General features: G+C 37.3%; 7 protein-coding genes across 18 annotated transcripts in view; 5 read left to right on the top strand and 2 right to left on the bottom strand.

The window, feature by feature from the left end:
• Window positions 1-44261: 44261 nt before the first annotated feature.
• Window positions 44262-69917, bottom strand: bcl11ab (BAF chromatin remodeling complex subunit BCL11A b). Its single transcript, XM_043243039.1, has 3 exons — window positions 68329-69917; window positions 65489-65824; window positions 44262-48670 (listed from the first exon to the last, which is right to left on the bottom strand). Exons 1-3 carry the CDS (start codon window positions 68381-68383, stop codon window positions 46716-46718), a joined length of 2346 nt encoding a protein of 781 aa, XP_043098974.1. The 5' UTR covers window positions 68384-69917; the 3' UTR covers window positions 44262-46715.
• Window positions 69918-70156: 239 nt separating this feature from the next.
• Window positions 70157-85555, top strand: cep170ab (centrosomal protein 170Ab). Of its 4 annotated transcripts, XR_006251230.1 has the most exons (21): window positions 70198-70276; window positions 70960-71109; window positions 72097-72253; window positions 72554-72643; window positions 72741-72819; window positions 73022-73080; window positions 73618-73771; window positions 73841-73978; window positions 74189-74662; window positions 75294-75679; window positions 75811-75939; window positions 76094-76229; window positions 76311-77681; window positions 77775-78015; window positions 79520-79625; window positions 80038-80175; window positions 80396-80484; window positions 80816-80909; window positions 81856-81907; window positions 83209-83529; window positions 84964-85555. XR_006251230.1 is itself a non-coding variant. In XM_043242872.1 (20 exons), exons 3-20 carry the CDS (start codon window positions 72149-72151, stop codon window positions 83445-83447), a joined length of 4080 nt encoding a protein of 1359 aa, XP_043098807.1. In that variant the 5' UTR covers window positions 70199-70276; window positions 70960-71109; window positions 72097-72148; the 3' UTR covers window positions 83448-85555. The 4 variants fall into 4 exon arrangements, 2 of the variants coding, with proteins under 2 accessions (XP_043098808.1, XP_043098807.1); XR_006251231.1 differs by lacking the exon at window positions 84964-85555 and having other exon boundaries at window positions 81553-81907; window positions 83209-83305; XM_043242872.1 differs by having other exon boundaries at window positions 70199-70276; window positions 83209-85555.
• Window positions 85556-87604: 2049 nt separating this feature from the next.
• Window positions 87605-108393, top strand: pld5 (phospholipase D family, member 5). 5 transcript variants are annotated; one of them, XM_043241092.1, is made up of 10 exons: window positions 87605-87880; window positions 100915-101051; window positions 101972-102155; window positions 103498-103606; window positions 103931-104058; window positions 104347-104544; window positions 105484-105635; window positions 106495-106660; window positions 106770-106860; window positions 107080-108393. In XM_043241092.1, the coding sequence occupies exons 1-10, from the start codon at window positions 87713-87715 to the stop codon at window positions 107328-107330; spliced, it is 1584 nt and encodes a 527-aa protein (XP_043097027.1). In that variant the 5' UTR covers window positions 87605-87712; the 3' UTR covers window positions 107331-108393. The 5 variants fall into 5 exon arrangements, with proteins under 5 accessions (XP_043097027.1, XP_043097031.1, XP_043097028.1 ...); XM_043241093.1 differs by lacking the exon at window positions 87605-87880 and adding an exon at window positions 96191-98011; XM_043241094.1 differs by lacking the exon at window positions 87605-87880 and adding an exon at window positions 96192-98011 and having other exon boundaries at window positions 99514-101051.
• A 1499-nt stretch (window positions 108394-109892) lies between these two features.
• ccdc88aa (coiled-coil domain containing 88Aa) lies at window positions 109893-129181 on the top strand. 4 transcript variants are annotated; one of them, XM_043242945.1, is made up of 27 exons: window positions 109893-110647; window positions 111195-111295; window positions 112874-112979; window positions 114645-114714; window positions 115352-115410; window positions 115535-115618; window positions 115960-116100; window positions 116281-116447; window positions 117809-117890; window positions 118100-118258; window positions 118680-118826; window positions 118934-119075; window positions 119269-119942; window positions 120029-120156; window positions 120275-120416; window positions 120614-120766; window positions 120898-121059; window positions 121667-121944; window positions 122154-122297; window positions 123485-123671; window positions 123863-124008; window positions 124814-124906; window positions 124997-125220; window positions 126197-126280; window positions 126528-126704; window positions 127354-127419; window positions 127844-129181. In XM_043242945.1, exons 1-27 carry the CDS (start codon window positions 110588-110590, stop codon window positions 128515-128517), a joined length of 4650 nt encoding a protein of 1549 aa, XP_043098880.1. In that variant the 5' UTR covers window positions 109893-110587; the 3' UTR covers window positions 128518-129181. The 4 variants fall into 4 exon arrangements, with proteins under 4 accessions (XP_043098880.1, XP_043098881.1, XP_043098882.1 ...); XM_043242946.1 differs by lacking the exon at window positions 126197-126280; XM_043242947.1 differs by lacking the exon at window positions 126528-126704.
• Window positions 129182-129808: 627 nt separating this feature from the next.
• Window positions 129809-136623, top strand: mtif2 (mitochondrial translational initiation factor 2). Of its 2 annotated transcripts, XM_043242558.1 has the most exons (14): window positions 129809-129970; window positions 130517-130667; window positions 130829-130949; window positions 131426-131597; window positions 131674-131834; window positions 132240-132416; window positions 132620-132759; window positions 133108-133232; window positions 133314-133518; window positions 134329-134581; window positions 134786-134926; window positions 135550-135714; window positions 135958-136098; window positions 136180-136623. In XM_043242558.1, the coding sequence occupies exons 2-14, from the start codon at window positions 130527-130529 to the stop codon at window positions 136350-136352; spliced, it is 2115 nt and encodes a 704-aa protein (XP_043098493.1). In that variant the 5' UTR covers window positions 129809-129970; window positions 130517-130526; the 3' UTR covers window positions 136353-136623. The 2 variants fall into 2 exon arrangements, with proteins under 2 accessions (XP_043098493.1, XP_043098494.1); XM_043242559.1 differs by lacking the exons at window positions 129809-129970; window positions 130517-130667; window positions 130829-130949; window positions 131426-131597 and having other exon boundaries at window positions 131699-131834; window positions 132245-132416.
• Window positions 136624-137086: 463 nt separating this feature from the next.
• Window positions 137087-138648, bottom strand: rps27a (ribosomal protein S27a). The gene is made up of 6 exons (XM_043242560.1): window positions 138561-138648; window positions 138393-138457; window positions 137834-137888; window positions 137630-137715; window positions 137416-137547; window positions 137087-137325 (listed from the first exon to the last, which is right to left on the bottom strand). The coding sequence occupies exons 2-6, from the start codon at window positions 138438-138440 to the stop codon at window positions 137176-137178; spliced, it is 471 nt and encodes a 156-aa protein (XP_043098495.1). The 5' UTR covers window positions 138441-138457; window positions 138561-138648; the 3' UTR covers window positions 137087-137175.
• A 4653-nt stretch (window positions 138649-143301) lies between these two features.
• rtn4a (reticulon 4a) overlaps window positions 143302-144179 on the top strand; it is an 11409-nt gene continuing 10531 nt past the window's right edge. The window contains exon 1 of the mRNA XM_043241691.1: window positions 143302-143888. Coding sequence (XP_043097626.1) covers window positions 143477-143888 — 412 coding nt within the window. The 5' untranslated portion in view covers window positions 143302-143476. The remainder of the gene's footprint in view (window positions 143889-144179) is intronic.

Below are 144179 nucleotides of genomic sequence, written 5' to 3'. Positions count from 1 at the left end.
TTTTGTATTTTGGTAGGCCAATAAGTTCTGTAACCATGAAAAGTGATTTAATCTTACACGTTTTGTTCATAATCTTCACAAAGGACAGTCGTGATCCACCAGCAAATTCTAGTGGCATGTTAGCAACCGCTTTTAAACAATGAAAAGAGTCTATAACCAATTAAATTTTAATGTCTTAGAATAAAACATGAAAATATCTTGAGTTTTTAGGCATTTAACCCAACAGACGTATTAGGCATTTAACCCAAAACTCATGCAAAAAGCACTTCAGGGTGAAGGAACGTCTGGCCACAGCCACGCAACTGCAGATGACAGGTAGACAGCTAACGCAGTTGACTCTTAAGTGCACTTAAAGTATACTGAACTGGTGATTTCAGAGCACTCAAAGCTTCCAAGCAGTGGAAGCATGTTTCTTTCTGACGTACCACATGACACACACATGTGGTTTCTGTGTTGTGTGTTTATTCTACGCTTATCGAGTGAGACTCGGGTGAATGGACGCTATCTTTTGCGAATGTTTGACAAACACCCAATCACATGAACATTGCCCACAGCCATGAGAGATATCAGCACATCAGCCACCACACTAAGGTGACTATTCATTCCTCTCTCTCTCACCCCATCTTCATCTCTCACTCTCTCCATCTTGTCCTCTTTCACCCTGTCTTCTTGTGCCTCAGGCTTTCATTCCATGAATGTCACACAGTGTCTCAGCCTGTGTAAAATTGGTCTTTTGGGATCCATAACTGATGTCAGCCTTCCAGATTTCAGAGCGCTCAAAGCTCCAGATATGATCTGACAAACCTCTGGTCCAGCAGAGTGCTACCAGCAAGGCATGACCACAATAAACTGTTTTTGATGTGCTGAGGCATCGGCCACAGAAGTTATGTCCTTTAGACTCTTCAAAACGTGAAACATATCGGACACGTTTATTTGTTGTGCTCATGAGCAAGTTTTTATTCCATAAAGAGTAATTCTGGAAGTCATATTTATGGTAGATTAGCCACTTTCCATGAATACTTTGGTGTCCCATGACTATTTAGATGCACAGATTTTGTGTTTTTGAATTATTCACCAATATTTTATCCACTGTTTAATATATATATATATATATATATATATATATATATATATATATATATATATATATATATATATATATATATATATATATATATAAAATAGTTTTAAATCCATTATGAGGATTTCTTATTAACTGTATCCAAAACTTTAAATCTGACTATTTTATACCTGATTTAACTGACACATATTTTGGGTGCAACCCCATACTGTTTTTACAAAAATGTAGCATATGGCTAATATCAGTTTAGGCTAACTGTATTATTATTATTATTATTATTATTACAAAACATTTTATTTGTTTAAAATATTTGTCATTTAATTTGTTTAACTTGTAATGTGCAATTTAAATAGTATTTAAAAATAGGTTTAATTAAGAATTTAAAAAATTATAGAACTGTTTTTATAAGAAATCTTATGCAAAAAAAAAAATAAATAAATAAATATATATATATTGAATTTGCCCAAATTTTCTCCCTCTAGCGATGTCACTCTTTGGTATCAGTGACCTCCTCAGCAGCTTTGGGGCTAATTAGCACATGCTAGCAATTATCAAACATGAGTTAGACATATGTGTTAATATAGACCGTTGCCACTGGAAAGGAACCATGGGAAAATCCCCTTCTCATCTTCTATAATAAATGACCATAGTCAAAATGCCAAGTGTTACTACACTGGTTTCATGGCTAAGAGTGCAGGGCCTGTCAGATTAATGCTAATTTACGATGATTATCTTATTTGTAAGGATGAAGCTGGTTGTTAAGTGGGGCTTCATGCAAAAGGTTGTATTGATTTCTATTAATTAGATTTTTTATCTCATATTAGATTATTGTTTTATTTATTTTAATGCTACGGTTTCGCAATGGTAACAAAGTCTGTTACTGTATATTAGTAACCACATTAGTGTTTGGTTGGAGTCCTTAGAGGTATAGTTCTCCTTAAAATGAACATTTTGTTAAAATGTTATTTCGAACCTGTATGAGTTTCTTTACTCTCTGGAACACAAAATAAGATTTTCCGAATAAAATTGCAGTTGCTGGTATCCATTGGATTCCATAGTATAAAGAAAAAAAATTACTATGAAAGTCAATGGCTAGCAGCTTTGGTTGGGAGATACTTATTAATGCCTCATTTGTGTGTTAATTATTTATTTATCTTTCATGTTACACATGACGTGTGTTTGAGTCCAAAATATACGAGTTCGTATCAAGCTCAAGTCCACCTGAGTGTGTCCAAATGGACTGCGGTCCAAATCCTAGTCTAAATCGCATCTCAAGTTTTCCTAGCACCATCTAATCAGATTTTTGCCATTATATATGGTTGAAGCTTCTCTCATGTCCGGTTTACTGTAGTCAACAGTGTTTACAACAGTCTGAAACAATCAGCATCTAAACTTTACCTGGAGCAGATATCCATGTAAGGCCTGAGAGGCCATCAGTGGCAGACTGTGTATCTGGATTATTCATCTCCCTGTCCTCTACTCCTTCCCTTACAAAGCATGATGGGAGCCTGCAGTTTGTTTTGGCTCTAGTCTATTCCTGTGAGACCGTCTGGCCCCCTGTGAGGGTCATCCCTCTTGATGCCATGCGTGTCATCGCCCCTCAGTGAAACAGGAGAAAATGATGGACCTGATACATATGAAACAGTGCTTCATACATATGCATGCCACTGAGGCCGGGCGGGGGTTGGGCCATAAGGAGTGGAACGGGAAATTGCTTGCTGGCCAGACACGGGGTTGGAGCTATTTAAATATGCATGAGGGCCCAGTGTCGTGGCATTAGGCCACTCCTCAAAATGCATATTTATTTGCATGGTATCTGTAATAATGAAACGGCTTGTGTCATTTTTCATGTATGATAGAGTGTAGTTTGGGGCTCGGTGCTGGGGAAGACATGAAGAAGCTTCAAAACAAACTGACGCAGCGTAAGATGATCTTTCGGTGTTTCGTGGCTCGCATCTTTTTTGAAACTGTATATTCTAGCCATGCATTATTGTTACTGGCAAAACCGCACCTCGTAAGAAAACAATTTTATGAACTGGCTATGCAATATAAACTTATTTCGTGTGATTTGCCTGGAAACATAGTCATCAATGGTGCGTTAACATATCAAATGTGAAATTGAGAATGAACGCCTCGAGACAAATCGTGTGGGCTCAATTTAAAATATAATTTAATATATATATATATATATAGAAACTGTTACTAAAAAATGTCATGCAACATTGAATTAATCATGAAATTTCAAAGTAAATAAATAGTTGTTTTGTAAACAACTTTTTTTTTTGTTTTTTACACGCTTACATTTTTTTCCATATCTTGCAAGATCAGCTGATCCAAGAGAATATTTCTGCATTAATTTAAAGCACAACACTTTTGCTGTGTTTTTCCTCATTTAAGTAGAAATTCTACAAAAAAAAACATAACCATGACCTATGACAGATTAGCATCAGAGCAATAATATTGCCTTCTGAGTTGCCACATTTTTAAAAATAATCAATGGCTCCATGAAGATCCTTTAAAGGAACACGCCACTTTTTTGGAAACAGGCTCATTTTCCAACTCCCTTTAATTTTACATTTTTTTTTTAAATCACTATATAAAAACTAGCTTTTGATCAATGAAAAGTTAAAGGAACATGATACTGTTTAAAAAAAATAACTGCCCTAAAGTTAAACAGTTGAGTATTACCGTTTTCAAATCCATTCATCAGCTGAATGAATTTGAAAACGGTAAAACTCAACTTTAACTTGGAAATGAGCCTTTTACTTTCCATTGATCAAACGCTAGTTTATATTTAGTGATTTTTAAAATGTTCCTCACAACAAAAAAGTAATAAAAAAAAAAAAAGAAATAAAAAAAATGGTTCTTTTGTAGCGTTGCCTTTAAAATATCTTTTTGAAACTGTATTTTTAAGAGACTGCAATGTTCTGACACATATATGACTGATTTGAAATTGACTGAAATACACAAAGCCTGTCTGTCAAGTGTATATTAGCCGCCATGTTTTCAGAAGGTGCATCTTCATTTACGCTCATAAATAAATCATTCAGCAGCTTACATGAACTTCAAGATGTTATTTTGATCTTCCAAGGACATGCTATACACCGCACAAACAGCTCACCGACGCAAACCGGTTCTTTGCAATTGGAGTGAGGTGGGGGTAGAGATGGAGAAGCAGAACATCATGATGGTGTGGCTGTTGTCTGTATTAGCTTTGCTGCAGTCCCAGGGGGAGCTCTCCCAGCTTCAATCAGTGTTAGGGCTTCTGGGTTCAAGTTCAAGTCGAGAGCTAGAGAAACATGGCTCACCACCCACGAGTAGTACACAGCTCTGCACTGGAGGGCCGTGAACTCTGTTCAAAGCAATCAGGCCAGTATTCCATTCTCAGGTTTTACATTTAAAGGGTTGGGGCTGCTGCGTTTTGAATACCTCTGCATGGACGTCCAGGCTGTAATTATGATAATGATGTGTGTGATTTCAGCTCTCAGCTCTTTTGAATACACCTATCTGATTTCCTCTACCCTGATAATAGTTTCGGATCCCATTCAGACAGGACAGTTCAAGCAAGCAATGGTTTATTCGGAGAAAATCAGCGGGGGAAAAAAAGAAGCCGGATGAAGACCTGGCCAGTCTGGAAGGGGTTGGGGCACCCCTCGATGAATATTAAACCCATTGTAATGGGAGAGAAAGACATAATGTGCGATGCCCTCAAGTCAGCCTGTAATGAAAGAGAAAATAACACCATTTTCTACAAAGCTTGCATGCATATATGTTTGTGAAGAGAGTGTTAATGTAAAAGAAAAGAGAGCTGTATGTTACTGTGGAGATAAAGCCATTACTTTTAAAATGCACAGACGAATTGCCTTATTCATCCTTTAGTCATTTAGAATCTGTGTTATGTTTTTCTGTAAACTACAAAAGGAGATCTTTTAAATGAAAGCATATTGTTATTTATTACGGCAGGCTACGTAAGTGATCGATAAAACTTCAGACACAATTTCTGGGTTTGATACCATGGGTTCATGTCTATCATGTGACAGATTGTGGCACATTTCTTGCTCAACAAGGCTACATTCATCTGTTTGAAAAATATTGTGAAATATTATTACTATAAAAAAGTTTTCTATTTTAAATCATTCCCGTGAATGCAAAGATGCATTTTCAGCATGATCACTCAAGTATTCAGTGTGACATGGTCCTTCAGAAATCATTCTAATATGCTGATTTTTTTTATTTGAAATATTAATGATCAGTGTTGCAAACAACTGCACTGTTTAATATTTTTGTGTAATGCTTTATTTTATTTGTTTAAAGCTTAAAACAAACGGCATTTATTTGAAATAGTAATATTTCGCAGCACTGAATGCTTAACGCGTTGCTTAATTCAATGCATCAATGCTCAGTAAAACGATCAACTCATCTAGTAATAAATCATCTATTAATAAGCGATCTACATTCCCGTATTATACATATGCAAAAAGATCAGCTTGCACAGTCTGTTTAACTTTCTTTTGTGGTTCTGTAAAATGTGTTTAACCTGTAAATGTTGGACAGCATAGACCTGCCGTATGTTGTTTGCTTTTTGTTCCTCCTAAACACAAAAACCTGTTTTGCTTGGCGTTCTTCTTCCTTACTGTACCCTCCTCGGGGAGCCATTTTCCCTTCATTTGATGGAAAACCAAAACACATATGTCAGGCCGCAAACATCTCAATGACATTCTGCAGAGCTGCACCTTTTACCACAGAGAGCCTCCCGTCTGAGGGGATGTGACAGGGATCTGTGCACTGGGGAAATATTGCACAGCTTTCCATTAGCTGCTGCCTTTGCTGATATACGATTGTAGATCCTTTGTAGATCTCAGGCACCAGGTCTAGCTTGTGACCTGACATGCATATATGCTTTAAAGCCGCGTGTCACGGGGATGTTGAGAAGAGACAGAATGAGTTTGAAGGCATTACTGTGATGGAGATACTGAGAGAAACGGACTGGACAGATGTAAAGAGCAGACAGGAATAAACTAGTTTGAAATTGACCACAAATGGCCTCTTATGCCTTTTTGATAACGTATTGATGCATTCCTTTTGAGAGCTGCTATTCTTTTCTCTTTGTTCAGTCAGAATCATAGAGCCTGAAGGAAGTCTGCGATGACGAGCTGGTACCTGGTCGAATTTTCCTGGTGGGCGTCATATTGAGCAAAGAGCGCTGCCTGTCTGCTGAAACAGATACTAGTACTAACACACGATGAGCCGCATGCAAGACATTACTTAAAAAAGCATATTGTTTCAGTTTCAGTCATTCCTAAAATGAAGTACACTCTTTTATTTTCATCAGTAAAACAATTATTTCGAACTTGTGTCATTTTCTTTTTTGCAGTGAAACACGAAATGACACGCTTGGATATTCAGCCTGCTCTTTTCTATACAACGATGATTCAGGTGGTGATTCATAGGATTTCTGAACTTCTGGTTCCATCTTCCAGTCAATAGGTTTTTAAATTGAATTTTTATCTTAAATGGCTAAAACAAGGTCTGTGGTTAACACACGTTCAAGACATTTTCACATTTAATCTACAACATAAACCACATCAGAAATTGTTTTGTTTAAAGCCTTTACAATATGTGTTTCAGGAATATGGCATTGCTTACAATTGGCTAAATAGGACTGCAGAGGCTGTCAGTGACATCAAACGCCATCATGAGAAACAGGTAAACTATTATTAAAAAATTAAAAAAAATTCCACCTTTTTATGGAAACTGACAATGTCTTAAACACCACCACCAGTCCTAAGCTCAGTCAACATGACAAATATGCAGCCATGGTTATTTTAATTACAGAAGTTCTTATATTAATCTTATAATGCTAAAATATTTAAAAAAATTAATGCTCTAAAAATCACTATGACGATTTTATTGCCGAAATGTCCATAGAGAGTTGATAATATTTACAATAATAAATTTCATAGGTGTCTCTCAAATTGTCCCAAGGAAAGATAAAAATAGTGTAGGTTAGTGTAGAATGTTTTTTAATAATAATAATTTATTCTATTTAGTATTTCATTAATTTAACATATTTAATATTGGGGAGATCCAATTTATTTAACATATTTATTTAAAATTTAAAATAATAATAATACAATGGAATAGTTACTTTCCCTGGTAGTTGCTTTTATAATAAAGTAACTATAGCTACTCTTTGTGAGAAGTAACTAGTAGCTATAATTAATTACTGTTTTAAAGTAACATGCCCAACATTTTTGATTAATCGTTTCACAATACATTAAAGTGTAACTGTAAATGAGCTAAGTATATTAGTAAATCACTATAGTAACTTCAGGAAATTCAGTCTTTTTGGTTCGTGTATTCATCATTTAATACTTCCAAATATTTCCTTTTGTGTTTTCTGAAACGAATAATATGGGGTTGGAAGGCCTTAGGAGGAGTCAATGAACCAAATATTTTGGCATGAACTATTCCTTCAAAGCATCAGTTTTTATTTTATTTTATACATTTATATTCATTCCTTTGACAATGCAGTCTGATGATGAAAGGTCCAGGCAGGATATTTTGATTGCTTTTCTTGCTGAACTAACATTTGTGTGTTATGGCAGGATAATATGGCTGATGTCATTAATCCCACCTAGTCACCAGTGTGAAATGTAGGCATTCTGGGTAGAAATGCTTTCATCCCCTTACGTCCCCTAACCAAAAAACTGCCTACATACGTACACCACGAGAAGATGTGCAGCGGCAGGTTTTGGTGTCAGATGTGCCAACAGTTCTGTCTTCTGTGTTCTACTGAAGAAATGAAAACCGTCAAGGTTTGGAAATGAAACGAGGGTGAGTAAATGATTACAGCGTTTTCAATCTTCGGTCAGCCACTCCACTTAATACTTTATAGCTGAACAGAAGGACAGAATAGAGCCTTAAGTGAAGGATTTAGATATCTGTGATTTCTCAGAACCTTCTAGGCTTATCCATGGCCTTATGGGTAATTACATTGTTTGTGTCAGCCTCATTGTCAAAGCGATCATGCCGACACTCTGTTTAAAATGGAAGATAAAAAAAGGTGAAGTTCACCTTCCAGCACCCCTTGGGTCCTCAGAACTGATCATAGTTATTGTAGCCTTGAATGTTTTACTCTTTAATGCATTCATCCACAATCTGCGATGATATCTTTTAAAGTATGCCATCTTTTTACTTGACCTCACCTTGTCATGTTCATCTGCCACCTCTCCATCTCATTCTCACCTTCTCTCACGCTTCAGATCACAGCGTTGACCTCTGCAGATTTCATCCCCATCAATTGATTTGTGAATACTCTGGAGCTGGGATCGATGCTTTATCAGAGGGAGTGATAGGGTTGCACTCTCTCTCTCAAGCCTAACCTGTTAAAGCAGTGCTGGCAGCCATCGCTGTTTTAAAACTCTTGGGGTGGTAAGACAGTGCAATGAGAGTGTTGAAGAAGAGAAGGAGGAGGTGGCGGGAGGGCATCTGGCTCTTTGGAGTGATGATTTGCTGCTCCGATGATTTTAGTCCCATCTGCATTCGATTACAGCCAGACTAAAGGTTCTGTCCTTCACCCGTTGACACCTCCATTCCCGCTGTAATGTAACCAACCTCACAAATACATCACTCACCTCTGGCTTTGCATAGAGGGAAATAAGAAATAGACCCATAAGCGTGGCTCTCAGAGCAGTCAACTAAATTTACAACCTGGCTAATACTCACACTAAAACCATATTTGATTTCCAGCCCTATTGAGAAAGTCCATTTGCACTGAAAAAAAAAAATCTCAATCAGTATTTTTGTCCGGTTAAACATTTAAAACATCAACATGAAATACACCTCCATTAAAGGACCAAAGCAGCAATGTGCAACAATGCCACCTCAAAATAAAGAGGTTTTGCTTAGTTGTGAGTTTCAGTTAAATTTTAGTCTTTTATACTCTGCTGTTATCGATAACAAACCTACAGCATAATGGCCTGTCTCGTATATTATGATTCAAATTTAAATAGTAAAAATGGACTCACCCTCAGGCCATCCAAGATGTAGATAAATGTGTTTCTTTATCTAAAGAGGTTTGGAGAAATTAGAATAAGAGTCATGAAAAGCTGTTAAAACCTCACAATAATCCACAAGTAGTCCACGCCACTGTCCATTTCAATCTTGTGAAGTGAAAAGCTGAATGTTTGTAATAAATGTTTCGATTTATTTATTTTTTCCCTGCTGTCATCTTACATTATCATCTAGCAACAAATTTCCAACTAACTATCATTATTAACTATTAAGAGTAGCAAGACTTAAATGAATTAGTTCAAAACACAGTAGTTCGCAGCTATTTGTTCACATATGTGTAGTTTTAAGATACATAACTGCAAAAGATCTTTGTTGTAATAAATAAATAAACAATATATTGTCAAAAAACAGTCTTTCTTAGTATTTTTTAAACGATTAAGAAGAATCATTCAGTTCTTTAACAATAGCTATCCCTATTCCTCAATGCCTGTCAGTTATTAAATTCTCATTTATCCTATTGGCTATGCATTTTTATTTGATCCTATTCAAAACTGAGTATTGTTTATCGGGACAATCTTAATTCTTTTCAAAAGAACACTGAATTAATAAAGTCTTTTAGTCTTTCTTCACCACAGTGGGATTTTTCTTAAGACACCAGAAAGGAACAATGGGTCAACTGAAGCGTCATAATGATCCATTGTGTCACTTAGGTGGACTTATTTTCATCTCTGTCCATGCTTATGTCAGAGCCTCATGCATACTTGGAAGGGCACAGCATGTGTAAGACATCAGTCCAGGAGATTCAGTGAGCTGGGACTCCTCTAGCATGACCTTGGTCAGGAGTGACATCTATTTTCTGGCTGATTGCACACATATTTGCAAACTGTGTGCAGACGAAGCTAATTTGTTTTTATGCAAGTTTTTTCAATGTGACCATAAAAAAAAAAAAAAAAAAAGTGGGTGTACGGCTAGACTCTGGGCTGGACACCCTCCCCCTGTTTGACAGCTACAGAAATAGCTGATGAAGGATGTGTCTCTGCTTGAGTTCACATATGGAAGGAACCTCTGGGTTTAGACCAGTGTATGGAACATGGCAGGAGCCCAGGTCGAAAATAACCCCACGGTTATTACATGATGAGTCAATTTTGTAATTATTTGAACATATTTCTTGACAAAAAAACTAAATCATCTCCTGGTAAATCATAATTTCTCAAAACTGACATGTTATGAGCTAATGATGTTTAAAGAATTGCTACCTGATCCAGTATGTAACAAAACACACACACACACACACACACATACAAAACATAAACACACACACAAACACAAACACACACACACATATATATGTAAAAATAAAGCAATTTTCTCCAAATAGAATGAAAATGTTCATGATAAACACAAAAGAAGATTTAATAAGATTAAAATAAAACATTGTTAATATTAATAGCACAACTACAATAATACATTTCATTAATTACTATAAAATTTACACTTAAAGTTGCTTGTTCTTTTAAAAGACATAATTTTTTCCACAATTATTTTATAGCCACAAACCAAACCAACCAGGCTTATCAATCACAACACTAAAAAATTAAAAAGAAATAGAGAGCGAGAAAGTGAGAGATATATGTATATAGATAGATAGAAACAGCACCCCATTTTAAAAAATATATATATTTAGTTTGCTATTTGCTAACAACCACAATGGAAATGGATAGGAATTTCACTTATAGAGCCCATATACATTTAAACTATTTTAATCTGTTTGCTGACGTAAAACATATCAAAATATAAAAACATATTTGGATTGTGGAATGAACTAAACAAAACCAGCAGAGACTACTGAAACATGGTTGGATACACACACAAAACATACACGCACATATTCTCAGATAACACAGGCCTGTCACTCACCAGTGATGCAGATATGGAGATATCATCAGTCAGAGCTGGAGATGAGAAAGGCCAGAGGCGTGACCAGCAGCCAGATTGTTTGATGAAATGATGAAAGCGATTCAAAGAGAGCTAGATTTCTTAGTAACCCTCTTCATTTTGACCCATATCCCATTATAGTTGCCAGGCAGGAACCATCAAAATGTTTAAAGTATGTTCAAGTACAAGCTGCTGGTAAAAAAAAAAAAAGAACTGAGCATTACTGGACAATAAGATAATTGGACTTAATCTTCTTAATGCAAATGCTTCAAGATGTCCCAAAATGTAACTTCTAATATTATTTAACTCTAAGATATAATTGTAAAATATATTAATTGCATAATATATAAATGTTTTGGAATGTATGTGTGAGAAGGAAAAACGTTTACGTTTACCCACCATAAAATTTGCAATGGGGGGGGCAAATACATAAAGTTAAAACATGCAGTGACAATTGTGTCCCCTCCCACAGGGACCATTTTCACGCATGTGATCATCTTCAGGCCCTCTTGCTCTACCCGTCCCATCATGCATCTGGAGCAGCTGAGAGTCCAGACGGAACGCGACTGAGAGCCATGCGTGTGTGTCTCATTCTAGTGGACTGAGACTGGACGTCTAGACGACATTTGTGTCCTGCATTGCCAGGGGTGATGGCTTTATGCAAATGCAGCAGTGTCAGGAAAACACGCCGATCTAGAGCTCTGGTCATGTGACTCGGAGAGCTGTCCCAGTTGGACAATGAATGATTTCCTTCTGTTTTTCAGGCTTGTTTTTTAGTAGAATGTTTGATTTATTAGAAGTAGGTAATTACTTATTTAAAACAATGTACTTAAAAAAAGTATATATATATATATATATATATATATATATATATATATATATATATATATATATATATATATATATATATATATATATATATATATATTTTTTTTTTTTTTTTTTTTTTTTTGGCTGTCAAACGATTATACTCACTTGCATTCAGAATAAAAGTTTACATATATATATGTACTGTGTATATTTATTGTGTTTGTGTTTATTTATAAATAATATGTCAAGTGTGCTTTATTAATAAATAAAATAATAAATGTAATAAAATGTATAAATATTACTAAACTGCTATATTTTGGATGTGATTATTCAAGATTAATCATTTGACAGCACTAAATACATATAACTAATTATTGTAATATGAGTATATAAGTGGCAATTTGACAAAACAACCTCAATGATTAAACACACATACTCCCATTTCTGACTTCACAAGGCTGAATTACAGTATGTTCAAAATCACAACGCTGAGCACTTCTGCACTCATCTCTCGTCTCCATTTATTCAGACTTTCCCAGTTTGTCTAGTTTTCTGTCTCTTTTGTTCTTTAGAGGCAAGACGAATGACCGCTTGTCGCCTAAGGTGCCCCAGAATGGTATTAAAGAGGTCATTATGAGGTAAGAATGAATTAGTAGGAGAGAAAGAAAACCATGGCTGAACAAATGGAGTTCAAAGTAGCTGACCTAGTGGCTAGTCTTATGATTATGGGGGTTTCATTTTAAAAAATGCTTCTTTGCACTCACTGCCCTAGGTCTGTTACACGTGAGACACATGATAGGCTTGTCATGTGGCAAAATGTCCGTAAGTCCACATATGACTTTTGACCTCTGGCATCTGAGACAGCTACCCTAACCTAGAGAGTAACCTATGCTGACTCTGCACAAAGGCTGTTTCTATAACATGGATCATGCGTAAAAAGACAGTATAAGTCATTATAATCAGTAATTATGTCCCTACTGGATGGCTTTATTGTTTTAAATGGCTTTTATTGTTTTTGTATCAAACGGCATCATGTTATGGCAAGGGCTGTAACATTTCTGTCACATGCTTGAGGTTATCACAACGCATTGGATAGCTGTCCTATCAGAGCACGCCTCACTTTTTTAAAACGAAGAGCTTTGTAAAAATCAACCCGTTTCAGAAGGGGCTTAGAAGAGCTACAATATGTGGAAAATAATGTATTTTTTGAACCTTAAACCGTATAAACACATTGCTTTACACCAAAGGAACATCACATGACCCCTTTAATATAGCCTAATGCATACAATTTTAAAGAGATAGATTCTGTCATTAACAAAACAAACATTCTGTTATTTATTAATCACCCTCATGTCATTTCTAAATCATAAAACAACACAAATGAAGAAGGCACAGTAAAATAATCCACATGACATCAGTAGTGCAACCATAGTTTTTACAAAACTAAGAGAAAATTTTTGTGTGCAAAGAAAACAAAAACAATGGCTTTCAACAGTCTTCTCTGCTTCACCCTATAGCGCCATTTAGGAAAGTATGCAAACAATGTATTTTTTCTGTGTCAGCTGTGTTAAATAGATATGTTGTCTATGTTGCTTGTTCAGAATTTTTCATTCAGAAAAATTTATTTGGTAAAATACCTGTTATCTGTTCATCTGTTGATTTTTACAGATTCGGTGCTGTATTGTATCCTTAGTGTGAGTGTGTGTGTGTATTTGTCCTTTTAGCTCTGACCTGTTTGAGGGCTGAGGAAACTCATGTCTATGGCTCTGAAATGGCCTCCTGGATGACATGGAGGAATAACAGAAGCGGCTGGCCTGTATCTGACCTCTCTGTGACCACTGTGTGTGTTTATGTGCGTGTATGTGTTGTGTATGTATGAGTGTGTGGTGACAGACCACGGGAGAAAAGGAACAGTATTCTGCTGTCAGAGAGCAGGCCAGAGGCGCTGTCATGTTTTGGACATGTGCATGCAGAGTAGAAAAATAAGGGTAAGTCGGTGGTTTTTTATGTGTTTTACAGCTTAAACCTCTATCTAACAAATAGATTTTAGGTTTAAGTGTTACATGTTTGTGTTCGGATGTGTAGTTTTTTTTGCGTGTGCGTTTAGGTCGGCATGAAAAGTCCAAGTGAAACAGCTTTGTGAACAAGGATAAAAAAATTCAGAGTGGGACGTTGTCATTTTCTAATTGTAGAGGAAGACAAAGAGTGCAAGGGGGAAGGGGACTTAGTGATTTTGATTAAAGTCAAATTTATTTATAGTGTGAATATGGCAAATGTTCTTTATAACGAATAAGCTCTGCATCATTCATGCTGTTACTGAACTTACTTTGCAACATTCACACTATTAGCATACTCTGGTTAATTATAAATCAGCTCTACAGAACATAGTAGTTACATTCAGTTCAGGTATGTTCAGTGACTTCAATATGAATGGTTTTGTTCAATAATACAACTTCCATATCAGTCAGTGAATTTTGATTAAGTTAGGAGAATATTTTTTTTGAAATTCTTTGAATTTTTTGAAAGAAAAAAAGGGGAAGTTACTTTTGAAACTACTTACAATTTATTGTAAGTAAGCTATTTAAAATTAAATTTTATGTCACCTGAGAAGGCGACACCGGATCAGCAAATGGTATGAGTTTAGGGGTGGGGCCACTTGTCCAACAGTCCAATGGCGAACACTGCAATCGAAATCTGTTCAAAAACACTTATTTTGCATCTCAGTTCTTTGTGAATCTACTGACATTGTAAAGATTACTTAACAGGTCTCACATGTATGATGAGAATAAAATTGAAACTGAAAGTTCTTGCCTTGAAAGCTCATTACAATGTACATACAAGTCATATACTACTTTTATATAATGGGAAAGAGCAAAAAACCTCTATGATAGAATATTTATTTCAGTGGGAGAGCAGGCCTGTAAATGCCCATGATGAATATGCAGAAGTGCTGATTTTCACACCCCATGTGTAAAACAGCTTTCTCCGTAACCCTCAGATGACTCCCTGTGTCCAGCGCAGATCCTTGTCACCCGCTACTTCCTGCTTCTTTTGTGCCGACGGCATCCCTTTCAGATTTGCAAGGTCAAAGATTGCGAATCAGAACTCAAATTTTCACCATCAAGCCTTGAATATGAAACATCTGCGCCCGACACCTTTCGACTCTGTCAAGTGGCGCATTCTCTAAATGTGTTTATCCCCAGAGCCTTAAACAAAGGCAAAAGCTTGCCCAAAACACGCTCCCCCTCTTCCAAGGATGAGACCTTCCGGCCCACCAGTTCTCCGCCTGCATTCGAGTCTCCGCTCGTATTCAGAGTCATTATAAACACGGCGGAGCCACCGGGGGGGGGGTGAGTGGCATTAGAATTGTTAGCCCTTTTCTATAGCCCCTGTTTATATACAACATGTTTTATAGACGGCAACAGAATTGGTCGTGACCCCCCAGGTGTCCTATCTTGAAATGCGTTTCTCCCAGATCCTTCTGCCCCACTTCAGGCTCTCTGGCGGTGACCGTTCGTGACCCCTCGCCCGTCTGCTGTATGGGTGGAGGTGGTCGTGGCAATAAAGACCTCGGGCACTAATAGACTAACCTCTGCTTTCTTTGTGGCACACCTACAAAACAGACCACGGCCCGGCATACAAACCCCCACCTATTCAAATCTAATAGAGGCTTTTCAGAGCATTCTTCTCTCCCCTCTTTCTCTTCGCTCTTCCCTCCTGCACTCTCCTTCGCCTTGTAACCTAAAGAGCTGCTCTAATACTGTCCAGCTGCTATAATGTGTCTGAATTCAGATATCTTGGCAGGATTATTGGCAGGATCCATTTGCCTTGTTGTGAGTGCCACTCGAAAGCCGCGAGCGCTCACGCACCCGGGACCCACACATCCATTTCGCCATTGTCCTTCCGTATGAATGCTCTTCGGTGGCCGATAATTATTCCCGTGCCTTTGACACAGCGATCCACAGGCAGTCCTTATTCACTGGGTAATTTGCCTGTCCTCCTCATTCATAGGGAAGGTACAAATTATCCCTTTTCCACAGGCGGCAGTCCATTCTCACCCTCTGGCACACTGCCACCGGGGAGGCAGAGGAGGAGAAAGAGATGAGGAAGAGCAAAATGGATTGCGATGGCCTTTTACACTTATCTTTCTCCCTCCATTTTCTCGCCCTGTCTTTTTCGGACTGTTCCTCTGTACGGCATGCGCTCCTGTAATGCCACATACTGTAAGCGCTCTTTCGGACTGGACTAGTTTTCCTCCAGTCAAGGTTAAAGGGTTATTTCATCTGAAAATGAGAATTCTGTCATTTGTTAGTCACCCTCATGTCTTTCAAAAGCCGTACGACATACCTAGCTTCACAGTAACTGGTCTCTACTTACTTTTACAGCATTCAAGTGGATAACTCATTTTCTGAGCATATTACCTGTCTTTTTTTTTTTTTTTTTTTTTGAAAATCAAACCCATTGCAGACAAGTGTACAATATAAAATGGTATATTGGTAGTATTATTTAAACTTCACGGTATACCATAACTAAAGTTAAATGTTAAATGGCATCTGTTTGATTAAAAGAAAAGAACTGGATTTTTAAGGAGAGTATAAACGAAGACTGTTCAGTAGCAGCATATGTCACTATATGATTTTCACCTTAATTCTTTCCTTCATACATTATGTTTTAAATGTAGATTTCCATTCCAGTTTTTTTTTACAGTGATTATATGAAATGACAGCCATCATATGCAAACAAATATGTATTTCAGACATCGTTTAGAAAATATATCCCAGTACTATATGCTGACTTTTTGTTGTTCTCTCTGTATGCATATGTAATGTTTTCATGCACATATTTAAATTTAGTTATATGGCTTCCTGCGGTTCACCATGTCCATTGGAGGAGGGTCAGGGTGCTGCAGAATGTATGCATGCATATATGCAGCCTCTAATATATTGAGATATATTCTCCATGCGTGGCATTAGTAAGGTAAGGGCACTCCTCCACCTTCAGACAGGCCCATCCATCAGAGTGTCCTGCTCCGCTGCTTTGCATTTGGCACTAGGATTTATGGGATACCCTTCCTAGATTATGACTAAATTGCAGGAATGTGGGGAGACGTGATATTATTCAAAACTACTGATTATAACAGTATAGCCATTACATATGGACACCTGATCACACCATCACCTTCTGACTTCCTGTTACTGGCTCACTGCCTCACTTTTGATTTGCATTCAGAAGTGAGATTGAAGTAAACTGCAATCATATTTTATACTGTAGCTGCTTGTTGTAAACTGCCATTTTTGATGTGTAAGACCCTGGCTTTGTTTCAAAACCTTGTGAGCCGCCTAGGCATAATTCTACAATGACTACAACATTAAAGATGGTTTACAGAAACAACGCCTTTTGCCTTCTGCACTGCTTTTTCATTGTTTTTCCATGCAAACATGAACTAGATGTCTATGTTTGGGTGTTCATGTTTACAGTAGCGTGTTATGTATTTACTAACATGAACAAAAAATGAGCAATACATTTCTTAAGTTTTTATTCATCTTTGTTAACACTGGTTAATAAAAATGCAACCATTCATTGGTTGGTTCGCTGTTAGCTCACAGTGCATTAAGAAACACAACTTGCAATTTTATTAATGCTTTAGTAAATGCTAAAATTAGCATTAATAAATGCTGTGGATGTTTTGTTCAGTCTCAGTTCGTGTTAACTAATGATGTTAAGCAATTACAAGTAGCCAGCGCCAAATAGCTAAATTCTCTTTAAATCATCAAACTACCTGACCAGCATAGATACCTTCAAACAATATAAGGCAGGTTATAGTATTTTCGCACCAGAGCCACAGTGTCAAGGCTGTGAAAACCACAGAACTTTGGGTGGTCAAGACGCCTCGATATTCAGATTGATCCATACAGGCTTTTCAATGCCAGATACCTAAACTCCTCCCAATCTTAAACATTGAATCCTTGCGCTACATCGCAAAATGAGAAAGCTAAGACTTTTTCCACGCAAAATGTCAAGATCAATGGAGTCTTTGAGATCACCCAGTCCCATACGGAATTAATCTTAGGTCAGGCAAACCTCAAAGAACCACGAACAACGACGAAGTTCATTACTACTAGCCCCCAGGAACGACCTGATTTCAATCCACCCCAGCAAGTTCAATTGCCCTACATGGGCGCACCACACAATGGCGGCACTTGATTATACTACTATGCTTAGTTTATTTAATGCCCAAAACAGGAGATAATTTAAAAATCTAGGTCAACTAATCAAGCCACATCCACCCCCACCCCACCTCTCTCTGGTTATATATTCATTTCGTTTATACATATCTCTTATTTTACCAAGCTATTGCTGGAAAGTGGTGTGTTTGACACACTTAGCACCGGTGAGTCAAAGAGCCATTTGCAGCCTGTGATTAGCATAGCCGTGAGCGCCAAGTCCCTTTAGAAACAGCCATCACGAGGGAGGCCACAGCTGCACCATCTTACAAACTGAGGAAGAGCCCTGGGGCGCTTACTGTAAATGCCCCCAAATTACAGTGCTTTCACCAGTAAAGGATTGGGTCTGTATGTCAGACTGGGTTAATGAACATTGATCTGCTTCATGATCTTAAAGTCAGGATGAAATGCAAATTGTGATTGCAATCCCTAATGTGACGTGTAATCGGGTGTAACAACTTCTTGAACATGAAAAAATGATTTTGTCCAACAGGAACTGATTTGAACATTGGAGTATTGTACTTTGCTAAATGCTAATTGCTAAATTTCATTTGACTGACAGGTTGCTGGAGGAAGGAATTATTGTCCCTATGTTTGTCATCAGAGAAGAGATCAGTGTTGCCAGGTTTTCATAGCAAAACCTGCCCAACTGAAGCTGAAAACTTGCCCAAAAGTTGCCCAATCGCTTTTCAGGGAGGATTTCCGGTAAAAATCGCCTTCCGGTAAGGTAAAATATGTGTTTTTTGGTGGGGTCCCCCTGATAAAGTGGCATTCTAGGTGTTAAATATCACATTATTGGGCTTGCTTCAACCAGCGCACATGAAAAAAAGAGCGTTAAAGTAGCCCAATCCAGTAGGTTGGTGCTGTTAAAGTTAATGTTTTGAATGAAGATACGAGGATGCATGGATGATGTGCACATATAAATCAATTATAATAAATAAGGCAATTGTCCATAAAAATAAGAATGGTCAATGTCTGCTAACAATATATATATATATATATATATATATATATATATATATAAAAAAAAAAAAACAACAACAAAAAAATTTTTCAATAAAAAATCTAATATACTTGAAAATGTATTTTTTTTCTGGGGAACTGAGTACTTCTTTTAATAAAATGGTTATCAGAAGTAGATAAATGTCACATAATTGTTTACACTGGACTACAAGAAAAAACTATCATGAATAAGATATGGCTCAAATAAATCTCCCACGACCCCGTCTGCATCTCCAGTGACCCCATGTGAGGTCACAACCCCAAGGTTGAGAACCTCTGAACTAGTTGTTAATGACGTAATTAGAAATGTATGTCTGGTGCGATACAACAGCTTAACGAGCATAAACCAAACAGTGTCCCTCTGTAGACACCTGCTTACTAAACACAGATGATGCTAATGCTTGACTGGATGCTATCTTGTCAAAAAGAACACTAAATGGGTTAACGATTGGCATGCTTGTTTCTTGTCAGCCATACTGACGTGGTGATGGTTGACATGGCATGCTAACTAGACAAGAATCATGTTTGCCATTAGTTAACCCATTTGTATTTTTGAAGTTGGATTTGGTTTATTCACAGATCAATAATTTGGGAGACTTGATCTCTCATTTTACATTCCAAAACTTGGGTGTAACGTATTACAAGTAACGCAAGTTATGCAATCAGGTTACTTTTTTAAAGATTACCGAAGTAACGCATACATATCTGAGTTACTTTTTCGAATAAGGATCATAAGTTACGTAGTAACTTATGTATTGACTGAAAACTCTCATGTTGCCATGTTGAAAGAAACTGAACAGGATAGTCACTAAATGTCTAGACTAAATATAAAGATGTGTTTCTGAAAATAAATAAAAACAGACAAATGCAAACTTAAAGAGTAATAATGTTAATAATATTGAATTATTTTTATGTGCACTAATATAACAATTTTTTTTTTCCAAATAAACATTTTAATCAATAAAAAATGTTAGAAAAGGTTAAGCATTTGTTAAAGGCCTAAAAAGTGTGGGGGGCATAAAAGCTAATCGAAAAAATGCTATTAAAAATTTAAATGCATATTAAAAATATTAAAAAGGACACTTGAAAAAATATGATCAGTTTTTTAAAAACATGGTGAGTTTCCCTAGTACTGATCACTTAGTAAAAATAAAAGGTAAATTAGTAATTGCATATACAAACTTATGCATTTGACATATTCTTATAATTATTTACATTTTGCAAAATTTTATATCACAAATATATCTTATTTATTGTCCAGCCTACTTGTATGACAGATTGACATACAGAGATTGATTCTCCTTTTCTGACACATCCCCACTTGTGTGCCTTTAGTTATTTAGCATTTCTGATTGCTCTCAGTTTATGTGAGGTTGAAAAAAAGTAATAATTTTACTGAATAAAATAAAAAAAAATCTTATTCTTTTCACTCCCTATATTTGGCTTATTCTTGATGAACTCAGACAGTGTGTGTCTGGAGATGGGAACCGACCGGCTCACCTCCATTAAATGTTATTTACTGGTGAAGTTCAAATTTGCCTTGGGTCATGTAGTCAGGACCACTGCGTGTCCTCTCACGAGGCTGAACAAAACCAAAGAGAGCATTTTAAAGTTTAATGGCAGTAGTGCCGCCTTCAGCATCCCCCCTCATAGGACTTAGCCCTTTGTTCTCCCAAACATTCTCCAATCAATAACATGGAACGGACCCAGACATCTTTATTCCACGGAAGCTTAGAGCGAGCAGAGGCCCCCTTTCTTCCTCTCAGCGTGTTGCAGAGCGGAGCAATGTTTTCGCTTTCTTCTGCTAATCTCATCTCATTCACACGGAGGCTTTATGTGAAGAGTCTGTCAGGCTGCAAAACCTCTGACTCCCATAACACACCTTTCTGTTTGGACTTCAGATTAGGACACCAAAAGTGCAACATAAAATTGTCTTTATGGTTTTTAAATAACCAATGCATTGTTATATATATGTATATTTTTTAAATTGCAAAAACATTTCCATCTGTTTGGATTGCACCTTTAATAATTAATAAATGTGTTATGCATATTTGTCAATCATGAAACCAGAAAGAAACAGGTACACTGAAAGAAATTTGGTGTAGGATTTACTTTTTTGCTAGTAAATTTCACAAACAAATGAACAAATTTACTCCAGTAATCTGTTTATTCATTTTTTTGACAATGTAAAATTGCTACCCTTTAAAAAAAAAGATTTTTTTACGTTCTTGTTTATATATTTTAAAATGCAACTATTTCAATTGTTAATTGTTAATTGAACATTTATATTTTATTTAGCTAAAATAAGTTAAAATATAGTTAGCTGTGAAGCTAGCAGTATTTTTATTTTATTTTAGATACTATTAAACAATTCTTTCCAAATTTGTACCTCATTATTAGTTTATTAGTTTGATAATGTTAAAACTGTGCAATCAAAAATGTATTTGAAATTCAGCATCCGTGATATAAACAGAGAAGAATACTAGCTATTAGAATTAGATTTAGGCTATGATTTATGCCTTGCTTACCATATTCATATGCCATGACATATAAATGATACTACAGAGCTATGGTATTATATGCATGATAATATCCAAAACACCACTTCTCTTTGACAGCAAACTACTAAGGGAGGAATTCACTAAGAATATAATGGTGGATGCTGATAGCTCTGTTTATTTGCACACACTGTCCGTGCCGCTTTAGCGCATAATTCGCTAATAGAATTATGCAAATGAGTTAGCGGAGCAAACACGCCCACAAAATTAGTGCTGAACACTAATTCCGCGCTGCAATTGTAGATCTTGTGGTTCATTTATAGCGCTAAATTGTACGTTTATGAATAGGAACTGTACGATTTTGTAACCTTCTTTGGACAGTTTTAGTCCAAAGGTATTGGACAAACGCTGGTCCATCTGCATAGATGAAACGTTTTATAAAATGCTGGACCGAAATCTCCACCCTTGATTATGATACACTTTTTATTTGAAAAGCCAGAGTATCAAAGTGGAGGATTTGCTACGGAGATGCTCTCATTGTGGATTCCTCCGGACGGGCTCCCACAGACGGGTCCTCCGTGTCTTTGTGTCTGGCTTGGTGCATGAATAGGGGCTTAGACATGGCCTGAAGCCCTGCACCTTTTCTCCGCATTGATGGGGAATACATTATTCATCTGCTTTAAGACTCATCAGACGGGTGTAAGCTCTGACCATGCCGCGCTCTCCGGGCCACGGACACAATAGGCCCTCCATCTACCCCGCACTCATTCACTCACTCCTTCACTCATTCACGCACGGCCTTTCTCTGTCCGGCCCATCACCCAGCCGAGATGAAAGTGGACTTTCCCATTATTGATTATTCGACCGAGCTTTCCTGGCATGGAATTATTGGCGGGTGAGCTCGTAGTTAATGAGATTTTAGTGAAGCTTTGGCAAGGGCTAATTGTTTTGAATACAGTAGCGTTTTTTAAAGCGTTGCTTCATTAATGATTACACGACAATAATAAGTAATTAATGCTTTTGTCCAATTGCAGATGCGCAGATGTCATTGCATAAATGCATAAATCTCCAAAAGAGAACACGGAATAAAACTGACCCTTGTTTCTGTCTTAATTAATGTTCCTGGTGTTATTGTGCACGATTCATCAATCAAGTCACCTTTATTTCCATAGCGATTAAGCTTCGGAGTAATAAACGGGAAAACAATCGGATCAATAAAAGGATGATGTCTTCAAATATAAAACACATTCAGAATTTGCTGTAAAGGAGCTCTAAAGTGACAAGAGTGTCATCATTCAGCTTTCTGCTGATTCACTTCAGGTTATTTGTTTTTGCAGTTAGTCTGTTGAATTTAACAGGACTGTTATCAACTGTGTGTCAGATATATGTAGGTATATAGTGCACTAAGATGAGCGGAAAATGAAAAGTTGCAATTTTCTAGGCCAATATGATTAGGAACTATGCTCCCATTCTGGTGTAATAATCAAGAAAGTTTGCTGCTGTACCATGGTGCAGTGATAACACGAAGCTTTTCGTTTTCTGCCAGTCTTAGCACACTATATAACTACAGAAGGGTTAACGCTTAAATATGAAAAATATTGAAACTCTTTGGTCATTTATGATGCTACTGGTCTATTTGGATTCAACAAATAAGAATTGAAAAGGTAGAATTACATTAGACAGTTAGATAATTTAATTTATAGGAATATCGTATGTATTATAAGTTTGTTTAAAAATCTTGGCAAAGCTGAACCCAGTTGGAAATAGTTTTAAAATGTTTTCTGAAGTTGCAGAGAAAATGTAAGATTTTTAAGTCTTTTTTCATGAGAAAAAAACCCAAACATTTAAAATGTCTCCACTGGCTTCCCACTAAATCTCAAAATAGATCTCTTTAATATCTCATGTAGACAGCAATGCAATTCAATGGAGTGCAAACCCTGTTGGAAAAAAAGCACCTAATCAGTATATGCTGTTCTTTCAACAGGGAATGCAGACTTTTGCTTTACTTTTGCTTGCTTTCTTTTGAAGAAATAGTCTCCTCCAGCAATCTCAGTTTTGGGAGGGACCTCAAGTCTGTGATATGTCTATATTTATTTAAAAAAACTTTAGAAGACCGTCCAAGACAAGTTGATACTTAAAATGTAATTAAGATCACCAACAAGCATCCTTCAACAAGCCCTTAAGCAATATATTTTGGGTCAAAAAATCCAACACATCACATCTACGCATGATGCATTGTACGCATGATGTATGTTGTGTTTCTCTTTTTTCTGTACCTTTTTTGACTAACAGGCAAAGGCATCCAGTGATGGCTGGAAATGAAGAATCTGCTATTCATGGCTGTAAGTGGTTGGAGGCTAAATGAAGAATGAAGCGGGTCTCTTTAGCTCAGGTGAGAGCAGTCTCTGGATTACTTAATGGCATCACGATTACTTATTGTGCAGGGCTGTTAGGAAATGGAACCACTACCTTCGTAAAAGCGTTTGAGGTGTCATTATGGGGCTCCAATTGAATACAGAGGATGGATGAGTAGCTTGGAATACTGTATTTCATGTTTTCCGCTGGAGGTTGTCAACTGCAAATACCCAAAGAAATTCAAAAGACTTAACCCTGCTGAAAAACGTCCCACTCTCCGGTGGTTTGCTGGTTCAGCCGGTCACCCTGGAAGCAAATACAAATGCTACAAAAACAAAGGGTTAAATCACACTAAATATGCATATATGATATTGTGTGCATACTTCAGCATCTTGTTTCAAAGTAAGTAACCCTCTATCAAACAAACAAGTAACAGAAGCTTTGTATCCAGATGTGATTTGAATTTCTCTTGCACAATTGATTCGTGCCCTCACACTATTTTCTCCCTTTATAAGAGCTCAGGATCAAAGGCTCTCATTAGCGTTAGCCCCTCGCAGCATTGTTAGCCTCCCAGGATAGCAACAAAGGTCTTTTTTCAGGCCCAGGTTGTGCAGAAGAAAGAGGCAGTTATTCCTGAGCTAAGTTCACATCAAACACTTGAGGGCTCGGGTGGAGAGAGATGAAAGAAATTGGTGCAACCTGGAAGATCAGCACAATGTGCCAAGCTGCCAGTTACTCCACACCCAAGGCAGTTAGAACTATCTCTGCAGAAGAATGAACAACTCTGTACAGTACCGGCTAAAATTAGAGTCTCTCATTTACGTATAATACAAACTTTGCAGTTCCGTGGTTTCAGCAGGTGGTGCTTATAAAACAACATGTGATTTTGAGCACTACACTAAAATGCATTATATCTTGGTAAGATGACAAGCAAAAGCTATCTATTTTTCCAAAGACAGTCAGTTCTGATATATAACCCCACCCCATATCAGTGTTTAGAACTGCTGCTTAATTTGAACAGTTATTAACATGTCTACATTGCTTAGCCGCTTGAACCAGCATACTGCTTTTCACCGCATTCGCAATTCAAACCGGTTTAGTGTTTGAACCGAGTGCTGTATAAAGTGTGAGATATGTTCGTGATTTACCACTATAAGCAGATGAAATGTGGTCTCGCCCTGGATTTTAGTACATCTGCAAAAGGAGATATAAACACGCCAGCGATTAAACACTTACCTTTCGTCGGCAATTCAGCCACTTTGTTCTCCTTATGAATTATTGAGAGACAGGAGCTTTTGATGAGCTCCAATAGATTTTCATACCGCCGACATCAGTGTTAATAACGTTTTTGTCAGTGGTGCCTGGAAGCGTGCTTAGATTAATGCCACCTCAACCTGCTATTGAATCCATTTGGAGGTGGAGCGGCTAATTTGATTAGATATCGTTTTAATAAAGTTTTTCAGTGATTTGAGAGATTGTTTCAGGCTATCTATGTAATTTTACAGTTATTACAGCCACTTATAGGGAAGCTTTGATAGCGGCGGTTGGCCCTGCAGTGTTCTGAATACATTACCCAACTGAGAGAATGAGAGGCAATCACAGCGAAAGACACTCGGCAGATGCTACATTTTGCAAATTATGCATGCTAATGGACGGGCTTGTTTTTGTTTAGCTCTTCCGTTAAGTGATGTATTTCAGAGAGAAAAAGTATGCTGCAAACTAGGCTCGTTAGAAATACGTTGTAATACTAATAATAAATATGCATATAATTCACTGCAGCTTCCAGCTGAGGTAGGCTTTGATGTATGAAAGACTTCGAAAAGAAAAAAACATTTATGAAAGCTTTTTATTAAATTTTGTATATAGAATGAACTTTTCATCACTTTTTATACAAATTATGGGGGCAAATTATTGACTAAAAAAACCTTGAAATAACTTGTTACCCCGCTGCCGAAAAGTTTTTAGTTTAGTCAACTAAAATATTCAAGTTGTTTAAGTAACTTAAAATTTGAAGATGACTCAACTAAAGGCTGGTTAAAAAGTTATTTTATGGTGAATAAACTTTTTTTTTCTTGTTATAGTATATGATGTTATTTAAGGGATAATATACTTCCAGTTTGTTGTTATTGCAAAACTGTTATTGGCATTGCTAACGATGATGATTTTTATTAGGGCATAGCCCACCTTATAATGTTGCGACCAACCAATCAGAATCAAGGATTTCTTTGAATAACGCTTTTACCACTAATATTAATTAATGATAAAATCAGCTCTATAAGTATGGCTTTTCAAGCCATAGTTAACTTGCTAGATAGCTCACCATGGATATGATTCCCATAAAATAAGAGACATGATAACAGAGACATGATAACATTTTTCACAGCTGTATCGAACTTGCATTAAAAAAACATCGTCCGTTTCAATAGTGCTGACTTTAGTTGGTTTTTACGCAAAATGTGAACCAACATGTCCAGCTTAATTTTTATATTAAAAATGTGTGACTGTATTATTTAGCGAGTTGGTAATTAGGCACAGCAGTAATTAGCAAGGCATTAACATTCGTGAACCTGTGAAGTCGAGCTGAGCTCTTGCTGTCTGTGTTTTTTTTTTTTTTACAGTAGTGTGAGAGTGGACACCGCAGGGTCACTGAGTTGAATAAACCCCAAATCCCCGCAGGCACATTAATAGCGATAGCTTCTACTCAATAATAAAGTTAACACAATAATTTAACCATGTCTTTTACACTGCTGCATGTTAAAGCATAGCAGGGTAATGCTTTTTATGTTTTAAAATGCATTGTAAAGGAATTCATAATTAAACAGTAAATTAATACAGACTCAAAATAGCAAAAAAAAAGAAACCCCAAAAATCATTGCATATTATTAATAAATAAGTATTAAACAATAAAGGTGAAATAATACAGTTTTTTTTCATATACTACTACACAAATTAACATATACAAGCAGCTTAAATGTTTATATCAAACATTAATGTTTATGTTTGCTTGCAGCCTTTTAGTCATATTTAGTTATAGGAATCTTTTCAAGCATTTTTACACAGCATTTTCACAGCATTAAAAATTGAATAAAGTAATATTCATATTTTATAATAATCTAAAATGTAAAATAATAATTATTAACACAGTAGAAGTACCATATTCCAGGTTTTCTTATGCAATATGGGAACGCACCCACAACTGATCTTCATCAAACTCTGAAGTCTCAGTCAGAATCTTTATTAATAACATGATGCATCATTTGACATTGGTGAAGAAAAAAATAGGTTCTTTTCTTAACCAAACATAATGGGCAGTTCAAATATGCAGGACGCGATTTAAAAACCGCAGGGCACGATTTTCTGTGAATAAAATCCTACATTTTAGTGCTTTTTAGTGCTTTGGTGCTATTGTTTTTTTTTAACTACTGTTTTTTCAGTGACAGCCTTAAGTAAATAATAACAGAATGCAGATTTTTGGTTGAGCCATCTCTTAAAAAGAAATAAAATCCACCAACTGTCTGAAAAACAACCGTTCTGACAATTCAGTGTCTAAAAGTCCTATTTACAATTGATTATAGTTACAGTTTCATCCATATTCAGTATAAGTTCAAAAGATACATTTCCACGTATTAGTCTTGTTTACATTTCTGAGCGATTGTGTGCATAAAATGAGGCTATTTTATAACCCATGTACACACTCTTTGTTTTCTTATTGCAAGTTTGAGGTCAGGAGTCACAATGTAGAACAATTATTGAGGTCACAGTTCATCAGTTTACAAGAGCTGAGTGAAAACAGAGGCCTTTCAACTCATACGTTGCAGGGAATAATTATTCAAGCTGCTGTTCTAGTAAAAGCTGACGGTCGACAAATAAAGCCAATGTTCTCTCAATTTAACATTTCGAAGAAGGACTCAAATGAGGGAGCGCATATATTTCACAGCAGCGCTATCGATTAATTATGGAAATAGGTATGCATCGCTCATTTCTCCTAGATGTTAAGCAGAACCCTGGTGTGTGAAAGAGTCAAAGGTTTGCTAGGAGCATCGCTCGAGTCAAGCAGGTCCACCGAGATGTCCCTCCAAGTTCAGTTATCCTGAAGGCATGAATCAATGACCAGATGAGCTTTCACTGTGATTATTAGGCGTTCCACGGGAGCAGTTAAATATGCTGGAATTATTTAAATGAAGCGATTGTAGAGTTGGAGACGTTTTGCATCACGTTTTGCCAGTCGAATGGCCTTGAAGGGCTTTGGGTGACCTGGAACGCAGTTAGCACCGTATATACAAGTATTATGTCACACAGTATCTCCACCAAACATAAGTAGTTCAGTCCCTTTACATACGTCCCCAGTGTGTAAAATGATAATTTGTGACTACATGCTAATGCTACTTAAATTAATTGCAATAGATAAAGCAATTTAGGAAGCCCTAAGGAATGGCAAAATGAGCCATATTACTCTGCTCATTCCATGTATCTCTGTCTTTAAAGATTTCCCTCATAGTTTTTAAAGTCTTCAGAGCAGAGCATGAAAAGCCTTACATAAATATGCCATTTGTTGGGGTTTTTTTTTACATCATAATCTGTAAAAATACAACATAATGCTTCTTCAGTATCTGCACTCTAACAATAGCAAATTAATAGTAAACCTTTTTTAAAACAAAGTGTGTTACCATGATTTTGTAAAATAAGCAACTGGATTTTATTATTTATTTTATTTTATGTATTTATTTTTTTGTAGAAAGAAGCACACTGTAATGTTATAACCTGTCGAATAAGACATATAATGTCAAAAATAAATGGTCAATTCTGTTATCCTTGCATGATTCAAACATTTAATATCACACGAGATGCACAATGGATTTTTTTGAACGCTTAGATATATGATTCATCTGACAGAGCGTTTACAAAAACAAACCGAAAGCTGGTTATTAATACTTGCAAGTAATGGTTGACAAACAGGTTTGAGGAATATATAAAATATGTCTTATACATTTGTTATCCAACATGGATTACGATTCAGTGGAGATCTCTGGCTGCAGTCCAGAGCCTTTTCTTGAGCAGCTACTGGATACAAACTATGCCGAGAGGGAGCACAAGGTTGATGGGGTATTAGGGTCATGTCAGCCCTGGATTATAGGGGGATTTTGCCTTTATAAACATTCTCTAGCTCTAATTTAACTGCACCTTCTGGGATCTTACAGACACAGAGAAATGTAAGAAACAGATGTGTTTGTGAGAGAATGAAAATGAAGGATTACGCCACCTGAATCTCATCAGGTGAAGAGGACATAAAGCTGTCAGAGCCAATTTTATTATTTCAATTCATGTCAGGTTCGGTTGTTTAATATTTCAAAATGATACGGCTGTTTCAACTTAGACGGAGGGAATGAACACATTCATAAATATTTCTTTATCTTTTAAGCAAACACGATCTTAAAATTGACCTGTTCGCTTTCCTAATGCATGCCTGGATTTATTGGGCAAAACGTATTGGCACCCTGTTATTGCTAATTAAAAAAGTTTTTCTTTGTAACCTACCGTCTAAATGTAACAACTTTCCTCTGACAATTCCAGAACCGCTCTAATAATCTGGCTCTATTCTTTGTGACACACGCATTCACAATCTAATCTATTTATAATGAATCAGTTTAAGTCTGGCCTTGAAATGTTTCTCATTTCAATAAGAAATACACAAGTCTGTGGGAGTAAAGTTTTTTTTTTTTAAATATACATTTATTCACATTTAAATACACACAACAACACAAAAATATATATAATTCAATTCAAATTCAATCCTGATATAATTATCACAAAATATTTTGTCAGTAATAAATTAATTTATTTTAATTTAATTTATTTTAGTTTGAGTAAATAATGTCCACATATCTTTAATTTATATATATATATAAAATCCTGGCCACAAAAAAATTACCATATAAAAATACACTGAAAAATATTTACTTTGAAAATATTTTCACTGTAATAAGCAACGCAGGACTAAATGTGACATTTTAAAAACGCTGAAATAGCATTTTCTCCAACAACTTTGCTTTTATACAAATTCCAAAAATATTTTGAATTTACTACATAAATCTATTTTTTTTTCAAGTAAGACTTTGGTGTGAGAAATAAAGAAAAGTACAGGCGATCATTCACTGCAGTCCACTTGTTCCTTTAGCTTCAGTCCCTGTTAATTGTAGCAGCACGGAAAAGTGTGACATTAGTCACATTACTCCTGTGTTCTGCAAGAAAGTCAGTCGTACAAGTTTGGAAAGACACAGGAGCGAGTAAAAGATGACAGAATTTCCATTTCTGGATGAACTAATTCCGAACTAGTTTCAATCAGTTTTGAGTGGTGTGCTGGTTAGTGTTTGGCAACGAGGCGAGACTTCAGTCTGTCTAAAATGAGAGTGATGCTGGCCTAGAGGCTTTTCGTCCAATAAAAGACCAGGAGAACACAGAGCATAGCAATTGACAGCTTTGGAAAGGAACTTAGGGGTAACTCCTTTGAGCTCTCAGCCAGAACTGGGTCAGAGTTCAAAAGGATCTGCTCTCTGCTGGATCATTAGCACCAACATCGAGAAAACGGCCAAGGTTTCTTCTAGTCCTTTCGCTCACCCTGCGCTGTGGAGCATGAGTGAAATTGAGGGAAAGGAGCAGGAATTAATAAGGTCTGATGCAGTAAGAGTCAGACAGTGTCAGCTTTTGCCTGACTGTACTTGCTATGTTTATTTGAACTCCCTACCAAGACGGTCCATGTTTCTTTCATTCCACGCAAAGCTATTTGAGATGATTGCTTTGATATCGCAGATTTAATATCGTAGAATGCCTCGGAAATGTTCAGAGAGCAACATGTTCCAGTAAAATCGGCAAAAGAATAAAGAGAGCTTTTCAGCGGGTTGCTGGGAATCCATCACCGACTGCGTGAAGAAGAGAGGTTAAGGCATCACAAAGAATTAGTAAATCATCAGAAGCTCTCCTAATGGAAAAGAACAAAGGTTTCACCTAGTCCTGCATGTTCCAGGATCGTTGCATGTGAGGAGAGTGCTAAATGATGTAAAATGATGCTAAATGGTGAGGTTTAGACACGTGTGGCAGCTCTGTGCTCTTGAGGAATATATTTTCCTTGATCTTTTGAGATAAAAGAGTTGATTGTGCTTTAAAACGTACTGTAACTTTTAGAACTAGACTAAACTTCCTTCCCAATGAAAAAAGTTTTTCAGTGATGTAAGAAACAAGTATCCGAAGTTTATTTATAACAAGGTCTCTGATATTTCAGTCAGCTTTTTTTGCACAGATGCTGTTAATGAAGGATGGAGTCGACGTCAAACCCATAAACTAGAGAAGATTTACATCAAAGCCTTCCAATTATATATATATATATATATATATAATTTTGAAAAAATTGCAAAACATTAAATCCTACCAAAACAAATTTGTAAAACAGGAGCGTGGGGACAAATTTGGTCATTGCAAAAATTGACGCCAATGATATGGTTATGGTTCACTTTCACAGCGTTCTTTCTGTTTGGAATGGAGAAAGTGAATGAGTTTTCAAATTTTTTCTCATCTGCATCTGGAAGAAATTGTGGGTTCTTTGAAACACCAGGACAAAGACAAACCAGATCAGTATTTGGACTGGACAAAACTGCCTCAGGACCAAAAATGCAGTTGAGATCAGATCTGGTCATGCCAATATCTATTTGTGCCACCGATATTGAGACGTCGCCAAACATGACGCTGGTATTGCTATATGTCATTATGGGATAAATAATGTCTTTCATATGTCTGAGAACTCAAAGCTGTCATTAGAACGGAGCCTCGGTTTGGTTGAATTTGATTGAAGATGCTATTTTCCCGGCCAGAAAGCATGTGTTTCCTCTCCAGGTCTCAGTTCAAATGTAGCCCTCTGTGAAATCTGGCTATTATTAAACATCCCCTAGAATTTTTCCACTTTTTTTTTTTTTTTACATTTACAGAATACAATAAATAAGTCTCTGTGATAAATGAGAATTCAAAAGTGATTTGTAATGATTATCTAAATCACATTCATATTGATAAGTTGGAACAAAGGAAGCATAGATCATTTTTTCCAAATGCAGTCATAAGAAACAAAAAGGATTTACAGAAAACTGTTTAATAGGGTCATATCATTTTTCCTCCCTTGAGGGTGAAGATTGTTTTCACCTAAATTAAGTTTTACATGAACATTTTTTGCTCTCTCTCCAAGTTTTTTTGGTACAATTGGACTAAAATAAAATGTGTGAACAGCACATTCACATGTAAAAAGAGTAAAATACTTAGATGCTTTCAGATCCAATAAAAGTTTTGTCCATCCATAACAACCTCTTCAGGGAAGCCTGCAATACACTTAAATACACATCTTTTTTTTAAATACTTGGACACTTGTGTGTGTGTGTGTGTGTGTGTGTGTGTGTGTGTGTGTGCAAAATGGCTTGTAAATGATATACTTTTGTGTTGCCATGAAATGTTTTTGGTGGAAAATAGTTTTGTTGTCGCATAAAATAAATAAAACTTAAATAAAAAGCGATTTTGCTCATATGCACTCTTTTCGTAAAAATTAAATTGCAACAAAAGAACACTTAATAATTTATGTTAAATAATAGTGTTAATAAATTGACTGGCAGGAGTTGTCAGCTCTGAAATATGTTCAAATGTTGAAGTGTTCTGCTTCCAAATATCATTGAAGAGGTCTTGTTTCTTCTCCTTTATAAACAGCAGACAACAGCATACAACTATTGTCTACACGTTCAATCCTTACTGTAAATCCCATCTTAAAGCAAGCTGACTGTCTGTAGTGTGAATGTGAATGTCCTGTCTCCCTGATGTGTTTGTTTAGCCTGATGGGCTCATCCTCTAGAGAGAGTTGGATCACTTCACAGTCTACACCACCGTCAATGATCCATTTAATCTCGTCTCACAGCTAAACCAACAGCGTTCAGCTTTTCACTTCAGCAACCAACTCTGAACGGAGGAGCTTCAAATCATCTAATCTTGTAAAGCCAGACTTTTCATATAAAACAGCCATTCAGTCAAGGACAGCTGTCAACTATTAAATGTTTACAGAATCGGGGTCAAGGAATATCTGAAGAAATCTAGGTCCTGCTGAAGAATAGCCTTTCATAGTTTAACCTCAAAATGAACTCAGAAATGGCAGGTGGCTAGTCTTCATATTTTTAACATCGTGTGGCATTTTCTCACAAATCCTACAACACAGGAGTAGAAACTGTTCGAATATGCTTTCTTCATACTAATGTTAAGTGAAAAGGTGTTGCATATTCAATTCAGGGGTTTAAGCTAATAATTCAAACTGTATTGCTTTGCAATGACATTTGTGCGTCTGACGCTTAAAAAAAGTTGCAGCATTTGAAAACTTTGGAAAGTGCCATATCACCTCTTGTAAATATGATACACATGCACGGGGATAGAGATAAAACGAGAGAGAAAATAACACATAATTACAAGAACATACAAAGCCACACACACACATAAAATAAGAAGCCACATTATTTACCTAAGCAGATCCAGACCACTTCAGAAGTTTAGCCGCTCACTATGCCAGCCAAGAAGTGGTTTTTGAGTTTGAATGCTTTCCAGAAGTGCTTGTCTGGTCCTGTTGGCTGGGATCCAGCATGCTTTGCTCTGGGGGGCAGTCTGGATTACAGAGGACCATCGTGGCATGATCCAAAAGACATCATAGCTGTCTTTCTGTGTCCATCTGAGAATGCACGTTTGATCTGTGTATGTGTATATCAGCGTTTATAAACAATAATTACAACGTGTTAAAGGAACTGTTTGCCCAGAAATGTATATTTGCTTGAAGTTTCTTACATCAGGCCATCTTAAGATGTAGATGCCTCTTTTTTTCATAGGAGCAGATTTGGAGAAATATAGCAGTACATTATTTGCTCGCCAGTCGATCTTTTGCAGTGAATGGGTGCCGTCAAAACAGCTGATAAAGACATCACAATAACCCACAAATAATCAACACCATTCCAATCTGCAGTGGTTTAAAACTTCTTAATAATGGATTTGTATCTTACACACACACATCTTTTCATTGCAGAATTTTCATTAATTGATGGAATGGAGTTGTGTGGAAATTATTATGATGCTTTTATCAGCTGTTTGGACTCTTAATCTGATGGCAATAAGTCTATTTTTATGAGTGAACTGTTCTTTTAAAGCAAAAGATTTACAGAAGTGGTGTGTATATTAATACACCATCAACACATACTGCTCCTCTTAAACAATTGGTAAAGTCCCAGTTCTTCTCTAGGTTTGATGAATGAATTATGTGTAATATGTATTGATGCATCAATAACATTTTGTGTCTCTTTTATTTCTGTTGTTGCTATTAGACTTTTTAAATCAATACTTCACAAATCCTCTATAAACTCCACAGGTGGTTAATTTAGTTAATTTAGTTTACAGACTATTTTACGGTCATATTAAGTTTATTTGGACATTGTTTCGATTTGCATTTGACCAAAAGAGTCCTGCAACTAGTCCATTCTGCTGGACCAGTCTGAACCAATCAGCCTCAAACTAGAAGAAACTAAACAGGGTTCATGACATATGCACTGTGTAATGCGAAATGCATGTTTTAGGCATAACCTGTGTTGATGCGACAAAGCCATGGGCTAATAAAGACAGGTGTGTGTGAGTGTGTGTGTGTGCGCGCTTTAAGGACAGATCTGCAAAGATGCATTTTTTTCTCTTGTTAGAAATATGGACACATCTAAACCCAGCGTCCCCCAGAGCAACTTTACATGCAGACAAATGCTGTGCTGAATTCCCTGAGGACTGTGTGTGTGTGTGTGTGTGTGTGCATGTGTGTGTGCGTGTGTGTGTGTGTGTGTGTTGGCCAAAGGACAGTTTCTTCAGAAAGACCTATCATCTTCTCAACATATTCTGTAAAAAACATCTAATATTTCTCATTTCCCAGAAGAGTCTTATGTTGTAACATAGTCATAAAAGGTAGATTGAATGCTTCACTGCACACACACACACACACACACACACACACACACACACACTTGCACGTACACACACAGTTGCTGATTGCGGCTGTCAGTGGACAAAGGTGTCAACAGCACTATCAATCATTTGCAGGAGTTCTCAGTTGGTTTCTCTGTCTGTGCGGCCTTTCTGCTTTCTGGTTATCTTTTTATTACTTGCCAATTATATTTTATCAGTGGTGGTAAACCCTGTCTCTCTTCCTCTTATCTTTTGCTCTGAACTGACCACGATGTCTTCTGAGGACAAGAGCAGGAAGAAGGGAGAATCAACCTTAACAACAAGTGGATAACGATAATAACAGACTTTAATATGTTTCGTACATATATTTTTACAACCCTATTATTGTTCGAAAAGTCATTTTTTAAGCAACTATTCACTTTGATTTATGGGAATTACAATTATAACAAGAATTCTAAGCTTTTTCATAATGAAAGCAACTACCATAAAAACCCATATAACCCATATATGTATTATTATTTTCATATTTTGTGTTTTCCTTTTACTCTTATTTAAACTTTTATTCATTTTGTTGTGTGTGATCATTTTATTTTTTATCTTCCATTTTTTTATTCATTTATTTAGCTATTTCAGTTCAACCTATGTTAACTGCTTTGGCAATTAACCGAAATATAATACATTTTATTTACCCTGACTGAATGCTGACGGCAACCAATTAGCATACTGCAGAAGCTAAATATATTAATTCATTATAATTATATGTTCCGAAAATGCTAAATAAAACGGCAGGCATCGTATATTAATATTTGTAACAATCGTTATAAGAAATTATAATAAACCGGTTCACTTACTGCTGTTGACATCAGACCTGCTGCAAGAACCAGGTGCATGCAAATAAAAATGTGTTTAAATAATTCATACAGGTAAATATAATAAAAATGCATGTGGCATGTGCTTCTAATTGACTCATAGCAATGAAAGGACTGTTGATGCGAACAAACTTAACACACAACTACACACACAAAATCAATGACAACCACGATTATTGAATTTGGCCACAAACCCCCCTTCCTTTAGAGACGGCCCTTGTGGGTCAGAGAAGCTGGGATAGAGAAAGCGACGGCGAAATGGAGCGAGGGGGTGGGGACAAAGACCTTGGCCTTGTGGCGTGACCCGGCATGGGGCCCCCCGTCTGGGTCCTTGGCTCTGTCTGACACCTCCCCCCCTGGATTGTCTGTGAAAGCTGGATCCCTCATTATAATCCGGGTGTCTATGGAAGCTGGGGGTGAGGGGCACGGAAGAACTACCAAGACATGGCCTGGGTACGACAGCTATTGATCAATGGCCCGACACACATGCAGAAATCTTAAATGGCTAGGTAAATGCGTGTGTTGGGGGATGGGGGTCCTTGATGCGCTCAGACGGTCCGAGTGAAAAGGAATTCCAGATCGATTGGGGCTTGTTTCTTTCCTGCTGGGCACTGCACCTCTCAATATTGTGCTGTTTTCCAAAAAGCTTGGGTGGGGGGCGATGCGTCGCTTTATCAGAGCGTCAATAGGGAATTGCTTTTTTTTTTCATGGTAAGGTTATTATCAGTGATCTGAAATCAACAAAAATGTTTAATAAATAAACTAGCTATCAATAAATAAATTAGCTATACTTTGGGAACAAAATTGTACCCACGGGTGAGCAAAATGTGACAAAACTTCAAAGTTTCAATAAAGTTTAATAAAGTAAATATGAAATATATATGAATTATATATCCCTTCAGGATTATAATTATTAATAATTGCTACAGTACAGTTACAAAACTTGGGTTCGGGTCAATATATATACTTACGCTTATGCTTACCAAGGCATTTTTGTATCAAAGATGCCATGAAAAAATAATATTTTGTAATATTTATTACAGTTTCCAATAACTATTGTCCCTTTGATTATATCATAATGCAATTTGTTCCTAAGATGGTAAAGCTGAATTTTTTCAGCATCATTACTCCAGCCTTCAGCGTCACATGATCCTTCAAAAATGCTGCTCATGGAAAAATGCATTATTATTGTCAGAGTTAAAAACAGTTGTGGTGCTTAATATTTTTGTGGGAACTGTGATACACATAGATATAATATTTATCTAAATTATTGTTATAGAAATTAAACGATTGTTTATTTAAAACAATAGATGTCTATGCTATGTCCTTATTTAGACAGCAAGGTAAACATGAGTGTGTGTGTGTGTGTTTGTGGGAGGGAGTGGGCAAAACCCGGCCACAGCAGGGGAACGGGAAAAGGGCTGGTTCATAGTTCACGATCCCCGCGCTCTCACAAACACACACGCACACACACTCACGTACTCTCACCCTTCCCCTCTGGCCTCGTCTGGTCGGAAAGGTCAGTGCATGTCTGGGAAAAGAGGAATTTTAATAAATTCTTTTTTAAAGGTCACTCTTATGCTCTTCCCAAACATACAAGTTCATCAGATGACCACAACTCCCAGTGCAAACACGACAAAATAAAATCCATTCATTATACGTCGGATATAAATAATTTGGTTAGAAAATGCGAAACAATATAAGCATGTAAACTTTCACCTGTGTGACAACAGGTAGGAAGTATTTACATAACTTCATGCTAATGTATGTCCCGTTGTGTTTGTTCATAACTGTTTTCTTATGATGTGAGATCGCTGCTAGACACAGGGCAGCTCTATGTGCTTTAAACCTATTGACCCGCTGATTTTACCATAGACAGAAGGGAAGGGGGGTGTCTTGGTGGGGGGGGGGCCACAGGGTCGCCCAGCTGGCTGTCTTGAAGAGTAACCACCATCACATACAACTAAACTCCTGGAAAATTGTCCTTCTGTTAGTATTTACTATTCCTTTAGATAAAATGAAAGCTACCATAAAATGCTTTCAATGTAATGCTTGTAAAAGAAAAGCACAGAACATTCAGTCTAGATGATTCCACAATATATTTTTAATATGATGAGAGCTGCTACTTTGTACAAAACGGGTGTTTTGGGTGTAGCTTATACGTCCAAGTCTGTTTTCATTTTTTTGAAAAGAAATTAATCATTTTATTTCATGTGGGTGTGTTAAATTTAATAGAAGAAGGGATGTTTCAAGTAAAGAAGTTTCAGATAAATGCTGTCATTTAGAAATTTTATTAATCAAAGAACCCTGGAAAGGTATCACAGTTTATACAAAAATATTAAGCTGCATAGGCCTATCTGTTTGTAATAATAATCAATCAATCAATCAATCAATCAATCAATCAATCACTTTTATTTATATAGCACTTTTAACCATACAGATTGTGTAGCACTGAACAGTATCAAATAAGAGAATAAAGTGATAGTAATGTATAATGACATGATTAAATATTAATTTTAATAAGAGATGTTTCTTGAGCAGCATATTGGCATATCAGAAATATTTCTGAAGGGTTGTTATTTTAAATTGTAATATTATTTCACAATATTACTGTTACTGTGTCTTTAATCAAATGCAGCCTTGGTAAAAATTAGAGACCTTTTAAAGACCTTGAACATTTGAACTGTAGTGTTGAGGAAAGTTACTTTAAAAAGTAATGCATTACATTATTGCAAAAGGAAAAGTAAACTCACCTCTATGTAGTGGAATACAGGTCCAATACTCTTCGGCAATTAAAAAACAATGACGCACAATTGTTAGCTTGTCTAAAGTAATTTTTGCTTATTAGTATGGTTGGACTGGATAATCAAAGGTCAACAGCAAAGACATTGGTTAATAAAATGGAATTAGATACATTTGTGTTACCTTATTTAATTATTGCAGGCTTGCATGATTTAATTAATTTAGATGAATACTAAATCTTTTTTTTTTTTGAGAGTGAGATTAATTAACACTCATTCATATTTAGTTTAAAACTACACTGTATTCACACACAGCGCCTCTGACCTTCTGGTCTCTCTCAACATGGAGACAGGAGACTCGTCAGTCAATAAATGGAAAAAACTAAGTAACTGATATTTTCTTGAAAATTAAATAGTAATGTGTTACTTTATTAGTTACTTGAAAAAAGTAATCCGATTACGTAAACTGTAATGCATTACCCCCAACACTGTTGAACAGTACTGTATCTCTCTCTGTTTTAACCATCTGCCATAATTTTGATCAAAGTAATGGTGCTCTTTTTCTGATGAAGTCATAGTACTTCAAACCAACCAAAATTTAAGTAGGCATTCGGGATATATTCACATCTCTAAACAAGCAATAATAATAGCGCTTCCAAAGCATGCACCCCTACTTGTTTACAGATAAAACTGGTGTCTGTCCACGTCCTTTTGCGGTGAGCGCTGTGTAGTTAGTCTTTTTTCCTTTCTCTTTGTTTTATGTCTATTGTCGCGTGTCCTCTGCACGCTAATAAAAGTGTCTCCGTCACAAACACCAGCTGCCACAAAGATGGAACTGTACAAACACCACAGACGGAGCTGAAAGCTGCAGACCAATTAATCACCTGAAGTGTCCGTGGGTCCGTGGCTTTTGTCGATGCATGTGTGTTTGGAGATATGCATGTTTGCGTAAAAGTGTGTCTTGGTCACAGTATGAGCTTTGGTGTCTTGGGCCCTATTTGCTGAATTGTGCCCGATAACCCGCCGTCTGTAGTTTTTGAAGCAGCGAACCCTTGGTTCACCCCTCTCCCCAAACGCCTCTGTTGTCTCTTTAAAGAAGCTAAGACAGTTTCATGCTCTCTGCCAGCGCTTTCCCCTCCCTGACCAGGATTGTTCCAGATTAGATTAGACACAATATGAATAACCGTAAACCAAAGACCTCTCAGACTGTGAAAGCTATCAAAGGCATATTTTCACTGTCTAATCCTCCTTCTGCCCCCCTAGCTTTCACCCCACACACCCCTTTTTGTCTATCCAATCAAACTGCTCCCATCCCTCCTGGTGCAGTCTGGGATTATTGGTGCTGTGATGAATTATGCATGAATGCCAGCATCGACTCTCACCCGTTCGCGACAAAGCTCGCGGTTTTGGGGTGAGGGGGTCACGCCGTAAGAGGGTCAACCTAAACATCACCCGGTCTGGTCTCAGGTGGAGTTCAAAAATGAAACAGATAAGAAAAAGAGGAATGAACTTTGGCTCTGTTATTGATAGGGCTGTAAAGCTGGCGCCCTACTGTCTCACCAGAACTGTACACAGACGCCCGGGCCAGAGGTCAGCGATAAATGACCCGCTTGTTTTCACACAGACAGATATCAGGACCTGCTGCTGCTGGATTTGCAGGACAGCCGTCGTTATCTGGCACGCCGTGCAATGCTTCACATCACCAGCGGCGGCTCTCTTTATTGTTCCCGTGCTGATTGGATGCTGGAGTTTAGAGCGTTTAGACATGCCAGGACCGTTTAGAAATGCAATTGGTGATTGGCGATTCTCTGGAAATGCGTGAACTGACAAAACGTTTATCTTAAATCGCTGTCAGTTGATTAAGATAAAAAATGTGTGGGAAAAAAATCATTAATGTTTGACTCACATCATTGGATGAGCCTATATCGCTATGTTGGTCTAGATGGGACGTTCAAACAGAGCAATATAGCTCAACCTAAATTATAACTCTGTCATAATTTTCCCCTCCCTTACAAAATCGTGAACATATATGGCTATTAAGCTAAAAGAGGACAAATATATGTATTTAAAGATATAACATGCTTATGCACTACCATTACAAATGTAAGATTTGGTATGATTTTTAATATAAATTGTTCAGCCAGGACACACTAATCAAAAGTGGCAGGTTTTTTTTGTATTTCAAAAAATGCAATTCTTTTGATTTTTCCATTGTTATTGTTATCTCAAAGTTGCATAAAATACATTAATTAATTAATTTAAATATTAAATATAAAAATTAAAATGTTAAATGACACACTTAAACAGCTTAACAAAAACTCAAAAGGACCTAAAAAAAAATACAAATTAATTTCATATAAAAAATATTAAAACAAAGCAAAACAAATTATTAAAGCTAAATATAAAATAATAACTAATTCAACAGAGACATGCTGAATGGTATATATAAAAAAAAAAAAAAAAACTGTGGTTCTTTGTCTTGTAACTAGTGATGTGTTATCTTTCGTAAGGGGAAGATTATTAATGAAAACCAACAAAAAGTTAAGTTTCCTCCCACAAAGTATTGAAACACATCCGAAGACTTTGAATACAGAGTTGCTTGCTTTGTAGTTATGACGGGTTGGAAGGAAAAGATGTTCAAAACTTATCTCAGCATTGACAATTGTTGCATGTGATATTCTGCAGAAAGAAGAGAAGAGAAGAGAAGAGAAGAGAAGAGAAGAGAAGAGAAGAGAAGAGAAGAGGCCAAAGGGGGAAGGGTGCTTTTGGGGCCCTTCTCAGACAGACATGAAGGCCTCCTGGACGTTTCCTTTCTGCTGGACGGCCTCAACAAAGGTGCTCAGTCATGTGAAACTTAATCTTGAGCCCCCCAAAAAATCACCTTTGACCTTTCTCTGCCTTCACCCAAGGAGAAGGGGCCAGGATCGTAGGCATTGGAGAGAGGTCATGTCCCCCAAGACTCTGCCTGAGCACACGTGTGCGGACATATGTGTGTGTGTGAGTTCCTGTTTGTGAAAAAGAGGGAGCGCCCCTTTTACTGCATTTTTTTCATCCTAGACAAAACACAGACCCCAGTCTAATCCAGTGGTCCTCAACTTCTGTCTGGGCAAACATAGAAGCTCCTCGGCCAAGTGATAGTTCTGTGTGCTCGTGTGATCTTAAGGGGACGAGACTCAAAGAATCAAAAGGGTAAACAGCTGCAACCAGTCCACAAGTCCAGCCTTACCGCTAGAGAAAAACACATACTGTATATACACACACACACATGGGATTAACCTCATAGATCCCTGAGAAGGGGGCTCCCCTGTCATCGATGCAAAGCCCTGTAGAGTATAAACACTGAGGCAAGACAGAACAGAGACTAAGACATTCAAGAGAGTAACAAACTGGCTTTGTTCCAAAACCTAGTGAACTCTACTGCCTATAAAGTCCGCTGCCTTCTAAAGTGGCAGTCTGATAACAAACTGGTTTGGAAATTTTAAATAAGCCATAATGCACACAAAGCTGCAGCCTAAGTTGTCTCACAATTGAGTTTTGTGCTTGTTTCCAAACTAACAGTACATAACTCTAATAAGAATAAACATTAAAATACAGGTGGCAACCCAAAGTGAAGTCCAAAAAAACATGGCTATTTTGATATTCCTGTAAATATGTTGATTCTTGTACATTTTATGCACTTTCAGATTTAAATGTGTAGCGAGTGGCATTTAAAATCGTTTTAAATTTTGTTCTAAACAGATGAATGTGAATGTGGCCAGCATTTTGTTATGTTGGTTTTTTATGTATCATGGCGGTTTGGAAATGTCCAGGGACTAATGCTAAAAGGTTACTGTCTTATCGACGTACATACACTAAACCCTAAATCCGACTGTTGTAAACACAAGATAAACACGTATGCAGAAGCAATCGTGTAATTTTTACTTGCTTTTACTTTTATCATGACTAGTTTCACAGGACGCATATGCGATTGCAATACTGTACCAGATGGGCCTCCAAGCAAGTTTACTATGTCAGCATACATATGGAGCTGATTATGTGATGCAAACATCAAATTGTATTACAATTTGTTTGATGCATGCAAATAAGTCATTATTAATTTATAATCTGCCCCATAATCATAATTTGTGTGTAAATGTTGGCGTTTTACTGCTACTAGTGTTCATTTCAGCTAAATACAAGTGAATGGTATGTATAGGTATTTTGTCAAATAAACCTGTGTTGGCAAAATATGTATCAATTACTTGTTCAAATAAAAAAAAAACTCCACAAAACTCTGCTGCCTAGGTTTCTTTATCAGAAAGGTGTCTCAAATCACAAAAGCAGTTCCTTTGTAAGGGAAACTGACAGATCTTCCCTGAGAGCCTGAAAATATATTCTTTAGGGAGAGAGAGAGGCAGAGAGCAGAGGTCAGGACCTGCTATGGGAAAAGTATGCAGGCTATGCACGCTCTGTTTGGGCCCAGGATCCCTGTGACCTGCCATTGTTCACCCTTTGACATTGAACTTGGAAGAGGGGAGCAGAAAGCAGGCTCGGATCTTAAGCCCCGTAAAACACATACACACAAACATGCCACAACCCATAGTGCCCATCCCCAAGTCTTAAGGGCTTTTATCTCAACTGTCAACAGTTTAAAAAGCTGGATCCTTTTCTAAGGCTGGACTTTAATCACCTCTAGGTCAGTAAACATAAAGAGCTAAAGCAAGGGCAGAAAGATAGATAAAGAGACAGAGAGAGAGAGAGAGATTACTTTGTCACGTTGGTGTCAATCCACAAAGGAAAAGCAAAGAGTGCAAAAAATGAAAGAAAAAAGAGGCTGTTAAAGTTATAAAACAGACACCCAAATGACCACACAAAGCCTGAGACAAAAGATAAAGCAGCCAACTTCCGTCTTTTCGTCTGGGTCCAAAGCAAACACACCTGGTGTTAATATTCGTGTGTACACATCCACTCGCATGTGAGCTGTGGCGTAGCATAAAGGCACCAGCTTTTTTTGCACAGTTTCAATAAAAACTTATGTACAAAAACACATGCCCTGTATGTTAGCTCGAACTACTTTGCTGCTTTTTCTTTTTTCCTCGCTGACCTCTTTGCTCACACTTTTAAAAGTAAGGCTAAATCAGTTGTTTTGTCAAGTAACTGAAATAGGTTTAAGTATTAAAATGACTATTAGAACTGAAACAGAAGTGTTTGTGTGTATATGTATATATATAATAAAATTCAATATTGTGAGTATTGATTAATTAAAATTTTACATAAATGGCTAATTATCAAACTATCAAAATAGGTTTAAGTACTATAATAGTATAAAAAAAATTCTAAAATAACATATAATGAATGATGACTACTTAAAAAACGCATGAAAGAAAATGGATCAAATTATATAGAAACTTACTATAGTGAAACCTGTACATTTTTACTGTAGTGTAATAATGAAAAGAATAACTATCAGTGATTACTCTGTTTGTGTTATAAACCCTAAAACAGATTTTCTGTTTATTTTGGGGAAAATATTGAGGAATGTAATTAAATTTGGTCAAAAGTGTACAGTACTTCCTTATATTGGTAGCTAAACACATAATCACATTAGGTTAAATATTTAATAAAGAAACATGCAAGGGGGAAGTGTAGAACATTATGAATGACAGACAATCCAATTCTGTGGGCGTAGTTTCTGGGTGAGTCTGGACATTAATGAAACAAACCGAGACAAACTGTGCAGTTGTATTTCAAAATGCATTTTAAATGTATTTATTGACTCTTGATTCATTGCATATGACATCCATTCTTTCAAAGATGACTGGAATGTTTCAGGTTGTGGGGGAGACAGGGACAGTTCAAAATAAAGAGGGAAACCCACTAACTATGAAACTTTACTGCATATCCAAAGGCCAGAGATCATAAAACCACCTGTTCCTCATCATTGTGTTATTTCAAAGAGGACTGCGTCAACAGACCATTGTATAGCCTTTTATCTGTATAACCCCCACATAGCTTTTTCTTAGAAACTCATTTTCAAGATCCATACATTAAAATGATTCTCACTATATTATCCTGCCAAGTTAAGGAGAAACGCAAAATGGTGGCAGCATGCTGAGCTCAACTACAGGTATTTTTGTACCTTTAAAGTGAACAAGGAACAGTCTGGAATTCTAGTCTCTATATAAATACTATCTTGACTACTGTTGATGAACAATTAAATCCAGATCTTCTCTACACACTGACATGGCAAACTGAAGTGTGTCACAATAGCTTTTGACAGACCATAAGTCAGCCCTATAAAATGTCAAACGTACTCCTACAATCTCATTATAATGCATCCTGAAGGACTGTGTATGCCAAAGGGGGAAAAAAAGGATCAGAAGAAAAAAAAAAATCACAGAACATTTAGTATTTACATAGTACATTGTAACCCACCAAGAAATGAAGATGAGCGGCAAAAATGGAACACTTTAAATTAATTTCCTGTTAAAAACACCATAGTATTACAAAAAGAAACATTTAATCATTAATTCATTTTAAAAAGTATGATAAAAATGGCTGTTTAAGTAGCAGGTTTGGAGTATATTCACTGAGATAAACATACTTACACTGTTCCAAAGTCTAGCTTCTAAATGAACAGTCTTTATCATTTTTTTCCTTTTTAAGCTTCTTTTAAGTCCTTATTTGCTTGACCACGATTCTAATCTAACTCTATTTCACATATGTTTACACCTCACCAAGTTGGTCATATGAGAGGAAATATCTCTTAAGTGTCTTGTAAACAGGAAAAAAATTGAACAGTGCAGGTTTTTTGTGCCATTGGAGAGCTGTTTCGTTTTTATACTCAACCACCTGCCCGTAGATTAGCAGGACAGATACAGAGTTTTAGGCTGAGTGGCAAGTGCTATTCATAAAATTCACTATGGGTTAATGTAGAGAATAAAAAGTCTGAATGTCAACTCGACGGGCACAAAATATGTGAGCGTGGCTAAGTGCTTTACTAATAAACAGGGGTATATACAGTACATAACTTTAGAAACTGAAGAGTGTAGGATAAAAGAAAACGTTGTGGAAGTACACAACTGTTTGCAAGCAAGTTAACTGTAAAGTATTCAGACTTTAATCCAATAATGTGTAAATGTCCTGAAATAAGTTTCTGCATTGCTCCATCAAAACTGGTGTTGCTAAACTATTTAAATTTTTAGCCAATCTGAGCTTATTTTGAAATGTAAAGGATTTTCAATCCAGACAATTATTTAACAGCTTATTCAGGGACTGTTTGTTAAATTTTCATGGATGACCCTGTCAAGAAATTAGTTCTATAAAAATGGACATATTTACATAATCTGCTTTTTGTTCCATGCACCAAATAGAAATTTATCAGTATAGTCCAATTCATTGGCTATCTACTGAGTAAAACACATTTTCAGGGCTACTTTCTAAAAAAAAAAAAAAAAAAAAACATAGAAAACCCAAAGAAACACTGAGACCCTAAGTTAAAAGAAAACTTACTAATGTACCTGTTCGTTTGATACCAAAAACACAAGGTAAAATCTCACCAAGGCATGAACATGCCAACAAAAAAATTATACTTAAAGAAACACAACATGTTATACTAGTAAATGATATACATAAGAACATATGCTGGATTCCTGCATTTAGCGAATTCACAATAGGTACTTGATGCAAGAACCTAATTTTGCATTGAATAATATCCCCAGGCTTATGGCAAATGGCAGAAACCACAGATGCTTTAAACACCCAAGGCACTCTTTTTCACAAGCAACAATAAAAATTTTAGTATTTTAGTAAAATGTTACCGTTTAAACGTTCGTCGATAACCCCACAGTTCGTCTATACCCCTAATGAACAGTGTAAACCCAAGTGTGAATGTAGGTAGTCAAAAGATTACGGCTTAAATGACAAAACGCAACTAGGTATGATATGTAAAAAATAATTGTTTGCAGCATGAAATGTCCTGTTTGATAAAAGACAGTAACAACAGCAACACAGCTAATGCTTATCAATCAAGCTAACACACGAAAACATGCCAACCAGTAAGAAAAGAAGTACAAAACATTTAGTTATTGCACATTAGAGAGGCTCAGAGTCTTGCGTCATTTTGACAAATTTTCAGCCAGCATAATTAACTGACGCTGTGCTTTAAATATTTTTTTTTCCTAAGATTGCGAAAGACATCTTAAAGTTTACTCCGTTTTAATTTCAATGCTTAAGGGCCGATCGTTGTGCCATTTTTTCATGTGCTTCTCCAGAGTGCTGTAGACGCTAAAAGGCATGTGGCATATCTCACATTTGTAAACGTCCTTGCCTGTCTGTCCATGCGTCTTCATGTGCCGTGTTAGCTTGCTGCTCTGAGCACAGGCATAGCTACAAAGCTCACACTTGTACGGCCTCTCACCAGTGTGGCTGCGCCGATGCACTGTCAAGTTGCTGCAGTTTTTGAAGACCTTGCCACAAAATTCACAAGTGTCACTACGTCGTCCATCCTTGGAGCTGGGTCGACCAGTGGGAAGGTGGGGTGTACTGGCCCTACTTCCCGTGCCACTGCGCCCAGAGGCTGTCCCTCCATCTAGCTCCCCAGGGGGAGTGGAGAACCTGAGACTTCCATTCTCCGAGGAGTGCTCTGAAGATGTGGCGAAAGGCGATTGTCTTGAGTCCCCAAAGTTGAGAATAGGATCTTTGAGCTGGCGCGATGCTGCGTATCCGGCCAGCCACTGTGAATAGACGTTCTCTGAGTTGGGGATTGTAGGAGTTGGAAGATCAAGGTCCTTTTCCACCTTGATACGTTTGGAGAGAGGACTGCCGGATTCTGGACTTCCGGTAAGAAGTTTCCTTGAAAGGTCCTCGTTTGGGTAGGAGGCTGTTCCATTTACTATTGGCAGGTATCCCTTGTTGACTTGATCAGACTCTTGTGGGGATTCGTCCCCACCTGTCTCACTAACTGATCTGTGGTCCCCTCGCTTGTAAAGTTTTATGGCCTCTCGATAATCCTGAATTCCCTCGACACTTTTGTTGTGTCGTTGTCTATTGTTCTCATGGTGGCGTGCACCTTCTAGGCTCAGGCTAAAGTTTATATCATTCCTCTCACCAGACTCACTCTCATTCTCTTCCTCCTCCTCCTCCTCTTCTTCTTCTTCTTCCTCCTCCTCTTCCTCTCCTTCCTCCTCCTCCTCCTCTTCGTCCTCCTCCTCATCATCTTCTTCATCTTCCTCCTGTCCATTTTCAGGGATCACACCGTTGTTCTCACTTTTAAACTTTGCCACCACAGATTTCAGAGCATTGGTGGCACTGCTTAGCAGGTCACTCGTGCCTGGCTCAGGTGAACTGGCAGTTGAAAGGCCATCATCTGATTTGGAGGTAGTAGAGGAGGATTTGTGCCGATGAGTCTTCATGTGGCGCTTTAACTTGCTGGCCTGAGTGCAGGCATGGTTGCAGAGGTGGCACTTGTAAGGTTTCTCACCTGTATGACTACGTCTGTGGACGATTAAGTTGCTCTGGAATTTAAAAGACTTTCCACAAAACTCACAAGACTTTGCCTTCACAGCTGGCACGGTTGGAGTTTGTTGAGTAGGCGTTGAACGAGATCCAGAGGGAGAATGAGATGCCCCTGGCTGGAATGGCTGCAGTAGCCGTTGCATAGGGCTAGGCCTGTTGGGTGACATGGGGGGAGAGGACCCAGCAGAGTTGCCTGCTAGTTCCCGTAGTCGTCTCGAGAAGTCCATAGATGGGGAGTCCAAGGGTACCGAATTTAGACGCATTACCCTATCAAAGGCGCTTGGGTGATGGGGGGCCATAGCCAGATCGTCTGGGCTCATGTGATGCCGTGGTGGGGGACTAAAGAGTGGAGGTGTTCTGGGATATCGCCCTTCTCTAGGAACTGAGGACCCATCTCTGTTGGCTATCCTCATCAGGCTATAGGGACTACTGTCTGCCAGGTGGGCTGCATGCAGCGGTGGCTGTGAGGCACAGTCACCACCCATGCCTGGAGCGGAGGCCACCCGAGGAGTTAATGGGCTTCCAGGTTCGCTCTCCAGGTATATTCGGAAACCATGGGTATTCTGGGCATGCTGTAGCAGAAACCAAGCAGTGCTGAAGGGCTGCTTACAAGTTGTGCAAGTGTAGCTGCTGGGCTCATCTTTTTCTGCAAGACAAAATCAGAGGGAGATGCTTAGTTGTCCATTTATGAAATGTTCCTATTTTACTACAAAGGCTCAGTAAGATCTCTCTATAGAAGTTGATCACACGCATTAACCAGCACATTTATTACAAGTACAATCCCCTTGCAAGTGTTGCAGGTGCCTAAATTACAATAATAACCTTTCACTTTCTTACCATGACCTCTATCATCCAATGTATTAGCTAATATTTATATTGCTGTTATATATACAGTTATGTTCTTACCTTAAAATCTTGACATGATAAATCACAACTGTAAAGGCTAAACTCAGTTTCTGTAAGCACATCACTTCACATGTAAACGGCTGTGCCTTTCTTTGAGATAACTGACACAAAAGCCAAAGTGAACAAAAACCTGTACCCAATCAAAACACTTTTTACTGCATAAGCGATGCAAGGGGGAGGCTGGTAAATTATGGATCATTACAATCTGCAAAAATTACAGTTAATTGCTGCCACCTGTGTAGGGTTTGACCTCCTCTGGAGATTTTCCGTCATAAAAAGGCCACTCTTTGCCTGTCTATTCTCATGCTTACTCCAATTAAATCATATACTATTATCGCATGAATCATACGAGCAGGCCAATGCTTAGATTTGAAGAGTTAAAAATACATGCTTTTATATTAGACAAGAATCATTAAAGTGTATAATGTTCCTCATCACTAATACAGCAATAAAACATAATTATCAAACTGTGTTGAGGGTTTTCAATGTAAATGACACAAAAATAAGAATAAAGGTGTAACACATTTTTGTTTACAGCACACCCCAAGCATTTCCTGTCTTTTAACACCTTACTGAACTCCAGTAAACAACAAATCCACTTCTTAAGTAGGTCTAAGTTCATGGTAACTGGTATGAAAGCAATCTGCCCTAACTTGTAGTAGTGAACGACTAATTGCAAATTGCATTCAGAGAGCAGCTCACATTCTTCGCATGTGTTTTAGTGCATTTGCTGTAGATGAAAACAAAAAGAAAAAAAGCATTCCATTCTGTGTAAATGTATTACTAAATCTGACAAGACAAATACTGTAGTGCCCCAAAATAATGAGCAAGAGAAATGCAGGGCAGAGAAAGAAAGAAAAAAAAATCATACTTAAGTTTGTACCAAGCAATCAAACAAAGTGTGAAAACAGCCTAAAATAAGGGAAGTGTTCTCCCTAGACATATAATCATCCTGCGTCGCTGACATTTAAAACACCCACCTCACCAACAGCAGCTATTACTTGGTGGCCTTGTCTGAGAGGCCGACTTATTGATTACTTTCAACCTTGTTCCTTTCAGCACATGGCCGACAATCACATTTTCTTTAGTGATATGCTAAAAGGTGAGGGGAGGTCTGGAAGAACAATTTGTGGGCATTTGTCCATCCAGATTTTGAGAACAGGAAAGAAAATAAACCATTTTGTGTCTGCTCGAAGCGTCAGCAAAATATCAATTTATAGGATAAATTAAAGACTTGAATACATATTTATGTGATTATATATAATATAATATAAGTCCATTCATACCAAACAGCAAGCCTAGAGGAAATCAGTTTTTTTTCTTTCATTCTTTCTCAGTTATTCTTTGTGTTGCATTGAGCGCATGACCACTGACAAGAACCTGTTTGACCAATATAAACACTTCAAGGACAGAGAGGTTTTTATTGCTCTGCAAAACTTATGTGGAGAGCAATCGCACTTGCATCAACTTTTCCTTTTTATGTACAGTAAATAATACATTTACTCCAATTGATTTAAATACTGTTGATCACCATTTTTTTTTTCTGTTTTTGGTTGCACATTTTTAAACATAGGTTTATCTCCTATATATCCTATATTATCCTACTATATATATATATATATATATATATATATATATATATATATATATATATATATATATATATATATATATATATATATATATATATATATATATATATATATATATATATATATATATATATATATATATATATATATATATATATATATATATATATATATATATATATATATATATATATATATATATATATATATGAATACACACATTGAATACACATTGAATGCAGATCAACCATGTGTAAGGATTTCTTTCCGGCTACAGATAAAACTACACAGAAATGGTGTAATTGCAGCCTCTGCACTTCAGGTTATATCAGGTTATGCCTGAATCGCAAAGCACCACATGCAAGTCACTGCACAGGCACTCAGACCCTTTATTATACAGTCCTTTTCTTAAATACACAAAGATAAGCATCAATGTGAAACCAAAGACTTGAACTTTCTGCTTAAAAGGCCTAGATCAGAACATTTAACACCATGAAAACATGTTCAAGATTTACTATTTGAGGACCACGATGAGGCTACAATTATGCATAATTTACCAGAAAATAATTACACTTCACTCAAGCATCTGTGCCCTCACACCTGACCCTAGTTTAATCTAGACATGATTATTCTCATATTCAAATCAATGTAATGAAATGCTCCAAGTGCCATATGGATACTCTTGGGACAAGGTGAGAAAAACCTATTTGGCCACAAGAAAGAATGCTTTTTCTGGCAGCTGGTATATTCTTGTCAGTGCCCATAAACATGTGCTGGTCCAAGGGTTTAATTTCCACTGATCTCAATACCAGCGCTGGACACACACCCTACCCCCCATCACAAATTTAAAGTGTCTAAGAGGGTAGCCATCTTGGAATGGGGCCTCTCATAGAGCGCCAAGCAATGGGTCAGCAGTCACCTTAGCAACGCACATTAAAGAGGCGGACAGACAAAAAGGAGTGGACCAGACGGAGAGGTGAAGGGAATGGCGTTTAAAGCCCACAGACGGGTGGAGGAATCGGCTGGGGGAGGTGGCAGTCTGAGAAAATGAAAGAGGTGGCTACTGGGAAAGATGAACTAGACTAGTCTGCACAGGGCAGAGGTGGAAGTTTTGTTAGCATACAGGACTGTCCCACAGACAGAACAAACACTGATGGCTGAAAACCAGCGACGAGGGGAACATATGGTTGAGACAGTTTCACTCCAGCAAATATCTATAAGTGCTGATATGCTTCTTATGAAATACTCATTAGAAAATTATTCATTCTTATTCTAAAATCTGATTGGATGAGCCAAAGTTGTTAAAACCAGTTAAAGCAACCTCAAACTGAATTGTAACATCTGTGCTTCGAAAAAGAATCAATGTCACAAAAACCTATAACAACATCTCTAAAGCATGTTATTTTGCTTATAGAAATTGAAGCCTATTTTAAAGATTCATGACCATTAAGCACATGTGAAAATATTGATATACCATCACCATGGCGAAATTTGTTATACTGCCTTTATTTTAATGCTTTTAAAATCACAACCGAGAATCATGCATTAAACATTAAATGTCTGTTGTTGTCGTTGACAATAAATCCACTTTGTAACAACACCCTTAACCATGTAATGCATGGCCTTGAGTGGCTTACTGCTTTATTTAGAACTGTTAGTCTAAAGAGTTCCTCAAAGTCCATTAACACAGCTGGCCTTCTGCACTGATGTATAGCGTACAATGAGAGGTCCAGTATAGCTCTAAACTTTACCACCATGCCAACATTTCCACACTGCTCAACAAAGATTATTTCAAGTCATCCTGTCCCTTTCTTTGCATTCTCCTGATCCATGAGAGGACTACAGGCTTAAACGGGCATGTGATAGTCAGGCCTAGTGAGAGGATTCATTCAGGAAGCCCCCCTTAGGCAGAGCTCTGGTACTGGGACCAGTACAAAAAGACCAGTGTTCCCCATTCACATTACAGCCACGGGGTCAATATTTAAGGCTTCCCATCTGGCGCATCCCGGGCACAAGTGATGTAGTAAATCAAGCTAGAATTAAATGAAATAATTTCTCCTGTCCTGGCTAAATATATCAAGATAACTATAATTAAGTCGTTCATACAAAGTTAAAAAGTTCTTCAAACTGTTTCAGTCTTTTTGCTTCAAAATTACTTTTGCTACAAATTTACAACCAAGAGTGAAAATTGTTACACCACCAAATTTCTTCAGTGTAGTCTGATATATAAAGGAAAGTATACTTACATAATTCATGGTTTGAGTCCCCAAATTGCTATTCCATTGCTATTTCAACCACTAATTGTCCAACCAGTGAATGATGGATGAATTTTTGTTCTTGCAGTTCCGTTTGGTGATACTAGTCGCACACCTCATTTATAAGATAAAGGTTAAGTTGAAACTGAAAAGGTTAAGTAAAAAGCTTCATCATGCTAGTATAACTGAATTTGACATTAGCTACAGGAGGTAGTCTTTAAAAAAGGGGGGCTATGAAAGCCAAAAGCAGCTGTTACATACAATCAGACATAGTATAGTACTACCAGTCCCCCTTTAACTCAAATATAAAAGCTCTAGCACATGCTGAAACATAACATTTACCATCAATAAGCTTCTGTAAGATGGATGCAACCATCACTTGGCTAAGACAGGCCACACTCACCCCAATTCTTCATTTGTCTGACATCAAGCTGGATTCCAGCTCTCTGCTTTGCTACTTAATTGGTTACATATGTTCTGATCTGCATCGCGGTACGGTAGCAGATGGGAGAGTTCTGCAAACTGCCACTGCTTTAGCATCAATGAGGAAACTGTTAAAAATAGCCGGTGAATCCTGAAATCAATACCTTGTCCTGGCCAGTGTTGGGTAAAGTTACTTTTAAAGTAATGAGTTACAATATTGCGTAACTCCATAAAAAGTTGCTAATTGCAACTTATAGAAAGTAATGCATTATGTTATTTTTCCATTACTTCTTGTTACCTGGGCTGGGCTAGGCTTGCTTACTTTTTTAATAATAAGTTTTTTTGTTTTTTTTTTGGCAACTGTAAAGGCCCTTTTCACACTTTTAAAATTTATAAGCCTTAGGCTGAAGGAAGTGCTTCTGCTTCTGCACCTCACTCCCAGTTTCTCTCAGCGTGGGAAAGTAGAAATGTAAGTAAATAAATGAAAAATGAGTGTTACTTATTTGAAAAAGTAAAAAAGTACATTTAAAAGTAATGCATCACTTTAATAATTACTCGATAAAGTAATCCGGTTACGTGACTTGCGTTACTTGTAATGCATTAACCCACCCAACACTGTTCCTAACCAGGTGCAATACACATTTCCCATGAAAGGCATTTGCACACTTTGCCCTGACTCTTTCAAAAGAAGAACAACAGAGCGATATGATTTTTTTTTAATGATTTGCCATGAGAGACACATTTCACATAAAAGAGACACCAAACTGAAAATCCATATTTGATATCCAAATAACAACTGAATATAAGCATACATGCTTCTTGTCTACAAAGTCTACAAATGAGTCAAAATGCCATGTAGATGGATGTTGATCATGAAAAACTGCTTATACAAAATAATGTTTCATGGGATAAATTAATCAGCTACAACATTTTGAGTATATGAAGTCATGAATAATTGAGGCAGATGGCATGAGAATGCTACCTGTCATCACTATATCGCAACGACTGAATATTAATTAACCTATAGCATCCTTTTAACAACATAAATCTCAGGAATTTTGACTTGAGTTGGAATGTTACCTGTGCGCTCTTGCCAGAAATCTGTCTGGAGCCTTGTAGCTCACAGCTCTTATACAGTACATACTTTCGAAAGACTGTAGGAGGTCAGAGGTCGCAGAGAGGGGGGCTGTTTTCGTCAGGTTTTTCAGCTCATGTAAACGGATGTCAACAACATTTTTTTAACCTCACAAAGTACAGGGTGAACCAGTTGTCTACTTTCGCCTGTTTACAAGTGGGAGTGTTTCATCTGTGTGTGTGTGTGGTCATGTAGAACTCCTTCCGTGCCCGTGAATGAGCTTTGACGATGTTAAAAAAGCATAAAAAGCTTCTTTATTCGCCACAGAGCAGGAGGCGCAAATTTCTGGTTTGAGACACTTGTGTGGTTAAGTGAAGTAAAGTAGTGTAAAAGTGGAGGGGAGTGATAGAAATAACAAGCGGAAGAAGGGGTACCGAAGGAGAGCTTTGGCCTTCTGGTGACAGCAGGATTTATACTCAGGCAGCTGTAGGACAGCACACCATCTCTAGCTATGCACTTAAATTCAGACATTCCAGGGAGGCGCTGGCAAGACCGTACATATACACGGCCCCGCTGAGGTCAAGGGTCACAACTCAGTGAGTGGTGGAGCCAAGCGGAAGAGTATTTGACAGAGCGGCACAACAGACGTTCAGCAGCTTTCTGGCTTCTCCTCACGGTCAGAGGGACTTAAAAGTATTTTAAGAGAAAATTACATACTGGCACAGAAGAGACTTTGTTGTATTCAATTCATTTGTGTTGGTTTTGAGGTCATTATTAGGCTAATGTATACCTAAACGCTGATGAATAGAACAGATTTATTCATTTAAAATGTACTCTTCTTGCATTAGAAACATAAAATTGTTCATTATTTTGTCTAATCAAAGGTACTCTAGAATGAGAACGCCTCTCCCGCTTACACCATCATGACATGACTACACGACTTGCAATAGCAAAGAACAAATAATGATTCATTATTGTAATGTAAATTATAATTGAAATTGTGATGCCACAATTTTGACTTCCAATATGGTGATTCTAGTATCAAATACCTTGTATAGACGTATGATTATCAAACTTGTAGTCAAACACTATATTTCATATACTGTAAGCGGTAATATTTCCAGCACTTCTGCAATAATATAACAAATAATATGCACTGCAAATGTTGGTTTTCAAATGTTTTGAATTAATTGAAATGAGTATTTATATTAATAAAATGTAAAAACATCAGTTATGAGTCGATTTTATTTTTTATTTTATTTTTTTCAGTTAATTTAGTTTACATCTTAATTATATATTTATTTATCTATTTTACTTTATCTATTTTTTATTTTAAGTTTCAGCATTTTAATGTATTAACAATAATTTATTTGAGGGCCCCTTGTGGACCCTGGCCCGCCCCCAGGTTGACAGTCTCTTCCTTAGATTACTAATTCAGTAACATGTCGCATGAAAATGGTTCTGATTCAGGACCAAGCTCAATATCAAAGCAATATGGTATTACCATCTGATACCATCAGTATGCAATGGTACTAATAAAAAATTTTATGAGGGAGATTGTTTCAGGACCAAGAAGTCCAAAAGACTCAACAAAAACAACATTAATTGCTAAAACAAGTCCTCAGGAAGTTCCAAAATGTTCTAAACTATAATTTTCACAAATTGATTTTCTTTGCAAATCACAATTTCAGTTTGTGTACTCTGCTTCTTAATACATGACAGGAAAATCCCGAGGAGGATCTGCACCACAACGAGGGCATCTGTCCTCTCAGTGTGATGGGCCTCTGGGTTTATATGTGTCTTTGTGTATGTGACAGTGTCTCTGTGTGTGTCTGTCTGCGATAGTTCACTCTGACAGGCTTGGAGGGCAGGGGTTCACGGAGCAGGGCAGGGGACAGAGGAGATGATCCATTCTCCTCCAGACGATAATGACATGACAAGAGCAATGGGAGACAGGGATCAGAGTTTAGATTTGGACAGATTTTGGTATCTAAAGACACCGTGATCGTTCGGTTCCCTTAACAATTCTTGCCCAGAAAAGTTTGGCTACAAGAGTCTCCATATAGGCACACAAACATCACATGCCAAATAAAGTGCACCGATCTACGCATGTCAACACATTTATACCATAGGTTTGACAGATTTTCTCCACGATGAAAGCATGTAACGCTGTCTGTCTGGGTTTCACACACATGCATTGTTTCAACCTTCTCATCAAACCCTCTTTCTTGCTGTAAACATCAGTAGACACGCTTTCACATGCAAACTCAACACGCCACTTAAACTGTCATGGGCCTTTATGTTCAGTCAGTAAGACGCTGAATGGAAGCTTTGTGACGGTTTCATGCCTGCATTCTACAAGTGCTCAATTTGTTACAGCCGTAATGTCACCACGGTGTGTTGCTCAAATGCAAGATAGGCAAACAAACTACATAAAGAGGGATGAGAAGACAGTGGAAAGAAAGAGACGATGAGACAAGGGGTCTAAGATGGGATTGTATGAGAGCTATAATGAAAGAAAAAGAGAGAAGCGCAAACAGACAAAAGAATGAGAGACTGGTCTGAGAAGAGCAGGAGAGGCTGATACGGAAAGAAATACATCGATGGAGAAGATAAGTGCTAAAGCAAATTAACCTCTTTAATTGGCCCGATGCTCTCTCTGAGCTCAAAGATTGTTTCAGGCCGCTGACAGCTGACTGGGTGAGACGCTACAGGCTCATGATGGGACATCTGCTCCCTGGCTAGACAGATAGCACTTCTGGACACTGCATATTATATTTGTCGAGGCTAACGAATTAAAAAAAATAAGAAACAAAGGCATTACAAAACATGCAAGGAGATGTTTTAATGATGCTATTTTCTATACAAGTGGCCGAACGATATATAGAATTTTTGATGACCAATACAGAAATATTAGAAAACAGAGTGGCTGATGGACGATGTTTAGCCAATATATATAATATATTTAAAGTAAGATAGCAAATAACACACGCATAACAATTATTGCAATTAAATTTAAATTTGGGAAAATAATTAGAGATAAACAATTGGTTTATGTATAGCGGTCGACGGCTAGTTATAGTCCATACAAATGATGTGGTAGATTCCAAGTTTTCTGAAGCAAAATGATAGTTTTCTATGACGGACCAAAAATTGAATCTTTGTTCACTGAAAATCTTTCCCTCTGTACCATAACTCTGTAATCTTATTTGACCTGCATGTATTCCAGTTTGCCATGTGACAAGCAAGAATCAATGACTTTTGCCCTTTGTGACACCAAACTTGCCACTGAATCTAAAAGCAAAATGTTTAAATCGAACACATTCATTCTTCTGTTTTTACAGTGCTTTCTTTTCTATCGTTCTCAGCATTTAATAAAAAATGAAAATCATTTGACTCATTCATTGTTCAGCGTCTAAATTATTTTATAGCACAACTGTTCAGAGGTCATGGTATCTAGGTTTCAAAGCTGATTGCCACAATTTGTATGTATATGTTTTGCAAAAGCAAAACTCAAGAACTCAAGGACAGGTTAGATTTTTGACTCATTGATTTCAGAAAAGTAATTCCACAGTTGCATTTTCTGTCAGGGATCAGCAGTAACAGTGAAAGGTCAAACAATTTCCCCACCATAGTGGTTGTTTCCTGAACTCTTCAGAATGGAGGAAGAAGTCAATGGACAAGGAGAGCACATCTGAGTGACCTCCATCTTGATGTGAATGGCTTTGGCTAGTTTAACCCGCACTTTCACAAAATAAATCACATCTGACATAAACAGAGATGTGAAAGAACTAAAACTATTCATGGAAGGCTGCAAAAAGAGAAGATGGTGAATGTATAGCAAACGTCTCTCCACATTCAGAGTGGATATTGATAGGCCGTCTACAGCTCAAGTATTCACTTACCAAACAAAGCTACAGAGCACCATCTGGAAGTTGTGGCCCACTTTGTGGGGTCGGACATGCGGTATGGCAGACATATATACACAGGCATACTGAAACTGAGAATGTGAAAAAGAGACATCAACAGAAAGATAGAGAAAACAGATAGATTGAAAAAACAGAGCAACGTACCCTATCGTATTTACACACACACACACACACACACACACAGACATACCCAACAGAATCGAACACAAAGACGCACAAATTCACTCTGAGAAACCGTGACACTCAGAGACCCCTGCTGCGTGTGAGAGCCCCCTCAGAAATCTGCATAAATACATATGCAAATGTGCGGGTCAACTGATAGACAAGTGAAGAGCTTGCAAAGGAACATATTTATCCATCTCTATGCGAAACAGATATTCTCACAGATGTTTGATTTTCTCTCTTCAGATGAGCTTGATCGTGTTGCTTTTGTCTTGCTTCGCACTAGTAGCTCCGAATGGTTTCATGACACCAGTCGCATTCAATTCACAATGTATATCTCTCAACTATCCTGCTCTCCATTGTCCTGTGCTCTCAAAAGAGCTTCATTCAGGTATTCTTTCTTGTGTGTACGCACGTGTTTTGTGAATTGTCTTCGACACAGGCACGCAAGTGAAGACAAGGCCAGCCAACCGGTTCCAACCAGTCCAAAAGTCAGCGCCTCTTTTTGCCTTTGGCCCCAAAAAAAAAACTAGTGGTATTTGATATACAGGCAGCAGGTATGAGGGCTGCGTGTATGTGTGTGTGCGCACATGACATCTAGTCAGATTCAAAAGACCTGGAGCTCAGCCAAGTTGATCTAGAAATGGACAGCCACCATCAGGGTGAGAGGACGGCCCTTCCCCCTCCAGCAGTTCTCAACTTGACCCTCCGTTAACCTAAAGAACACATGCTCAGCTAGCACCGCTCTCTCTCAGCCACTTTCTCTTCCCTTACCTCATTGCTTCTTACTAACTACTGCTCTTTCTGAAGAATAGTTTGTCTATAAACACATACAAAACCTGTATAACTTTATTTCTTTCACAGAACACAATAGGAGACATTTACTTTATACAATTCAAGCTGTGATGAACAATGAAGGAAGTGAACAGTAAGAACTGTTGCAGCACCACAATCTTCATTAACTAACTTCTACGTTTTTGGTCTGTTCTACGTAAGTTATCATAATGATCATTTATATTTGACATTTTATGGTCTTTTTTTCCTTTTTTGACATTTAATATATAGAACAGTGCAGCGTGAACAGTCATCAAACTTCTATATCTGGGTTTTACAGAAGAAAGTCACAAAGGTTTAAAAAGGACATGCAAAAATAACATATATTTCATATGGACTTATTAGTACTTTTTGGGTTTTTGGTCACCATTCACATTCAATGCATGGAATAGAGTGGGGTGAACATTAATCTAAACAACTATATTGTTGTTTGACAAAAAAAATTATTCAGAAGGATTTGGACGTGTGTGAGCAACATGCATATCATAATGATCATAATGATCATATACTAATTATTTTCATTTAATCAGTAATTTCTTTTGGTTATGGTGACCATTTACAAAACATATAAGAAACAGTGCAACATTGATCTAAACTTCTGTATTTGTGTTTAACAGACAGATGTCAGTCAGATGGGTTTAGAAGGACATGCAGGTAACTATCATGCAGTTATGTGTATGTTAGGACTACTTTTATGATACTTTTATAGTTTTTCATAGTTTTGGTCACCATCCACTTCCAATGCATGGAAGAGAGCTGTGTGAAGTCTGTCAGACAGCATGTGGTTGATTAAGTGAAGATTTTTTTTGGTGTACTGATTTTTCTCATTCCATCTGTGTGATTTCCTGACTTGTTTTGGCCACTTTTTTGTGGATGTTTCTCTCCGTTCCTGTCTCATTCCCTCTAAAGCTCTTCAACGAGCGAGACATAGATCATTCCGGCGTCTTCCCCCCTGCTCTATTCAGGATAAACAAAGTGCCTCAAGTTCAGGCCCCACCCCGGGACCCTTAAACAAAGCCATCTATCATGCTGTCTGGCCCGACCTGTTTGGCCACAGCCAGGGCTGCCTCAGCCTCCAAGCCCCCGCCCTGAGCACAATCCCCCCATTGTGTCCCCACCGGCCTCCCTGCCGGCCTCTTCTCACACCCCATGACATAGACACAGGGTTAAGTCAGGCTCCGGAGGAGAGCCAGCACCTGTGATGGGGCAGATAAAGGTACCGCCAGCTGCAGTGCATCTCACTTTAAAATGAAACACAGGTGCTGATTTTTTTAAATGTACTGTGAGTCTGTCTCACACTAACAGTGAAGGAATGAACTTAAAGCAAGCTAATGTTTTGCCTTTAAAACTCTTTATGCAAGTATGCGAATGCGAATGATTTGACAGTATACATTTTACATTATTGTGAGCTCCGGTACTCAAGAGGGCGATATAAATTTGACAATAAATCAAATCAGTGCTATGATTCCGGTAGCTAGCTACAAACATGTTCGTTTTAATTTTCTCAGCAGTTTACAAAAAGAAGTGTAAAGGGATATTTGAAATGAAACTAGCATGACTAAGAGCGTTTACGTACTTGCACAGAGTTTGTATGGAGTCTTACATTCAAATTCAAATAATATAGTTGCGCAAATTCATCACAAAACGAATTTATCGTGGTTGACCAAATGTACACATGAAAGATTCATCATGGCACACATTGAATTACACGTCAACAAGCTACCTCAATCTCCTTTCTGTTGCTAATGTTTTAGAAACACTAAATAATCCATTATGTGGCATCATGTAGCACTAATCCAACTACATTCTGTTTGGAGCGATCAATCATTTATGACCTTTGCTTGTGACTGCTACATGGGAATCCAGTAGATGTTTGTTTACAATTCATGCAATGTTCATTGTTATATAAAGTCACTATTTTAAACAGTGAGACTTAGAATAGAAGACTCTTAAAATCTTTTAATGGTGCACAACTCTGTTCTGCTCTGTTTATTTCTCTAGCGACTCAGTCCTTCTTCGCCTGACGCATATCAACAGAATGAACTCATAATGGGCTAATCAAATATGCAAAATAATTGGCAATTACCTAGAGGGACTAATGGTCATTAGAATTTACAACAAGGTAATGAACTAAAGTCTGCATGTACCATGCATATTCATAAAGCAATCAAGGCTTTGAAGATTAAAGAAGTGCTTCAAATTCAAATGAGCCACAGAATATTATCAGCGAGATTCAGAGAGAGAGAGAGAGAGAGAGAGAAGAGCGAGAGAGAGAATGTTTCCCAAGATAAAAGACTAAACATTTTGTTACATTCCACTTCAGTGCTTCTATTGCAGTAAAAGAGCAAAATTAAATACTCAAGTTCAAAGAATTGAACGAATTAATCGGGCTCTTTACAAAACTACTCGAATTGTGCTTTACACAGCTGATGTCTTTACATATTATTAAATGAGTATTTGTCCTCCTATTCATTGTCTATAGTCATTTCCAAGTCCAAAGCTCAGAGTCAAACCTGATTTAAGAGTCTTAAGTATCTTTACAGATGTGCATTGATGTTGACTTTCCTCCCTGCATCGAAAATGTTTTCTATTTCGCAGTGTAGCAAAATTACAGATGTCGTTCGTCTCCACTGCAACCAACTGACCCAAAAGAAATTGAGTTTGCATGCAAACGCGTGAATAAAGAGGTAAAAAAATAAAATCTAGATGGAGACAGACAACAAGAGAGAGAGAGAGAGAGAGAGACTTTCAGGGAACCATGACCCTAGACTCAGACAGTGAGGGGCCTCTTGGGTCTTTATCTCATTCTATAGAACACAGATAAGACACACCAGCTGCAGACCACACACACATATATCGGGTCCACCATATTATAACAATACCTTGTTCTGGAACTGCCCAGAATCAGATGAGCAAAACAGCAAAATCATCAAAATACACAAATATTTTCTTCTAGAGGAAACAAATATATTATTAAAAGAGCACATTTAACCATTCCTCATAACTAATTTACTTTTACACCACACATTTTTAACGGCTTTATACCCATGTTTGATGTTTTTTTCTTTTTTTAGAACAATAAAGCCAAATCAAAGCCAGTACAGTATAAAGCATGTACTGTATATTTTATATTACCTACAATATATCGACACAGTGCTGCAGGCTGTTTTGTATTCCCAAGGCAAACACTAAATAGAAATGTCTACAGTTCAGCTGGCTGGCCACACTCACACACAAACACACAGGTGAGTCAGAATATCATATGCTCCTGACAGATCTGATGATTGCATAGCTTAATGCTAAAAGAGAAACAACGTCGGTAAACCTCATGGACATGTGTGCATGTGCGCGTCTACAATAAATGTGTTTTCATGCTAACTGTACATTTAACATGCTATAAATGCGTTCATTTTAATGTTATTATTCTAAGCATTTATTCGTTTTTTTTTTCCACTTTACTTGTTTTGTGGCAAATGGAAATTTTAATTGTAACCTACTAATGTTCCATGTGGTCCCTCGGTTAATGAGGTCACAAACCTGCACGTTTAATAGTTATATAAGAACGTAAAAATGCAAAATAGAATGCATGTCACACTGCAGGACACTGCTGTTAGTTCTTGAAATGCCATGTCAGCTACAAATACATAAACTTCACAACAATAAACGTTCCCGCCTGCTCTGTGCCAATGTCCTGCCATATGCCCACTGAAAGGGAACCCCTTGGCAGTGTCTGCCAAGTCAAACGCGCTGTCATGTTGCGTCGAGACAGGCTCAGCAAACCACACACAAACACAGACACATGCACTCTTGCTCAGACTCTCGTAAATAAACCAATCAGCCACTTTTTGGGAGTTTAAGTGAAACACGGTAAAGAAAGTATCAGCATAAAACTACTCAGGAAAATATAAATAAAGCTAAAGGTTGATGAGCTTAAAGACACAAAATTTGAGATCAGTGAATCCCTTTAAGGGAAACTATGAATGCAGCGCTAAGAAATCATTGTGGATAGCAGCTCATATGATTTCTATAATCTCTAAAAACGTTTTGAGAGCAATTTAAGACATCGTTGAGAATTTTCTTCTGAAACTCGACCAGAGCCAAACAGGGGTCGTTTACTCAGTATAGAAGACTATAGAGGTACTAGTCTTTATTTGCTCCATTTATTTTCTTTGCTGTGTAGGACAAAAAAATTGAGATATTAAAAAGATTTGTCATTTCTGATTTTGCTTTTTTGAGCTAAGCCTGTAAAGCTCCTCAGTAATGGAGCACTATTGGGGATCCCCAAACTTCCTGTCTCCCGTTCCACTTGCTCTCCTCCAGCTAATGATCCATAACTCTCTCCGGTAAGAGAATAGTGGATCGGTGCCAAAGACATCAAGACAGCAAGGCCAAGAACACCAGAAGACACCGGATAACATAACAGAAGAGTCCATTTCATCGCAATTTAGTAGTTACACGCAGTTAACGTGCAATGTAAATATGATCTGCACAATAAAATATAACAGTTAACAAAATAAAACATCAAAGATCTTCTCTTGGTGTCTGCATGATGAAGAGCCGCTTCTAAAGTCTGCAGGGACCAGAAGACGGTACAACGCTTATTAAACAACAATGCGAGACGGGATCACCTATATCAGCCTCAGAGAAAATGGCTTCACATGGATGTACTTAAGAAAATAACCCCAGAGAGATAGCAGATAAGGGGGCAGGGGAGGGAGGTCTGCAGAAGGGGGTTATTGCCTGAGCTCATCGTCTGGCCGCTCGGGGGCATTCAGACTTGAATAAAATGGGGGTGTGATGGGGTGTTGTTAAGGGGGGCTATTAAAAGCTGCTGTGTCCACATGCATATCTTAAATTGTTTATCATGCAAATTTCTCCAAGCGTGAACCTTTAACGGATTCACCATTTACAGCCGATACAGAATTCCATCTGTTGTGACGGACATCTGCTTGCATGACGCGACCGCAGACTGGAGATCACGCATGTGCTTTACATGTAACGGTGAAAGCGTGTGACCTGTCTGGACTGGGACGGGCATACACTGAACGTCCTGAGAGGTACTACGAGGCGTACGTAAAAAATACCTTCGGCTTTCACTTTATTTTGCGCTGTCCTTGATACCATGTAATTAATTATACAATTAGCACTATTAATCACCAACATGTTCTTACTATGAGGTTAGATTAAGGTTTGTTTTAGGGTTAGCTGCGTGCAATTATGCACAATTTCCTGGACATGTAACAAGGACACATGCACCCTAATAATACATTTATAATCTGATTGCTTGCTCAAAGCCTTCATGTATAAATCTCAGTTGACTGACCGAGCTTAATTTGAAACTGAAAAGTTTCTTGTGCCATATGTTTTATATTCACACCATGGCAAAAATGACAATTATGTTTGCGCTAGATCTGGTGGTATTATCACAGTTGCTTTCTCCGGTCGGCTTGTGCATGTAAAGGAATACGTGAACGTTTAGGCTTCATAAAATCAGAACCTCACAAAATGGACTGGATTTATGTGGACTGATGAAAGTTTGTGCCTGCAGAAATACCTACCGTAAAATAAATAGTCTCCATACTTCTTAATCCATCAATGTAAAAAAGAAAAAACATCTGCATTTTAACCTCATAATCATCATAATGACTCAAATGACAAACAGCAACAAGCAGAAACGATAATGTAATCGTAATTCACGCAAAAATCTCTCTACCACAATCCCAGCAGATAACGGCATCCCAGCACAACCCTAACATATTAATTTGCATACTAGAAGAGGTACTGTAAATGCATAACTGCTACTATGAAATGAGCTGCTTGTTTTTCTTCTTTCAGGATACGCTGCGGTCAGTGCAAAGGGAAACGCTCTCTCATAATTGCCAAAATGACTAGAATCAGTAACAATCTGCGGCAGGCCTTGTCTTGGACAGCTGAAAATGATTTTCTTTTCTTTTTTATCAGCGTGAATGTACCACTCTGCAGCTATACATTTACTGGAGTGAGATATGACCTTGTGAAAACCACACTAAATGCAGCAACATCTGCGAAAGCCACATGAGAGAACCGAGAGAATGTCCATTCATACTGACAGCAAGAACACTCTTTTCATCTACTGTATAGTCAAGTACATTTTTTTTTCCTGAAATGAACCAAACTCACAAAGTGGAGAGCTGTAAAACCATGAGCTATCAGTAGAAACATGTTATCCGTCAAGGCCTTCCAGTTAGAAGTTTCCACTTAGCAAAGTCTCCCATAGATTTTCTCCACCCCAAACATCTGGTACTCTACCTGTTAAATTCTCCTGCTTGGGCCGTAATCCATGCGGCGTGGAGGCTAAATGCTCCTCTCCATGGGGCGAAACTTGAACTGCCACCTCCACTGGGACGCAGGCTCGCCTCGGGCCCGCGGGTGGAGGCGACGGTGGCAGGTCTAAACCTTTGTCCATGCATAGGCGGCCTTGACACTGCCTGCGTTTGTGCTCGATGAACACCAGGATATCAGCCAAAGGAAACCTGGAGCGGCACTGACCACAGGTGAGGAGGTCCTGATCCCCTTTAGGGGTGGATGGTTCCGATCCGGGATGGCTTTCCCCGTCCTCTGGGATATCTGCCGTCACAGGCTCGGCTACGGTAGGAGAAACACAGAAAGGGAGGTGTGAGAGACAGAATTTCCTGTAATATCCATACTGAAACCTGTTAATGACTTGATAAGTGCTAATTATATATGTACCGTAAGTGATAATTATATTCATTTTCATATAAATGGAAGAGGTGTTGAAATTTGCAGTAATGTTAAAGGTGTTATATGTCGTATGGATATATATCGACTGATTTTACGTAGTTTTAGTTGGGTAAAAAAACACTCTGCTACTGTTTCCTTTAAGTGATAAAAATGTTACTTTTTTAAATTATTATTATTATTTACTAGACATAACACAACATTGCATAACATTGAACATCCTCTAAAAGAAGAAGTAAAAGTAATTTATAAAAACAGATGAGCATCCAAATATCTCAGAAAACAATAAAAAACCTGCAACTTTTTTGTACTAACATTATTAAAGACCAGATAATAAATGTCCTATTAACATTACTGAAAGAATGTTTGTTCGTAACTTTTAAGTAAATAACATTATGTAAAGTTCTGAGAAAGATTTATTTAAACATTCCCATATTCATATTCATAACATTTTCCAGTGCTACAATACATGGGCACAGCATTTGTGCCAGGAGACATCGATATCTATCTATCTATCATTGAAATGCTGACACTTCTATCAGAGGAATACTGACAGTCAATGTAAAACGCAGAGAAGATGAGAAACCAAAGACAGAGAGAAAAACAGTGGTTGCCCAGTAATGGTAAAGAGGAGGGGGTTGCTCGCTTTAGTTGCATGACCCTGTTCATTATCCTGCCAATCTCACGTCTTAATGAACCCAACACCTCAGAGAATCAAAAAATAGATTCTAATTTGACTTCAAGATGATTGGAACCCATTTAGTTAAAAGTGCTGGAATCCTCTGAACTGAGGTTAGCTATTGAGGGGAGTATGTGGGGTAGTTCCCAGAAGGACAGCCAGAACATATGAAAGAGCAATCAAACCCACATCATGCGTCTGAACTGGGCTGAGGGAGATTGTTGCCATCGGTGGTAGGTTAACCCTAATTCTGTGTCAGGTCGTGTGGGACAAAAGGTGGGGGCGACAATACACGAGTTTCTTGCGAAGACTAAAAACACGCTCCAGTATTTTAATCAAAGCTTTTTTTTCCCCCAAGAAGATGCACAGTTCTGGAACAAAGCGTCAGATCAGACCGTGCGCTGGACAAGCAGGTGTAATTTCAACCTCTTGTGAAGCATCGGGAGATTTCGCAAACATAGCAGTTGGAAAATAACATAATCGAAACCGCTGCCACGGTTAAACCATTTGAGATTATTTTGAGACTTTTTTCAACATGATACCAAAAAGACATATGGGCCAGTGACATCAGTTTTTTTATATAATATATATATATAAAACTGTGCATACAAAAAAAGTATTTTAATAGCATTTTTTAATCAACATGAATGCAATATTGCACATCCAAAAACATGGCACAACTAAACAGATTTCTACATTTTATCATCTCTGACAGTTTGTCATTGACCCACGCGTCCTCTAAACCAATGTTTTCATAAAAAACACTAAACGTATACTGAACGGGTGTGTGGGTACGTTTAACAAACGAAAGAAGGCTGGGCTCAAGTTCAAGTTCACCTAGCAGCGTCTCATCTTGAGCGGACCATCAGTTGTTAGTTCTCTGCCCCCTAGCGGCTACACGTTGAAACTCGCGATGTTTTTGCAGGCGCTCTTAGAACACGTTCAAACGAGATTTAAATAAAGACACGAAACCAAACTCTGATAGATCGAGTGTAAAGTTGCCACAGAGAGCATGCAGATTTTCTCATTTACAGCGGTTTACAACGACGCGCAACACTTGAGGTGCTTTGAGAGCTTCGCCGGGGGGGCTATAACAGGTTTGACACGATAGATGCATAAAACCGGGTTTGTATGTCCAAAGCCAAGGAGAAAACTAACGCAAGACGCGTTTTGCTTAACAGCGAACCTTCTTTCACTGAGCAACAAACCTACGTTATGGGATTCTCGTTTTAATTCTTGAAAATCGTAGGACCGGAGGAGGAAGTTGGGAAGAACAACAACCAAAAAATCAGCAAATCAGGACTGATACGCGCTTGTTTAGTTTTTGAAAAGAAACGTTATATGTTAGTCTGCCCATAATAGTAAAAACCGTACACAAAACAATACATTTAAACCCCTAAAGTAAAGCCAAAGGAAGCTCTAGTTTGGGCTGTTAAAATCTCAAGGGAAAGCGAACTTAGAGCTGAATTCTCCTCGTAAAATGGTTTAAATGCTAACAAATTGCGCTCCATTTACTTCCTACACGCACGCGCTCCACGCACACAAACGCACGATCAACCTTCACTCGGTGAGAATCAACGCGAAGCGCAACTCAGCGGCGCGACGCGCCTCGTTTCATCTTAAGAGACGGAACTTTATTAAAAAAACTTACTGGTGTGAAACGCATTCTGAGCTACCGAGAAACAAAAAGAGGAACTCCCGGTTAACTTACGCGAAAACTCCCGTTTGCTTAAGTGCTGGGGTTTGCCCTGCTTGCGGCGAGACATGTTGGACACGGTCTCAGCTGGGTTCACATTGGGAAGAGCCGGAGTCTTCGGAGAGTCCAGAGTAAAAATTTTCTTCAGCGATGCATCGGGTATCCCACATGAATTATAGAGAACGGTAGAGAAGACGCGCGCGCACTGGCAAGACGCTTGCGTTGGGCTTCATGGCTTCTTGGAGAAGAACTCAAAGGACAGGAATGGAAAGTAAACGAAGCCCCCTGAGCTGCTGCAAGTTCAAGTGCGGACGTGACGTGCCAGCGAACTTGAACGTCCAGAGGTAGATGATGGACATGGATCTGCTAAACACAGGCAAGAGGAGGACGGCTGCGAGTGGGAGGGGGTGAGACTCATAAAAACCAATGATGGGCTGCATGTGAACCATGGACCCCAGCAGCCAATGGGCAGAGAGAGAGAGAGAGAGAGAGAGAGAGAGAGAGAGAGAGAGAGAGAGAGAGATACGGGTCTGTTTAGAATAGAACCAAAAAAAAATGAATGCATAAAGGGGTCAAAATGACCAATTTAGATTAACTTTTTTGTTTTATAATTGTAGTAATGTAATAAAATGTATAGCCTATATATAAGTTTGTAAACGAAGTCAAAATATATTCACCTTTCCGTTCATTCCTGTGCATTTTTAAAATATTGTTTATTTTCCTTTATTTGTCATTCTTATGAATTCATCGTTATTATTTCCTGTTTATTTATTTATGCATTTATTTTTGCGCTGCTGCTTTTGAGTGAATGAGAAAAGCGCCTCTCGTTCTTATTTATGAGTATTTTTAACATTTGGGAGTAATAATCCCTAACAAGTCTATCTTTTTTTTTTTTTTTTTTTTTTGCAAACTCTGCATCTTGGCATTGTTCTGGAAGTCTTGAAGGAGTTCCCACATGTGCTGGACACTTGTTGGCTGTTTTTCATTTACTTTTCAGTCCATAACACAGTTAGCCTATATTTTGGACGCAAAATTATACTTAAAACATTCAGAAGCGTTTTGAATCATTAGAAACGTTTATTGAATCAGGTGAAAGAGGCCTGATGAAGTGATGAAAATACTTAGAAAAAGTTTTGTTGCAAAAAAATAAAAAAATAAATAACAGAAAATACAAACCGTATTTTCAAAGAATATAAATGTATTAAAAATCGTGTTGGATAGTAAGGGTGTAGGGTTTATTCTTGACACGTTTGGGAAAATTAAACCAATCAAGTGTGATGTACAATTTCGCCATCTAGTGTTCGGTGACATAAAAAAGTATTAATTTATTGTCTAATTCATCAATAGCGAATATCTGAGGAATCTAATATATATGCCTATATAGGCTATAAACAGTAAAACCCATCAAACATAACAATAATCTTTATTTTATTATTGTTGTTATTATTATTGTATTGCTATTTTTGTTGTGTTGTTATTGTTACAAATATTTTTTTTACAAAACATAGTAAAAATGTTGTTTTATATTGAGAAGGTTTTGAATGTCCAAGCCTATTATTTTTCCGTTTTTATTTATAAATGTGTTTAATTGTGCATATTTGTTGTTGTTGTTGTTGTTGTTGTTATTCGAGTCTCTACGTCTTGTTTGCAATACACTACACAATGCGAAATTATCGAAATAATAAACGTTGCTTATAGCTTCCTTCCGTTTATAATTCTGCAGTAATTTCCTATATCTAAATGCCGACAAACGCGTTCACAAAAGTGAGCGTATCCATGTGATTAAAATCATCCACGCTGACCACAAGGAGCGCTTGTCATCTTGTTCTTTCTTGACACCGCAGCGCCACCGTGCGTCAAGACGCGCAGCTGCACCTCAGACTGGGATGGGCAGAGCAGCGCTGCTCCGCGCACAAGAGCGGACCGATGTCATTTATGGAATAAATACATTGGGATTTATTAGGTAAGTGATGCACCGTGCTTTGTACACTAACCACAATTTTAATGCTCGTACGCGATTCTAACGATAAGAGCAAATATTTAGCATGATGGAAACGAGTAATTGGCTGTCATGAGCTCTAGACGCGACCGATCCGGCCTATTACGGACTAGAGGTCTCTAACGGCGTCTGATGCGTGATAAAAACAGTATCACCCTTTTTTTTTTTCAAAAATATTCAGGCCTGTACTTGCGTGCTGCGTCGATATACGGGCTGCTTCTCTTCGCGAGCGTTATTGCGTAAATGAAAGCGCTCCGTTATGAGAAGCGTATATTAAAATGCGCGCTGGGTGTATATAGTGAGCGACTGTCTCTTAGAATAAACATCAGTCGTTACCGGTGGAGAACAAGGCCAATGCTTGAAGGCAGAGGCGGAGACTAACGCTCCGCTCACACGCAAATGATGCTGCTTCTTTAGACGACGATGATGATGATGCACATATGCATATAAGATGATTCTAACCTAAACGTTTACGCTGACAAAAACGCTGCATGAAAGAAAATCAGTTTATTTGTTTGTATTTTTAATATACATGCATTACAGCAACGAGAAGATGTAATGAAAATGTATTGATAATTAGTCTCATTTTTCTGATGCATCATTTTTTTTGACATGCTCCATTATTTGTCTCTTGTGGATTGCTACAGTCATACTGGGTCATATCAGTTTTCACTATGCAGTGTCCCGGGGTCGCTCAGCCTGCAGCAATGAAGGACTGGCTCACTTTCAAAACAAGATTTTGGAATGTAAATTGAACTGACTTCATCCAGGAAGCCGAATTAGAATTCTGTGGCAAAGTAATTAAACTGCAATTCCATCGCATGTCCCGTTCCCAATGTTTTGTCGAGCGTATAGGCCTACATCCAACATGGTATCAGATGCTGCTACATGGTAGCAAAAAAAACATATATATAATTTCTTTGCTTTTGGCGTTTTTACACTACAGCATTTTAGTAGATACAGTGTGTCTTTACATTCAGTACAGAGTCATTCGCAAGCCATAAAGATCCTCATTAATTTGTTGCAAGCAAAGAGGACATTTTTGCAAATCATTTTAATAATAGATATTGGTATATGTTCACATACCTCATCACTCGTTTGTTCTCTGGGTACTAAAAGTATCTGAAACAGAAATGAGAAAGCGCTCCAATCGATTACCTGCGTGAGTAAAGTGAATTATTTGCAAGCAAGTGATTCAGACCGATTTGGTAAACTGGCTCAGAAAATTCACTTCAGAAGAAGCGGTTCAGAAGAACTTGTTCGTGAACAGGACATCACGAATGAGGGCTTGATTCTTGAAAAAACAACAGGCATTGTGATTGGCTGAAATATTGTGTGGGAAATTGATTCTCTGTGTAACTAAGCACGCTGTTATTTACATACAAATTTTAATTTTGATTGAAATACATTTATAATTGCTCAAAATATCGAAAGCCTTAAAGAAGAGAGAGGTGCATTGTTTAAGTTGTTAGAGAAGTCAGCTGCTTGTCTGGTGCTGGGCAATAAATTAACCAATTTTTTCAGGAATGGAGGAATTCACTTCCACGGGGTGTATTTAGCTTCATGGTCTGCTCTTTAAAAGAAGCAAACTTATGAAAAGCATTGCTCATGCCAAGATGTATGGCTCCATTATTGTCCTATAGTTAGGATTAGTTGATAGTGTTGGTGTTGTAGATACATTATTTTATTTATTCTATATATACACCTAACGCAAGTTGAGTTGAGCTTGTCTAGTTCATTTACTGGTAAATGCTGGCAACGGTTATTCTATGACCTGTCAACAGAATGACCTAAAGAGAGATCAGGAGGAAAAGAGGAGGTCCCGGTTAAGTCAAGATGAGTTTGACATCCTGGTTCTTGGTGAGTGGTGGGGGAACAAAGCACCGCCTTCCCCGGGAAATGATCTTCGTGGGACGGGATGACTGTGAGCTTATGCTACAGGTAACTTGATCACTGTTACTCATACACCTGCAGGAGAATCATGTCATTGTCCCTACAAGGTCAGAGCCAGCTCATAACTGTGCATACTGTATGTTCCACAACAGTTAATAAAACAATTTGATGGAACAAAACTGATGGAAAACATGTTAAGTGATCAGTATTTGCATATGCCATGCAGGAATTTGTTCAGAATTCAAACTTTTTTTCCATTTTCACCTTCACCTAAAACCAGCATCCTCTAATCTGTTATACAGCATATTATTTATTCCCATTATGTTATCTTTTATCTTTAAATTCCAGTCTCGTAGTGTAGACAAGCAGCATGCTGTCATCAATTATGAAGTAGCTACGGATGAACATAAAGTTAAAGACCTGGGCAGCTTGAATGGGGTGAGAAATGTGTCCGTTGATGAAGGATATTCATTTTTTCTTTGCTGGTATGATGGAAAGCATGTGGTGAAAACTGACCTCCTTTTCTCTTTTGTAGACATTTGTTAATGATGTACGCATACAGGAACAGCAATATATTACTTTGAAAATGGGTGACAAGCTAAGGTTTGGCTATGATATCCTTTCATGTGCAAAAAAATCACATTTTAATTGACTGGTTTCCTTTGTTAGACTTTTGGTTTATACAAAAAATATGACATATTTACAACTTGAAGACAGATTATTACTATGTAATAATAATTGGACCGATTCTATTGATTATATTTGCATTTCTATATACTTTTATATGTATATTGTTTTCTCCTTAACCCATCTTACATACCAACCTATTTACCGTTGTGCGTGGAGAGTTACATGTTCCGGAGGAAGCACTGAAGGTAATAAAAACATAGAATCACTCCAAAAATTGGAGATTTACGCTATTAATAGCTTTATTCTGCAAGAATGCATTAAACTGATTCAAAGTGACAATAAGACATTTATAATATTTAAAAGATTTTTTATTTTAAAAGATGCTGTTTACAGTTTTTATCAAAAGTATCAAACATGTATCACAGTTTTATATATAAAGTTTTATATATAACTGTTTTCAACATGTTTCAATATATTTCTTGAGCATCATATCAGCTTTTTAGAATGATTTCTGGATTATGTGACACTGAAGACTGGAGCAATGATGCTAAGGCCTATCAAAAGAATAAGTTTCATTTTAAAATGCAAAATAGTTTTTAAATTGTAACAAGTATTTTTTACTTTGTCTTATCAAATAAATGCAGTCTTGGTGAGCATATTTCAAAAACATTTTACAGATTCAAGGCTTGGTATAATATCTGTCTATATGTGATTAATATGAGTCAAGCCTATAGGACAGAATCTTATATTCTGTCTTTATTTACTTTCACCTTCATGGACAGCACGAGAAGTTCACCAGTCAGCTTCAGCTAACCAAGAAGCCTTCACCATCAGGGGAGACCACTAAAAGCCTAGAGGTCAAAGGAGCAGAGGGAGGAAAAGATGCTGAGGCTAGACCTTCAGAACCACCACCAAAATCAGAAGAGAAAGTCCCAGGTGAGTAGAAGATGAGTTGTAAGTTTACAAATAGTTCCACATGTCTTACCAAACTCAAATTTTTGACAGGAGACATAGCTGTGCTCCACAGAGGAACCCCTCTTTATGGACAGCCATCTTGGTGGGGTGACGGGGATGCAGATGATGAAAACTCTGGGAAGCACGATGCAAAGGCCTCTGAGCAAAAACAAGCTAGATGTGAAGCAGGTAAGATGGTTTCTCAAAAAAGGAACAGTAGTATTAAGATATTAATAATGTGTACACTTGACCTTTAAAAAGTTACTCCACCCCAAAATGAAAATGCTGCCATTAATCACTTACCATTTCATTCCAAACCTGTGAAAGCTTTGTTTGTGACAGCGTTTTTTCAGTTTGCATTGTTAAATTCATTTTTGTTCATTTTATGCATTCATGCAGGCCGTAAGGACACAGCAACAAAGCCACAGGTAGCGCCAGGATCTACAACGCAGAATTTAGGGACTCAGGAACCAAGCTACTTTGAGATCCCCTGTAAGGAGACTCCTCCAGTAGGGGGAGACACCGGTGAAAGCCTCCCTACTAGTTTGGAGGCAGTTGCCTCAGCCTCCACAATCCCTGCCTCTGAGGGTGGAGCACATGGACATGCCTCCTTCACTATAGAGTTTGACACAGCAGCTTCAGGAAAGGGCAAAGAGCGGAATTCAAAAGGAACACTAGACCATCGACAGCGACCGAAAAGGGGAGCAGGGGAGGAGCTGAGTGCCTTGCAGGCTGCCATGGTAGCAGCAGAGGTAAAGGTGGCAGACTGGCTAGCACAGAATGAGCTCCCATTAGCTCGCTCTGAATCCGTTGCTGAGGATGATGGAGACAGCGTAAAGAGTGATGTGCCGGTTCAGCTGAGGAGTCTTAGAGGTAAGGTGAAATAGTGAGGAGTTACTTTCATTGGACAGATTTTAGAGTAGATTCAGAGCATGGTCACACAGAAGGCATTCCCATAGCATTTTGGACACAGTTTAAGTTCCCAAAAAGGAACTGGGCTACAATAATATGTCAGCAGCATTGTGTTTTTGAGAATGCAACGTTTATGAATTAAACAGTTTTTTGCATTTTTTCAACATTCAAAAAAATTAATGACATATTTTTTTGCATTAGCACTGTCACACTGTGTGACATTAACACAAAGCCATGTGTCCTCTGTATAGTAGTTAATATTCTAATGGCTTTTTTAAGAAATAATAAAAAACAACTTGTTGGTTTTATTAATTTTATTAAATATGTATTTTTGTTTATAAAATATTCTTTATCAATATCAGGAGTATCACTTTTTTTTACTAAATGACACCCTTTATAAAGCTAAATTAATTAGTTCGTAAGTGAGGAATAATTTGTTGTATAAAAAAATATTTTTTTAATAAAATAATGGATGCTGACAAAAACATTCTCGGATATCTTTGACCTATGAATGACGAAATGTCTGCAGTCACAAACAATCATTCACATGCTTTCGACCATCCTTCTGTATGTTTTTCTCCCTCTATTTCAGGCAGTAAACATGAGGATGGCACACAGAGTGACTCAGAGAATGCACTGGGAGAGCAGCTCAGTAGTAGGAGGGCGTTCCTGCAAGAGCGATACCGAGGAAGGCAGGGCGTGCAGAGGACAGAAGGGCCTTTCTGTGGGAGGGAAGATCTCTTCCAGCACAAACCATCATCTGCAGCTAAAAAGATGGCACCAGTAGGGGGTGAAGTTGGCAAAAGAGCTCACCGTTCTTCGCCACAGAAAGACAACGTGCCCAGAGAGCAAAGCACTGGGTCTCAAGAGACTCAAAATAGGGGACATATAGATGACCAAAGTGATAGAGGGACCTACACCATTGAACTGGAAAATGGCAATGCTGAGGAGGAAGAGGCCAGGCGTATGATTGATAAGGTAGACCTCCAGAACCTTAGAAATGATGGTTTCTTTTATGCTTGAAGATGTAAAAAGTTATAGACTTTTGGAATCCTTTGTAAAATATCAGTTGCTGATATGTAATAATGATGCTGAGTGCTATGTTTTAGGTTTTTGGTGTGGAGGATAACCAAGCCCTGACTAAACTGCGTTTTCCAAAACACCAGAGAGATAGAGGAACCATCTGTCCAAGATCTGGGGCAATGGAAACCAGACAAACTGGTTATGTTGGTGCAGAGGTATCTCAGTAAAAACTGGCAAAAATTTGTGAGGACATTATAAAACCCTTAATGATATTCTGTAAAAATCCAGACAACAAAGCTTTCCAATTTGTCTAAATCATTTGTTTCTTAGATGAAAAAACTCAAATTTATTGTCCATTCTTATTTTAAGGTGCTATCAGATGACTTGGTTGAAGTAGGAGGTCCAAGGTGGGTCTCACAGTGGGCTATTCTAGCTGCAAATCATATACGGACCGATCCTGAGGGATCCGGGGCTGAACCCACCATGCTTTCCTCAGATGAAAAAGGTTCAAGGGCTGTAAAAAATCTAAAAACACTTTAATTTGCATTACAGTTAAATTCTGACAGATTTTCTTTTGTTTTAACAGCTGATATCAGTGCATCTGAGCGTAAAAGAAGGACCCTCCCACAGCCTCCCTCTGAAAACTCTGCTATGGATCCACTGGCTCCTCAGGGCACACGGAGCCAACCTAGGCAGAAAGTCTCTTCATCAGAGAAACAGGATCTAGAGCTTCAGGAGAAAGTAGATCAGCTCAATAGAATCTCTAAAACTGGGCCACGAGTTTCAGGAATGACCTCAGCTAGCACAGACCTGGATCGGTCCAAAGGAAACAAGCCAACTCCGCCCAGAATCCAGAGTAAAGTTGACCAACAAGGAGCTCAAACAAGACAGATCGAGAAGAAACAAGATGATGTGAAACGGAAGAAAGTAGATGAAGACAGAGAGAAGACAGGGAAGCCGCTATTGAGGCAAGAGAGCTTTACAGTGGAGCGGCCGAGTGCAAACGTCCCCCTAGAACTCATACCTTGCATTGATGGGCCTAGTGCCTCAACCCAGCCCAGGGAAATGGGAGTCATTAATGAGGGAGTTGATACTGCCATGATGCTAAAAGACTCAGAGGCAGTGGCTGCTTTTCTGGAAACCACTTTATCAGACCTAGCAGATCCACCAAGCTACTCCCTGGAGGGGTCTGTATCACCTGAATCTGACATTGATACGACAAGCACGGTCAGCCAAGCTGGAGGAGAAGGAGGGCGTAAGACCCAAAGAAAACGATCAGCTGGAGGTCCAGGCCGTGAAACAACCAATAAAAATACCAATGCCACAGAAAGAAAAGGCAAAGCTCAACCCTCTAGTTCCAGGACTTGGACGTCTCTTGACCTGACAGACGATGACTTGAGCTCTTCTCTAACCCATGACACTTCGGTGAAACGACCTCAAGCTCGAGGACAAAATACCAGCTCTAAGGCAGAGCCAACGAGTGGCAAAACCAGAGGAGCAAAGACAACTGTAGCTCCTGCAACCACCAGCTCTAAACCAACCACTCTTCCACGACCCAGACCCACACGTGCTTCCCTTCTTCGCCGTGCACGACTGGGCGAAGCTTCCGACACAGACCTTGCTGATGTCGATCGTATGTCTGTTGCTTCAGAGGCCTCTACCGCCAGTTCTGCGTCAAGGCCTTCAGCTGGGCGCAGGACCCTCTCTCGGATTGAAGCTCTTGCTCAGCCACGGAGGCCACGAGTGGGCTCTCCTTCAGCTCGGAGTGACTCAGAGGCTACATCAGGCAAGGTCAGGGGCTTCGTCCCACGCCCTGCTCCTGAGAGTGCACTGAGGCTTGGTCTCCGCTCTACAGCGTCCTCTTCCTCTGTTGCAGTCCCCAGAGCAAGAGCTAACAGTGCTTCCAAATTGCCCGACAAGTGTCCTGGAACTTCATATGTTCAAAGTACACCTGCAGGTCAGATTATTGGGCACAAATGTACTAAAAAGTATAACTGGCTGAAAATGTTTCAATTAAACAATCTTGTTCTGTAATATGTCTACCTTATAGCTGGTGGAAGGTGGCGCCGGGTACCTATTGAATACGCTTCTACCTCAGAGGATGAGTATGGCTCCAACCGTCACCCCACTCACACTCGCCCACGTCCATTGGCTCCACGGGTGACACAGCTAGGAGGTTCAGCCCCTGCAACGCCCAGCCCTGGAGGCATCTCCATGTTACGGCACCAGTCTAGCAGAGAACAAGATGATTACATGAGAGACTGGACTGCCCACAGTGAGGAGATTGCCAGGTAATAGCTAACAGCAATGTTTCCTTCACAGGCTATCAGAAATGTTTTATCTCCCACTTACGAAGCTGTGATTACGAGCTTGTCGTATTCAAGCAATTTAATTTCTGAAAAATTAAATGTGGTAAATGTGCCATTCACATCCAATTTCTGATTAGGAAGTTCTTGTTTGTGATAAATCCGATAGCATGTGAAGGCAGCATAAGTAAAGATAATGTTCCATGAAGATATATTGGTAATTTTCTACTGTAAATATTTCAAAATAGTTGTATCTTGGCCAAATAGTATCATTTCTTAAATAACTATGACAAAGCTACATTGAAACAATTTCATAAATTGTTATATTAAAAATATGAAACACTAGCAAAGTATTTATTAGTCAAATATTATTAGTCTCTCTACTAATACATTATAAGAATCCAAAGTTGTGTCTGTTAATGCTAATTAATAGACCTGAGCTAACATAAACTAACAATAAACAGTTGAACGTTTTTAATTAATGTTAACAAAGATGAATAAACACTTTTAAAAAATGTATTAGCTGATGCGACAATTAACAAACTATGAAACGTATTGTAAAGTGTTACCAAAAAAAATCTACTAAACATCTTAGTAACCCCTCACTTTTAAAAAGCAGAGTATGTTGGAACAACTCCAGCTGATTCGAGCTCAAACTAATAGCTTGTATTCGATCCAACATATGGTGCAGCAGCACTGCAGGTCCTTTCCTGATCCTGTGCTGCTCTCTCCTCTCCAACTACCACTAATAGCTTCTTTATCTTTATTGATGCTGCTGCTTATAACTGCTTATGCCTGTCTTGTTAACTACCTTTTTATTACAAGCAAAATATACTTTTACTTCTAATAAAAATAACTGATCTACAAAATTATAGATTTAGATCATTAAGGGGAGACACTGCAGCCAAAAACCCATGCTCCTATCAAATTTGAGATTTGGGGCTTTTTGGTTTTTTCCTAAAAAATTTTTTCAGACGAACAGCTGTTTTCTCTAAATAGGTTTTTTTTTTCTCATACACAGAGCCATATATCTTCATTATTAATTATTAATTACACACACCAAACGTTACATTTTTATCCCCGTCTATATCCTGAAGGTTTTTGCAGAGGGATTTGTTCATGTACAGTATTTGCTTTATAATATACAACATTTTATTCCCCCACAAAACTGTCAAAATGTATTGTTTGTAAGTATTTTCTGAATTATGGAGCAACAAAAACAAAATCAAAAATAACCTTTGTAATTTTTTTTTACTCAAATCAATTTTTACTGGCTTTATCCAGTGTTTAGATTTTTGTTCTGTAAATGTATGCAAATTAGTGCATATTTCATTAAATAATGCCTTCATTTGAATATTTAAACTCAATACTTTAGAAAAGTCAATGTAATCTATCAACTAGGTAAGTAAAGTGATAACTATTTTTATTTTTTACCTCATTCACCTGCAGTGTCTCGCCTTAATCTTTTATGTTCTTTTGATTGTTACAGAATCAGTCAAGACCTGGCTAAGGATCTGGCCATGTTAGCGCGTGAGATCCACGACGTTGCCGGAGAGATTGACTCCGTTAGTCCTTCCTCTGCTCCTGCAGCTTCAGTGAGAATGCATCATTACATCATTACCAGAGCCATCTACATTTATATGGACCATTTAATTCTTTGGCGCCTGTAGAGATCTTTATCAATACATATTGACAAGGCTGTGAAGGGCTTTGGCTTTGCATACTGTGCATTGTTCACAGAATTAATTCAATAGTTAATTAAATGTGCGCTGCCACGTTGATGGTTTAAAAGATCGTGATTCAATACTGCTATATTGAAAATATAGGATGATAGGACAATAGTGCATGCATGTAGACATGCTTTGTCAGTAGTGCATGTTTAAACACTGGATTTTTAGGTTATATGCCGTTTTTTTTTTTTTGCACAAAAATTGCACAGTTTATTTATAATACAGTTATTCCCCTCACAATCAGTGATATAAGCGATCATCCTGCTGCCTCTCTCAGGTTGAGGACCGCGTGTTTGAGGATGTTATGGGCAGCGCTCCAGAGATCAGTGGCAGAGGTGTGGAACTAAGACCTCGCGGTGCTATCAGCAGTCAGGATTCTCGCGCCATCCGCCGCAGGACCTGGAGCAGAGAGGAGGTAAATCTTCAAAATCTCAATAGTCTTAGACCTTGTGTAACATCAGTTATGATTTTATCTGCTCCGATGTATTTTGTCATTTATGTTCCACAAGAGGGCGCTGGGCATATTTTTTGTCATTTACAGAAAGCGGTATCTTGACATGTGTCCCTTAATGCATCTTCTTTCTTACAGTGACAGCATAACAAAGTGCCACTCTCTGCTTATTTTGTATTCACAGGGTGTGCTGGACAGTTTGCTGTTGGCATCAGTCTCCCAGCTCTCAGCAAAAATCAAACAGGCCATGGAAAAGACAGCCAACAAAATCAGGTACACTGCTATTGCACCCCAGAAAGTGTACACAGCTTTGGTGCATGTACATGTACATTTACTATCCTTGATTATTTAAAAATTATTATGCATTATAATATGCAGTATATATATTTCAATCAATTAAAAAATGTAATTAACTGAGTGCCACTTTTTATTTGAATTCTTTGCATTTTATGTGCAAGTTAAAATTGTCTTCAGGCAATATTTATGACAATGGTCCTTGTGCATCTTTGACCTTGATATGATTTTATTATGTTTAGCATTCATAGTTTTAGTTCTGGAAAGGTATTTCGGAAGGCCATGTTTTGATTTATTACTGTTCATGCAGGATTTTATTTAAAGACAAGGACAGAAAGTGGGAGGAGATTGAAAGTAAACTGCAAGCAGAGAATGAGGTCCCTCTCCTGAAGACCTCTAATCAGGTGAGAGGGCAAAAGTCCACTGATATATAATTACTATATAATTACTTTTAAATAATCCCAAAATGAAAGAAAAATAAGTCATAGGACACGTAAGTCTATCATATAATTACCGTTCTTGTTTGTTGTCTAAGATAAAATGAAGTTATTGTAAGTCGTTTTGGGTACAATTATTAAAATGAAAGAAAAAAATGTTAAGTGTGTTACATTATAAGTACACGGTTTTAAATTCTGGCTAATAAATCTAATATAATATATATATATATATATATATATATATATATATATATATATATATATATATATATATATAGAGAGAGAGAGAGAGAGAGAGAGAGAGAGAGAGAGAGAGAGAGAGAGAGTGGAGATAGATAGATAGATAGATAGATAGATAGATAGATAGATAGATAGATAGATAGATAGATAGATAGATAGATAGATTTACACATCCATTTAAACATAGCGGTCTGAGGACTTGCACAGGTGTTGTTGTTTTTTTGGAGCAAGATTGATTTTTCATCCATCGATGTTGAAGCTGTCCTGATGTTTTGTTAGATTTCAGAGTTCATACATCACAGCCGCTTCAGCTAAAGATCTCTCAGTTTAATTAGACTGAGCTTTTGACTCATGGTTTGTCACCGTTCAGATTAGGCCTGAGGCGCACCACCTCTGCTCAGTGACAGGCCAGTAAATCTAACGCTGTAATGCAGGCTGGCCTGAGCTGAACTCTCGGAACCGAAGAAGCTGTTAAGCAGTGGAGGAGCACAAATGACCCCAGCTGCCGAACACTGACAAAAAATCTCAAGTTACACTGCTATAATTAACTACAATTACAAACTTCAGTTATTTAAAAAAAGTTCATAAAAGTTTTTAAAAAGTTAATTTGCTTATATCTAATTTCTGGCAGCCAATCATGCATGTTTTGTTTTTTTTTTTTGATCACACTCAGGAGATTTCTTCCATACTCCAGAATCTGAAGAGAGTGGAACGACAGCTGCTAGGTAAGCAGTACTGAGGTGCTCTGGTCTTGTTCATACTTTTAACGTCTGCCATGCGATATCCTCATGAGACCCAACCAAAAAGTTTTTGGTATTTAGATTAATTATAGTGTAACTTTGTGATTTAGCATGACTTGATAAAAGGTAGACCTTATTTTAAAGTGTTTACTTGAAAGTCTATAGTTTTTATAGTCTATAGCCACTATTTTTCTTAGTGAATGTTGCCCAGTTTTTCTCTGTAACCATTTACAAAGTCAGCAGGTGTATGATGCCTAGTGTTCTGAAATCTGTTCAGATTTTGAGTCATGCAGCTTATTCTTTAGAGAACTTTATTTGGCATCACTACCAAACTAGAAGTTTATTTTTAACTGTAAAACATTTATTTATAGATACAGAAAGAAAGAATTGCTATTTTTAAAATCAAACGTAAGATTAATGTTTTTGAAAGAACACTCTTATGCCCAACAAAGCTGAATTTATTTGATTAACATTTAAAGTAAAAACAACTATTTAAAATAGTAAAACTTAATTATTAGTGACCATTACTCCGGTCTTCAGTGTCACATGATTTTCACTGTTAAAAACTAGAAGTATTAATCTCAAAGTTTGTTGACTACTAATTCACTGGTAGTGACATTTTTCACTTTTTGGAGAAAAAGAATGTAAAAAAAAAAAGGTGTAGACTTGCTTCTTAAGACACCTACACACCTCAATAGCCTTATTTCCAAAATACATAACTTAATTATGACATTTCAAAATATGTCACTAGAGGAGATCAAAACAGAGTTGATAGGAGAGTTGGGAATTGATATATCCAAAGACACTTGGGAAAACGCTATTGACAGAATGAATAAAACTTCATCTTGTGCACGACTCATTCATAGGAAAGCTCTCTACCGTTCATTTCATTATAGTAAAACCAAACTGGCTAAACTATGCCCAAATATAGATAAAACATGTGATTGTTGCAGTGAATTTAAAGCAGATTTACTCCATATTGTCTGGTCATGTACGCAATTGAGACCATTTCAGTTTTCAATTTTGTTCATTTTAGACTCTGCATTTAATTTAAGGATTCAGCTTAACCCAATACTGGCTTTGTTGGGAGTCATGTGTCGTCTAAACTGTTGCTATGATTTAATGATGTATTGTTTTTTCTAAAAACTGAAAAAATCTAATAATCAAGTCATAAATCCAAAGATTATTTTTTGTGTATTTATTATTTGACTGAATGATTAATTGCCCTTGGTTGTCCTGACTGTAAAAGATACTAAATATCTTTATCTTGAACTTGCAATCCCCAGTGATTGATATAATGGTGGACCCTGATGGCACACTGGATGCTCTGAGCAGTCTGGGTCTGACCAGTCCGCTTTTGGCTGAGAACAGAGTTAGTCCTGGCTCACAAGGTCCAGCTGGCAACCAGGCTGTGGATGTACCCACCAGTACAGCAGCACTGCCCTCTGCATATTCAGAGGTCGCAGAACGAGATCTTGGCTTGCAGGGGAGGAGCAAAGAGCAGAACACTGCCGATCAAAGCTAAATTGCTCCAAACAGTTTACACTGAGATCCCGCACTGGTTTCCAAAGGCCAGGTCTACGGGACTTTTATGTGAATATTGTGAGGTATGCTGTAAAACTTCCTATATGGCACTGCATTTAAAAGTCTGCTTCATAAATTCTATATATCCTTGGACGTATTTTGAGTAATTAAAGAAAATATTTTGACATATCAATCAACTGTAACACCCCATAGCCAGAATTACCGCACACAAGCGTTCATTGTTGTGTCTGTCTTAACAATCGGCAGTACTGTAGATGTGCCCAGGAAGATACCAAGCACATGACTGGTGAACAGGAAGTGAAATGTGAAAGCGTTGAGCTGTGATTTACTCAAAAATGAGGTCTTGTTGTGTATTGTCAAGTATTGAGCCAAACTCATTGAAAATGAGCACTCTCCGAGCATTAAATTGACCGGTTGGATGGCAAAATAATATATAATTCAAATCAAACCATTTAAAAAAAACATGTTTGACAACTTTTACCTCAGTGGAGAATTTTCCATCTTAAGTTTATCTAGGATGCATAGAGTTCTTATTTTTGTTCCAGAACTCCATGTGGAGACACATGTGGAATATTTCTCACATTAAGGCACCAAAATTTGAGAAGCAAAGTGACACAATGTGCTGTCTGTCAAAAATATGCAACGAAATCCCATTGTCAACAGACACTGTACCCAGTCAAAAGTTTGGGGTCAGGAAGACTGTCGAAATGTTTATGAAAGATAAGACTGCATTTATTTGATCGAAATACAGTAAAACATATATAAAATATTACAATATAAAAGAAATGTTTACTCTTTTAATGGCAAAACTGAATTTTAAGCAGCCATTCATTTAATATTTCTATAGTGTCACATGACCCTACAGAAAAAAAAATTCTATTTGCGGATTTGATTCTCAATACGTTTTTCTTATTCTTTATGTGTGTTTGTGTGTATGTGTAGAATGCAGTAGTGCAGGTTAATATTCTTGTTTCACAGTTTTAAGCATTCTTTGATGAATAGAAACAGCATTTTTTAAAATAGATATTTTACTGTGATTTTTGATCAATTTAATGCATCCTAGCCGAGTAGACGTATTCATTTCTTAAAAATAAATACAAATAAAACATTTGACCTGACCTCAAACTTTTGAACATAATAGTGTATATTTCAATATGAAACAATGCAAAAATGTTTATGGCTGTATTTTGCTATTGGTTTTAAGTGTGACCAAAATTGTAGACTCTGTTTACACAGCAGTAACCCAAAAGACAATGTTTTACATATTTTAGTCAAAATATTTAAAGCCAATTTCTGCCAAACAACTGTATAATCGGATCTTTAGACACTGAGGTTGACTAAACGAAAAATAATCATCTAAAAAACAATAATGCAGTTGTTTTGCTGCAGTGAATTTGTGATTTATTAGAACGCTGATATGTCAAGACAAAAGCTAAACTGTGCATTACACTGGCCTTTATATTTGATACATTTTTTTTATATTTCTTCTTTTGCAGTCTTAGAAACAACCCAGTCTAATATGTGAAGAGAGGACCAGTCCTTCAATCTTTAGCACTTTGATTATCTTTTGTAAATTGAATTGTAAAACATTCCCCTGCATACCTTCCATTACCCAAGATTATAGTGTTACTGCTTACCTGTAGTTCTTAAAACAGTTGCCATGTTCCTCTGATATGTTCCTTCATATATGGAAATATATAATAACCAATTAGGAATACACAAGTTGTTTCTGCCATGTGATAGCCAATAGGGGAGCCTGGATTTACCCAGATGTCAATCAAGCTTGTAATGTCACGAAGTGCCCATTATCAAGGTCATTATCTGATGATGTAGATGTTAAGCATCATGTTATTTTGCACATGCCAATGAATTAACCTGTTCAAATGAGTGTTGTGAACTGGGTACTTTTGACAGAGTGAAAAAACGGCTCATTTTATGTCAAATGTCTTTGCAGGCCATCTGGTTAGGTAGGTAGCATGGTATTTTTTTCTCTCCTTTTAGCATCCGTCTGCCTCATACCAGTGGTGTTTACACATGAATGTAAAACTAATAATATTGATTTAATAAAGAACTTTCATATCCCTGAAAGCTTGATGTCATTACTTATTTATACAAGACTCACCCTTTTCCAACTTAAAGAGTTTTACACACACACGTGGTATATATATATATATATATATATATATATATATATATATATATATATATATATATATATATATATAAATAATAAAATTAGACAACTGCCTTATCTGTATGCATATCCTAGTTAAAAAGTGAGGTTTGAATAGTTTTAAGCATGAATAATATCACACAAAGCTGCACTTTCTCTTTATCCTAGTCTTGACCCTATAAACACACACACACGCACACACACTTCAAGGATAAGGCAAGACAGATTTGCACGTCCTGCTCTATGAAGACTATTAAAATAAATTAAGTTTAAAATCCCATGAGGACTTAGTTCAGGTAATGTAGTTCTGATATACAGCACTCTTTAATCCTCCCTTTTGTTCCACACCAGAACAAAAAAAGGATGTTAACCAACTTTTAGACTAATCTCAGAGTAAAGCATTTATACTGTATTTCATAGAAAATGTTTTAAAAGACGTGAAATGTGAGAAAACAGACTGCGCAGGGTATGTTTTTTTTTTACGTTTGTTGCATAACAGCTTTCCGCAGTGTTTGATAATCATGACAAATCATTCAAGCAGCTGCTCAGAAAGACACACGTCTTCCCGGAGGATTTCGGTTACACGGAGGGACAGCGTATTTACATATTCTGTGCATTTGGTCGATGGGCAGTTATTGCTGAGGGTCTGATTGTGTTTCAGGAGAACAGAGTGGGGGAAAAAAGTGCTGAGTCATTGGTTTAATTATGCTAACGGACCGAGGGAGGAGGAATTAGTATTCATGGTAGAGAGCGTGTGGGAAAGACCAAAGTCTGAAGAAATTAGTTAGAAAGCAAAGTATAAAGCAGAGATCACGGAAAATATTTGGAATAAGCTGTAATCTTCAAACATGACATGAAAATGAATTATGATTTATTTTATGATACTCAACTTACTGTGCCGCCATACGTTACGCTTGTTGAATGTTCTGTTTCACTCGGCTGTGAATGCAACTTTGTGTTGGATTAAAGCAACTGTATGCAGTTTTGTCTATTTTTGTTATATCGGAGCCCCCTACAGTTAAATGAAATGTATTGTTGTAAATATAACACTGTCCAAATTACGGTGAATAGCCGTTGCTGCCGTAAAACAGGTTTGGTGAAAGCTAATCAAAACTTAGATTTTCAAAGAGGAACTTTAATTCAGTTCTTTTAAGGCCTGAAATGATATACTACTTTTTATGAATCTAGAAACAATATTTTTTATCAGTAGATGCAATATGACTTTTCAAGCTATTGTCATGGTTACTGAAGTAGCTTTTTTTACAACAAACTTAAAAATTTCCTTCCGGCAATTCCCGAGTGAAAATTGTCCATGCACCAATTTTTATTAGTGTTGTTTTTGTCTATCTGCTTCTATTTACAGACTTCGCTTCGCAACACAACTGCCGCTTACATTTCGAGTTTCATCAGCATTGCATTGACACATTGCTTATCTCGAGAATCATAATAGATTGAAGAACTTCATTGATCACCGGGGAGAAATGTGCGTGAGGCAAACGAGGAAATATGAAGCAATCAAAAGCAATCACAAATGCTTCCGCCAGTGTAGAGTTTTATTACAAAATCATTTCCTCTCATCACCCAATAATACGGATGGGTATTTGTTTTTTGAATGAGTGTGCAGAACGCAGGAAGACGGCTGTGAACTTCTGGGTGATGTCAAATGAATACTTTATTGAGTTTGCCCGCAGCACTTCAGACTTAATATTCACTGATGCTCCTTTACTTGTGTGTGAGTGTGTTGGACTCGCAGTCATGCATCAGAGCACCACGAACACACTGAGTGGAGGGGAGGGTACCAGGTGCTGGATGTGGGGTCTATGCATCCACTCACTCCCACACACTTTCTTAGTCACTGTGCCCACCCAGACTTTGCCAGCCCCTCCCAACAGGACAGGGAGACCCCTTTCTGCCTGTGTGTGGATAAAAATCCAAAGAAATCAGGCTCAGTCTAGCACAGCGTTTGCTGCTAGCACTGGCTTAGAGTCTTTTCCTCGGGGAGCGAACTACTTAGGGTGAACATCTTGTGGAGATAAAATAGGAGTATTTGGATACTTGAAGAAGTGGGGAAAATGCAAGATAGGAGGTTTGTTTCAGAGGGTCCAGTGATGAAGGGTCTACCCGAAACGGGGTTCTTCTCCACGCCTCTCACCCGGCAGGGTAACAACATCTTCAGCTCCGTCCAGCAGCAGGACTACTCTGCTATGATCTGGCTTAAAAGACGAGATAGAATGGAACGGGTAAGGCTGACCTTTAACGACCGCTGATATTGACAGTAACTGCTGACTGCTGCCCTTTTCCCCTCAGAACAGAAACACTCCACCTGTAACCATGAAGGCACACACAGCACACACTGTCCTGACCAAGGTGTAGTTGGCAGTTCTGTGTGTCTGTGTGGAGAATATATTGTTTTTGACACTATACAATTGCAATTCGTTCAAACTAACATTTTCGGTTTTAATGTTATCTGAAGGATTTGAGTCTATATGTAAGAAACAAGAAAGAAGTATGCGTTTTTGGATATGAGCTGAGAGAACGTTCATGTCCGGCGTTTAATGCTGCAGCCTGTAGCATGAGTGATGCCAAAACACTTTCTGATTTTTAATGAAGTCCAGGAGCTTATAAATCAATCTCACTAGACTCTCTACAAGCTCAAGCATCCATCTGTCTATCTATCCATCTATCTGTCTAGATAGATAGATAGATTGATAGAGGTTTAAACTATTGGCATAGAAATGTTACTTGCACAAAGAATGCAAAGAACAATTCCAATATGCATTAACTTTTTAAATGCAACAAAATATCTTTAACACGTACAATACGATGTAAGTATATGTAGAGCAAAATTACATCTAATACCATAATTGATTGATTTTTGTAAAGGTTACATTTTATAATTCAGCATTTTATTCTTTCAAATACCTGTCAAAAAACATACATCTCAAGCATATGAATATCTATATAGCCTAGTGTCACGGGTGTGGTTTAGCGTACGGAGCACACGACAAGTAAAATAAACTTAAACAGATTTAATTCTCTAAACGGGCAAAATAAATATATATAAGCAGGCAGGCAGAACATTAACCACACGTAAGGACCTTGACGATCGGACAAACTCAATACAAAACACAAAGGACTTAAATACACAAGGAAATTGACTAAATTAACAAGAAACAGGTGAAGACAATAATATAATTAATACGAACGGAAGGTAGGGCATACAGAGCACATGACAAGGCAAAAACAACAACAAAAGAGTCCAAAAACGTGACACCTAGGCAAATATTTTAATTATTTAAAGTTTGTCATAACAGTAAAAACCGCAAATTCAGATTAAATGATTCCACTCGGCTGACCTATAGGTAATGGAAAATAATGAAAATGTCTGTAATATATTCTGGAATTAATCAATAAATTTAAATAACACTTACACCAGCGAACATGCAAAACAGGACCTGTCTTCTGTAATCCAAAGCGGAACACTGAGCCTCAAAAATATAACCATTTTATTTCAAAGCTACGATTATAAATATTTCACAGTGTCCATAAATCTCCATTGACAGCTATCTCTGTATGACAGCATATTGTTAAAAAGTTATTGATATAACTTTTAATGTTCAACATAAAATATATGCAGTGACAAAATGTTATATTATATCGATTGTGATTGTTATTACTTTTTATTATTATTAATGATTTGTAAGATTTATTGTAAATGTGCTTAAATGTGATTTAGTATCAAAAGAGTAAAAAGGAGGATTCATTTATATGAAACATGTATGTTTTCAGTAATAATGATTATATATATATATATATATATATATATATATATATATATATATATATATATATATATATATATATATATATATATATATTTTACAATCGCTATGGACCAAAGGAAATGGATTACATACCGAAATGGTATTCTTCTTTATTCATATAAAATGAAACAGTTCAAACTGTTCATTTTTATATTCAATTCCTCACATATCAACACACTATCTAGTCTATCTAGTCAGTTCAGTTCATTTCCAGAGAAGATACAGAAGAAGAAGAAGAAATCAAAATCTCCATACAATCAATCATAAGTCTAGTCTCTTGAAAGGGCATATAAATAATATGTCAAATAAAAATTAAACCTTGTGGTTTATACTGTATATGTGTATATGCATATCTATAGCACATGTTTTTATTTGGCGTACTATTTATACACACATTAATCAGAAGCATAATCGCATAATCAACCAACATATGGACTAGATATGAAAAAAAGGGAATTGAATATTAAAATGAACCATTTCAGTATGTAAACACTGAGGAAGGTCCTGCATGACCTACTCATCTGTTGATTTTAACATGCACTGAGCACTTTTTTCAGTTTATAAAAATAAAGATTGCATCCCTGCATGTAATCTGTTTATTTGGATACATCGAAAAAATATTTAAAAAATTTCCCTCTTTGGTGGATTCTATAAATGAGATTTAGTGCCATCTATGGTCATGAAAAAGGATGGGTACATCTTACCTATTGATCCCTTTTCACAACAATGTAAAATGTCAAAATACAGTCAAAATAATATACTTTTACTTTGTATACAAAATAGGTAATCAAATTATTAATTATATTCACGGAATGTTTAAAAGATTGCTTTAAGTAAATCATTTAGGTGACAGGGCATAAGCAGTCAAAATGTTATTTTTGAAAAAAAAAAAATTGTGATACATACAGAGTGTGATGCTGTATTGCAGTAATGAGGATCTAGAAAGAATCAAAACTTTAATCGCTGAGAATTTGATAAAAGAGTAATTTCTTTTCTTTTTTGAATTCTTTTGCATTTGGGGTGATGTGTGGCCTGGGCAAGTTTTGTGAGGTTGACTTATATCGGAATGATGCCAGCAGGCTGCAGTAAACCAGAGCATGTTCTCTGTTAGCTGTGTACTGTAGCAGGCGCTCTCATTTGGCTTGCTGGGTCCGTCTCTACATGTCTTTCTCTCTCTTAGTGAAATGAGCCACTCGGGACTAGCATTGAAGGGAAGTATGCTGCGCTGTGCCTTCCCCGATAAGAATTGATTACCTTTTCTGCTTCTCTGTTTCTTTTATATAAATATAAATCATGCTCAGTGCCTAATCTTTGACTTCTCCTTTAACCTAAAACCCAATTACATAGCCAGCCCACTATACCTGAGAATGTAGCACCTTTGGCTGTTGTAAAAGTGTAGTGCTTGATCAAAGCAGAGGTTACGTTCCTGGCTCTAGATCTTCCTGTTTAAATGAGCTCTGTTTAGCCTTTGGGTTCAGACTGAAGTCTTTGAGATAAAGCTTCGGATATTTTAAGTATTCTGCTCAGGAGGGACATCTTGTCCTTAGACAGACCGATCACACACACACACACTCACCTCTTTTAGATTCTAACATGGCTTGTACAAACGTGTACAGTGTGTAACGAAGGAAGCATGCATAAGCTGTACATTATCGCTAAAGGTGTGGTGTTTGGCACAACATAAAACTATGTACCATATGCAAATTATAATTATTAGTAAAAAATCATGATTTAGACGGTAAAATAAAGATGGAAGAGATCGTTTTTTTTGCTAAACTGCTTGGATTGAGTTGGGTAGATCATTCCACCATGAGAAAATATTTGAAGTCAAAATCGTAAAGAGATTTTGTGCCACAATAATGTGCCGTTTACTTGCAGAACACAAGCTTCTAGAGGGCACATAAGTCTGAATGAATGAAATATAGGCAAGGGGGCGCAGAGGCCCCAAAATGAAAATGTTGTAATTTATCACTCACCCCTATATCGATCTAAATCCGTAAAAGCTTTGTTCTTCTTCAGAATGCAATATAAGCTATTTTAGATAAAAAACGGGAGGTCGCAATTGTTTGGCAATCAATGAAACAGTCACGAGCCTCCCTGTTTTCATCCAAAATATCTTAAATTGAGTTCTGAAGGCAAACAAAGCTTTTACGGGTTTGGAACAACATAGGGGAAAGTGATTAATGACAACTATTTTCATTTTAGGGAGGAGTAACTTTTTAATGCTTTAATTTGAATGCAAATTTCCTTAATTATTTGAGTATTTAACTGTCCGAATTTCACTGAGATTACAATATGATAGGAAATTGTCAGGACAAAGGCCAGAAGGGTGACCATTTGCCAGCCATTGCAAGAAAAGATAGGACATCCTGAATATTGCAGATTACGATGACACAAATTAATTCAAGTCTGGTCATCCATGAAAATGCACAAGACGAGAAGATAATGCCAAAACCCTCAGCAGGAAATCGGTTCTATATTGCATCTGGAATTGCTTGTCAGTTCAGCGTTGAACAGGGTAAGGATGGCATGTTTAAGAGAGGGTGAACGGAGAGCGCTCTATGCAGTTACATATCCTCTCATCAGCTGAAAGAATCAAAAGGCTATGCACACCTTTGCTGAAGAATGCTGTGTGTAGAGAGGAGAACTGAGAGCAAGTTTAATTGATTTGGCAAATCTATAGAAAATCCTTGACAAGAAGGTAATGGCTTAAAAACCCTAGTTACGGAACTGTGGAAGAAACTGGAAGAAGAGTGGACCAAGAAGCACGGTAAAGTTGGTTTTAGGTTTGATATTAACCAGACATTGACTTTCGATTGCCACTTCTATAAAGTCGACAGTGTTACAAAGATACCTCTACCTCTCCAAACTATACCTCTCTAAACTAGTGATATCCTGCAGCTGCTGAAGTCATTCCAACCATAAGCCTCTACACCTTCTACTAATTTCAGACTGCTGTGACCCTCCAAAATGTTCAGATTTACTATGGCGGTTACTGTTCTCTCATCTTTATCACTGTGCTTTCCACAAAATAAAGTTTTTTTGTTGAACTGTCTTGGTTATTTTGTAGAACATTTTAGTAAAACAGTGGTATACCCATAGCTAATATTACTTAAATTTTTCAGAATTGAAAATATATCCATATATAACAGTAGCTCATTATTATAGTTCATTAGCATTGGCTTAAGTTGCAAATATTTGGTTTTGTATTTAAATATCTGTGCCTTTGTTGTCCTTGGAATATTAGGAATCTGGCTTCATATCAGATCATTCAATCAGATTTTAGAATCAAAATTTTATAATAAGAGATAAAAGGATCAGCATTATAATTCATGCATGTTGAATATCCTCCTCCCTATGATTTATATAAAAGCAAAAACATGATCCAGTGTAAAAAAGAAAGAAGCAATAAACATACTTGCCCTCTCCAGCCATTTTTTCATATAAAAAATAATGAGACCTTGTTCAGCGTTGCCTGATTTTTCAATACAGGCGCAGTGATTTTATGAGTCTCTCATGTGGAACCCCCATTTATATCAATTTTTGCTCATTGAAGATCTTCCTGTGCAACTTACCGGGCGAATTCTGCCCTTTCATCAAAGTCAGCCTGACCGTTTGCTGTTTCCCTGGGTTTAAAGTGCGACGCCCTGCAGACAGAAGCACAGCTTACACACTATACACCGATGTGACCCTCAGTATGTGTGACGCCCACACACATTCGCTGACCTTAAAACACACACACACGCACAGCAGGGGCGAATGAGTCAGGCATTTACAACAGGAATCTTTCTGACGTCCCAGAAAAGGCTCTCATGAAAATCACAGCCAACGTTCATATTGATTAATAATGCATGGAAGCATGTGTTGTTACACTCCGATCGGGTTTCTGAACGCTGTGCATCATGCAGTGGGATCTCTCAACTCAGCAGTGGACAGGGAGGTCAGGTAAAGCGGTCCTAATGAGTCTTGTGGGAGAAAGACTGTCTCAGCTCTGTCCCCTAATGATGCCCTTCTGCCAGACGTGTTGCTGTGGATCGGATGCTTCAGCTCCAATCTTTTGTCCTGGATAAATTCCGTAAGGATGCTCAGGATGTGACCTGCCTGGATTTTGACAGCTGTTGTGGCTGGGAAAGATGGAGTTATCTTGAAAATGATCTCTGGTCAATATACGAGATGATGGCTTGATGTATTGGGTTAAAGCTCAGTGCTTCTAATTGGTTTAAGGTTACTTTAGATACTTTTTTATAGTGCTGAAAGTAGTCTCCACCTGCATACTAAAGTGCAAGTAAAGTACTCGATTATAATTTAAACTGTAGTGTGTTATGCGATATTAGAACTGAATGTACTAACCCTCAGCATTGCGATTACAAATTTGAGATTGCAAATATATTTAAAAACATGTTAGACATGTTTTAATAGAAATGGCTGAACCACACACGTTCGTCATTATATTCAACATACACTTACTATTAACTATATTCAACCAAGTATGTACTACTTTAGCATTTATCGCACTAAATTAACTTTCTTACCTTACTTTTGTGGTTACTGAAAATGCTCTAGAACCATATATGTTTTATATATTTAAATATTTTTTACATATTCTGTGACTCTTTATGCAGGTTTAGGTTACTTTGTTTCACCAGTAGGTGGCAACAAATGACTGTCTTAATGCGTTTTGAACGATCCACTCAACCGATTGTCCAAATCATTAAAAACCAAAGATTCGTTCTGCATCTAAAGTGAGTCTGGATCACGCAGGAATAAAATACCACCTACTGTGTGTTACTTTGAAATGCGTGACGGTTGTGCTATTACCGTGTAAGTACCTATTTGTGTTTCAACAGCATTTTCAAAGCACAAAGTACAACCTTCATCATCTTGCTAGCATCACGTTCATGTTTTGAATGCTGAGCAGACACATCTGCCACTACAGGAATCACGTCTCACTGATCCACACTCATACATTTATTGCATTTTGTAGGACAGGAACAACTAGACATGATGCTAGGCAGTCGTTTACATGTAAAACAGTAAATCTAAAGAAATAGCGCACAGAGGAACTACAATTTACTCACTCTCGGGCATTTCAAGGTGTAGATGAGTATGTTTCTTCATTAGAACAGATTTGAAGAAATGTAGCATTGCATCACCAGCTCACCAAGTAATACACGCCACTCCAGTCCGAAAGAGTGAAATGAAAACAACCAAAATATGAGTTCATAATCCATATTAAGATTTTTCTCCCTGTTCTCCTCTGATATCGTATACTTAAGAATTTTTTTGGACTATTTTCTCTGGTAAACAATGCTTGATCTGTGAGTATTTCTCTCCTGATTCAGATTTAATAGCTTTTTCACTTGAGTAAGCGATAGTATGGATAGAGACCTCTATATTTTAGAACAGTTTCAAGTCAAAAACATCATAACGTCGGATTTGTGAATGAGCTATTCCTTTAATCCTTCACTTGCTTTATTGTGTGGCTTTTTTATTGTCAACATTTTTGATTCATTGCATTTAATGAAACTAATTTGACTACAAGAACCAGCATTTTTTTAGTTGATCTTGCTGCTATATTCTAACCATAGAAGTAAAAAACGATTGTTTTTGTGCATGTACAGTGCCAAGGCCTAAAATAAGTTTTACTCCTGTCAGAGAAGGACACAGTCAAGTTTGCTTTGCTCATTTCTATTATATATTACACCCTGTCTGCTTCACCTCTCCCTGGAGAAATGACTCACCTGGCATTGTCTGGGCAACCGGCCTCTTTTTTCTCTCTCTTTTTCACTCTCTCAGTTTTTAATTCAGTATTATTGCGTTAACACTTTTTTTTTTTGCAAAAGTATAATCAACATAGAGTGTTGGTGCTGTGCAGTTAGGCATTTGCACTTTTTCTTAAATCATCATCCATATCATCATCAATCCATATTGCATATAATAAATAAACAATGTGCTCCAGCACTCTGCTGTATGTACAAAGTGCATCTGCTGTGCAGTGATGGAGTGCTTGGCGTTTTAAGGTGAGGGGCTCAGCTGTAACTAATGGACGTCACGCTGACAGTGACCTCTATTCTGACTTGTGGTTACATGGGCAGGGTCGTTCCCGCTTCGTTTCGCTCTCGATGAAAAGTTACGCAACGAATGTCCCAAAACACAGGTGCATATATCTCCTGTCTAACGTTCTGCCAGCTCTCCTCAATGCATCACCATCGAAAGTGCAATCAAGTCTATCAGCGTCTCTATTTTGCTGACTAAAGTGGTCAAGAATAGGAATTAGTTGGTTTTTAAATATGCTTACTCCACAAACTCCACTCTGTAATCACAGGACTGAGAAGACTATGCACTGATTTAAGAAGGTGATATCTTGTTAAGCAATGATACAAATCCCAGTGAAGGAGGTTGTCTGTTTCTCGTGAGTATAGGCAGTAATTAACAGTGTGTAAGTGAGGTGAGATTCAGCAGGAGTCTCCTGCTGTAGGCAGCATATGCTCTATTCCATTACGATAATGTGCCAGGAACATCTGCGGAGTGATTCAAGAGAAAACTTTGATTACTTCAAACTCTTGCCCTTTTTTGCATCTCTCGTGCTTTACAGCTGTTTTTGAGACATCAGAACACTCTTTTCCTTTTCTCTAATGCAGAGGTTCTCAACCTTTTTGAATCAACAGTACCCCACTGTCCAAAACAACATCAACTGAACAATATACTGTAGATATTAGTGTTGATACAGGTATTGGTGTAAATTATGGGGTAATGAAATATTTTCTTAAATGTTGCAATTAATTAATTGTTATTTTACAATTATTTAATAATTATTAATAAGTCACTTAGCCTTGGTTTCATGCTTAAGGCTAGTCTAAGACTAAAATGCATATTTAAGCTGTCTCAACTTTCTCTGACTTGTCTCAAAATATGTAATTTCCATTGTAATGGGGTTTTTTTCTAAGGCATTTTTATGAAGGCTGATTAAATATTTTAATTTAATTAACTAAAAATCTAAATCAAAATGAAAATATAAAAATATTTTTAAAAAGTAATTCCAAATGTAACAATGTTCAACATACAGCACTTTTGTGCTATTGGCGTCCCGAGTTCAAATCCGGACTTGTGGAGTTTTTCTGATCCCTCTCCCATATCATAGCACTTCACTTCCTGTCATATCAGATATGATTCCTGTCTTGTCATGACAGATGCAAAAAAGCCAAAAATAACTCTTAAAAAATCAGTTAAAGAATAAATATTCTAGTCGTATATGAGTATCTTAAAGTAACACTTTCTAAAATGTTTTAAAATTAGATATCTAGAGCTTTAAAATGTTTGTGGATATAGTTCAGATAATTTGGTTTTGAAAGAGTTCGTATTGAAATAATTGAGACCACAGGAATAAAATCCTAAAACGTATAAGCAATTTGTTCTAATTTACTGTTTCAAGGAACATTTGTGTCATTCGAGACATTTTTCCTTCCCATAGGAGTTGCACTTCAGTGAATCTTATAAACAGTACAAGTCTGGCTTGATAGATCAGCTCACAACTTTGCCAGGCAGATTTAACGATCCTAAATTAGACACAAATGAGACATTACAGCATGAGTACAGAGCTATAAAACCGTAGTAGAACGCTTAGTCTGGATAATTGTTTTTTGATGAGAAGCATGTGAGCTCTCTGACCTTTGGTGTTGTCCCAGTAAGCTTAGTTTGAGACATAATTGACATTGACATCTATTCGGAAACACTTTACTGGGATCATTTCTCTTGAGAACAATCTGAAAAAAGTCAGTTTGCTTGCCATTGAATGTAACCTGCTGTCTGAGAGAAGACAGGTATTAATAAGATCTCCTCTGGGGTTTTTCCTTCAGATTCTGAGATTGCATACCAGAGACTCTAATAAACAACTTACTTGATAGATTAGTTCAGGAGCTGGCCAGCCAGTTGTAACGATGCTGAATTATTTATAGGGTGAACGCGTCAAGCTCATTTATGCTTGCGCTGATCTTCCCTCTTTCGTGCTGGAAGGAAAAGAGACAATACCTTAGAGATGCTTGGAGTCAGAAGGTTGCATTTTATAACATTTTTCCCCCCCTTGTCTTTCTTCTGCTAAAGCCAAATCCATTTGCACTCTGCCGAGAGAGTTTTGCTTCACAGGGCAGGTGAGAAAGATGCAGAAGGGAGGGGGATTGTTCTGTGTTAGCCCAGCATTGGATGTTTCGAGAGAGGGAGTGGACCGTGTCTTTCTCTCTCTCCTCCTCTCTCTTTCTCTGTCTCCATCACTATGGAGTTGAGGCGAGGAAACCACACAGCCACTGGAAGCATGCGTGAGCTCAGGGTGCTTAAACAAAAGGCACACTATCTATCACCCACTATATCATTCCGTGGACTTGCACTACCATTACAGTGATGAGCGTAAGAGAGAGAGGCTGAGCGGGACACGTTACCAAGGAGACTACAATGATGAAATGCACTAGCGTCTCGTTTTCCATGTTTCCTGAAGTCTGAAGGAACTTAAAAGCTGTTATGCCAGGCTCTGCCACTCAGGAGAACATCATGAAGGTGAGGCTTAACTTTCAGGCTTCAAGTGTTTCTGCAGAAAGTCTGCATTTAAATTGAAATGAAATGATTTGTTGCTCAGCTGATTTCAATATTCGGTGACTCATAAAACTCTCAAGAAACAATTACATGCATTACTTTCCAATTTGTCAGCGTAGGTTTTTATTTGCTTGGGAAAAATAACACATACACATATGTATGTATGTGTGCAATTTATGTAAACATGTAAATTTATGTATATAATTTATATATATATATATATATATATATATATATATATATATATATATATATATATATATATATATATATATATATATATATATATATATATATATATATATATATATATATATATATATATATATATATATATATATATAGGACTATATATGTATAATGTACATAAATGTATGTATTTAATATTTCTTTTACCAAATAGTTTTTTTATATATATTTTTTTATTTCACAAATACAGAAAAACCCAAAATGATGTGTTCACAATGATTTAAATGCATTGGTTTGTTTTAATAATATAATATAATATAATATAATATAATATAATATAATATAATATAATATAATATAATATAATAATAGAAAATATGGCCTGAAAATGTATTACATTTATTAAAATAGAAATTTTATTTAAAACAAAACACACTATGTATGTGTGTTATTACATTTTGTCAGTTTCTCTGGTTTACTTTCTTTTGTTGAATAAGATTATGTCCGAGAGGAGAATATGTTTTAAATCATTTTTTCTCTCACACATTGATCCGCAGGTACAGCACGTTGGTTTACAGTAGTCTGACTAAGCTGCATGTCAAGCCTTTTTGATTGTAGGTTAAAAAGCTTAACTCGGCAAGACTGAACTCTGAAAAGTAACAGATAAGGTTTGAAGGAGCAGCACATCGTCCTGTCAATCAAAGCCGTCAGCACAGACAGCTCCATGCAAACACAGCATTAATTTGACATATTTCCCTTCCGGCGGAGAAAGTCTCAGTTTACAGACAGCTTTAATCCTTCTTTTGCCTGTGGCAAGACAAAGATTTAATTTTTATTACAGTGGAAGAAATCTGACAAAAAAAATACTGAAACATGAATTCAAAATATCACATTCTCTTAAAGGTCTGAAACACCCCAAAAACTTTGTAAAGGCTGAAATAAACAGATACTTCACTGTATTCAGCGACGTTCCCCAGTGCTGCTGAATCGAAAAAACAAGCTTCAAAAATCATAAATGTAAAGGAAACACCTTCAATATTATCTTGAATGTCAAACTTAACATAAAGTAAAAGTCCAAACGTAAAGTCAATTATGACTGTACTGTACATGAGTGTGTAAGGGTAATAAAGAGGGCACTAATCGACCAAATCCATTTTAACTGTAAGAAGGTTAATGCCGTGCATTAATCTGCTCGCTTCGTGTACTCCCTGCTTTTTAATTAAACTTCACTTTGCATGTCTCCTTCAGAGGAAAATGATATATGATGTATATGTCAGTCGGCAGACAGCTGTAAAGCCAGGACTCTGATGGAGGCCAGCAGATGGGATGGGAGACGATCTCTCTCAGGGGAGATATGTTCAGGGAAGTGCAGTGCTAAGCAAAAATCAAATCACTTGTGTTCACTTTTCTTTTTCTTTTTTTTTTGGAGGGAAAATCCAAAGTTTTGAGTTGATTACAGCGCTGCCTCTGACAAACACTGACAAAACACCATAGGGTTTTTTTGGTACAAATGTAAACAAAATGTTCTTAATATCCAATATCGATAGGTATTTATATTTCCATAAATGGACACGCCCAATGACAACAATCTGTTTTCCCTACTGTTGAGTTATCTCATGATGGCAATGGGCTTTATTTATTCAATATTTATTCAGTCCAGTAACAGAATTTAAAATCATTGTTTTTCATTTGAATATATTTTAAAATATAATTTATTCCATGGTTGGCGAAGCTGAATTTTCAGCATCACTATTGCAGTCTTCAGCTCCGTCTGATTGGATTTTTCTTTAATTGAAATTGAAATTGCAAAATGTTCTGTTTTTGAATCATTTAAAATTATTCATTTTAAAATTGCTCTGCAAATGGAAGATGACTCAGTGATATGTAATTGAACTGATTGCATTGCAGCCCATTTTGGACAGGACAGTCTCAGAGAATCTCTTCTGGTTAAAATAAAATATTAGTACTTAATATTTCAGTAGAATCTGTAACACGTTTTAAATTCTTCGATAAATAGAAAGTAAAATGACAGCAAATGTCTTTACGTTTTATGAATTTAATACCGAAAATGTCTACATCATACTGACCTCAAACAGTTTTATCGTTGCTAAAACTGTATGCTTTACCGTCCTTAATATCCATAATTAAATGATTTAGCATTCACATTTAGTATTGTTCTTTCCCTGCTGTCCACGACCCTGTCGGTGACCCTCCATGTGAGAACCACTGCCCTACAGCACACACAACGTTTTATCCATTGACCACATTAATATTTATAGAAGCTTTCCTAGGTTTCGTGCTGATGCTTGTTTACAGCGGCGGATTGGAGAGAATGCTGCATAGTGAGAACACTCACCAACAACAGATTAATCTACCTTAATACCTTAGAAAAAACCACCAAGCATATAAGCAAAGCTCTTTTTTAAAAAGCCATTCTTCTATGTAATAGAATTCGGGAGGAAATTTGACAGAGACGCTCTATCATTCTCTAGGCTAGGAAAGGATTCCGAAGCAGAGAAGTAGAATTTTGAATACAATAAATCTTGACCCTGCAAATTTAAGCTGTCGGAAACCAGTCGGAAACCCTATATTAATAATTGAAACAAATAAGTCGAGACAAAGTTATCTAAAACCCGGAATGTGTAATCGGCAGAGCTCTCTTTGTATGTCTTATGCAGTCCCAGCAGAAATGTATTGCTGTGTTTGCACTGGTTTGCTGCTTTGCTGTCCTGGTGGCTCTAATTTTCTCTGCTGTGGATATCTGGGGAGAGGATGAGGATGGTGTCACTGAGGAGAACTGCAGCAAAAATTGTCGGTAAGAAGCAGTTCTCACAGATCATACCCTGGTAATGATATTTTCTGCTGTCCATATTGTGTACAGTATATAACAAACCAAAAAGCACACCAGGGAGCACTGCATATTCAGCTCTGTGTTTTCTACCTTTACCCAACATCCTGGCAGTGATACAATCTTGATTAGGAATAGTTTTGGACTTCATGGCTGAATTAACAGGATACAGTTCACTCAAAAATGAGAGTTGTGCCTTTATCTCATCCAACATAAATGAAGACTGGAGCTTTCATACTTCAAGACTGCATAACGTTCAACAAAAAAAATAGCATTGCTGTGTTCCTGAGGCCACACAATGCCATAGCTTTTTGTCAAGAACAGACCGAAATTTAATCAAAAATAAGTTCTCTCTGGTGAGCTGTTAACCGCTCGTTCATTCAGTCAGAGAGCTGAACTCATCAACAAATCATTCAGAACTGAAGTGACTGATTGAAAAAAAAGATCTGTCTTAAAGCAATAATTCTCATGAAAATTCCAAGGTGAGATGATTAACTCAGTCATTTAATCAATTAAAATTCAGTTTGTTTCTCACACGGGACTTGAGATAAATCGCTTTGTTGTGAGGACATTCATTTTGTAACTTATATTCCGCATTCATTCTCTGTACGATATATCACTTTTTTTGTTCTTAAGAAAGTCATATGGCAGCATGTCTGCTATATAAATAATTGTAGCGTAATGTAAGATCGTAACAAATCATCAAGATTGAACTGACTGCCCAACAGTTTATAATAATATGCAGCAACGATTCATACCTTGAATCATATGTGCAGAAAGAAAGCAAACAGGTTCCGTTTTGATTTCGGCGTATACTGTTTTGTACATAAAACTATGAACATATTACACAAACTAACATTTCCTGACTTACAATAATGTGCTCTTAGCATTGTCCTTGTGGAGAACATCCCAGGAGAGCTGTCAATCAACCCCAATAGTTCAACCCATCTCCCGCTTGCCATGGGTCTCAACCACCTTTTGGACCAAGCAAAACTGTCAGTTGAGATAGTGTCACCATACTGGGCTCTGACCTCCACTGATCAGGGGTCACGGCTTTATTCTTCCTATCAGGTTAGTTCACATACTGTTACCCTGTAAATGTGCATGGTCAACAAGTATCACAAAGTGATTCTTTTTTATTGATATGTTGCATTAACCATATAGTTACAATTACCTTATTTATAATAACGTTAATTAACTAGACAAACTATTGGTCCAAAAAATGGTGTGGTTTAACTTTATAAAGAATACACTGATATTACAAATACCTGTTTTTAATAAATGCTAATGCATAAGTATGAACATTTTATTTTGTGATTTTGCTAAAGATTTTATTTATCAGTTTCATCAATTTATAAGTGACTTTAAAGATTAAGCGTACATTTATGGAGCCACTAATGGTAATGGTAAAAAAAAAATACACAAAATTGTTGTAGAACAACACAAATGTCATAAAAATAATAGAATAGAACAAAAATATTTTTTAAGTGAATGCAAATATTTTGTGAGGTAATTCATGTTTCTCAGAGGAACGCAATACTTTTGCAAGAGAATGCTTTGCAATTGAATTAAATATATTTTCCCATCTGGTTATTTTTTGTACTATCCCCATTATTGCTTAGGGCTTCATACAAATGCACAATTATATTGGAATTTAAAAATAACTCTAATATTGGCTAATAAGGCTAATAAAAAGCTTTGTAATTAAACCCTAGAGCGCAAAGGCCGATAGGTTCTAACTTAGTCTGATATAATCACATCATTACTGGCATGGCTCAACCCTTTTGGCATCAGCAGCCAATGAGCTTGCTGCTCAACATTCAAATAATTGGCCAGTGCTTGCTGTAGAAGTTGCAGAAACCCTCCATCTCCCCCAGCTCCACCTGTATAGACCTGCTGCAGGGCGATGTCATGTACTGTATGTTATATATGGGGGTTATTTATATATTATATGTGCAGCAGCAGTATTTTCTACATGGATGTATTAAGAGTAGCAAATCTCGGTACAAGCTCTGCCTTGCTGCTGATGTATTACACCAAGAACAAATACAATAATGAGATATCCATGAATATTATCAGGCTGATCTCTCTGGGAGTTGTCATGACAGAACTGATTTAGTACATATATATTCTTCATATGCATTTACTTTTCATAAGGTATAAGTTTGTACCTAAAGGATCCGTTTTGGTACCTTAAAGGTAAATATTAGTACTTAAAGTGTACATATTTGAATCTAATAGGTACAAAATGTACCTTTTGAAAAGGCACTGCCTCAATGCTTTTGTGCCTTTCTTTCTGAACTTGTACTTATGATTATATACTGGTGAATTCTACACCTAAGACTGATTTATAGCCACTGGCATATATCGCACACATAGAATTAATATCCTACAATCTTTTTATATTTTCTAGGGCCAGTATTTGTTTCAGAGATTGTTGAGCCTGAAGTCCCGAGGTGTCAAATTAAAGATCGTCAGTGACCAGCCCAACTCCATTGAGCTGAAGAGCATGTCTGACCGCTGTAAGTGAACTCAAATCTCTCACAGTAATGTTAAGAGATGCATTGATTTGTGTCTGCTGAAGTGGCGAATACAGTACTAAAGCAGTTCTCTCGAGGCAAACCGCGTAAGATCACACACACACACAGGCATCCGTCTGTCATAAACTGGCATAACTCTTTGGGCTTTTTCGCTGCTCCGGTCCCTCAAGGCTACGCACAAGGTCAAAACATCATGAACGTGCAATATTGTTTATGCCAGAGTTGAATGACAGACAGATCTCTCGTCAAGGTTGAGCGCTTAACAGTTCCCCGACCATTGCCCACACGGCTCTCTGTCTCACCCAGATGCAGAAGTGCACTACGTCAACATGACAGCCCTCACCAGAGGAAGACTGCTTTCCTCCTTTTGGGTGGTGGACAGGAAGCACATATACATTGGCAGTGCTGGAATGAACTGGAAAGCGCTGGCCAAGGTAAAGAATTTCAGCCCTGAAAAGTTCTTGGATGATGTATGAGAGCTATTGTAAAACGCAACAAAAAAGGAAACCTGGGAGCATTTAATGGTCACAGTACACTCTTTATTCAGTTGACTTCCATTCATACACATCAATAGAGAAAGCTCATTCTTCTTTTACTGTATTTAAAAGTTCAATTTTGATTAATGCTGCCCTGTAAATTTGAATCATGGACCAAAGCAGATAACGTATTTTTCAAGTAAAACATGTCCCGTTTCATATTTTACCTGTTTTTATTTCTTTCAGCTGAAGGAGCTGGGAGTAATAGTGTACGACTGTAGTTGTTTGGCTTTGGACCTGCACAGGATCTTCTCTTTCTACTGGCAGCTTCAGTACAGGGACTACATCCCTTCAATCTGGTCCAAGAGAGTCACGGCCGTGTTCAGCAGAGACGAGCCGCTTCAGCTCAGACTCAACAATACAGATGCTTCTGCCTATGTGTCGGTGAGATCAATACATAACTCTCTAGTCTTTGTCTGATCTGCCAGTGTACATCTATTTTTAAAATGAAAAGGGAAGGCAAGGGAGAGTTGCCACACGTTTCACTGTGTTATCTTCGGTGTCCTGCTACCCACTTCTCGGGGCAGATTTATTTTTAATGCTCTCTATACAGTAAATCTTATAGTTACAGAGATACAGTTCTTCCTGAACTTCCCCGTGTGACATCTAGCCCCTACATGCTGTTATGACTGCCAAATTAAATGTAAATATATACATATATATAAATATATATTTGCTGTATTTTTGAGCAAATGCAGCCTTGGTGAGCCTAAGATACTTTTTTTTTTCAAAATACATACATTTCTACAGACCCCAAGCATTTGATGGTGTGTGTGTGTGTGTGTGTGTGTGTGTGTGTAATAGTATTTCCTTACAGGACTTATTCATGCATTTGACATTTTATTGCATAAACATGTCTTGATCAATTATCCAGTTCCGTGAGCACTGAAATGTGTTTACATCTGTGTCCGTTCTTATTACAATGATTTTTTTTAATGTAAACTGCCTTTTCATTGGATCCCATGGGTTACTCACTCTGCAGGTAATTTTTCCGGTGACTCTGTTCCACATCAAGCTGAGTCGCATGTGAAGACACTGGCCATCGGATTCTAATTTGAGCGTAATGAATCTTTATTCCCTTCCAGCAACAGGATGTTTACTCGACACATCTGAGACATCCATCATCCCATTCAAATGAATTGTGCTGTAATGTTATAGGCTGCTGGGAGACATTTCTAGCTCAGTGATAAAATTCCTCTCCTGACAATGATGTATGTACACAGACGGCCATCTCATTACCTCGCTCTGGTGTACTGGCGGTGTGAACTGAAGCTGGAAAAAAACATGCTATTTTATCTTTTGTTTCCCAACATTTCTTCATAGACATCACCAGAGCTGTTTTGCCCCAAGGGTCGAAGTAGAGATTTAGATGCCATACGACATGTGATCCGAGAAGCCAAGAGATTCATCTACATTTCTGTAACTGATTACCTGCCCTTAGTCAACCGCAGCTTCAGAGGAACACCGATCATACGGTAATGCTGGTTTTCACATGCACAGGTCATTTTTATGTTTCAGTGTTAATAAATGGCTGTTTTTAAAGGAAATGATCAGTTTAACAGTGTTTGTATTTAAAAAAAGCAAAAACTTCCAATACATTTTTTCTTAAATAATTATTTAGAAAATCACAAACTATATATATATATATATATATATATATATATATATATATATATATATATATATATATATATATATATATATATATATTATATTATTTTAACAAAAACAAAAAAAAATGTGATTAATCATTTGACAGCACTATTTAATATTAATGAACTTTTTTTACTTATTTTTTCAAAGTCATTAAAAAAACGATTAAAACTCAATCTTTTACAACATGCTTATTATCATTAGCTATATTTATATTGTGTTTTAGCCATCTTAACAAAAATCGGTTGATTTATTTTTTCAACTAATTATTCAATTTGATATACAGTTTCAAATTTTAATCAAGTTTACCCATTTCCTCAATCGAGTCTTGCTCTCGAAACAAGACTGTTCATCTTGAGTTACTTGTGAAACACTCTTGCCAAGAAAAATAAATAAATATATATATATATTTATATATATATCGCTCAATTAAAAAAAAACATTGTCATACGTTGGCAGGTTTATGCATCTAAATGGTTTATGCATCTTTAAAAGGTCTTATCTTTGCTTCTCAGTTGAAATGGTCTTGAAAGACATTTATTTTCACTGGAAAACAAGACAGATAGTAAAAATAGATTTTTTGATGTGTAAATCAGTGGACCTATTTATAAATGCATTTATGACTTCTCTGTATGCTACTTGCATGCATCAGCATTCTACTTGTTATATTTTTGGATTCAGGTACTGGTCCCCAATAGACGAGATGCTCCGAGAGGCCGCAGTACTGAGAGAGGTCAAAGTTCGTCTCTTAATCAGTCTGTGGACACGCACACATCCACTGACCTTTAACTTCATGACATCAATGCAGGCTCTATGTACAGGACTGCCAGCCTGCTCTGTAGAAGTGGTGAGAAAAGAATCTATTGATCTGTTTATACACACACATACCCAAACATAAATTTACATATTTTAGAAAATATGTTATATTTTACAAAAGCGTGTCTGTTTTCAATCAGAGATTTTACAGAGGCAAAGAGCAGATGGGAGGATTTCAGCACAGGATAAATGAGAATAAATTTATGGTGACGGACAACACAGCATACATCGGTAAGACACACACGCAAATTCATTTAGTGTGTATTGCAAAAAATATATATTATATTATAATATATTATAATTTAATTAAATGTAGTATTAAAAGGGATAGCAGTAAACTGAATAATTCAAAAAAATAAATATGCATAAAGAGGCATGTGTCTGTCTTTGTCATGTTCACGTAGACTTGATCATATAGTACAATACTATTCTAATTTTCTGTCATTTAAGGGAATCTGGACTGGGTTGGCAGTGAGTTGGCTTTCAACGCAGGAGCAGGGCTGGTGATTCAAGAATCAGAGAACCAGCAGGAAGGGCAGGACTCGATTGTAGAGCAGCTGACTGCTGCTTTTGAAAGAGACTGGTTTTCACCCTACACAATAAGCCTGCTCTCTGGCAGCATGATCCTTCAGGAGAGCCAACACGGGAGGCAGAAACTGCAAGCTCTAAAGACAAAACTAGAGAGCAGGGAGCATGAGTGAGCGGCACCAATTTCTCTCTGAAGCGGGACCAATAAGCCAAGGACTTTGTGCCTCAGAACATCTGCGCCATGACTTTTACCATTTGAATTTTCAAATGCCGTCAATTGAACGGAATAATAATCTCTGAAGGACTTCTGTGAAGGAAAAGACGTTTGCGTATGCTTTCTTTTTTAAAACGACAGTACAGCACTTTCAAAGAAATATTGTAAACCGTTATATAATGCATGCTCGTTTGGATGAGAAACACTCGGTACCATTAACTGAGAACTGAGGAAATCATTTACTCCAATGTTTAGGCTTTTCTTGTTTTAAAACCAAATCATTCAGAGAAAATACAAAAATGGAAAAAAGACATTGCAAAAATTTTATAATCACTGTGTATATTACTTTTCTCAAGATGTTCATTAGTCATCCTTTTTTAAAATCAAGCACATTTTTACTAATAGACATTTTGGAAAAATCCGCAATTATGCGGCCTCATACTGTAGCTTTCATGACTTTCTGATTGACTAGATATTATGGTACATCTGACACTGTGTATATATATATAAAATGTTTACATGATGCAGCATGCACAGCCTTGAAGTAATGTACAATCATACGCACAAGAAGAGACTGTTTTTCTAACTTAAGCTTACACCCTTTAAATGTAGCTTTATGGAGTAGCTTTAATATGTAGCTTTATATCATCCTTTAACTGACTGTTTCAATGGAACAGTAATGTTTTTATTAAACAGTCGCTACTGATCGCTGATCTTACTAAATACAGGCCATATATGTTGCATTTCTCAGTAGTTTGTGGCCTGATGCTTTAGCATGTTTTGCCTTATATACTGTATGTATGCTGATGTTGCTTTTTGGATGACTACCTCCTATGATACAATGCATCTACATACAATCGTGTATAATGAAACCGCATAGGTCATATATAATAAACTGAATTATAGCCCTATGTACACAAGATATTGATTTTCTTACATGGAATGCTCAATTTCTGAAGTGATTAAATGTATAGCACCTTAACTGACTGTTATAATTAAATATTAAAGAGTTCATTAAAAATTGACCAGCAGTCGTAAATAGGCAACATATGTCCCATTGATTTCGCACTGTTGTTGTTGAGTAATTTGTGTCAGACTGTCAGCAAACATCTCTCAAAACCAAATCAATTTAAAGCCTCTCTCGGGGGAGCAATTTATTTGGCACATGCAAAGCAATAACAAATTGCCTGTATTCCTTCATTCTTCACATCCAGCTCAGTGAACACACGGAAATCCATTGGACAATGCTCTCTCTAAACACATGACTTCCCACATTTGCGGTCCTGGCCACTTGACGGGATATCTCGAATATCCCATCATGCATCGTGGTCTGGATATGAATCGTGATGTTTTTTTTGCCCAGACCTCAACGAGATGTCTCAGACAGCTTTGCCGTGTGAGTTAAATAATTACACGGTAAAATGCAAAGTGTTGTGTATTTAGTTTATGTATTTTGTAAAACATTTGAAACTGCTGTTGCGCAGAATTCTGCATCAGAAGGTTTCAAGTAGGTGTAATCTTTATGTTCAGATCATGCTTATTTTAACTTAACTTAATCTCATTTAAGAGCAAAATAGAAAGTCGATGAAGCTTTGTTTATTGTTCTCAGACAGACAAAAAGTGTGTCACATGAGGTAAGAAATTCTACATGCAAGTTTGGGTTTTTCACACCCACTTGAACACTTGGGCCAAACACAGGATACAGTCTATGCAATTTAAGTAGTCAAGTGGTCAAGTGCAAAGTGGGTATTTGGACAAAGTCTTAGTCTTTCTACAAAAATGCATATTACCTATACAAATCTGTGTGTATATATATATCATACTTAACCATCATACTTTTGAGGCAAAACATACAAATAGAAATTGCAAAATGTCTAGTTTAGTTTAGGGTTAACGAACATAATAAACGAAGTTGCTTGTCAGACAAGCAACCGTATTTTTTTTAATAATACCCAAAAGCCGCAACTCGCGACTAAGGATATTTTCACGCAATTTTCCAAAAAAGAAAGGTGCCCCAAAATCGCATATAATTTGCGGACTTGGCAACTGGGTTCACAACAGGCAGTCCATATATGGTAAGCCGGAAGCCAATGCGAAATGTTCATGGTTTCTTATCTGTTAACGGTTTACAGAGACAAATGCCACAAAAAGACTAGAACAGATGAGAATAAAGAGACTAAAACGAGAAAAGGATCAAAAAAGCTTTTCACCGCTGGAGGGAGCTGAAAGTTTCAAACCGCTCGAAAACTGTTTTTTTTGTTCTGAACTCTTCCACAAGGTGGCGCCAACGCCTTACATGATTTGTTTAGGGAGTTTGCCCCGTTATTATTTTTCATGTAAGCGTATTTAATTTATTCATATCATGAGATGTTAATATAACAGACTCGATAGTCTGTTATATTGACGGAACTTTTTCCAAACTTGAAGAAAGAATAACTCTTCCAATACAGTCTACGCAGTCCACCCCTCAGCAGAATGTGTGGATGTGGTCATTATTCTGTTCATCCCTCATGGGTGACGATTTAAAGCACAGACCGGGTCAGATTACGCTCAATAAGCCTGTTATGATATTTTAACTGGTGATTGAGGGGGTTGACGGCAGTTGTTATGGTAACAGATTAAGGTCAGAGATGTACTAAACCACAGTTGCTATGGAATTAATGCTGTCGAGATCGTGCGGATGCTGCGGGACGGAAAATACAGAAATAACTACTAAAACTTTTTTTCAATTAGAGCTTACATCTTTTTTGGGATATTTCACTTTGATGAGAGTGCGTTGAATGTTTCGAGTTTACATCAAGTTATTAAAACCGCGTTGCTGGGGTCCTACGGCCGGTGGTTTTACTTTAAAACTTCACACGCAGTAGTAAGTGAGGATGGATCCTGTAGTGAACACCCTGCACTGCAGTTTCGGCGTGATGTGCGAGCTGCGCCGGAGGATGCTGCAGTCCTGATGGGACATTTAAAAGGCAACATTCTGCGTTTGTTTTCAACCTAATAACAGATAACAGTGTGTTGACGACGAGCGAGCTGCACGAACGTGAAATCCTGCATCGATCATCTGCAGATTTGTCCCTTGCTCGATGATGCAGCTAGATTTCGTCTGCTCGGCTGCTTATGGAGAAGGGTAAACCACCAACGCTGGATTTATATGGATTTTATGTGTTTTTTCCAACTGCGTTTATTTTTCAATCTCTCTGATCGTGTAATATAAATATGGAGGGGGAGATTCCGGTCATATTAGAGCAGTTCATGAGCAGCCCTCTTGTCACTTGGGTAAGTTGCAATTTTTGTGTCTGTCACGAGCAGATTCTGCAGAACATAGAAAACGTTTTGTGTCAGAGAAGCTATTGTCTCTGGAAGATCAAGCTATCTTTGTTGTGACAGCTGACAAAGTCTTATAGACTGACAAAAAATGGATGTGAACAAATAGTGTGTGTGTGTGTGTACTTATTTATGCCTCATTGTGAGGACGATATAACCTGAAGGATAGTAAACATGAAATGTTTGACATTGTGGGGACAGGCCTGCAGTCTCCTAACTACATAATTAGACATAGTAAATGCAAAAGGCCTGCAAAGATGCAAACAGGTTTTCTTTTCGGGTTAAGATTGGGGTTAGGGGATGGAAGATATCGTTTGGTCAGTATAAAATAATAGAATACTATGGAAAGCCCAAACCTTTAACAGTGTGGGGAAACAAATATGTGTGTGTGTAGGTCAAAGACACAAAGGTATTGTCAAGAAGAAGAAAAAACTGCTGTCACTTCATGACGTGTCATTTTAATTTCTCATATATGCGTATGTGTATCTGTGTTCTACAGGTTAAGACATTTGGTCAGCTAGGTGACAAAGAGGGGAACATGCTCTCTGAATACACCGAGTTAGTGGATGGCATATTCTTGAACAAGGTCATGAATCAAATGTAAGTATCCAATTGCAAACAGTTATATAATTCAAGAATAGCAAGAATTGTGTTTGACTGTAGAGTAGTTGAGATTTTTATTAATCTCATCTTTTTTACGAGAACATTTTTTGGGATAAATTGGGGTTAGTAAATTATACATTTCTTTAAAAAGACATTATACTAAAAATGCAGCATACAGCACTAGAAAGACATTTATTATGTTACAAATGATTTCTATAAATGCTGTGTTTTTAAATGATTTCTTCCAAAAATATTAATTATTCAGTAATTTGTATATATATATATATATATATATATATATATATATATATATATATATATATATATATATTTATTTTTTATTTATTTTTTTTTTCTTAACATAAAATTTAGAAGAAATTACATATTATATATATATATATATATATATATATATATATATATATATATATATATATATATATATATATATATAAACATTTTTAAACTGTAATAACATTTCACAATATTACATTTTAATTTCTAATAATTAAAATAAAATCTTGGTGAAACTTGGTGAGTATACCAATCCCAAACTCTTTACTGGTATATACAGCAAAGTAAACATTTGTTGCACATTCAATTAGCTGTTGAGCCTAAATTAATGATCCAAAGCAATCTAATACTAGTTGAGTGCTTTGCTTAAGGGCATATTGTTGAAAGGCTTCTCTCAGTGACTTTTCAGTTCACAGGTTGTCTCTACATGTGATCAAGTTCGTGTGCCCTCATTCCAGACCCCATACTGTGAAGTTACCACCACCATTCGGTGTTGTTTGCATGTAATATCGAGCAGTGTTTTAGACAGCATGTGTTTCAGCTTTTAAATGACTCATTCCATGCAGGAGACCCAAAACACTGTATGCTTTGTCACGGTCATGAAGGAACACTTTGTAGTCAATCCGTCAGACTGTTTGGCTGAACAGAATTTGGATGGGTGCATATGGGTGGGTTGTTTTTGCCCCAAATTCTATTTCCATCTCAGACAAAAACGCACAGCTGTATTTAAATGTTAAAAACCCAACCATGTCTTTAGGTAGCATGCGTTTCATTTCCATTAAGGATAGTTAATGCCCAGAACGTGTATTTTCAAAAGCAAAATAATCTGTAAAGATGCTGAGGTAGTAAACCGTACAGTATCAAGCCGGCCACAGTAATCCCACAGATTCAGGGAGGCTGATGGATTAGAGCTCGATGGTGGCATGGACAGCATCCCAGACTGAAGTTTATCAAGGGACAGCAGCGTTTTAGGTCACTGTGTCAGGACTCGGACCTTGACCTGCTGAACTAGAAGAGTTAAAAGTCTCAAGACTTGACCTGGACTGAATTCTGCTGCTTTTGCCTCTGTCTGCGTCTGCCGTAGTGCTGGCTAGTTGAGGAATGAAGTCATGTGGAAAAAAAAGGGAATGAATGAAAGGATTGTGTTTTGTTGCTATTATTACTCATGCCCCTTAGTCCAGGTTAATGTACTAAACAGGTCTTCAGAAACAAGATGTCTCAGTTGCCTCTTACTGAGTTGATTTTATAATGCAGGAATAAGTTAATGCCTTTTTTTCACAGAAATCCTAAAGGGACTGTTCAAGCTTTAAACAAAGTGAACAATGATGTCTGCCAGAGAGCACAAAACCTGTCTGTTCTCATCTACCACATCAAATCATACTACCAGGTAAGGCACAGAGAAAAATAATAGTGAATTAAATACACAAAAAAAAAAAAAAAAAAAAAAAAAAAAATATATATATATATATATATATATATATATATATATATATATATATATATATATATATATATAAAATATGTATATGCTGGGCTATGATTAATCGCATCCAAAAACTACATTTATTATGTATATATTTACAAAGACACACACATACATTATATATTTTTCAAACATGTCCTTATATATATATATATATATATATATATATATATATATATATATATATATATATATATATATATATATATATATATATATATTATATTCACACACACACAAGCACATAACCCAAGTCTTTTTTTCAAGGACGTTTTTGCTGCATGAAAGTTCAATGTCAAGTTCCCTTTTTACAATACTGGATTTTGCATATTCCCAATCGGGGGCCGTCTGGGTGGAAGGACAGGATTTGAAGTCATACCCTAAAGTTCCTGCTACCCACCCCGCATCCTGCACATCTGTCCGTGTGGAAATAGCCTCGCCACCAGACCTACAAGCTCCCCTCAAAGAGGCTGGCCTAGATATCAGTGCGCCAAGCCAACATCTGTGTAATCAGTAGCTAGGAAACAGCATTTGCCCGGAGCAAAGCTGGAAAGTGACCCATTTTACATCCCACGAGACCTGTCTCTCATGGTGCCGGCTAAAGCGGTCAAACTAATGAAAGTACCCTAAAAAAACAGACCAGCCAAGTAATGCAATTATTTCCTGTTGCTTCATTTTCGGGTTTTAAATTGGTGGAAATTATGGCTTCGTAAAAAAGCTAATCTAAATCCAAAGCAAAGCTGAGAAAATAAATGCACATGCTTTTTTAATTTCATGTAAAATAGCGTGACAGAGTTGTCTCTGCTCAGCATCTTGAATCTTCGGAGCTGACTTTATCTTCCTTTGAGTTTTGTTAGCCTGAGGAGCGTTCGATCACTGATCTAGCTTGTTCAGCAAAACTCGAAATGATTCAGCCCAAGTAGAATCAGCATTAACAAATTCCCATATGGAAAAGTGACAGACAGAGTAAGCCTACCCATAACCTTGTCGATTTGTGTTAGCATAACCTCTATATTAAAAAGCCCTGAACATTCTGGAACGTCTGCCTTCCACAAGGAGGCATTATTAAATAATACTGTTTAATAATTAATTATACACAATGTCATGCTGATTTAAGCTGTAATGCTCTGTAATGAATGCTCTCAAATACTGTGGTTGTCTGGTTACGTGTTTTTTTTAAGAAAGACTAATAAATCTTTTAGTTAGTGCAGTGCAATCTAACTTCTTAAATTACATCTCCATTTGTCCTTTAATGTGTGTTTCTTTTTTCAGAAATTAATAAGATTGCAGTTGAAGGTGACCACAACATTCAAATACATTAAAGCACCACTTCAAAGTTTAATCATTTAAACCATCCCCCAAGTTTCCTGAACTCTTTGAGATGTCTCTGAACAATTACCCAAGTCCCTGGCCTGCCTGTTATTTACAGCTTAAAACGGTTGAATGCAAAGAAACCGATGGCAGCTGGGTCTGTTTTTGCTCTTTAATAAAACTCAGAGCTGCTGATTTTGGACAAGATTCTGCATCTCCTCTCTCTTATCTCCCGTTTCTGCATCCTATTTATTGTAGGAGACCCTGCATCAGCTGATTATGACGCCTCCTGCCAACGTTCTGCTGCTGGGCAGGAACCCGCTCTGTGGTACTCAGCTATTTTATTTTTTTTAACAGATTCTGAGAAAGAGCACAATAGATCCAGTCGCTTGAATATAATGAAGTGCACATGAACAATCCTTTACGAGCCCTTTCATGTTACTTTCTCTTTTAAAATACTTTTCTATCCTTCCCGATACTTGCCTTCATATCCCTCTGGGATGTTTGCGCTTAAAGTTTCAGGAGTTATTACACAATATCTTGATATCTACAGTGTCTTTCTTTAGAATAAATTGCATATCTAGAAGCATTTGGATTAAATGACGGCATGTTACTACTGGAAAGTCTGGAGTCAGTATGAATGTCACAGTTAAGACTATAATTAAGATATTATGTCCCCCTCCCAGCAAAAAATCTGTATATTAGAAATATTTCTGAAGGATCGTTTGACAGTGACGACTGGAGTAATGATGCTGAACATTCAGCTTTGCATCACAGGAATAAATAACTTTTTCTTATATACAAAACACTAATTTTAAATTCTAATAATATTTCACAATATTACAGTTTTTACTGTAAAACAGTTTTTATCTCGGAGCGAACCAGACGAATGCGAGCAAGCAGATTCAGAATCTTTTGCATTTGTAAAGCACTTGTTTTAACAAATGACACCTTTTTTTTTCTAGAGGAAGGTCTAGAAGAGATCAGGAAGTTGCTGCTACTGTTGCTTGGCTGTGCTGTGCAGGTAATATGCCACTGTGTGCACTTGACTGTTCATTGAACTTTTCATTTTTTAATTGTACTTTATCAAACTGTAGCAGTGCTGCTTCTAGCATGTATGCCTAAAACTGTCTGTTGCTGTTTTACAGTGTGAAAGAAAAGAGGAGTATATCGAGAAGATACAAAGTCTTGATTTTGACACAAAAGCAGCTATCGCAGCTCATATCCAAGAGGTACAGGAATAGACTACAACAGACATAATTGCTTGGCAAATGTGGCACATATGGCTGATTATCTGTGTAGTCATGTAGTAATTATATTTGATTGGGCTTCTCAGGGAGAACTGATTAAAATCATGTCTGCCCGAAACAAGCACCCTACAGACATAATGTGTGTCTTAATAACTTAACAAGATAATACATCAGAAATCCTTTTGTTTGCAGATTGTCAGCAGCATGTAACTTCTGTTATCTATTATGTACTTTCTTGCCGGGAGGTGTTGTGCATTCAGCAGTAGGTAGAAAATACCAAATGTTGTACAAAATGCTGATTGAGACATGTTTTTGCACTCCAGGTGACTCATTGTCAGGAGAACGTGTTTGATCTGCATTGGTTGGAGATGGAGGGCCTGTGTCCAGAGGAATGGGAAAATCTCTGCAGAAGTATAAGCACTAACCTCAAAATGCTAGTGGACCAGCGTGACCGGCAATTTGAGGTATCTTCAAAAGTCATACAGAAATGACAAAATCCATTCCCTTCCCCACTTTTCTAGATGAAACCTTTCAAAAAGGCCTATTGTGCTTGGCTGCAGTGTGAAGAAAAATAAATACGAGCATGAAATGATAAACTAATTGATTCTCTTGTCTGATCCCTCTCTCTCTTTCTCTGCCGGTAGGCCATCGTGGAGCTGATGCAGGGGAAACAGACAATAAAGTCTGTAGTGTTTGGTGATGACTCCTCCCTCACAGAGTCCGCCAGCAGCCGGCTCTCTTTATCCCAGCAGCATCTGGCACTAGAGCTGACGGACACTAAAGCCAAGATCAAACGCCTCAGACAGGAGCTGTGAGCAAATTCACACACACACTAAAATGACCTACACACGCACAGATATGACGTATGATACAACGTTTATATTGGTATATGACTGCATCATTTTATCAAGCAGAAAATCATGGTTCATGACTGTGACTTCCTGTTTTAATAGGAAATGTGTTGGGAAAGAAAACTGCCCTTATCAAGACATTTAATGGGGTCTATAACTGTTCACGATAGACAGCCACATCTGCATTCGTCAGCATTCTAAGCATTAATAATATTGAAAGCTTATAATAATGCTAAAGCTTAAAATGTTGTCAATAATATAGCTTATATTACTTTATGTCATTAATAATCCCATGCACTACATCAGATTTCAGATAAATTGTAATCTTACATTTTTTATTGATTAATCTACTTTATAATAAATAAAGCTTCACTGATTCATCTGTAATAGCTGGTTCTGTGGTTACAGTAAAATGTCTGTAGGAAACTTGTCCCAGATTAAATAGACCCTGGCACAGTGCAGGGTCTGTCCTTATTCTGCTGACCCACTTTGATCCTCTTAGTGTAATGCTACAGACAGTCAACCCCCCTCGTTTCCACCCATCCAGCCTTCTATCCATCAATTCTTTTTCCATCCATCCATCCATCCATCCATCCATCCATCCACAAACCCACTGTATTACTTACTATACTGCTCACACTGCTGCAATCTTGTTTTATGTCTTAACAAAACAATGCCGCTTTCTCAATATTTTAAAGTGAATGTGCGATGTTTCAGTAATTCATAAAGGAAGTAGACTTTTTCAAGTTTCATTTGGAGATAAAACATCTTTTGTAGTGATAATTCTAGGCATACTGAGCTATAAAAAATGATTTCGGAAATATTTTAGGTGTTTATATTAACTTTTTATTATACTAAATTTTAATACCAAATTTATTAAAGAGCACTATCAGAAAACAGTTTACCATGATTTTAAAATGTGTAGCATGAGATATTTTTTACTTTGCCGCTTAATGTCTGTATAATGTATGGGCCAGAGAAGTGCATGTGCACCATCTGTTTGGCAGTGGGGAATGTTCTTTTTTTAAGAACCAGTATCTATGAGAGCTATAATTCATAGAGAAAATGCAAATATATTTTCTATAATGCATTGTATGTAGCAGGTTCTGTTCATATTTAAGTCAAACATAGGAAAGCTGTGCCTGATGTTTGGCTTGTGTTTGCTTGTAGTAGTTTGTATTTGTGTACCCTCTTGCATTGGTTATATTTATATGTACTTACGCTTATATACACACATATGTAGGTGTGTGGTTTTGTACTTGCTCCTCTCTGGTTAAATGATTATATATTAATCCCTCATCTGTTTCCTGTGTTGCAACAGAGAGGAGAAAAGTGAACAGCTCTTAGACTGCAGGCAAGACCTAGAAAGTGTGGAGGCGGAGCTTAAAAGACTTCAACAAGAGGTACTAAAAAAAAGTATTTTAATATCTAAAGCTCCAGCAATGAACTTTCACTTTTGTCACAGTTTAAAATTTGCTACATGGTCATGGTTTTATGTTATAGACATGGCCACTTTCAAGTTAATGTATAAATTAATGTTATGTTTGTTTATAAATGGTTAAGGTTGTTATTTTAAAGTTCTATCCCATCTACTTTTGGGGGTCTGTGGCAGAATATGCAGCTGCTAACAGATGCACGAGCAGCCAGGATGTACCGTGATGAGCTGGATGCAATGAAAGAAAGAGCCATCAGAGCAGACAAGCTGGAGAGTGAAGTGGCTCGCTACCAAGATAAACTTCACAACATGAACTTTTATAAAGTCAAACTGGAGGTGTGTATAAAACAGTGTTTATGTGTGCATGTACAGTACCATTCAGAAGTTTGGGGTTGGTAAGATAAATTTTTCGAAAGTAGTAATTTCAAGTTATTGAAAGAAATCTTCACCTCATCAAGGCTGCCGTTGTCTGTGAAAACAGTGAAAACAGCAACCAAAAACTGTAAAAACAGCAATACTGTGAAATATTACAATTTAAAATAATGCTGTAAAAATAATGTAATTTATTCCTGTGATGGCAAAGCTGAATTTTCAGCCTTTACTAGCCACGAAGTAGAATTATTTGCAAAATCTGAAATTTTGCTGAATGTAAAGATCAATATAAAAAGTTTTGCTGATAAAATCTTAACTGTCCCGGGGTTTCTAGTGTATGTGCATGAGTGAGAAATCTAACCTAAACTTTTTTTGTTTTTGACAGGAGCTGAAGGAAGATAATCAGGTGTTGATGGAAAGTAAGGCCATGCTGGTGGAAGAGCTACACAGTCTCAAACCACGATCTGACAAACTGCACCATCTGGAGAAACACAACCTCCTACTAGAATCAAAACTTCATGAAATGGAGGAGGTGAAGAAGAAGCAATGATATCTGTGAAAAAGATCTGCTCCAAAATTACTATACACCATTTCTGTTATTGCCATTCCAAATTATTTTGTCTGTCTAATGTGTTTTAGGAAAGAACTGTGGACAGAAGGCGAATAGAGGAGCTGCTGGAAAGGAACGTCATACTGGAGCTCACTCAGAAAAGGAGTATGGAAGAATCACAACGTTTGGGCTGGGAGCTAGAACTTGCCAAGAACCCCCAACAGAATTCAGGTATTAATGAAAACATTAGCACTGCCAATTTGACAAGGCTTGTGGACCGCTATGCAATTAAAGACATTACTCCAAACCTTACTTTAAAACCAACATATTGCTATTACATAGAAGCATTCGATAGCTTGCAAAAAAAAGCTGTGAATAAATAAAAAAAAAACTGTAATCAAACTAAATGTTTATATGGTTCTAGAGCTGAAGTCTTTGGGACAGGAGGTAACTGAAAAGACCTGTAGTAGGTTGCTGAAACTGGAAAAAGAAAACCAGAGATTGTTGAAGGCCTTGGAGGCACTACAAGGAACTGGTCATGCATTGGATGTTGAGGAAAATGGGCAGATGGATGTAATAGACTGTAAGACTCACAAATCTACTCCAGCATTTGCCAATGTGCACAATCGCCAAATTATCACCCAGAAGACCAGCAATCATTCCCTTGACAAAGAACATTTGAAGAACAAAGAACATACATCCTTGGAAAATACTAATGGCAATCTTCAATGTCTTGAAGTAGAGCTCCATGAATTGGAGGCTGTAAACCAGAGTCCTCAATTAAATTTCAGCCACAATCAAGGACAAGTGGACATGGAAAACCAAGGTCTAGTGCATGAGAATGGACATTTGGAGCAAGATAGGAGTTGTCTTGAGAAGGAGAATCGGAGATTGCGGCAGCAAGTGAAGATTCAGGAGGCCTCACTGGATAGTAGCAACCTGAAGTTGGTGGTTCTTGAGAAGGAGAACCGTACCCTGGTTAAAAAGGCTAACTATCTTAATGAATGCTGTGCTAAGAACAAAGAGCTTGAGAAGGAAAACCAAGAGCTGATTCAACAGGCTGGAATGGACAAGAGGATGTTGATGACATTAAGAGAGGTTACCACTTCAGCAAAGGCTTTGTAGCTTTTTACACTTTCTCAGTGGTCTCTTATTTTTCTCAAATGTACTGTTTTCCGCTCCAGGAGCTGCTGGACCAGAGGTTAAAACTGCAACAGAAAGAATCTGATTTTGAGAAATTGACTTATGAACTAGAGAGGATGAGGTTAAACCAGGAGACACGAATGGCAGATCACGAGGCTATAGACCAGAGGTATGCAGACTTATATATTCAGCGAAGCCCAAGGTGATGCTTTTAAATGTCAGATTCCTTAGAAATGTCGAATGACCACCTTTGTCTTTGTCTCCGTCACTCTCTCTCCCATTTCCAGTCAGTGTAAGCATTTGGAGTCAGAGCTGGAATCTTCTCTAATGAAATCCCTAAAGATTAAGAAAGAGAGAATGACTGCCCTCGAGGCCCGTTTGCAAGAATCGGCCAAGATAAACCAGCAATTGCGACAGGATCTTAAAACTGTGAGTTGAAGTCAAGTCCAAAGCAATAAAATGTATTTGGTAGTCCTACTTGAATTGGGAAAGAACAAAGCAAACTCATGTTTAGCTAACATATTTGAAAACAAAAAGCAAAAAAGCCAAGCCATGGCTTTTTTCATTTTCATTCAATAAAGAATCCCTTTATTGAATTCTTCATATATATGATTTTTTTTTTGCAGGTCAAACAGAACTATGAGGCATTGCTTCAGAGGGATGAGGAGGAAAACGCAGGACAGTGTTCTCCACCAGAGAGGAAATGGCACAGGGAGAGTCAGGAGGCCACATGGGCATTGCTTAAGCTCAAGGATCGACTCATTGAGGTGGAGAGAAATGTGAGATATACATTTTTATCAGTACATGTACGTTTAGGAATTAAACCCACAGCAATGGTGTTGAAAGCGTCATCATGTCATAGTTGAGCGACAGAAATTGGACTTATATGGCCCTTGTTTTTCTTATGCAGAATGCAACTTTGCAGGCTGAGAAACAGTCATTGCAAACACAACTGCAGACATTGCAGGTGCAGTCAGATGGGTTACAGGCGCAAATAATTGCATTACAGCAGCAGACGGCTTCTTTGCAGGAAAGCAACACAGCACTGCAGACACACAATGCACAACTGCAGGTAAGTCACATGAAATCAGAAGCTTTTGCCTTAATTGCCTTAAGAAATTGACTTACTGTAGGTTCTTTAGTTCACCCAAAACTTAAAATTCTGTCTTACTCACCAATACTCAAGTAGTTCCAAACCTGTATGAATTTCTTTGTTCTGCCAAATACAATACGTTGTACTCGATGGGGGAAATACTCAATGATGTAAATGACTCAGTAAATTATGAATTTTAATTTTTGGCTGAACTATTCCTTTAATGCTGCATATGTTTATTTACAAAAATACAGTAGAAGACAAATATTGTGAAATATATAACTGTTTCCTATTGTAATTTATTCTAAAATGCAAGTTATTCTTGTGCATTTTCAGCTGCTATTATTCCAATCTTTAGTGTTATTTGATCTCTCAGAGACAACAAAAATTATTATTATTATAAATGTTGAAAACATCTGCGTTCTTCAGTATTAAATTGAAATTTTTAGAAAGTTAAAAAGAACAGTGTTTATTTGAAAAATGAATCTTTTGTAACATTTTAAATGTCACTTTTTGATCAGTTTCATGCTGCGTTATATAAAAGTATTTATTGCTTTCCTTCTAATGAATTCTCATTTTCTCTTAGGTAGAGAAGTCCACTGTAACTTCCCAGAATTCCTCTCTGATGGCCCATAACGCACAGCTACAGCGGGAACGGCAGAGTTTGGAGGCTGAGAGGGAGGGCGCGATGCGGGAGAGAGAAGATCTGCGCACCGTTAATGAACTTCTTCTCCGGGACCACGAGAGGCTGAGCGTCCTGCATGAGAGACAGGCAGCAGAGCTGGAGGTGCTCTCTCACAGGTACTCCACGATGGAGAACAGTCACCGAACCCTGGAGATAGAGCACCGATCACTGGAGGACAGGTTAGTACAAACACCGTAAGATTTGTTTTTACAAGATGATGATTCTTCTGTTCTGAGTAGGGATATAATCCCACATAAAATAACTAAATACATTTATTCTGGCTTCTTTGCCGCATTAAAAATTCAAAACAAAACTTGTGTTATGTATATGTGCTGCTGTAGACAAGCACTATTAAACCATAACGCTGTTAATGTCTGCCTGATTCCAGGTATAACACACTACTTCAGCAGCGTGCTCAGCTGGAGGGGCTAGAGAAAGCTCTCAGAGAAGAACAGCAGAAGATGCAGAATGAGATATGCACAAGCAGAAGCACAACAGCAGAGTGCCAAAGACTCAGAGATGAGAAAGACTGGTCAGTGTTGTGTGCATTCAGATATACTTGATTTATTACTTTGTGTACAGTACAGAAAACAGTAGAGAAAATGGCTGTCACACTAAGAGTAATGGGACTCAATTATGTTTCAACTTCATATGATCACGACCTGCAGAGGATATTTTTTACTCTAAAATCCTATCGCATTAGACAAAACATTTTTGACTTTGCTTACACAGGTTATAACAATTTCTCTCCTAAAAATTCGTTTTTTTTTTAATTTTGTATTTTTGGGATTTTTCTCACATTGTTACACTGGTGTTACCAGTACAAAATGACCAAACTACAAAAAACACATTTTTTATTACACTATATTATGATGAAATATTATATATATCTTATTAATATTATTATATCTTATTAACTTGTTTTCTTTCAGTAACCACAGTTTTACTTTTTGGAACTGAATGATTGTAGGCCTTACTGATATGAATGTGGATATCCATTTTTGAGTGAACATTACCAGAGTTAGCCACAAATATTGTTTGTTTGTTTTTTCACGCAAAGAAAAGGCTTATGACCAATCAATTCCAAAAAAAGAATCATAAAGGGTGTCAGGACAGAAAAGGACCCAGGAGCGGATGAGACAGTGATTTTTTTATTTACTGAAATAGGCGCTCGCCCAATAAAAAAAAAAAAAAAAACTAAATAGTTCTCAGGCAAAATGCAAACAGTTCCCAAGAGCTCAGTCTGTAGCTCCAAAAATAACACTCAGTTCTGTCAGTAAGCGCTAGGAGAGATGAGAGGCAACAAATCCAAAGGCAGGAGAATAGTCGAGCAGAAGGGGGGGCAATGAGGTGCAGACAGGGCAAAAACAGAGTTAAAAAAAGGCAAGGTTCAGATCCAGAAAGACAATCTAAGGTGAGCATACACTGTGGGCAAAACACAGGTTACACCAACTGGGCAGAGAAAAGCTCAATTTCTAGAGGCTGGGACGATGCAAAGATAAGATTGCCAATTCACAGAACACACTGAAGAAGAACTCAGAAAACCACCAGAAAGAAATAGGGAGAGTAATAATTGGACAGGGGAATAAAGGTGTAACAGACAAGTAGCCGCACTAGATCTATTGAAGAGAAAACCAGAAAAAGTAAATAAATAATAATAAAAAGCAACTAACAAGAATAAAATAGTAGAACCTATTTTATTCATTTTATTCCTCCTAGGCTTAATCAAACCTACCAGAAGCTGTTAGCAGAGAATGAGGAGCTTCAGGTTGAACACAAGAGCATAAAGAGCCAACTGAACTCCTGCAAACTGGAGCAGACACAGCTGGAGTCAGAGCTGTCCAAAGTCAAGGAGCAGAACCAGCAGCTGGAAATCACCATCATTAAACTGACCAACCAGTGTGAGGTACGTAGCAGTTCACTCAATCAGAGCAGAATAATCTTGCAAGATTTTACTTCCATCTTTTACAAACCATGCTGGTTTATCCTGGTTTGTGCTGGTGGAAACTGGACAAAATCTTGCCATCTAAACTAGCATTTAAAAATAAATAAATAAATACTGTATGATGAATTACTTTCTTTTGTGCTTCTGTTCAGTTGCTGACCCAGCTGAAGGCAAACTTGGAGGAAGAGAACCGACACTTGCTGGACCAGATCCAGAGTCTGATGCTGCAGAACCGAACCCTGCTAGATCAGACCATGGAGAGCAAGGACCTATTCCATGTGGAGCAGAGACAGTATATGTAAGAGACATTTGATTTGTTTATACAGCACAGAAATCATTTAAAGACAGCTTATTAATATTTTGAAAAACCCAAGGCTCTCACATATGGTTAGTATTGCATAATTAGGATAACCCAAAAAATAAATTAGTAAATGTAAGACGAAACAATTTCCATATCTTTACTTGTTGACATAAAAGTCTATGCACCTAGACTATGGTATTTTAGCACAAATTTATCTGCTGCTTGGTTTAGGGCAATCAAATTACATAGGAAGGTTCTTCGACATTCCCTTATCCTCGAAAACCATAAACAAAACTATGTCAGGTCAAAAACATAACCCAGACGACAGTAAATATGGGTTGACTTACAGATAAACAGTGGTGTGTGCTTACTACTTTTTTTATTTGTGCAGCGAATTAACAAGAGCATGAACTTTTTTAGAGCTTGACATTTTTTTTATATTTTTTTTATATTAAGTACCATAAAGAAAGCCCTTAGCTAGTGAACGGGGGTTTCAAGATGACTACAAATGAGACAAAAATAAGCATTAAAATACGCTAAAAGAACTTAAATTCAGGTTTAATATTTTTTTTTGCCTTTGAAGTATGTATAGTTAACTAAAACTAAAACCATAAAAAAATATGTTACATAAAATAATAATTTCATTGGGTAGAAGATCCACGTAATAATATGTGTAAAAAGTAAAACGCAATAAACTGGAAAATTCTTGTGGACAGTGAAGGTCCAAAGTCATCAAAAATATTGAAAACTCTTGATGGCACATTATGACATTAAAACACTAGACTAACTGTTTTTTTGACAGGGACAAACTGAATGAACTCAGAAGGCAGAAGGAAAAGCTGGAAGAGAAAATCATGGATCAGTACAAGTTCTATGACCCATCACCTCCACGCAGGTACCACCTTGTGATGTGAAGCTTTTTGCATTAAAAAAAAAAAGTTTCTATTTATCACAATTTTTGTCTTCAAACCATTAATCAATGTAGACGGGGCAACTGGATTACCCTGAAGATGAGGAAGCTGATGAAGACGAGGAATCGTGATCAGGAGCATGTTCGTTCCTCAGCTTCCCAGCTCTGCTCCGAGTCATGCGAGGGTCTGGATGACCTGCGCTGCAACGACAACGGCTCCTTTGTGGGTTCCCAGGGCTCTGAGGAATCTGCTTCCAACTCTCTTAATGGTGACACCGTGTCTCCTAAGAGGAGCAGCAGTGAGTATAACCTCAGTTACACGAAACTGTCACAGTCCAGCCATTCCAGCCAAGAACATCTAGAAACAAGCCACTCAGTCAGCAAAACCTTCATCCCAACGTCCCGAGGTCAGGAGAAGAACAGAACCATTTGTGGCAGAAGACTGACATGGGGTAGCCAACCTCTGCTGATTACAAAGGTCCTGAAATTCTGCCCTAAGCAAACCTGCCACAAAAAACTTAAAGAGGAGCTCAGTTCCTCTAAATAAACAGTTATTTGAGATATGTTTCCCTGTTTTATGTGAAGTCCTTTTCCACGCAATATTTGGCAACACTTTGTTTGAAGGTGTCTTTGTTACACGTGTTACATCTACTTACTATTATTATAAAAATACATTATGCATAATTACAGGCAAGTAACCTTAAGCCAAACACTAATCCCAATGTTATAGTAAGTACATATAGTTCATTAATATTACTCAGGATTTAAATTTATAATTACACTATAACAAAGTCACCTCAAACAAGTGTAACAAACAATTCTTATGTTTTAAAGGGGTCATATCATGAGGAATCAAATATTAACATTAATTATTACACAATATTAAATATACACAAATATTAATAATAAATAAGATAACAGAGCACTATGAAAATATGCTGTACTTTTATTTTCTGAACAATGCAAGCCAATTGGATTTAAAAGGAAAAAAAAACAATAAAGACAAAAAAAATCGCATTTAGTTTTTATGAAATGGCCTATTTAAAACATGAAATACATGTCTCATTAAATTGTAGAATTTAAGAACAAAACATCTTAAAATTCGTAGTAGGCAGCAAAAAAGATGAGTAATGTATGTGTCTGTTGTTGTTTTGTGATTTGTCATGTTCTTTCCTTTAAAAGAATTTCCTTCTTTTACTACGACAACGTTCACAAACATTTTTACTGTCATGTTTTTCCTCCCTCGTCTTCATGTTTTCCATTGTGGTGATCAAGTCAGCACCATGAAAATGTTTCATATTAAGCGTAACAAACCAAAGGATAAAGACAAAGTCAAGTCTCTCTTCCGCCGATCTCTGTGTAAGACCTCACATCCTGCCCTTCCTGTAACAGCTGTGCCTTCACTTTCATTGCATGATAAGATTAATAATCGTCAGGCATTAGAGTTTAAATATGAACAAAACAGTTATTTTCATTTAAATCAATGCATTTTGTTTTAAAAAAGTGATAATGTGAGATAAATGCCTCCAGACAAATGCTGCCTCGGCTTTCAGCCCCATAAACCTCATCTCATGTCATCTTCATCTCTTGTCATGTTCCATCTCAGCCATGAATGACCTGCTGCAGTCAGAGGGATGTTTGGATGAGGACTCTGGGAAGCAGGAATATCAGCCAGAAGAGCAAATAATGCAGCACACAATTGCCATTTCAAAAAAACACTCTAAATCGTCATCATTTCACCTATACTCTTCCATAGACAATCATACAATAATCTCTAATCAAGGTAATAAGCCAAAATGCATGTTAACACATTATGCAGTTTATCTGTCCTATCAACACCAAAAATCAGCATAATAAAAAAAAACATGCTAGTAACTGCATAGCAACACCATGGCAACCATCCAATGCACTATAGAAACCATTTCAAACACCTTAGCTTCTGCAAAGAAACATTTTAACAACCCAGCAACCTATAGCAACTATAAAGCAATATACTGTAGGATAAAAACCACTCAGAGCAACACCACAGCATAGCAACACCTTGGCAACCCAGAACACAATAACAATAGGCCAAGAAACACTAATGTTATATTCCAAATGGCACACTATACCCTATGCATTTGCGTACTATGTACTTACACATTCAACCTTGTAGGGCATAAAATAATGCACAGAGATGTGAAAAGTACCCTAGCAACATCCTAAAAGCCACTCACCTTAACAACCGCAAAGAAACATTCTGCCAACCAATAACTTTGTATTGCGGCCACAACTTTCGCACGGGCAAGCACCATTTCACCGCTTTGGTGCTTTGCTGCCATGCAGAGTAAAAGTCTTAATAGTAATTATCCACCTTTGAAACATCGGAAGTAATTGGAACACAGTGTGTATCTAGAGTATCTAATTGCCTGTTTACACATTTTTCATTTAAGGTAAAGATTTTCAAGGAGGAACAATTCCACCAAGGCTTGCAAATGGCACTGAAGGCCAGGATCATGGTAAGAATTTGTTGGCAGACTACACTTTCAGAGGAACGCATGATGCTGGTGAATTTCACTACCAAAATAAAATATTCCTGATAATTTACTCCAAGATATTCATGTCTTTCTTTCTTCAGTTGCAAAGAAATACAATTTTTCAGGGAAAACATTACAGGAATTTTCTCAGTATAGTGGACTATAATTGGGACCAGCAGGATAAAGGTCTAAATTGCAGCTTCAAAGGGCTTGATCCCAGGCGAGGAATAAAGGTTTTTGAAAAGAAAACTTTAATTTGGACATTTAACCCATTGGCCACCATTTAAGTTCACTATATAAAAAAAACAAAAGTTTCTTTTTTCGACTGAAGAAAGAAAGACATGGGGGTGGGTAAATTATCAGAATGGAACACCTCCTTTACACCTCTGCTTGACATTTTCACCAGGCCTGAATGGCAAATCGAGTCGTGCTCCAAGCGCGAGCAGCGGCGAGTTCAGCATAAGCCTGGAGAACGAGGCCTGGTCCAGTGATAGCAGCCCCCTTCCAGATCCACCCTCGTCCAGTCGGCAGCGTTTCGGCGACTCTCCTTCCCCGGCCCGACCCAACCGTGATGATCTCAGACAGGGCTACAGCTGCTCAGGGAGTGGAGTACGCAGAACCAGCAGTGGGAGATCCGCTGGGGAACGTTCAGCCCAAAAGCTGGACAAAGCAAGCATTGGACTGTATAAAACACAGAGTGTGCAAAGTACAGAGTGTGAGTCTAAACCTGCTCTTGAGACTCAGGGGAAATCCTCCTCCGTATCGGGGTGTTTAAACTGCTTCGCCACGCCGATGCGAAGCCCTAAACCAGGCCAGGCTCTGTCCACTCTGCCCCGGGCCAGCTGCGTCATCTCAACGTCGGAGGGCAACAGTCGACGTGCCAGCGTGCATAGCACCATGTCAGTGAAGTCAACCGGATCGGTGTCAAGTAAGAACGGTGCTGAACCTCAGCCTGACTCCAGCGAAGAGGTGTCAAAAGAAAGCCCTGTCCTTGAAGAGGAAGACAACAAACCGGAAGAGCTTTTTAATTCAGCGTTCACCATTGATTCGGTTTTTACAAACACAATTTTCAGTGAGTGAATTAAAAATGATACCAGTTTTAAAAGGTCTTTGCTGAAATCATATAAATGCAAATTTATTCTTATTCTAATCACGTGAAAGGCAACTATGCACTATGATTGTGTCATCTCTGAGGTGAATTCAGGCATAATCAGACAGGAAGCCAAGAAACAATCCTTGTCCTTGAACAGTCCTTAACTACGGTCCTTAATTTGTCTTGGTTGGCACATGTACTTTTTCCCCTATCTCTCCATAATTTGCCTATTTTTTTGTTTGCATTTTAACTATGTGGTAACTGATCCCATGTTTGTTTTTTATTACATGCATGAAGGTTAAATCTAAAAAAATTAAAAAAGATGAAAATTATATACAAGTTCCCCTCTGAGCATGTAGCATCAAAACTGATGTGGTTTATTTGTTCTGACTACTGTATATTACAGTAATTTTCCTTGTTTGCAGTATAGAAGAGCAGTATTTTTAGCTGAAATGCACCTTGTGTTTGTTAAAAACCAACGGAAATCTGTGTATCTTGCTTAAGTTTCATGTTTTCCTTCTAACGTATTAAAAATCTGCTAGTTTGTTTGTTGTGCTGATTTGTGCTTTGGTTTCCTATTGTAAGCAGGTTTAAAATATATTTTAAAAGACTGTGATTTTTGATTAATAATAAAGCCTCAATAATAGACAATGTGGTTTCAGATGACTGGTGTCTCAGTATGTTGCAGTATTTATCCATTGTAACGACAGGACGTTTTCTGATATATTTTTATTGATGTATTTTTCTGGGATTATACACTTGGCATTTTTACACACATACAACTGATGGCGTCCCGGGTTAGGCTTTTATATAAAATAAAATACAAAAACAACACAAGAAACGTGTGCAAGTGATATGTATATACAGATATAAGATATTAATTTAAAATAATATAAATCCACTTTTTCCACCACTAAACGCAAACAGCTGCGATTGGTTCCTCCTGACAAGTGTTGAGAAAAGTAACTGGCACCACGTGTTTTGGTACCATTCGAGACATTCATATTTGCAGACATTTTCAAACAACTTGAAAAAATATTTTTCATAAATTAACAGAAAGAATGAGGCAAAACGCACATAATAAAGTACGCTTACACAGACAAGAACTTTATGAAGCGTGTACATAAGATTGGTTCAAATTAAAATGATAAATAATGCCTTGGGTGTCGCATAATTCTGAGCGTGTTAATTTTACTTCTTCAATTTTTGAGCTCAGTGGATTTTGTAATCATGTCGCCATCGCGTGTTTGTGTTTTGAACTGCATTCTGCGCAATACATTCTGGGATATAACTGTCATGGCGGCGCCCTTACAGCAGAAATGACATCTGACTTCAGATATTATTTGCTTGAGTTTATTTTTTCTTCACACCTCTGCTTTCGGAGTCTTTATACTGAATGAACTCAGCCGTGACGGTGTTGAGTGCACTTCCTTTTATTTAGTAAGTAAAAAACGTTACATGAAGGGAAATAATCATCCTGTTAATCTGCTTTGAACTTACTGTAATGTCATAAAATGTAGATATATGAAGATGTATGTAAAGATACGAAATGTGCCTTGTGATGAGCGTGTGTTTGATGATTGTGACATTTATCACGGTAATACAATTGTATGTGAACATACACTGTGGTAATAAAACGTCTTTTGTAATGTGCCATGGTAATACCATGGCTTTATTACCATGTACAATGACACATACATTAATCATTAAGTTCAGCTGCGTTTATTACCATTTGCTACCTTCACTGTGCCATAGTATGACAATAAATAGGGACCAAATATCTTTAGTTACAGGCTAATTTGTGTCAAATTATAACATGCATTATCAAGCTATTTAAATATTGATATACATGATACCCCTCAGCTGTCATTTTAATTTAATTAGTCTTTTAAATTGTGCTTGCACGTATATTGATTGTCTTGGATTAATGCAATGGTTGCACATTATCTGTATATAAACTGTAGCTTCATTTTTTTTTTTCATTAGAAAATCTGCAATGAAGCGAATAGCAGCCTTGATTGGAAGGACTGCAGTGTCCTGTTGGCATCATGGGAGCCCACATCTTCCCCTTCTTCCTGCCTGGGCCCCCGGAAGTCCTCACACCTGTACGCAGATCCGACACCTGGCTGCGAAACAGGTCCGTCTCAAAACGTTGAACCCTTCGCTAATGCTTGTCAGAAGGGTCACAACAGTCCAAAGCAGATGACAAGATTAATTCCAGATTCCTGATTACAGTACAAACCAGATATTTTGGATGCCTTGTGCTGAGCAGAACGTGCCTTGTGTGTCCTGCTGTAGAATAAAGGTCAGAAGATCAAATCCAAACCAGTGAAGCTAGAGAAACCACAGAAGCAGGAGGTGGAGATCAAACAGAGGATGACCGTGTCAGAACTCGCCGAGGCCATGAATAAAGACATTGGTGAGTGTTAAGATGATATGGCCAAGGCTGCATTTAATTGAATAAAAACAGAATCAATCTTTTAAATGTAAAAGTCGGCGACACCAAATCTCCAAAGATATCAAAAAATATAGCACGTAAAGCTTTTTAAATACATTTTTGATATCTTTGGAGCTTTGGTTGCCGACTTCACATTTAAAAGAAATATTGTTAAATATTAGTACAATTTTACTTTAGCCATGTTCAATTTAAATATATTTTAATATGAAATTTATTCCTGTAATACAAAGCTGATTTTTCAGCATCAGTTTTCAGTGTCACACGATTCTTCATAAATCATTCTAATTTGTTGATTTGCTTTTTAATCTTGAAAACAGTTGCACTGCTTCATATTTTATGAAAACTGCAATGCTTTATTTTGGATTCTTTGATGAATATGAAGTTCAAAATAACAGTAGGGTCATAACAGTGGTGTATATCTGTGTTATCATCTTTAGATCATGTCTATGAGGCCCTGCTGAACACAGATGTCGATCTGAACGAGTTGGAGCCCGACACAGAGCTTGAAGAGAAATGGATAAAAGAAGCAGTGAAGAGATCGGGAATGAAACACAAGTGGGCCAAACTGGTAGAAACCAAAATCAGAGAAAACAAAGATATCCAGAGACAGTGAGGATGATTTTAATGATGCGTTTATATATGTAGAATCTGTCCCTATCTGTAAGTAATGTTTGATTGTTGCCAGACCTCCCCCAGATCACGCTCAGTTAGTCCCTCGAGCTCCAGTGGTGACCATCATGGGTCACGTAGATCATGGAAAGACCACCCTGCTGGACAATCTGAGGAAGAGTCAGATCGCTGCTCAGGAGGCGGGGGGAATCACTCAACACATCGGAGCGTTTCGGGGTACTGAACTCAATTCAACATACCAGTGCCTTTTCCAGTTTATTTGTTTATCCTCAGAGACTCTGTGCAGCAGAACTGCAGAATATAATTTGTCTGAAGCAATTAAATAATGCCTAATTTTCATTAGGTAAGTTCGTAATGACTCTGTCCTTACTGGCTGAAATGTATTTGTGCTTTAAACTGTGTTGTGAAATCAAAATATTCACTTTTTCCAAATTATACCACAATTTTTATTTTCATAACCCATGGTTTCATAACTTTTTACTTTGCTCTTTACTTTTAAGAGCTAATCTTAAGACAAATGGTAGGTTTCTTGAATTATTTCCCAATAATAGGTGCTGTTCTTTTTGGCATCCTCTGTTCTAAGTAACAGGTTTTGTGAAATTTGTCCTGTTTCCTGTTCAGTTCAGCTGCCCTCAGGTGAGAAGATCACTTTTCTGGACACACCTGGTCATGCAGCGTTTTCTGCCATGCGGGCGCGTGGAGCCATGGTCACCGATATAGTCATCCTGGTGGTTGCAGCTGATGATGGTGTGATGAATCAGACTATTGAGTCCATAAAACATGCCAAAAACGCCAAAGGTAATATGCTGTTTGATTCATTATTAACAGCAGAAGTTCTTATTCATATTACAATTATAATAATGCAGTCCTATTTTATATAAATGCTTTTAGATTTATTTTATGGTTTTTATACACACACACACACACACACACACACACACACATACATACATACATATCAGTTTTGTGTATTTATCATAATCCTGTGTTTTGATCTTCAGTGCCGATTATTGTTGCTGTGAATAAATGTGATAAACCTCAAGCAAATCCCCAACACGTGAAAGAGGAGCTTGTAGTCCATGATGTCGTCTGTGAGGAGTTTGGTGGGGAAATACAGGCCATACATGTGTCTGCATTAAAGGTACCACGGTCCTGCAAAATATATATACACTCTTATACACAAATTTATGTTATTGGATATCATCAATAATCACATAATAGCATAAAAACACAAACAAGAAGAAAAACATTTTTAATTAATATTGTGCATTTTCTCTTAAATAATTGTCTTTTTTAATCAAAAGATATTAACTTACAAATACTTTTTTGACATGGTGTAAGATGTCCTAATATTTTTGTAGTGTCTTCTTGTGACTGAGTGATGAGGATTTGTCTGTTAATATTTGTTCACTAGTTTTGTACTGCACCACACGACATTGGAGATATTTCATGTGAATGTGGCAGCTATTAGCGTCTAATTTCTCCGCAGGGGGAAAATTTATTACAGCTGGCTGAAGCCACGGTGACGCTGGCAGAGGTCTTGGAGCTGAAGGGTGACCCCACAGGCCTGGTGGAGGGCACGGTCATCGAGAGCCGCTCCGATAAAGGCAAAGGGTGAGTGGAAACAAGACATCTCTACAGTGTCAGAGATTAAGGGTCATAAGGGTTTTCTCATCAGCTGCTGTGCTTCCACAGGCCGGTTACCACAGCCATCATCCAGCGCGGCACTCTGAGGAAGGGCTGTACGCTGGTGGCAGGAAAGTGCTGGGCTAAAGTGCGCTTCATCTTTGATGAGTATAATCAGGCCGTGAGCGAGGCCGGACCCAGCATGCCTGTGGAGATCGTGGGTTGGAAGAACATTCCCTCTGCCGGAGAGGAGATCCTGGAGGTGGAATCAGAGGTATCTTATACACTTTTTTTGTATTACACTTTTCTAGCATTTTGTATGATATGTTATACACTACTGGTCAAAAGTTTGTTATCAGTAAGATAGGCTGCCTTTATTCGATCAAAAATACAGTAATATTGTAAAGTATTATTGCTATTTAAAAAAACAGTTTTTTGTTTTATTCTAATATATTTTAAATATGTGAAAAGCTGAATTTTCAGCAACATTACTCACGTGATCCTTTAGAAATAGATTTTCTGCTCATTATTATTGTTAAATACTGTTTAACTTTGCTTAATTCCTTTTAAAGCTGCTTCATTCTTGAGAAAACCCTTATAATTGTTTCGGAATGACTAGAAAACAATTGATTTAAAATAGCATAAATATGTTTAGTGCTACATTTGATCCATCCAAAGCTTATTTCCGAATGAAAGTATTGCATATTTTTAAAAAAATGTTAAGCAGCAAAAAATATTTTTAACATTTGCAATTAATAAGAAATGTTACTTGAACTGCTAATCATCATATTAGAATGACGTCTGGAGGATTATGTGACAATAAAGACTAGAGTAATTATTCGGACAATTCAGATTCACAGGAATAAATAATATTTTAAAAGATATAAAAAGTTATTAATTGTAATAACATTTCACATATTACTGTCTTTACCGTATTTTTATCAAATAAGTGCTTTGCAAGCATATGAGATTTATTTCAGAAACATTAAAAATCTTTTGACCAGTGGAGTAGGTCATGACTTGCATGGCTATGACTTCATGCTGGCATAGTTCACATAGTTTTTTTTTTGTTTTTCTCTTTCAGCAAAGGGCCCGTGAGGTGGTGGAGTGGCGCAGCTACATGGAAGAACAAGACAAGATGAAAGAAGACCAGCAGGTCATCGAAGTCAAGCAGAAGCAGCATCAGGAGAGCTATAAGAAGGAGAGGGAGAGCATGGCCCATCTCTCCTGGAGACAGAGGAGGGCGGCCCTGTACAAGGCCAACAAACACAAATTCCCCCACAGGGTCAGTGAGAAAACCGAGACGGAGGAACTCAAACTGCCCATCATCGTCAAAGGTGAGATGATGGATCCTCTGCTTCAAGAAGAGTTTGATCATTTTAGTGAAAACTGCTTTATCATCAGAAAACAGATGAGAAGAATTTCCATTTCATATTGAATAATGCAATATAATGTTGCCAATCAAATTATATCATGATGAACGAAACGTGCCACCCTAATTTATTGAAACATTTGGTGTTGCTGGATGGTCTTTCTTCAAGGTGATGTCGATGGCTCAGTAGAAGCTATTTTGAATATCCTGGAAAGCTACGATGCTGATGACCAGTGTGTGTTGGATGTGGTACATTTTGGTGTGGGAGACATCTCAGAAAGAGACATTAACTTGGCGGAGACGTTCTCAGGTAGGAACTCACAACAAAAAGAAATAACCGCTTTGATTCATTCAGATCGAGTGTCATGAAATGGCTTAAAAGAATTTGAACTAAGCTATAACAGCTAAAAAACTAAAACAAAGACAAAAGATTCATCATATTTATTATTTAGTTCAACGACTGTATTTGTATTTAGGAACCACAGTTCAAACATGAAAACCCTGTATATATATGATGAAATTTTAATATGTTATTGGTGGAGTATTAATGCAATTTAAAATGTAATGCATAATATAAATTGCATTTTATAGGGTAGAAATTGATATTGTGTAAAATATTCCTATAGTTTGCATAATTTATATAGTTTTATATAAATATTAAAACATTAGTAATAAAACACCTCTAAAGTTATGGAAGTTAATTATTCGATTTTTTTATATACTACTCATAGTTTCTGTAAGTATAAACATTGAAAACGGGCAGCTTGAAAATAAATGACCAGAAATATCTGGAAGACTTTCAAATATCATCCTTGATTACCACTGATTTAGAGCCCTTGAATTAACTGTTGTTTTAATTTTTCATTTGCCTTGTCAAAGTGTCGAACAATTTGCCTTTTTTTTTAGAATTCTCTCTTTGTCCCCTTTGTTCAGGCACCATATATGGGTTCAACGTCGCCGCAAATAAATCGGTTCAGCAGATGGCTGATAAGAAGGGCATTCCTTTAAGGTTACACAAAGTCATCTACAAACTCATAGACGAGCTCAAAGACGACCTGAGCAGCAACCTGCCTCCAACCAGAGAGGAAAATTTAATCGGTGAGTGTAACTTCACCAGTCATGCTTCCCTAAAAAGATATAACATACAGACGTTCCTGCACTGATGTTGATCTGTAGATTGAAACGTAAGCATAGTAAAATGTCCAGTGGATCTGAGAGTGCTGCTGACAACAGCATGGCCAATTAGTCAAAAAACTTCTGTGAAATAAACATCACAGTTCTGCAGGTGGAGACTCAATGAGCCTGCTAACGAAACTTTGTGTTTGGTTCCTCACGTTTCAGGGGAGGCCTCAGTTCTGGCCACGTTTGAGGTGACGATTGGGAAAAAGAGGATCCCAGTGGCTGGTTGTAGAGTTCAGAAGGGCGAGCTGGACAAAAAGATGAAATTCAAACTTATCCGAGGGAAAAACATTCTCTGGAAAGGTGATATCCCTATCCCAGTAGAAATAGATGCTAATAGTGTTTTACCGTTTTTGTTTTTAATGCATTTGTTTTCTCCTTTAGGATCCGTGACAACACTGAAACACCTGAAGGATGACGTTCTGACAGTGAAGACAGGCATGGAATGTGGCCTTTCTTTAGATAATGCAGAACTTGAATACAAACCTGGGGATGAAATTATTTGTTACACTGAATCGGAGATCAAACAGAAAATATCTTGGGATCCAGGATTTTAAGGGACTGTATTTGGTGCATCAGTATACAATGCAGTGCAGTTTACATGAATACGCTGTAGCAAACCTGCCTATAGTCACCAACTGATCATTTAAAAAAATAAAATGTGATGGTCTTAATTTTGACTCTAGATATCGGGACTGAAATAAGTGTACATAATGTATCTTGTAATGTAAATATAAACGAGGAAGAGTCACATTTTCAAAAATTGAGAGAAGTACGCAATATGGCTCATGTAATAAATTGAATACATTAAAACATTTTTGAATTCAAGATGGAAATTAAATTCTTGGGACATGGGGCAAAAGCACCACACACTTATTTAAGGTATGTAATGAAGGTGAACAAGTTAAACTATTTATAGTTATAGTTAACTAAAAAACAAGCCATATTTCGTGTTTTTGTTTGTTCCCTCAGCATGTCATTTTTAAAAAACAATTCTAAAACGTGGACGCGAACATTCAGAAGTATCATTTCTGAAACTAATTTTTTACAAAATTTTAAGTCATGTGCATTTTTTTTTCTCTAGTTACGCTCTAAAATATTGTTTAGAAATAGCTAATCTTCAGAGGGGGGAAAATTATATTTAAGAAAAGGAACATAATACAGGAACACATCTAAAGTACACTTCTGCATGTCCTTTATTTACCATCAATTTTATTTCAATTCACATATTAGTATGAGCACCTAAAAGTTAAAACCCCAAAAGATGAATAATCAAGACTCGAGAGACTCATTTGAATGTGGCAGGCCAATTTTATTTACAAAGTACAAATTCCAGAACGATCTCCTGCATTACACGGAGCATGTTGTCAGGACTGTACTTCACTTGTCCTCTGGTTTGTTGAAGCAGTAAGTCAGGCAGCACTTTCCGCAGTAGTGACGGTCAAAGTGGCTGGCCATGAACACACCGGCTCCACACTCATCCGCAGGACACTCGCGGCGCAGGCGGTGGATCTTGCCGTTCTCATCAACCTGCGGATCAAGACAAAGCATGTATTCGTACTAGAATCTATATACAGAAGAAAAAAAAAAAGACTGGGCTTAGGAGATGTTGAAGCAGACCTTGTAGTATTTCAGCACAGCGAGCTTGACCTTCTTTCTCTTGTGCTTGTTCTTCTTGGGGGTGGTGTAGGACTTCTTCTTCCTCTTCTTAGCACCACCGCGAAGTCTCAGCACAAGATGCAGTGTGGACTCCTGAATGAATGATCCCAATGAAGTTAGTTGAAATATTACATGGCAGGAAAAGGAGCCTAAAATTCTACATGAATGCTCCAACCTTCTGAATGTTGTAGTCAGACAGGGTGCGTCCATCCTCCAGCTGTTTACCAGCAAAGATCAACCTCTGCTGATCAGGAGGGATTCCTGCATTCAACACATGCAGAGTCATCCTTTTGTCAATGTGTGTGTGTGTGTGTATATATATATATATATATATATATATATATATATATATATATATATATATAAAGATGGAACTAACCTTCCTTGTCTTGAATCTTAGCCTTGACATTTTCAATAGTATCAGAGGGCTCAACCTATAACATGTAGAAGAAAAATACTTTAAACAATTATCAATGTACATGAGATCTATTTTTTTTTTAAAGACACAAACCACTTTTTATTGTTTTTTCTTTTGATGGAACATTGAATTTAAAATGACACGTTTACGCATCTTTTGAAATCTAACTGGCACCTATTAATATTAAAGCTGTTAACTGAAGAAAAATTTCAGTTAATATTACATAACTAAATTAAACCGATATCTTTTAAATATTCAAGTGTATGCACGTTTTACGTACAATTGGCATTTATCTCTTCTACTGTACAAGTCTAACGTTAGCGGAGCCATATCGTTAGCATAATTTCGGGCTTTAGCAAAACTATAAAAATATAGCTTTTACTTACTTTAGTGCTACCTATGCTATAGATTTATACTTGAATACAGATATAACGCGATAGAATTAGCCCCGCAAAGACTAGAATTGGAATAAAATAAGACAAAGTGTCGAAGTGTCTCGTGCGGCTCGGCTTTGCCTCACCTCGAGGGTGATGGTTTTCCCCGTTAGGGTTTTCACGAAAATCTGCATCTTGAAGCTCAATCCACCTGTGCATAAGACAGAAATAAGTGTTTCTGTGTCATTTTGAAGCATTTATATATACGAACATTATATTTATTTCGCCATTATTCGTTCGTAACATTCACTCACCACCAGCTCTTAGATGGCGGAAATCGGAAAGGGTCCTTCAAACGGTACAACGTGCTCTTCAGCGCTGTAAGGCTGCCCGATGAACTGCCTGAAGAGAAAAAAAATCCACAAAAATGTGAGTTATTGTAAGTATTTAACAGTGTTGAAAATGTTTAATTTTAATTTTAAATAGTACTACAGAAGCCGTTATTTTAATTATTAACATACAACTGTTAACTATAGCATTTTGTGTTTACATTTTATTAAGCTGTAAAATCGATTGTTTTAATGATAGTGAACATATTACAATGTCTGAAGATTCAAACACATGTCAACTGATGTGGAGTTCTGCAGCTAAAACTTCACAGTATCTCCTCAAAACACTTTTGCCCCATAGAATAGGCTAAATTTCTCTCTCTCTCTCTCTCTCTCTCTCTCTCTCTCTCTCTCTCTCTCTCTCTCTCTCTCTATTTAAATGAATAGCATTTAAAAACCTTGCTGCCTAAGTGTTGTTTAATGCTTCAATTATATTTCTGAATTCATATTTTAAAGTAAGCAGGAATGGCAGAAATGTATATCTGGCACCATGCAAGCAAGGTGCGCTAGGCTGTAACAAGTATTGGTACTACATAGACTACGTGCTGCAAGAAGAGGATTTGACGGTTGCACACCAGAAATGAAAATTCAGTTGACTCACTGTGATCACTATTCTGGTCTTTAAGCTCTTTCATATGCTTGCAATATCCTACAGAGCCTTTCAGACAAGCATGCAAGGTTTTTCTTCCTCTTTGTTGTATTACATAATACATTCTTTGCAGCCCTTGATGAAGCGTCTCGGGCCAATATCCCCAGTTAACTGCACAAAACTTCTCGTGAATATTGTGTAATCTTGGTTTTGTAACCAGAGGCAACAGACTGTGTATAACATGGCTCCTGTTTCATCCCTCACTGCCAAAAATCTAATATTTAGCTCTGCAGAAGCAGAATGAGGAAATTGGCCGCTTTGTATTTGTGCATACAGAGCTGAATTACATGAGTTTTTGAATGGCATGTTCCAGTATTGACATCAGAGCACCATTTAAAGGAATGTAGCATGCTAATACTCTATTTACACATAAATATGCAATGGCCTTTAGACACGAGACAAGTGACCCAGCAGGCATGAATGATTACTGTTAACATCTAGGTGTTACTCAGTGTTATGGAGTTGCTTTATGAAGAAAGCGGTACAAGCCTGCAAACTGTGTGTGCCATGACCTGTTCCAAAAACAGGACTAACTCCGCCTGTGATAAATGCTCAGGGGGAAGGAGCAGGTAGATGCAGGACACAGCTGAGAAACAAGGGTGGAGTCAGATTTAAACACAGATCTGAGAGAAGTGAGGGCATGCAGTATTTCTGTGTCTGAATACTATATAATGAATACTAATAATTTCTACGTTTCTGAATACTGAATAATGGTAGATAAAATTTTCAGTGCGCATATTTATTTTAACATGTACGCACTACACTCATTGGTTTAAACTATAGTTCACCAAAAAACGAATGCGCTTAAAATGTTTAGACCATCCAAGATATAAATGAAATATAAAATTTTTCTTATTCATCAGAACAGATTGGGGGAAGTTATTCACTTATTTTCCAGTTGATCCTCTTCAGTAAATGAATGCCATTGGAACGAGAGACTAAATAGATGATACAAACATCACACTAATCCACAAGTAAAGAAAAAATAATAATAATAATAATCCACACAACCACACAGTCCATCATTTAGCATATTGTGAAGTATGAACACATATAAAAGGTGCTCAGTGTCATTCACCCAAGCACTAAACAGAATTATGGCGAGACTCATTAAACTGAAATATGCCATTAACATTAATTTACAACATTACATGTAACATACAATCCTGATGAACATAACTGATCAGAAAAAACTGAGGAGAAACCAAATTCAAGCTAAATTTGAAATGTAATGCAGGGAGCTCTGGAAATGTCAGTTAATGTTTTTTTCCTGTTAATTCTACATTATTCTATCATTAAACGTTTAACAGGTTTTTACTGTATCTTTTTCACTGTTTAAAGTTAGAGTTAAAGGGAAATCCACAAAAATATAATGTCCACTAACGATGACAAAACTCCATAGCTGGGAGTCAGGAGGATATTTCTATTTTATTTTATATAAATATAGCGTGAGTAATTAACAGAATTTACAGTAACATTTCGGCTATTTATAATAAGTCTGATTTCTGTCAACAAAGCGGTTCCTGGTGAAATCCCCTGAGACATTACTAATGTTATGATCGGGTTGTTTGTATCTTACTTACAGTTAGAATTAAATAGAAGTTAGACAGATAAGCTTGTGCAGTGTGATTGTTTGCTTATGCGAATGCTGTTCATTGCCAAGTAAAGCCGCACCCCTGCTGTAAGTGAGTCTTAAATGAAGATTACAGTTCATCGCCCTGCAAATTCCATTATTAAATACCAGCCAGATTCTTCTTCCAAATTTGGAACAACAAACCCACAAAACACCCTCAACAGAAGAAGACTAATGTTAGTCACAAAGAAACCTCCTGAAATATCTTGACAGAGAGATGGAGCCACATTAATCCATGAGTTTTTTGTGAGTGGGATACCTCTTCCTCCCAGGGACTAGTTTAAGGATGACATTTAACTGATTAATTAATTTGCTTAAAATCTTGTTTTGATGGATGAAACCCTTAACGGTTTTACATCAGCCAAGCCAGTATAGGCTGGGAATTTTAACACTACATCCTGGATATATGGGCGTGGCCTTACCACAAATTATACATTTTTCTTTTATGCCAAAAATCTTTATTTTTATTAAATAAAAATCACATTCCATGAAGATATTTTGTGAATTTACTATCATAAATGTATTTAAAACTTTTGACTAATAATATAAATAAGGACTGCATTTGAACAACTTTAAAGGCAATGATCTCAGTATTTAGATTTTTTTGCCCTCAAATTCAAAATATTCAAATATAAATATATCCTTCCTTACCCTATCCTAAAAAACCATAGATTCTTATGATCCTTATTAAGGGTAACTTATAAGTGACTTTCATTACTTAAAAGCATAACACATAAATATTCAAATAAACAATTGAACTTTAAACTTGAATTGAAATACAGTGAACTTTAGTAAATCAAAATCACGATAGTGAATGTTTACGAAAGGAAGGTCTGGGAGACTCCTTTTTCTTCTACTTAGTATGACTAAGACTATAGCACTCTGTTTTCTGGGAAATAAGTATTGCACTAAACTGAATCACTGCCATGGATTTTCGAGAGTCCTGCTACATGAATCAGCAACTTGTATAAGGTGATTAAAGCTAATCTTTTCACTGCAAAATGGTTTTGTTCTGAGATCTAAAAAAACATATTCCCGCATTCTTTCTCTTACAGAAGATGGATTATGATTTGACTTTTGCACAAGCCAAAAAAAAAGATAAGATCAGAAAGAACTAACTAGCAGGCCAGATTAGAAGATGTGCACCAAACATCTCTACAAATAATCAATCAGTAGCAAAGGGCAGGTTATCAGTCAGTCCACGCTGGCAGGACTCCAGTGCAGCACAAAGACCCTGCAGAACCGGTTTGCTTCCCCATTGGCGTCTGGATGACAATGGAGACTGCAGTATCTGGAGAGGACAAACTATCCCTCAAATCTGCCTTTGTCTCCTTTTTAGAGCACAGGGGACAGACAATGACATCTGTCCAGCAGACATGCACTGACTCACCACAACTTGCAATAAAACAAGACGACTTAAAAGATCAACTTGATGTATTAAAACAGCTGATGATCAATAGCTCATAAGTTGTGCTATTTTTGACCGTAATTACAGTAGCGGTTCCTTTTTTAAGTTCACTATACACTTTTCACGTGCTCAGGCTTACAGGTTTACTCAAACTAAAGGAGAGGCCCAAGATAATAATGAGGCTGAAGCGGTTTTATTAGATGTCTCGTCACAGTCTTTGTTGATTGATCTTTCAGCTTCATGTGTGTCAAGGAAAATATTTACATTACATGCAATATGTACACAATGTTCAGAATTTGCTTAGCAGAACAACAATAACTTACAAAGACTGAGACGAAATATAAAATAACAGTCAACAAATACATAAAAATAATAGTTTTTAAAAAAAGTAATCAAACCTTATACCTGGATAAAACCCTTGTGTGGAATAAGTTTTCAGAAAAGTATATCACACAAAAGTGAAATGATACAAAACACTTTACATTAATACAAGTAAATAGGATCCATAGACAGTCTTGACTCATTTGATAACATGAGTCTGTTTAGTGTGTTGTAATGAATCATCAAACACTGAATCATCTGAGTAAATATATTTGCAATACTATTCAATGATTTCACAATCAAAAAAATGGCTACGTCTCGCAAATATTAAGAACATATAATTTTTTCTTGTTATAAGAACAAAGCCAAGCTATCAGCCCACCCTCAAACCACTGTGAATTTTAAAACTGCTTAAAATGCACCACTCAGCCATTTTCCACATTTCAGATCAGGAAGAGAAAGCATGTGGGCGCGGTCGCCCCCGCCCCCTCTCACCACTCACCCAATGGAATGCCCACAAACTTCCATACTCCGCCCCTAATTAAGCGCGTAACCCTGCACGCAACGAGTTTCTTGGGCGTCGCCGAAACGCCCCTTCTTCAACGTTCAGCCAATAAAAGAGTTGGCCAAATTTACATATACTTCCCTAACTAAGAGTCTAGTCAAACAGTTGCGCTGTTTCTGCGTTTAAGGCCCGCATTGAACCTAACGCACACTCGGTGGTGCGTTGGTGAAGTTTTGAAAAGCTATTTTCTCAGACGTTCAAATCGAAAAAGACTCAGTTTTTGAAAAGCTTACTCTTATATAACCGTGTAAAATTATTCTTCACAATGGATGATGACATAAGCTCCACGACCCCATCGTATGGCTTTCAGCATGATGAAGAAGAAGACGAATACAGAGCAGACAAACACAAGAACTCGTTGATGGACGAAGGAGCTGATTTCTTGCCGAGAGAGGCAGAAGCTAATGTTCTAGACGTCGATGATATCTTAGATCTGGCTGGAGGAGCGAAAGATGCGCTGGAGAGGCACAGGTCCACATTGCCACGTACCGAAGAGCCTCTGCTGGACTTTACAGATCCAGAACCGGAACCATCATCCACCTTTAAACCAGAGCCAGAAGCTGTCAAACCCTCGCCCATCCGTGCGTTTGAAGACGCAACAACAAAACCGACGAAATCAGAAGAAAAAGATGAGAAAACAACAGTCACGCCATCCAAATCTACCTGTTGTTGTTCGTGTAAGTACATTTTATGTATTCGTAACTTATTCGAATTTGAAGGATGTAAGATGTGTAGACGTTATCACTGAATAAAAGTAAATGCAAGCAACTTTTTTCTTTCTTTTTTTTTTTTTTTTTTCCACCCAACATGTTACACCGGGAACAACTGACATGACGTCAGATCCGTTTGAATTATTAACGTTACATGTATTAATCAAGACCGCCTGACTTTTTACCTACTTTTTCTGTTGCAGTAATGTAGTTTGATGTTTCTGATTTATATTAAATCTCTGATTCCTATTTATTGAG

This window comes from Puntigrus tetrazona, chromosome 6 (assembly GCF_018831695.1).
Source record: "Puntigrus tetrazona isolate hp1 chromosome 6, ASM1883169v1, whole genome shotgun sequence".
Lineage (NCBI taxonomy): Eukaryota > Metazoa > Chordata > Actinopteri > Cypriniformes > Cyprinidae > Puntigrus > Puntigrus tetrazona.
The sequence above is the reverse complement of the archived record's forward strand: the minus strand, read 5'-3'. Positions and strand labels throughout refer to the sequence as shown.

Coding starts and splice junctions, on each gene's coding strand:
- rps27a (XM_043242560.1), bottom strand. CDS start 138,440: ATGCAGATTTTCGTGAAAACCCTAACGGGGAAAACCATCACCCTCGAG. Junction 137,716..137,833: donor TAAGATTCAAGACAAGGAAG/GTTAGTTCCATC, acceptor TGTTGAATGCAG/GAATCCCTCCTGATCAGCAG. Junction 137,326..137,415: donor CTGTGCTGAAATACTACAAG/GTCTGCTTCAAC, acceptor CTTGATCCGCAG/GTTGATGAGAACGGCAAGAT.
- ccdc88aa (XM_043242945.1), top strand. CDS start 110,588: ATGGAGGGGGAGATTCCGGTCATATTAGAGCAGTTCATGAGCAGCCCT. Junction 118,259..118,679: donor TTTATAAAGTCAAACTGGAG/GTGTGTATAAAA, acceptor TGTTTTTGACAG/GAGCTGAAGGAAGATAATCA. Junction 126,281..126,527: donor TCTCTTCCGCCGATCTCTGT/GTAAGACCTCAC, acceptor GTTCCATCTCAG/CCATGAATGACCTGCTGCAG.
- mtif2 (XM_043242558.1), top strand. CDS start 130,527: ATGAAGCGAATAGCAGCCTTGATTGGAAGGACTGCAGTGTCCTGTTGG. Junction 132,760..133,107: donor TACATGTGTCTGCATTAAAG/GTACCACGGTCC, acceptor ATTTCTCCGCAG/GGGGAAAATTTATTACAGCT. Junction 133,519..134,328: donor TCCTGGAGGTGGAATCAGAG/GTATCTTATACA, acceptor TTTCTCTTTCAG/CAAAGGGCCCGTGAGGTGGT.
- pld5 (XM_043241092.1), top strand. CDS start 87,713: ATGCAAGATAGGAGGTTTGTTTCAGAGGGTCCAGTGATGAAGGGTCTA. Junction 87,881..100,914: donor GACGAGATAGAATGGAACGG/GTAAGGCTGACC, acceptor TGTCTTATGCAG/TCCCAGCAGAAATGTATTGC. Junction 101,052..101,971: donor AACTGCAGCAAAAATTGTCG/GTAAGAAGCAGT, acceptor ATGTGCTCTTAG/CATTGTCCTTGTGGAGAACA.
- bcl11ab (XM_043243039.1), bottom strand. CDS start 68,383: ATGTCTCGCCGCAAGCAGGGCAAACCCCAGCACTTAAGCAAACGGGAG. Junction 65,825..68,328: donor AAGCAAACGGGAGTTTTCGC/GTAAGTTAACCG, acceptor CTCCTACCGTAG/CCGAGCCTGTGACGGCAGAT. Junction 48,671..65,488: donor CAAGCAGGAGAATTTAACAG/GTAGAGTACCAG, acceptor TTTGTCTTGCAG/AAAAAGATGAGCCCAGCAGC.
- cep170ab (XM_043242873.1), top strand. CDS start 72,149: ATGAGTTTGACATCCTGGTTCTTGGTGAGTGGTGGGGGAACAAAGCAC. Junction 77,682..77,774: donor TGTTCAAAGTACACCTGCAG/GTCAGATTATTG, acceptor TCTACCTTATAG/CTGGTGGAAGGTGGCGCCGG. Junction 80,485..80,815: donor AAGACAGCCAACAAAATCAG/GTACACTGCTAT, acceptor CTGTTCATGCAG/GATTTTATTTAAAGACAAGG.